Consider the following 144,179-nt stretch of genomic DNA (forward strand, 5'->3'; position numbering starts at 1 on the left):
TGTAAGAGGGAAGTGGTTGGGACGGAGGAGATGATCCATTAGTCATGAAGAGAACAGTCTTTTCGGAATGCTTAAAGGGAGGGTAGAAGATGTGTCTTGTGGTAGAATCTCATTGGAGCTGCTGAACTTGCAAAGTATGATCCATTTAACACAGAGGCTGGTGGGATGGAAAGTGAGGAGCAGGGGAAATTTTTATACTTGCTCTGTTGGAGAGGGGGTGAGAGCAGAAATGCTGCAAATAGATAATATTTAATCAAAAGCTATGTTAATTACAGAATCATAGAATCATACAATACATCTTTCAGCTGACCAAGTGCCGACCAGCATGCTTCCCTTTGTACGAATCCTACATTACTTCGAGTTTTATTCTCTCTCCATTCTCATTAACTCCTCTCAGATTCTACACACAAGAAAATATTTGTAGTGGCCAATTAACCTACCAACCTGAAAATCTTTGGGATATGGGAGGAAACCATGCACCCAGAGGAAACCCACCGAGTCACACAGAGAACATGCAAACACCACACAAACAGCAATTGTGGTCAGATTTGAACCCAGGTCACTGGAGCTGTGAGGCAGCAGCTCTACTGTCTGAGCCATGGTACGGCCCTGTGGTCGAATGGAAATCACCGTCAGGAAGAACAGGAACAATGAAGAAACTGCCGAGGCATCTGTGTGGAAAGCCTTGAGGTCAGAGCAGATCTGATGAAGATGGAGGGAGTGGGAGAATGGAATGGCACCCTTGCAGGAGACAGGGTGGGAGAAGGTATAGTTCGGATTGCTAAGGCAGTTTGTTAGCTTGTAATGCTTGTTTGTCACTAGCCTATCCTCAGTGCAAGAGATGCAGAAAGGGAAGTGTAGAATTGGTAATTGGTAGTTGTTTATTATTGTTGCATGTAGCGAGATACAGTGAGAGTTTTGTTTGTGTTCCATTCAGTCAGATCATTTCAGACAAGTACATCAAGGTAGTACAAAAGGAAAAAACAATAACAGACTGCAGAATATATTGTTACAGTTACAGAGAAAGTGCAGTGTAGGTAGTCAAATAAACTGAAAGGGCCATGACACTGTAGATTGAGAGATCAGAATCAGAGATGGACCATATGAAAGGGAGAGCTGGATGGAAATTGGCAACAATAGTAATGAAGTTCCTGAGTCCCATACAAGTACAGGAAGCAAAACCTCAACAGATTTCAATGCATCAGAAAAAATGTTGCAGGAGGGAACCCAAATAGGACAGAAACAAAGGGTGTTCCACGTGGGAGTTCCCACAGCTACTCTGGATCTGGAGAAAGTGAGTGGAGTTGCAGAAGTTGTTCAAATGTGAGAACAACCTCACATGTAAGGGAATGAGATAGTCCCCAGACGGTGATGGAGTACAACTTGGCCTTGGTGATTGACATTGAATGTAGGGGAAGGCCCATTGCCTGCCTCTTTTTGTAATGCAAATGTTACTTGCCATTTATCAGCAGCGCATGCCTGAATGTTGCCAAGGTCTTACTGCATGCAAGCATGGATTACTTTATTTTCTGAGAAGTTACAATTGGAATTTAAAATTGTGCAATCATCAGCAAACATCTCCACTTCTGGAAGGAATGTGTTAGATGAAGTAACCAAAACATTGCCTTCCTCAGTGTTATACACTGTTACTTTTGTGAGTTTTATTTATTAACACAAGAAGAAACCTTGATAGTAGGATTTTACTCTTACACAAGTACTTAAAAAGGACATTCAATGACTCTGAACATCTGCAGGTCCTAGACAATACAGGAAGACATTTTGATGACCTGTATGTAAAATGCAGCACACTGTATATTTATATCCTATCCCTGTGAACTCCCAAGCACATTATCTGATTATATGTCTTAAAAAGATGGTTGTAATGAATATACAACACCAGCTCTTTGTGTTTTTCAGGTAACTTGACTATAACAAATGGCAATAACTGATAACACTGAAGTTATAATTTTATTACCCCTCCTGGTAGATTCTTTAGGCTAACATAACGCACAAAGTACTTGAGTAACTCACATGCAACCTTGTGTGGGCATTAACAGAGTCATGAACCAACCTGGAGAAAACCTCAGAAGGGTTCAAAGACCAACTTTCTTGTAGTTAAGAAACAATATTAGAAAGAGCCAAGTTAGACACAGCAATTGTCCTACTTTTAGTTCATAGTAATTTAGAACAGAGAACCCTAGCTTTCAAACCAAATTCTCATAATGAAATCTGCTTACCTTTCTCTTAACAAAGTTATGCTGGGATAGATATGACAATAAGATTCACCTCAGTACCACTAGACCGAAATATAGCAAAAGCTTTACTGAAAGGCAGTTCACACCTTCTTTGCCAAGGCCTCAAGCTCTGGAGTTTCTTTCCCAGACCTCTCCACATGTCCACCCCTCTCTCTACCTTCAAGGCACTGTTTAAGGCTTTTTTTAAATCAAGATTACGTGGCTCAAATTTAATTTATTTAAAAATAATCCTATGAAATACCTTGGGATATTTTTGCTGTATAAAAGATAAAAAGAAAATAGAAGTTATTCTTCTTGCTGCTCCAAAATCAACTGTCTGTAACGTGGAAGGATTCTTCCACTATTGACAGACCTTATATTAAGTAGAATGATGAAGGAGTTATATGCGAAACATTCACAAAAGGGCAAAATTACCAAATGGAGCTGCTTAACATCTGACTGAAATAAATCATTCAATTTGCTGCTTGGTAGAGAGCCAACCCATTTGAACAGGCATATCCTGGTCCTATCCCAGGAGTACATTAAGTCAGCACATCTCATCAAGCATATTATTGTGGTAGAAAGAAAAATATCATCCAGATTCCTGCTTCTGATCAGGATTCATTAACCCTTGGCCAGTGAGCCTCACTTTAGTTGGAAGGAAATAATTGGAGAAGATTCTTAGGAACAGGATTTACCTGCATTCAGAAATTTCAGATTATTTATATTTATCATAAACTTTTAGGGAAAGTCAGCATGGGTTTATGCAGAGGAGGGAAGTCCTGTCTCATAAATTTGATTGAGTTTTTTGAGCAAGTGATGAAGATGATTGATGAGGTTAAGGCAGTGGATGCTGTCAACATGGACTTTCCTAAAACATTTGACAAGATCCCCCTTGGTAGGTTGTTGCAGCTTAAGTCACATGGAATCCACAGTGAGTTGGTAATTTGGATACAAAATTAGCTTAGTCATAGAAGAAAGAGGGTAGTGGTGGAGGGGTATTTCTCTGACTGGAGATCTGTGACCAGTGGCGTTCTGCAAGGATCAGTGCTGGGAACTGTTGTTTTTGATATATATAGCTGGATGAAAATGTAGGTGTTTGCTGATAAATTTGCAGACGACATGAAAATTGGTGGAGCTGTGGAGAGCAAGGAAGGTTGTCAAAGGATACAGCAGGATGTAGATCAGTTGAAATTCAGGCAGAGAAATGGCAATGGCAGATGGAGTTTAATATGGACAAGTGTTGCACTTTGGGAGGTCAAATGCAAGAGGAAAATATACTGTAAATGTCAGGACACTAAGGAGCACTAATATACAGATGTATATCCATAGCACCCTGAAAGTGGCAGTAGAAGTAGAAAATGTAGTAAAGGAGGCACACGGCACGCTTGCCTTCAACGGTTGGATATTTGAGTATAAAATACAGAGTATAAAAGTCCAAAAATCATGTTGCAGCTGTATAGAACTGGTTAGGCCGCATTTGGAATATTGGGTGCAATTCTGGTCATCACACCAAAGGATGTGGAGGCTTTGGAGAGGGTGAAAAAGAGGTTTAACAGGACGTTGCCTGAATTGGAGTGCATTTGCTATAAACTTGAATTGTTTTCTCTGGTGTGTCAGAGGCTGAGGGGCAACCTGATAGAAGTATATAAAATTATGAAAGATATTCAGTTATGAGATACATATATATTATGTAGGGTAGATAGATGGTCTTTTTCTTTAGATGGAATATGGTTAAGGTGGGAGGGGGAAAGTTTAAAGGAGATGTGCAAGGCAAGTTTTTTTTTATTCACAGAGAGTAGCAGGTCCCTGGAATGCACTGCTGGGGGAGGTGCAAGGAGCAGATTCAATAGCAAAGTTCAGGGGGTATTTAGACAAGACACAGGAACAGGCAGAGAATAGAGGGAATATGAACTGTGTGTAGGCAGATGAGATAAATTTAGATTGGCATCATGGTCAGCGCAGACGTGGTGGGTTGAAGGGCCTGTTCCTGTATTTTACCCTTCTAAGTTCCTTGTTGCAAACAAGATGGAAGTTTAATGTCACTCTCCCAAATAACTCAAAACTTGCCAACAAAATCTGGAGATTATATAAAAAACATGTATTTGTAAATTACTTAATATGGAATCAAAGCACAATTCCCTCAGTGGTGCACTGAATGCAACTGAGTCGGAGACCAGGCAATTTCCAGCTTATGTACAATTGTGATAAATATTTGTGATAGTAGTACACCAGATGCACAGAGAGAAATATTACCCAAAAAAACATGAGATGCTTTCCTTTATCAGGCAAGGCACAGAATGCAAGAGCAACTAAGTTATTTGAAATTGTATACAGCATTTGGTTGGAACATAGCTCAAGTTAGCATAGTGGTTAGCGTAACACTATTACAGCGCCAGCGACCCAGGTTCAATTCTGGCCGCTGTCTGTAAGGAGTTTGTATGTTCTCCCCATGTCTGCGTGGATTTCCTCCGGGTGCTCCAGTTTCCTCCCAAATTCCAAAGACATACAGGTTAGGAAGTTGTGGGCATGCTAAGTTGGTGCCGGAAGCGTGGTAACACTTGCGGGCTGCCCCCAGAACACTCTACGCAAAAGATGCATTTCACTGTGCGTTTCGATGTACGTGTGACTAATAAAGATATCTTATCTTACTATGTTTAGATTCGGTCATCATATTACAGGAAAGTTGTGCTTCTACTCGAGAGGAGATTCAAAAGAACATTGCCATATTTGGAAGATTTAGTTATCAGGATTGGATAGATTGGGGTCATCTTCTTTGGAACAGAGGAGGCTGAGAATTAATTAAGATACATAAATTTATGAAAGGCTGAGCTAGAATAAAGAGAAAGGATCTTTGCCCCCTCTTGGTAGAGAGATCAAAAACAAGAGGACATAGATTTAAACTAGCTGGTAGAAAAATGTGATTTAAAAAAAAACAGATAGGTGACAGAGGACTGAAACTTGGTGCTTGAAAGTGTTGGAAAGATAGAAACTTTAAAAAGTACCTGGGATTCTGTGATCTGCAAGGCTTTGGACCAACTGCTGGCAAGTTGCATTGGACTGAGTAACACTTTTTCAGGCAGCACAGGTACTGTGGGCTGAATGACCTTCTCTGTGTTGTAAATTTTCTTTGACTCCAGTTGCATTCCTTATTATCATTGCAGAACCTCTGCTGAAGTGCAGTGCAATCACGTTATAACACGGTGGCAAATTAAAGGCCAGCTGATGCTCACAAGCAAGCCTCATTGTGGCAGTGCAACAAAATGTGGCAATTGTATGACCAGATCCTGTTAAGAGTAAAATGGATGAGATAGAGCTGAGAGTAAATTATACCATTATCAGAGTATGAAGCAAAAACTGCATATCCGTGTTTGTTATATTGATTGAATCTGATACTTAAAGCCACTCGATGCAAAAAAAATGGGAGAGATAATGGAGATTTGGTCAATTGCATAATTATTGGCCAATACCCAGGTGAAGAATTTTAGCCACAGCAAATCCTTGACTTCTAAGGACAGGCACTTCCTGCCAGGATCATCCCATCACTGAATCCTTATAATCCTTTCACATCTTGAATCAATGCTTAGTAAACTTCTCATTTACCACCACACAGTACAATCATGCAACTCATCACTGAATTATTCTGCCAAAACAATGTCCCCACATTTTTCAGATAGTACATTCATAGCAACCAAACTTATTTTTCTTTGCTCCATTTGATTGGGGGAGAGGGGGGATAATCACTTGTTTTTGAAAGGGCCCTTTCAAAAACAAATAATGTTCTATACATATATTCAGAATGGAAGAAAGGAAAAAATGTTCAGTCACCATCAGGTACTATGGAACATATCACTCAACTGATCAAACCAAAGTGGTAACACTGCACAAGCACAAATTTACTTTAAATGGTGATGTAAAGTGGCTTATAGCACACTGACTTTTTCTTTAAGAACAAATCCAATTTTTCCCTTTTCCAGGTTTGATAGTCAAATATGAACTAAGTTCACATCATCAATTGTGAAGTTGGAACACACAGAATTGTCCAGTGTTGAGCCTCTTACTTCAGGATATTTTGGGGGGGGGGGGGGGGGGGGGGGGTGTTGGTGGGAGGGAACATCTGGAATGTCCTCTCAAACTGCAGCTAAAGCAATGCAATCATAAGTTATCAAGCAGGGATTCCTGGACTTTAGGATTCTCCAGAAGATCTAAGGCCCCTCTCCTTCTGAGAGCAGGTTTTGACTCTTTCTGTATTCATTCATTTAATCACATTATGTCTTTTGCCAAATTTAATGAAACTCATTTTCATAGAGGAATTTTTTGTTTGGAAGGGAATAGGGATTTCCACAGGCCATTGGGTAAAAATTGAATGTGCTTATAAGCTGGAGACAAAAATGAAAAAAAGATCCAAACAGGAAGAAATGTGTGTCGTGAGAAATTCCACTTTTTACCACCACAATGAATGGAATGATGTATCAATTACCTTAAATCATTTGTCATTACAATTACATTATCATAAATGTGTGTGCACGTGCGGGATAATTACTCACCACTTTCATATAATATCAAAACAATACCTGACACTACATGGTAAAAGATCTGAGCAGTAAAACTCCACACCCAAAATTCAACATTTACATATTTATTTTAATGTATGCAGATGATTCCATTTCAATCCTTTCATTTTTAGCCTGAAATTCCATGAACATTTAGAGTCCACTAACAGGTTTGTTCTGACACTTTAATTCAACTGGCAATATAAACAATGACATAGCATGCAACATATCTCGGTTGTTGTTTAGTTTTCAACACATACAATATGGAAAATGTGGCAAGAACAAAAAAATGACATAGCTTTAAGTGCAATTCTATAGAAGGATTTCTGTATTAATAGCTTGAAATTCATAAATATCAAATACAGGTTTATACAGTCAAAATTGTCAATAGACTGCAACACAAAGAGAAAATAAAAGAGTAGTCCCATGAATTATCCAGCTGCAAAAGACAATATCAAATAATGTTAAAGTCATTATTGTTGTTCAATCTTTCCTAAAGCTATGCTACAATTTTTATTTGTATTTTTGAATCAAATATATCCTTTCTAAATCTGGCAGAGGATAAATCCAAAATCACATCACGGTCAGAACATCAATGCATCCTAAAATGCAGTCAATAAGCCTGAATCAATTGAGGGCACCTTTTGGTCTATCAGCATTTAGTTCAAGTGCTACTGAATTTTCAGTAACAAGTAGAGAAAGCCAAGAAAAATTGACTGGTGTAGATATCAAAAAGTGGTAACGTCGTAGCAATGCCGCATAACTTGATGGAAACAGTTTGATTTCTGCAGCATGTATTATGTAATGAAAACTTCTTAATTATTAAATTTGCAGTTGACAAGTGTGCTTCCCACAGATGTGTACATCTTGTTCATGTAAGAGAGTCCAACTGTGCTTGAATAGTTTCCAACTATAGAAGATTAAAAAAAAATGTATTTTAGATAACTCTTATGCATTGACCATTATGTCAGCTAACATTTGAATGCAATAAATGTGGAGCAGTGCAAAGGATTGTTTTTGAGTTCAATTTGTTCAAGGTCACCTTTGTATGGATTTATAATGTTGCTTCAAATTCTATCACCTTAGCCATTTTACAGGCGATACAAAACACAGGTCCAAACAGATGCAATGCCTTGGAACTTGCAGAGAGAAATGATAGCAAGTATATCAGTGCTCACTTTTATAATGGAGAAAACCTGACAGCAATTTCTGGAGTATGTTAGTTAAACACACAGAAATCTAAGTTTCTATCAGTCATTCCTTGTTTATCTAATGCTTTTGCAACCTTCCCCATTGTAATCTGCAGTGTAACTGAGTCTTTAAATAACAGCAGAACCACCTGACCCACACCCCCCAAAAAAGGTCGACTGTCAGTACCTCAGATAAATCTTTCAGAATATCCCACTGTAAAGTGATAAGCTCTTAAAAAATTAATTGCTTTATATGAGTAATGTAAAAATCAAACTATCATATGAACATTCCAACCATTATTTTGTTATCTACAAGATGTTTAAAATGTTAATTAGAAACTCTCTTATTTTTAAAACAAAACTTCCTCTTTGGTTGACTGTGTTTGCCTGCACAGAGATGACTACATCATTGTTACTGGATGCATAGATCCCCAAGGACTGATGCCCAACAGCAAATGTCATCAGGAGAGACGAGACTCGCGCAACAGAAACATTGTAAGGTCAACAGCAAACAGTCATTTCACCCAAACAACAAAATGTGATTAGTTGCTCAGATCTTCCACTGACAGGTTCATTCAACTTTCTGCCACATTCAAGTCCTGGGGCCCAGACACTTGCATTTTTCATGGAATCCATGGGGCAGTAGAGACATCCGCAGATTTTCCAACTCTCGTTAGATCTGACACAATGATATTCACAATCATTCAATTTCAGCAACAGCTTTGACAGCTGGTGTGACATGGCTGTGGGGAAAGGGGGCCTTAACAACAGTCAAAGCCATTCTAGGAACACAACTGACCACTCCTTCGAGGAGAGCCTGTGCTGCTCCACATTTGGCTAGACCACACTAGGGCTGCCAACTCTGAATTCCGAAAGTAAAGGACAGATTGTGGACAGTGTTTGTAGGCAGGGATTGCTGTGGGTGGATCACAACCAGCCACAGGCTCAAAGAACTAAACTACCTCTTTTAACTGCAAACAATGTATGAAATGATACTGAGTAAATGAAAAACAAGGCAAATACAAAACAGCATCTATTAGCTAACCATTGCTGAAATCTTATACCAAGGAGTGCAGTACTTTCAAAAATAGTAATTACCTCAAGGTAAACTCTGAAGGGCAACATTCTATGCATTCAGAACAAATATAAAGGTGAGTTGTTCACACCTTCCTCTCAAAGAGGAAGTATTTCGCAAAGTCAGGAAGCCAGACATATTAATCTCTCGTGTACACATAAATATGTCGGTCTTTAATTAGAATAAAATGTGGGGGGAAGCCTGAGGCAGGTTACAGTCCATTTTTATCTGTACCAGCACGTTTGAAGAACTCTTTCAAATTGCAGTTATTGCCAGAGGGAAACTTGCGCTCAGCAGAGCTGCTTTCCAGGATTCTAGTGACCAATCTATGCCACCCATACAATGCCCCAGATCTAAAGCTGTAAGTGTACCTGGATCAGACATGACCAAAGACTGGACAAGGCCCAGACCGCAGCTCAGCTTCAGGCGGACATCCAAGGACACAGGCAGACTGTGAAGGGAGTCAAGTTCTATGTAAAGAGTTGTAGCTCTCCTGAAGTCTCCCAGCCTTACATCCCTCCCCCCGTACAGCTTCTACTGAACTTGCTGGAAAAATGATGTATGAATATCATTAGCCAACTCACTGTACAACTACACAATCTCCATTGAAATTAATGGACTCAAAGGTTCTGCACCAGATTTAACCTCACAGGATCCATGAATAGATTCCCCAGCAGAGCACTAGGATTCAGCTGGTGGAATCGAACACCAGGGTTTGGGTCAAGGCTTGCATGTGTTTACAGAAGCAAATGCCAGCAGTTTGTTCAGGAACTGACCGAGTCTACCAGTAACAGTCAACTCATTGTATGTCAACATGGTGTACTATCCACAAGCCTTGGTACATAGTTACCAAGAACACTGCCCTCAATTCAAAATGATACTTGGACTTTTATCACCAATTCAGCCAAAGTCAATGGGGTCCATAAACAGTGATCTAGATTTACAGATCAGCTGCAAGCTAGCTGCAAGTCTGTAACTGGATCCTTGACTTTCTAACATACAGACCGCAATCAGTGAGGATAGGCAGCAATACCTCCGGCATGATTATTCTCAACACTGGTACCCCACAAGGCTGCATCCTCAGCCCTCTACTCTACTCCCTATACACTCATGACTGTGTGGCCAGATTCTGCTCTAACTCCATCTACAAGTTTGCAGATGATACCACCGTTGTAGGCTGTATCTCAAACAGCGATGAGTCAGAGTACAGGAAGGAGATAGAGAGCTTAGTGGAATGGTATCATGACAACAACCTTGCCCTCAATGTCAACAAAAGAGCTGGTCATTGACTTCAGGAAAGGGGGTGGTGTACATGCACCTGTCTACATCAATGGTGCTGAGGTCGAGAGCTTCAAGTTCCTGGGAGTGAACATCACCAACAGCCTGTCCTGGTCAAATCACGTAGATGCCACAGCCAGGAAAGCTCACCAGCACCTCTACTTCCTCAGGAGGCTAAAGAAATTTGGTTTGTCCTCTTTGACTCTCACCAACTTTTACCAATGCACCATAGAAAGCATCCTATCTGGATGTATCACGGCTTGGTACGGCAACTGCTCTGCCCAGGACCACAAGAAGCTGCAGAGAGCTGTGGACACAGCCCAGCGCATCACGGACACCAGCCTCCCCTCCTTGGACTCTGTCTTTACCTCTCGTTGTCTTGGTGTAGCAGCCAGCATAATCAAAGACCCCACCCACCCAGGAGATTCTCTCTTCTCTCCTCTTCCATCAGGTAGAAGATACAGGAGCCTGAGGGCATGTACCACCAGACTTAAGGACAGCTTCTACCCCACTGTGATAAGACTATTGAACAGTTCCCTTATACAATGAGATGGACTATGACCTCACGATCTACCTTGTTGTGACCTTGCACCTTATTGCACTGCACTTTCTCTGTAGCTGTGACACTTTACTCTGTACTGTTATTGTTTTTACCTGTACTACTTCAATGCACTCTGTACTAACTCAATATAACTGCACTGTGTAATGAATTGATCTGTACGATCAGTTTGTAAGACAAGCTTTTCACTGTACCTTGGTGCAGTGACAATAATAAACCAATAAACCAACAGCTGAGCAGTCAGTGAGCCAGAGAGACTTTCGAAGGCAAGTAAACTTTTGAATAATCAATTAAGCTGAAAAAAAGTTTCATAGTAAATGGTAAGTGTGGATGCTTGCTACAAAGTCAACACTAGTAAGTGGGCTGTCAATTGAAATTTGCCATAAAATAAAAATTTTTTAAAAATCGCTCACCTTATTGTAAAAATCTAGAAGTTCTCTATGGTTAAACTCCACAAAAATGTTTTCTGTATTCTGTATAACAAAAACAAAAGGATTTTTTTTTCATTTGTGAACAGAATGGATTTTATTGGCCACAAAAATGTAACTCAGTTTATTACACACATGATAAAAGTATTCAATTTAAGTGCACATGAAAAACCAATGGAATGGAAGACAAAAATATTTTGAGCAGGAAAATAAAATTAAATTGATTAAATATTTGGCATTTTCCCACATCACTCAATTGCAGAAAAGTCAATTATTTTTTCCAGACATCTTTAAACTATGCAGTGATTAAAACAGTTGTAATGAATCCCAGTTGCCAGTCTAATCCTCAGAAATGATCAAACTTGGAAAATACCCACTAGATCAACTAATGGAACATCGAACATTGTGAAAATCTGTTTTATTAGAAAACTAAGTCAGTTAAAACTGATCTTCCTTCTAAAAATAACAAATGTAGTAATGTGTGCAATTTTCCAGTTCTCAATTACGTAATAGTTTCTATTAGTGATGAAACAGACAGATGAAAACAAGCAGAGTATTTGAGAACAGGGCCTTCGTTGGCACAAACGGCTGTTTCAGCTGCACCTTTAATGCAAATAAAAAAAGCTACAAAAATATTCCTATTCACCCAAAGAGTGATACTGGGCCATCTTTTTGTATAGAAGATGGAAAATAAATGTCATAAATCCAAGTAATGGCCCATCAGTCTGCACAGCTTTAAAAGACATTTCAGCTTTCTCCATCATTCAGCTCAGTGAACCCACCCTCCAGGCAATTTTGCATGCGTTTTGATTTGAAGTTTTGCAAAACAGCAGTAAGAACATTTATTAGGAATATTTTACAACTATAATTGGAGTCAATTAGGTAACATTTTCCTTAATTGCACAATGATTTAACAGCAAACGGTTGACACTTTTACAGACACGCATACCAACCATTTAATCTCCTCTAATGACTTTGCCATCTGCATAGTCTCAAAACTTTGTCTCATTCCTATAGTTTCTTTTTGCCAGAAGAAACTTTTTTTTTCATGTGTAGGTATGTTAAGTCCTTCCTCTATCTCTTACTATATTTAAGATATCTCCAGCTTTTAACAATAACTGAACAAAACAAGTCCCTCAATTCCACATCTTCTAGGCTAATGGCAATCCAATTTCGCATTATTTCCTCCAATTAGCTGAAAAGAAATTCCTAACTTGATGTAGTCTGTTATTTCGTTCATAGAAAGCAAGCACAATGGCTGAATATTCCTAGCTAACATTGATCATCATCATTGTTTTATTTAAGGAAAGAGAATTATTTCACAGGGCATGGATGGGAAGACATTACTGCAAGAGAGGTAGGCCCAAAACTTCAAATATAATCAGATCAGCTTTCAGATGAAATCTGTTCAACCAATAAAAAAAAATCATATAAACAAACGGATCAAGAAAGAAGATTACTTACTTAATTCTTGGTGTTAAACCTGGGTTTTATTGTAAGGCGAAGAGTAAGAAATCACCACAGCAGTGTAATCCCATAGTCGCTTATGAGGGAAATTCAGCTTTTCACTAATATATATAGCACCATTGTGAATAAGTAACAATCACTATGGAAATGTGTTCTTATTAAGCTGTTCTGCAGCAAAAGTCAGCATGTGACCATCTCATTCTATTCACTGAATTATAAAGCCAAAAACACATTGAAAATGATTTTGAATCCAAAGACTACTAGGTATCAACATGACAGTCAAGGATGTTTTTTTTGTTCAATTCCACCCATTCTAACACATTTCTAATTTTGATCATTCAAACATTAGTTCATCAAAAGGTGTGATGCAGTTCAATAATCCTGAAGTTTTCATCTTGTTCAAGTTCCTCATCTTTGTTTTAGTGTGAAAGAATGCTGTAGTTGTCATGACATGCCAACATGGAACACTACCAGAAGCTGAAACAGTCCCAACTGAACAGACAAGAAAGATGGCCCTGACATGTGGAAAGAGTAGTTATGGAGGCCCATAATTTAAGGAGGTGTACACAACATTATATCAATTACACTGATGAATAGGAACCCAAAAGTCTGAACTATATAATCAAAAAGCTGGCGGCACAAAAAAAATGTTAGGAGATCCAGAAAAAAAATCATTTCAACAGATTTATTTTCCCAAAAGTTATCCCAACAGAAAATTGTTTACATTCAATAGTACCCTCCACCCATAAAAGCCATTTATATGTATGCTTTGCGCTCTGGATGCATTTCAGAGACTATCCTGTCCCTCCCACTACTCCCATAGACACATTCTCTTGGTGTAGTAGAAACATCAACAACTCACTGACTGCTGCTATGAACATCTATTTAGTGTGCCACACTCATCTCTCAAGGCCTCACCAAGAGATATTCCCTTTGTTCTACCCATCTGCCATGCCCCCACCTACCGCCTTCCCTGCATCTATCTCGTTTTCTCTCTTCTGACGAAGGGCCCCAGACCTGAAACGTTAACTTTGTTTCTCTTTCCATAGGTGCTGCCTGACCTGCAGTGTTTTCAGCATTTTCTGTTTTTAAACGCGTGTAAACTTTGCCATTTTCTCGCACCTCTTCATACTCTAGTACTGCCCCAATCCAGAAGAATAGCCCAAAAGAAAGTATTTTTCCAAAAATGTGTTAATTCCATTAGAAATACTACCATCCCCAATTACTATCTTGCTCATTAAAGCTCCAAGCAATTCATATACTATATTTAAACAATAATTATGAAAATTGTTTTAATAGTAAAGACAAATACCAATGTCAAATATTTTTCAGTTCCAGGAAGTACTAATTATTATTTTGCTCTTCTGATGGGGTCAATCACAAAATGATTCAGTTTGTGCAAGTCTGGCCACAGCGACAGAGATCATTGAAAATGATGGCAAGCTGTTACCTAAACCTTCTTCTCACTTCCAATTAATCTATCTTGAATAAAAAACATTATTTGGCCAGTTCTCTCACCATAATCTATCTCTTGTGCCTTTCTCCTTGCAAATATTCAAGAAGTGACAGTCGCAGTCACCAGCTCAGATTCTACAATTCTGTGGACAGCAGAGGCTTCTTTTGAAGTCAGATATGTGCATGGCCAGTCAACGGGCACAAATGGCTGGCAGCAAGGGCATGGGGAAAGGGTAGTTCTGTGCCAAAGGTCTCAGATAAAGTCTACAGGTCAAGTCTGATATGCTTGAACAGAGATGCTTGCAGTAACATCAGGCCTGACTGAAAGCCTTCATGTTACAAAGAGCATTGGCAGTCCAGCTACAAATCTGCATTTGGAAACGTGGAACCCACTTTCAGCATAGTGATGATTGTTATACATCAACTTGTACAGATTTAACCATGATGCAACATATGAAAACATCTTGCTTTCCACTGCAGCACAGCTATCAGCTAGAAGGAAAAGGGTTGCAATTGACACTGGAGGAAAAGTGTGTAGGAGGAGAAATGCAAGCAAAGGCATGCAGGAGATAGGAGCAAAGAGAGTATTTGATGATTGCATTGACTTGAGGTATAAAATTGCTTGTTGATTTGGCTGACTTGTACTCAAGCTGACATTGTGTTTATAGCAACAGGGGAAGCTAACATGGAAGCTGTTATGCTATTCCTTTTTATTCATACAGTTGTTAGCAGTTCAGCATGTAATGATCATCAGTAATCGACCCACTGCAGTTCCAGTTAGAAGGAACTTCCACAGTGCTGTTAGCTGGGCACTTCCAGAATTGTGACCCAGCGACCACAAAGGAACAGCAATATATTCCCAACTCTATATGGCATATGATTTTAAGACCACACTGTAGGTAGCAGAGTCACCAACAATCGTAGCCCTTGTCCTTTTAGCTGATAGAGGTTGCAGCTTCTCCAGGTGCTGCTGAGGAAGTCTTAGCAAGTTAGTGCAATGCAGTCTCAAATTAATTATTGTGGAATTGTTGAGGCCAATTTAGGTGATTTATGTTGGCTGCAAAAAAAAATGCTTAAACTAACAAATGCTGCTCAACCATTTTTCCCCTAAAGATTATCTATCAGAGTAATTATACAAATTAATGGTACAGGAAATTGTTACTAAGAGCATTGTGTCAACGCTGACTGAGAAATCTAATTTAGATTAATCCCACTTCCCACATCTCTATTCACAGCCTTGTAGATTATGGCCCCGCATGGGCTCCTCATAATTTTTAGGTGACTATATAAACAGAATGTAAAGACTACTGATACCAAGTAGTCATTCTTGGTAATACGAAGCCTACAAACTAAATTTTTCACAGCTGCAAAGATTTTAGATTTGTTTAGTCTACTTCAAGACATTGAGTCTTCAAAGTACCAGAGACAAAACAGCAATTAATCTAATGTTAAGCCACAGTCATTTTTAAAAATACTCCGCAATTTTAGAGGGGAGATATAAAGTTGATCCATGTTACAGAATACTGCATTATTGTAGTATAAAACAGTACTAATTTAGATTGGATTTCTTGTGTCATGGTCCAACAGTAATAGGTTACAAGCTTTAAATTCAACATGGTAAAATAAAGAAAAAGAGTAAAAGGTAGGAATGTCCACAATCGGGAAGTGGTGTACATTGGAGAACCTAAGAATAAAACAATAACTTTAAAAAGATTATTGTATGGCAATTTAAATAAAATTAATAATTTAATGGTGCTCAAAATCTGTCATAACTTAATGCAGGCATCCCACTTGAACTTCCTGCTCACCTGTCACCGCCATAGTTAGCCTGTCACTTCTAAATCAACTAAATTCATAAACAAATGTCATTTGCAAATGAAGAATCAGGTCCATTTGCAAACAGGTCCCTAAATTAGAATTTAAATAAGCTTGATTAGGTGAATTATTTGGATAAAAGCACAAGATCGTGTTACATTTGCGTCTGGCATCACAACACAAATTTGGGTAGAACATTCATGTGTCAGTGTCCGACATTTATCCTTGGACAAGGGAGATGATTAGAATAGGTCAAAAACTCCCAAATTATGAAGCACATTTCCAAGTCATCTCTGGGTAGAATGCAGGAATAATTTTATAGTGGTGCATTTCATTTTATTTTGGTGTAACTGTAGGGGTACTTAACAGAAAGCTGCCATCCAACCTGGGTACCAGTTCCTGGTGCTGGCAGATTGCTAGGCTCAGGCCTGGAGCCAGGCCAGAAGCCAAGCACTGGACCCCAGAAAGTCTATGTGCATTAGCTGGATATAGGGAGCTGTGCAATGGGCTGAGGGCGGCTTGGCTAGTGTCCTCTGTTCTCTCAATTGCTCGTAGTCTCCAAGCTGAAGGGTGGGTGTTTACTAAGCGATGTGAGAGCCCATCCCTGTTGCAGTCACACAACAGACCCTCTCCCACCTCCATCTCTACAGAGTGCAGTTTGCTTGCTGTCCATACCCATGGGATGCTATGTTCAGATCTGCTGGGCCATACAGTCATGGAACAATACAGCACAGACACAGACCCTTTGACCCAACAGGCCCATGCCAACCATGGTGCTCATACAGCTAGTCCAATTTCCTGCATTTGGCCCATATCTCTAAGCCCCGCCCTCCATGTACCTATCCAAGTGCTTCTTAAATGATACTATTGCATCTGCCTCAACCACTTCCTCTGGCAGCTCATTCCATACACTCACCCCTCTCTGAGTGAAAAAGTTGCCCCTCAAGTCCAAGTCCCTTTTAAATCTTTCACCTTTCACCCCTCACCCTAAATCTATGCCCCCTAGTTTTGGACAATGCCCTGACTGATGAAGGCAAGTGTGCTAAATGTCTTTTTCACCATCCTGTCCACCTGTGATGCTGCTTTCAATAAACAATGTACTTGTACTCCTAGGTCCCTCTGTTCCATTACACTCCCTCATGCCCTACCATTCATAGTACAAGTGCTATGCTGGTTTGACTTTCCAAAATGCATCACCTCACACTTATCAAAATTGAAATCCATTTGTCACTCCTCGGCCCACTTTCCTAACTGATCAAGATCCCCCTGTAATCCACGATAACCTTCTTCACTATCAACAACACCTCCTAATTTCATGTCATCTGCAAACTTACTGATCAAGCCTTGTGAATTCCCACCCAAATCGTTGATACAAATAATGAATAACAAGGGTCCTAACACCAACCCCTGCGGCACACCACTAGTCACCGGCCTCCATTCTGAGAAACAACCTTCAACCACCACCCTCTGCTTTCTACCTCCAAGCCAATTTTGAATCCACCCAACTAGCTCTCCCTGGATTCCATGGGACCCAACCTTCCAGTCCAGCCTATCATGCGAGTACCTTGTCGAAGGCCTTGCTAAAGTTCAAATAGACAACATCCACTGCCCAACTCTCATCTACCTTTTTGGTTACTTTTTCAAAAAACTCTAAAAGGTTCATCAAGCATGACTTTCCACACACAAAGCCATGCTGAATCCTAATTAGACTCTGTCCATCCAAATGCTGGTAGTTCCTGTCCTTCAAAATTCCCTCCAGTAACTTCCCCACTACTGACACCAGGCTGACTGGTCTGGAGTCCCTGGCCTGTCCTTGCTACCCTTCTTAAACAAAACATTAGCCATCTTCCAGTCTTCGGGAACTCCACCAGTGGCTAACAATGAAGCAAATATCTCCGCAACTGCTTCTCTAGCCTCCCAAAGTCAGAGGATGCACTCGGTCAGGCCCTGGGGATTTATCCACCTTAATGCGCTGTAAATGTGCTGTATGGGTCCTTTGTTCAAAACTGAAGCAATCTAGGCCGAGCTGCCTTCACATCTGTGCTAGTTAATCCTCACCAAGTTATGGTGGTACGCAATCTGCTGGTGAATCTGAAAGCAGATAAGCAATGTCTGGATAGGGTGTACTGGGATGCCATTTTAAGGAATCAATGTTTGCTGATATTTACACTTTAATCATTCCAACAGAAGTGGCTATGCTTTCAGATGGCTTGGCTCAAAGCCCTGAATCCGTCCCAATTCCTCTACATTTCCACTTTCCTCACCTTAAAACTTACCTGCTCTAATTTTTACCTTATGTGACATGGTGTCAAATTTTGTTCAAAAATTGTTCCTGTGAAAAGCCTTGGGAGGTTTTATTTAGTCAGAGGAGCTCTATCAATTTAAACTGTTGTTACTGTTGTTTCTAAAGACACTTGAGCCAGGCAATGGAGGCTGATGCACTGTTAAACCATTCTCCAATGCTATAGTCAGGAAAGAAGCTGAATAAATAAGGAAAGCAAATGATGAGGAAGAAATATAACAATATTTTGAATTATGCAGAGCATAAGTTGATACTTGCAGACACCATCTTCTTGATCACGATTTTTATTTCCAAAATCAATACTTTTTAATGGAATGGGAACTGTAGGAAAAAGTGCAAGGAACAGCTCTGGCAACAAAAGAACAAATCTAAATTACAGTGGAGGCAGATGCAGTGAAGGGTTAATTATAAAAGCAACAATTATACTCAATTAAAATAAATGAAAAAAGATGAAACAGCCCATAAAAAAAAATATGGTTACAGTTAATCCACACCAAAGGGAGTTGTGCTCTTGCAAACTGGTTTTGTGGGCTGGTCCCACGAATAATCCTCCAGCTTTGTTCATGCCAAAGGACCCTGAAATAGAGCAGTGTGTGGTCCACATAATCACTAGTTTGATGCCATGGAGATTGCATTGCAGGTTTTAATGTCATTTTTATATAATTAAATGCGAGATAGATTGTCAGCATATCTATCCAGCATCAGTAACAATATTACTTGTTCAAACATGACCATTTTACTCAAAAAGGAACTTGCACACATTTTTGGATTTTATTCATTGGTACACAGTTTGAAATCAGAAAAAGTAAATCAAGGATCCTCAGATCCCAAATGGTTTAATACCAAAATATTCCTGTGTGCTTCTCTCTACGATTGCAAAAATTAAATATAGGCTTAATGTATCATGAGCATGACAATTATGGAGTCTATCTGCAAAAAAAAATTCATATCTTGGTAATATTTCACTCATTTTATCAATAAAGGAATAACAGCTTCTGGAGTCAATCATTCACAGACATTTGCCTCTACTGAGGGACTGATGCAAACCAGCTTAGGGAGGAAAATATTCTCCCCTTGCAGAGCAAATTTTAAGCAGACATTTCCTTTATACACAGGAATTCCTTTGATTTATGAGGGCTAACAACCCATCCCATTACTGCTCTCAGAAGGGGAACTTTGGGAATGATGGTTACCTACATCTAAAATCCTAAATAGCCTGGGTCATATTTACTGTAATCTTTTTCCATTACAGAAACCAGAACATTGCCTTTTACTTTCCTTTCCACCACCCCAATTTTCAAACTCTCAAGTGAAAATCAAGGGACAACCTGATTCCTACAATAAACAAAGGGTATTAGCGAAAAAGAACAACATGCAGATGATGCAAAACTGAAATAAAAACAGAATTAGAGTTGTAATGGAAGATCATTAACCTGAAATATTTACTGTTACCAGCTTGATGTTGCATGATCTACTGAGAATTTTCTAATTTTATACAAGGGATATTATTTGGCCAACATGTAATGCAACATTGAAGATTACAGAATGGTAACTTAGCTAAAACTGCTAATTATCCAGTGAACATTCATTCTAGGAATCATTTTCATATATATTCAACTTTAAATGGCTAAAAACTGAAATACTAGGAAAATACTCACTATGATAATTTTATCTACAAGAGATAGCAGGGAAATCCAAAAATACTTTACCAAAATCAGTGGGAGGAATTTTACCACGTCCATTACAGTAATAACAGAGTACTGAAGGCAGATGGCAGGCAGGGAAACAGGAGGATGGAGAATGAGGAGGGGTGGAAGGGGGAAGGAAAGAGGAGGGAAAGTGAGGGAGAGGATTGAAAACCTTGAACGTATGGGAAGAGAGCAATTGATAAGATAAACACAAGGACCTTTTCAAATCACAAATACCCATTTTACAGGTGAATTTGCAATAAACAAACCACTCTGACAATAATAAATATTTGCAAGAGTTTTAGCTTAACACAAATGAGTATAATGGAAACATTTTCCACTCCAGTAGATCAGTGCTCGATACACAAGAAGAATTCATCAAGTATAAAGCAAGTCTGAACATTTCTGAAAAGAACCTTTTCACTTTTTATCAAACTTATATCCATCTCATAAGGACTCAAAGCAAGTCTGTGCTGTAGTCTGCCTCATGATCCATCAAGTTTAACAACTAAAACGGGGGGAATAAAAAAAAACACGCTATTTGATTTAGGAGAAAGGAAAAATGTGATGCCCTCAAGGCTGTAGATTATAAAATGATTGGGGAACAATTGAAATTTCAACGTAGCTGAGGCCAATAAAGTCATTTATATAAAGTGCTAAAGCTGTAATTTTAACAGCTGAAAAGCTCTTTACCATCTCACTGCCTACTGGTACTCAACATCATTACAATATGCTAGTAACAATACTTCTGTTGTTATCATACTGGGTACACCTAGGCTAATTCCAAAGCCTGAGGCTGCTGGCAATATTTTAAACCATTAAATGAGAAGATTTGATTTAACTTAATCGCACACTCAAGTTTACATAATCATTGCTGATAACTGCAAAAAACATCTGTTCTCTTGAAAATCAAGATTCTAATATACTTAATGCACATAATCAACATAATTTACTGCACACAGAAAGTAGTTAAGAAAAATAGCAATTTATTCATAAGAATATTTTGGTCTAAAAATTAATCTGCTCAGAAATCAGAGAGCTATAAAAGTAATACATTAACACTTTTGTTTTAAAGTCACACAAAGATTACAATCTTAAATTAGGACCCTCTTCCAACAGGGCTTGTGTGATTTCACGTTCCCCCCAAAAAAAAACATGACCAGAGGACCAGAGAGAAAACTAGGAGGGAAAATCAATGCCATATATGTTATGCACTGATATAACACAGCAAACAGCTTGGCTGCCCATTTGCAGCCACATAGCTCCTGCTCAATCCTGGCACACCATTTGTATAAGTGTTCGTGTGATTCAAATGGCTGAGATAAAACCAAGAAAGATAAGGAACATGCTTCTAAATTCACAAATTTGGCCCAGGAAATTTTAGTGAATGAGATCCACAACACAAAAGAGGTCTTCTGTGACAGGATGGTGCAGGAATCCATTGGGGGTTACAACAAAACACCACAAGAAAGAGATGGCCCAGGACATAGCTTCAAGGAGTAAAACCCCAAGGAATGTGGAGAGGTGCAGGAAGGAATACCATGACCTCAAAAGATATCAGAAGATGAGACCCCAACATTCTTGTTACTACTGACATATTCAGCAGCCTTTAGCTCCAACACTGACCATTCAGCCAGTACTTCCCCCTCCCCCACAATCACAACCCAACAATGACAGCCCTCTGTCATCCACAGTCACATGCAAACTGATCCAGCAAGGCAATCACGGGAAGTCCACCTCACTAATTGGCCCCTTTCTTTTTACAGAAAGAGTGTGAATTTTTCATTTTTTTGCTGATAATAACCAAACAAAAAACAGGCTAAAGAACTACCTATAAAGCTGGAATTTTGTTTCTTTTCTTTAAATTGCTGTTGAAATATGGACTTTGTGCAGGCTACAAACCAATTGCATTTGGTTGAAAATGGAAAATTCAATGTTCATACCATTGGGTTGTAGGCAACCCAAGTGGAATACAAGGTGTTGTTTTTGTAGTCTTCATTTGGCCTACAGCTACAACTCCTCTCTCACCACCATCCAGACTTTAAACAGGCTGTCCAGGCAAGGCAGAGATTCACGTGCACCTCCTCCAACCTCATTTTGATGTGGCCTCCATTGAATCGGCAAGATCAAGTGTAGATTAAGCAGCCATTTTGCAGAGCACCAGTGCTCTGTCTGTAATAGCCATCTTAAGCTTCCAGATGCATGTCATTACTTCCCATTCCCACACCAACCTGTCTGGCTTTGGCCTTCTCCACCACCATGGTGAGGACAAACACCATCCCTTTGCCTCCACAAATGCCAATTGGCCCTCTCGGCTCCTCCAGTAGTTTGTTTTTTGCTAATTGAGAACACAGCAAATGAGCTCCAAGTCCCTACTCCTAGGTCAGCAGGGCAAGCAAGGAATCTACCAGGTATACATTTACTTCATAATTATTGCACACTTTTCAACCCGTTTCGAAATGGCTCATTTCAGTCGCTTTTCCACAAAGGCCCCATGCATGCATTGCGGTTATGCTATTGTTTTTGTCTCTATCAATACACAGTCACAATGGGAGATCCCAGAAACTCTTAGATCAAGATGAACAGGAAGACAGGGAGCAGGGAAAGGGGTTAGAAAATCAGGAGCCTGTGGTCAACATGGAGTCAGAAGAATACCCTGCATCGTTATACAAAGCCTCGCCAAACATCAGCTCAGATAAACCTACTGTGAGGGCACAATTCACAAAGGGGAAACACGTTGAAGGGGAGGCAGGAGATCCACTATTCTAGCTTGCCATAAAGTGAGTCTACGTAGCAATACTGACCAGATGAATCAGATGAGGCTCAAAGGAAATGCATTCCAGACAAGGTTACTGAGGATGCATTGCACAATGGTTGACAGATTGCCTGGCCTGTCAGTACAAATACACAAGATGACAAGTAGCATGGAGGAATCCATTGCTAACATCTCACAGGACATCACAGAGCAAGGAGAGCATCAATTCTACAACTTTAATCATATATTGCTGAAACTAAAAGGTGTCACATTGTCAAATTCTCTCTTTTGTAGCACAGAATGTTTCAACATCTTTACCTGCAGCAAATAGTGGTAGGACAGATTTGCAAGCACTCCTTCAACCCACTGAAGTTATTAATAAGTCAAGCTGGAGAGGGTGGAGAATGCAAATTCAAGAGCTTTAGGTCCAGGAAAAGAAACAAAAACAACGCAACTTAGGTGTGCAAGAGAAGCACAGGATTACTAACATCAATTATCTGTTTAGCACAGTGAGATGGTGACTTACTTCACCTTGGCTTCAAGTATTTTGCTGAAAACAACTGATATTCTACCTATTTCATAAAAAATACCCTTATATCTGTCAAAGTAATCAGGACTATCCAAATGAAAAAAACATTTCCCGATCTCAAATGTTTAATTAATAACACAACATGCAGTATTTTCTTCATGAATTCTATTTTGGGTGCTAGTTCTCTCTAATGAAATACTTAACACGTCTCACAGCACAAGTTTTGCTATTTGATAAAGAAAACTATTTGCATATCTTGTAAACAGGTGGGAGTACTTCATTAAACGCAAAATAATTTAAATTCATACATTGTGCACCAGTGAATCTTATTATCCAGTGTCTACATTTATTCAGATTCTGTCAAGGAAACAAATTTTCAGGGAAGTATACAAAGAAGCAGCAATTATCATTGCTTCAAAGGTATACAATCCATATATTTTAAAAGTGATTCAAATATCTGAAGAATCTGTGCAATTCCAGCAATTTGTGTACTCCACCCCTGCCCCCATGATAAAGACCCTTTTCTCAATGATAAAAAGCATAGGCAATTTTCTTGCAAGTTTGAACAATACACCTTCAGCCATACATCAGATGTATGCTGCAAGGTGCAAAAACTGAATAAGTAAAATATTAATTAAAATATTTCATCAACCATGAATTCACCTAGACTTTAGTGCAGCCCACTTCACACTGAGCTCAATGGTTTAAAACATTTCTCTTACTACAAACAGTGGAAGTCAGAATTTAGAGATATAATTGGACATAGAGGATGGTATAAGCACTACCTACTAAAATGCAGGAGCAGACACTTTATTGTAACATGCCCACACTTTAACATTACCCTAAATGGTATTGAATATCCCACAAAAATGTTAACAGTAGCCCAGGGACAGTGGGGTTGGGGAATAAATTGTTTCCCCTACCACATGTCTAGAGAGGAAATAAAACCACGTCTCAGTCAAAGACTATAGTGATTATGTCAGAATATGCTACTGTATCTGAAACTAGAACATTACTTCAAGTTCTAAAGAAAGAAAGAAAAAAAGATAATAGAAGGATCAATTGTGGGAAAGTTACTTGAATATGGCCTCAAAGACAAAACAGATGAACACTTTGGTTGGTAAGTGTGAATGGTAGGTCATGTCTATATAATCAAAGTTTTTGAGAACATAATGAGAATGGTGGACAGGGAAGTATCTACCATGGTGTTTACACAGACTTCCAGAAGGGAATTTGATAAGGTTCTGTACAAGAGATTATTGGAAAAGAGTACAATTGTGACAACTGTATGGCAATTTGTTTGGAGGTTGAAGAAATAAAGTCACTGACTGAATGGATTTGACAAATGGGTCTGTAGATTTTCACCAAATAAATAAATGCTGCAATGAAGAAGTGGACGAAGAGAAAGATTGATTCCAATCAACCACGATGCAATAAGTGACCTCCTGTGCAGCAAGACACTACAATTCTACAGCTTTGATTGAGACATTGAGTTACCCATCCAACTTTACAGATGACACTAAGTTAGAGGTACAGTAAAGAAAGAAGGGCACAGCTTCTTAATGTTTAAGAGTGGCCCAGCTATGGCAAATAGTGAGATCAATAGTTAATAGTGAAAAAAAAATGAAGCATTTTCTTCTTGGCAACAGATTAAGAAATGTGCCAGGTCAAAAGTATTTAGATACCCACATACACAAAATTATCAAAACTAGTGCGCTACGATAAAATTTAAAAATGGATTGTTGCCATTTATCTCAAAGATGGAATTCTAAAGTGAGAAAATCTCAATTGTATAAAACCTTAATGAGATCCCACTTGGAGTACTGTGTTTGATACTGAATAGCACATGTCAAGAAAAATACATGGACAAGAGAAATTCATCAAAATTTTATCATGGCTTGCAGAGTTAAAGTAAAAAGACAGGTGGTATTTGAGTGTGGAATTAATTGAAATATGCAACACGATAAAACATTTTTCAAAGATTAGTTTAAAAAAAAGCCAAATTAACTAATCCCTTCTGCCTCCACATCTGCATATCTGCTTCCACCACCGCCCCTGGCAGTGCATTCCAGGCACCTATTACTGTGTAAAAAAAAGTTGCCTCACACATCTCCTTTAAACTTTGCGCCTCTCACCTTAAAACTATGCCTTCTAGTATTTGACATTTCTACCTTGGGAAAAAGATTCTGACCGTCTACCCTATCTATGCCTTTCATAATCTCTCAGCCTCTGGTGCTCCATAGAAAACAATCCAAGTTTGCCCAACCACTTGTGCACCAGTGAGAAGCAAGGACAGGAAGCAGTTTTTCCACACTAAAGGCAGTAAAAGTGTGAAAGTCACTTGCCCAAAATCCCTTAGATACGAGGTTAAAAATGGAAAAAAAAATACTGGGATAAGAAGATTAAGGGATAAAGAAGAATGGCAGGTAAAGGGAACTGAGGTACTGATCAGTCATGATCTGACAGCATAGATCTATGGGCTTGAAGGTTGAATGGACCACTGGTGTTAATCTGATCTTTATTCCATATCCAACCTGAAAAGCTTGATGTAACAGTGGACTCAAACCACACCAAACATTCAACACCTCAGCACCTTCTAATGAGTACAAAGAAAAAAAATGTGACAGCAGGACTGATTAGTTTATGACTTCTGAGGTCAAGAGCAGATATAATATAGTGCCATGAGGAGCGGTTATAGTGCCAGCCACAGAGCAAGATGTCACATTGCAGAATGGAATAGTTGCACTTTATACCACTGGCAAGTGACAGATCCTTCTTCATCAACAGTGCCTTAAATGTAGCCCAAGCGTCACATGGGACCCCCAGTCTGACAATCTGAACAATAAAGCAACAGAATCACAGTTTCACTCACATGTCTGCTCCTTACTGGTTTGATAGTTCTTTACAATTTTGTGGGCCTGGAGCTTAAAAAGGACCAACATGTTGATTCCACCCTGGTAGGTCAATTCCAAGTCAAAATATTTTGCACACAGATTGCTCTTCATTCTTTCCAGTCACCTGTTCACTAATCTCACTCTTACCCAAAGCCTGTCCTCTGATAAGCCCTGTCCTTACATTTACGAATTGATCAAAACTGTCAAAGTCATTGAATATTTGTCAACATCTCTGACATTCACAATCTTTTAGCTTACAGTCGCCTACAAACTTTTTCAAAAAAGAGATTTTGAAAATTTCATTAAGTTATTGTTCAAGAACAGAGGCTATATTTGAAGCATATGTTAACCGTAAATAACAAGTATACACAAGGCACTCCCAGCAAAAGTGATTAATGTTATGTTTATCTCCCATGTTTTAGTGGTCAGTTCAGAGAAGAGGCAATGGTTACAGAAACTTCTAAATCTTTAAGACATTAATTTATATTAGGACACTAAAAAGACAAAATTATTGCACAGGTTTAAATGAATAACAATTAAATTAAACCAAACATTCACTGACATTGATTTTCTTCTTCGCAAGCTCACTTCTACATTCCAATGAATGGGTTCAATGTTCCAAAGCCAGCTCTAACCTGGCACAGCTACAGTGGATAGATTTCCCAAAGCAATACTTGGGAAGCCTGTGGAGGCTCGTGCTCTACTATTAAGAAAATCTCTTGCAATTTATGTGGAAAATTCTGGCCACATCATTCTTCTGAAACCATTAATCTACATTGCATAAAAATTAGCAAGCCAGCCACTGTATATGCCAACAAATGCATATCTGCATGGGTTCTGCTGTTAATCAACAATAGATATTTGCACGTTTTTTTGGTCCCTGTTGTCAGGTTAATCCAAAAATCTGATTGTTCATGTTTTCTGTTGACAAAGGAATTGTCATTTAGAGTGTGAACAATTGTTGCCAATTATTGTCTGTTCCTAATTGCCCTTCTTAAAATTGTGAAGTCCATCCAGTTTTAATCCAGCAACAACAAAAAAAAGAGATACATTTCCAAGTCAGGGCATTGTGCAACTTGTAGGAGAATTTGTAGATTGTGACAAACCTTGTCCTTCACAGGAATAGAGATTGTGCTTTTGGGAGCTGCTGCCAAAATAGCCTTGGTATTTAGTAGCTACTAAAAAGTGTAAATTTGCCAGTGATAGAGTCGACGTTTAGTGTTCTGGAGGTTGCCAATTAAGTTGATGTTTTGTCCTAGATGATGTCAGACTTCTTAAACGATCTTGGAGTTGCATTCATCCAGGCAAGTGAATAGTATTCCATCACACTTTTAACTTTTACTTTGTTTTTGGTGGAAAAGTTTGGAGGGGGCTGGGGGTGGTGGTGGAGGGCAACTAGTGAGGAATTTGCCATGGGAAAACAAACGCCTGACCTATAGCTGAACCATACTACTTATGTGGCTGGTTAATAGCGACTCAAAGGATGTTGATAGTGGGTGGATTTGGTGGTGATAATGCTGCTGAAAAGCAAGGATTGATGGTTAGGCTTGTTGGAGATGGTCATTCTGCTTTTTCTTAGCCAGTCTCCCAGGATCAAGAATGATTTGCTTCTGTTCCGATTTCGTGGGTTCTGATGTGGCAGATTGTAGGGCACAGGTAGGGCAGGTAGTGGCTGACAGAGCACATGGGTGAGTCATTTGTTAGGTAGTGTGCTCTTTCCACCTTCTGTGGAACTTTCTCTCAAATGCTCCTTCTCCACTTTGAGCAATCATGGGCCAGAGTTTTCTAGACCTCAGTGGTGATATTGTCAGGAGGATGGGCCTTACACTCAGCATTCTGCATGGTAGTGATTATTTGGCACTTAACTGGCACCAAAGTCACCAGCCATGAGCTGCCTTAAAATCCAAGGAGTTACATATACAAATGAGCATTGTGCAATCTTCTGCAAACATCCCCATTTCTAACTTTATCAAGGGAAGATCATTGATACTGACTGCAGCTGGAATAGTGCCAAGAAACTCCTGCAGAGATGTTCTAGGGTGAAATGAATCAATGTCCAAAAACCACAATCATCCTCCATTGTGCTATGTGTGTCTTCAGTGAATGTACAGATTTCCCCTCAATTCTCATTGACCAGTCTTACCAATAACTTAGTTGGTAATATATTTGCCTCCAAATTAGAAAATTGCTGGCTCAAATTACTCTCTAGAGACCCGAGCACAGAAATCTAGGTAATCATTCCATACATTACTGCATTGTCAGAAATGCCATCTTTAGGATGAGACATTAACCTGAGACTGTCTACTCTTACAGGTCACAAAAGGTCACATGCTGCTATTTTGAAAAGCCAAGGGAGTTATCTCCATTGTCCTTGCTGACATGCATCCCTCAATTAACATCACTAGAATAGATTATCCTGTCATTATTGCATTGCCGTTTATGAGAGCTTGCTTACTACTGTTACCTGCAGTGCAACAGTGACTACAATTCAAAATGCAATACCCTAAAGCCATAAAAGGTGCAATACAAGGGGCTTGCCTGCAGATCAGTACGTTCGAAACACATAGGATAGATAAGGTTACAGGGCAGGATGGCAGTTTCTCTAGCACTGCAAGGTGAGAGTCTCTAATATTAGGTGTGTCCCTGACATTCATATTCCCTTGGATCAAAACAAGCCTTGCATCATTGTGTGCAACCTACAAAAAGAAAAATATACCTATACTAGCCTGTATCTATGAAATTCTGTTGTTTCTTCTGTATTATATTCCAGAATAAACTCTGTACCAAACAAGAGCAAAACAGAAAGATAAACAAATGAGCTATAAAAATAACTATACAACTACAGCTGCAGGATGTGAAGATACACTACCCTTCAACTCTCTTCCCCATAAATTTGCAGATGGAAACAGCTGGTGACAACCTCACGCCTTTTTCAAGACACTGAAATTGGGAATTTAAATACAAATTTACACCTGCTTCCTTGTAACTCTACTCAGAACACAATAGAATGTGATAAACATTTCCTTTCAAAGGTTCTGTATCTACAAGGCATATTGGTATGAACATTCGTTTCTAACACTTCCCAGAAAACACTGGCAACAGTAGGTGTACAAGGATCCCAATTTTATACTGAACACAATGCACTAATAAAAAATAATTTTCTGAAAATATGTAATTATCTTATATTTTTGAGGAATTCAGGATAAATCTACACAAGTCAAAACTTTCGACGTACTGAATCACAACTTGAAACTTTAGATGATATAAGATATATGGCATTACTGTTAATAAATTTGCTAAGTAGGTGTTGATACATGATCTGCCTTCCAAATGAGAAGACTCCAGAGAGATTACTGGAGTTAGCAAATCCCCCGTTACACTGACAAAGAATGGCATGTGCTGTAGATTTGCCTAACAATTGAGATTCAGATTGGTTGTAAGTATGAACGGTGCTTGGAGCAACCGTGGCACCATAATTAGAGATCTCCTGTCAGAAGATCTTCTACCAATTAAGACAAATGGTTGTAAGTATGAACGGTGCTTGGAGCAACCGTGGCACCATAATTAGAGATCTCCTGTCAGAAGATCTTCTACCAATTAAGACAATATGCTGTGGATTTAAAATAATATAGATTACTTAGGAATTATAGTGTACCACATCACTGGGATCTCATTGAAGGACTACAAGGATAGAAATGAATTGCAACAAACCTCAAACAGCCAACAAAGACATTTGAAATAATTGCACATAGTTGCCATAATATTTAATTTCTTAATTTTTTTTTAAAGAGATTAGGCAAATTGGCACAATCAAAAAAGTGATAGCAGAATAGCTTTGCTCAACTCTTGAATAGCATGAATAATATCTTTCAACTGAAGCATACTGGCCTTCCTCTGGTCATCACAGTAAGAATGAGCTTTAGGCTTTGTTGAGTTGGTTAATCATCCAGATATAATATCCATTTTTCAGCATGCAGACTTAATTTTGTTCAATCACAAAGAAGCTGCTTCTTTTAATATCTATCCCATCCTCAGTTGGAATTTTGAACCATTTCGCAGTTGGTGAACTGCAAGTCAAGCAGGGATGTACTATGTTACTAGTCCTACATCCCAAAATCATTTTCAAAATCTGAATCCTGATCAAGGGTGAGAGAGTCTCAACTACATTTGTAAAGCTTGTTTTGACTTCTCACGCAAGGAGTGTTCCACATTGGTAAACCAATGATAGCCCAGGTTCTGAATAAAGGAGCAATGCTCTGTCCTTATTGTCTACTTTTCTTATTTCTATGTCACTCTTCAAGTTACTTGATCATTTAAAATTTTATGCATTTCTTTCCAATGTTAGTTCTGTTGCTTAATTCAAATAATCAGGCAATACAAATCTTTAAATTCATTCAGTTATCATATATTATTAGTAGACTGCAGCTTTTCCACATAGGTTAATCAAATACTTTTCCAGGTGGACAAAAATGAGTAGAAAGATTTAAATGAAAATTTTGCACATGGATATCAAAAATTGGAATGAATATCATTGCTATATATCAAAATTTTCAAAGGCCTGGTAGATATATTGTTCATACAAAGCGTTATCTTTCACTTGAAGAGGTACTATTGTTCAACCATCACCAAGATTGGGAAACAACCAAAATTAAAAATAATTCAAAATACACAAGTTAAAAAGCACCATTTTTCAATTATAATTCTCACCAATGTTTCAGACTAGTTTTTAGTCTGAATATACATTTCAAACCACACTTTCCTTGTCACCAACTATGGGCCATTCAACGATGTCCAATTTGAGAAGACCAAGAAGTGAATTCAATAAATCTTAATAGTTGCATTTTTGTGATTTTTAAATACATAGTTCAGATTTTTAAAAAAATTGCATGGTAAAACATGCTCTTTGGCAAAAGTAGCAGACAGTAGCTTGAAGCGTGTATGTGTGGAAATAGGCTAATTAATAATTAAACAAAGAAACAATTCACTTTGGCCAAAGAATTATTTCCCATATTTAAAGATCTGATTCTTACAGAGTGTAGAACTAGGAAGTTAATTCATTGTTTAAATAATTAAGAGATGGAATACAAACCACAAACTGAGAAAACTGAAACATCTGTGAAGATTTGCTGAACAAGTATACAATACTTCCCACACACATCTAAAATGAGATTGGTCAATAATTGTTTGCAGAGCAGATTTTGCTACACTACTTTCACAATACTTGTGCAAATAGGAAGACCTATCTCTCCAGTTATAAATTGTTGGCATTTGTACTTTGACCTGTTAGTTCTACTCAATTTACATTTTTCCCCCAGATAAGAAGTAGCACGAATGTAATAAGTCTCATTATTGCCTGGACACCACAGTTAGCCCTTCTGGTATGCAGCCTTTACTAATCCACGCTGAAGTACAAGATCAACTTTACAGTATTACTGTGGGAACAGAAGTCCAACAACACAAACATTTCACAAAATAGATTCTTTAACTTTGAACACAAAGCAGCCAGGAATTCACTATTTTCTAAGCGTCATCAATAGGCCAAAGGCTGAGAGATAAATACTGAACAAGTTCTTTGTGTACTCATATTTGACTTCCGTGTATGCCAAATTCCATGACTTAATTCAACATAAAAAATTATAAACACAGCAAAATAATTCTGTAATGAAATGAGTATTCTGGCATTGGCTGCCTTAAAAGCTTTACCCCCAGTGTGTGGTTTAAAAAGAGTAATACAATAATAAAAAAAAATCACCAGACACATAACATGCCACAGGTGTTAATTTCTCTTTTGGAGCCACCACAAGAGTACTGAAACTAGACAGAGAAAATGACAAAGCTTCATCTATCATCACTCTCCAATATCCCTCACTAAAAACTACATACAAAAGAGGTGCCAGAGCATATTTCAATACCTTGTCTTGACTATGAAGATAGCTGTCCGGATTGGATGCCTTTTAATTTACATAAGCTATAATTTTTCAAAAAAAAATTTCTGTAAATTTCATAGAATTATTGTTCTATTAATTAGGTTATAGTTGCAGCATGCTTTAATGGTAAAATAGTGGACACATCCAAGGCATTTCCAGCAAAAGTGGTTAATGGTCAGCTTGGAATAGGGGGCAATGGTTACAGAAATTGATGCAGAAATTAATCTATGGACTGTGAATGACTTCAGGTCAGCTGGGGCCATGAGAATATCCCCTAGGGGTTGCAATTAGCAGAGCCAAATGATATTGGGATTGTTTCTTCAAAGTTCACTTCATTCCCATAGAAACAGAGGATGGAAAAACAGTCTCCAGTGCAGCATTTAGTTTCTTGATGCTTGTAGTTGCTACCATCCCCACTCTCAAGCCATAGGAATCAACGGGAATCAAACATGATCCTGTTATGTATTATCTAGTCCAATCAGTATTAAACTAAAGCTAAGAAGAAAGAATGACATAAAATGTTACTACCATTTCAAAGAAAACACTTTGTGTATGGATTCTTTAGAGAAGTGTAGAATTAGAAGGAATCTTTCACAACTGACAGCTGCCTTACAGCTTCAGGGACCTGGGTTTGATCCTGACCTGTGCTGTCTGTGTGGAGTTTGCACATTCTCCCTATGACCATGTGGATCTTCTCTGGGTGCTCCAGTTTCCTTCCACATTCCCCCAATGATGTGCTGATTATGTTAATCCTTTGATAGGTGGCTGTTGGAAGAATTGAAGGTGGGGGGAGAAGGGTTAATGGGCATGTGTGAGAGAATAAATGATGGAAAAACATGGGGGGGGGGGGGGTGGGGGGAACAGAACGGGAGTGCTTTGAGAGCCTACATAAATCCAATAGGCTGAATGTCCTCCTTCTACGCTGCAAGGAAATATGAAAATGACCCAATTTAGGCTTTCAAGATTGCCAAGGCATTGATATATGAAGACAGATCGTTTAAGATGATGGAATTACATAGATCTAGTGCCCACTAAATTCAAGTGGGAAAGCAGAAAGAGGTGTTTTTCTTTCTGAGAGGATGATCAGCCTTTGGAATGGCATTCCAGATCTGGTCAGGGAGGGCAAGCATTGTGCATTTCTTTAAAATATTAGAGACAGGTTTATAGAATTATGAGGCAAAAGGAAGGTAAAACTGTTGGTAATAACAAATAAACTCAGTATCAAGGTATACCTTTTTCTTTCAAAGTGTTTAGACAGGACTCTTTGAAAGAGTTTTCATGAATTGCTTTTGTGTATCCTGTATAAACTAAAATCAAGGATTTGTTTCCTAAGAGAGGATGACAAGGATAATAGGAGATGAGGGGTAAAGAGACAAGGAAGAGCAAGACCGGGAGTACGAGTGGGAATGAAAGGAAAGGATAGTATGGTGACAGGCTTGCCTCATTCTGAACAGATAGGATTCAAGCTGTTTACCCTATAATTCTTTTTTCATGTTCTCTAGAAATAGTGGATGCTATTGAACATACTTATGCTTCAAAAGAGTAACAAAGAAAACACAAGAGTTGCCAGTGGAATGCAGCAAGCTAAATGGGGAGGGGGGGGGGGGGCGCGGGTGGGAAGGAAATCCTGATTTTCCTTTCCCAAGTTATGCCAGTTTACCAAAGCAAGAAATTGAAATTTCTTCCTCTGTGTAACCAATATTTGTAGCAGTTAATTACATTTAAGGGGAATAACACTCGGAAAAGTAACCTCTCTTTTACAACATTTAAAAACTATAATTCCAACTACTCTTTCCTATTAGGAGAGAATTTTAAATATTGAGTTGGAGGGCAACTGCTTGAGATCACTAATGTCAAGTTCCTTGGGTAGACGAGCATCATGGAAGGGCAGGATTATTTCAGGAGTTTCAACTGCGAAGTAGAGTTGGCAGAGAGGTTAATTCCACCAATCCAATCTCTCCATCTATATAAATAAATGTTTTGGGGATTTTACCACTTTCTCATTGGCAAGTAGTCTTTTATGCCTAATATTCAGTTTCTGCTCCATTACTAATACTACAGCTCAGTGGGAACAATCCAACAGACTAAATAACAAATCACAAATACTGAGCAACCCCGTTCTATCAAGAATTACAGCAGACTGGCTTTAAAACATTATTAATCTACATCAATTGTTAGAAAGCCAGACTTTTTTTCTCGAGTAACGTAAGCCTGTCCTGCTGGAAGACTGTAATTAGAGAGCTGGAGAACAGAGCTCAGTATAATTCCAAGTCTCAACCAGGAAACAGCCACATATAGAGAAATTGAAAAGGGATGAGTTGGGATCACAGATTCATGTTCTTTGTTAGCTATTGTTTACAAAATCCTCTGCAGGCAATGACAAAGATAAATGCATGAATGAATTTAAGGAAATCTGAACCACGTATGATTTAATTTCTCATAGTATGAAAAATTCACATCACACTTCCTAAAGCCAGTTCCAAAATTAACATACAAATATAAAACTTGCACACATTTTTTTCCAAAGATTAGCTAGTAACAGAATAGTAGTAAAATAAATGCACAGTCAATGTTTGGATAGGTAATTACAGGCAAAGAGAACTTATGTTTATATATCCTGCTTATCACAGCCTATAACTGGTTGCTCTTGTAACACCAGTTAAGCTCTATTTCAAACATATACCCTCTAAAGCATTGAACCCAAATCAAGTCGCCTTATGCTATGACAGTATGATCTGTAACAAGTAAATCACTTCACCTTCTTCATTGAAAATGGCTTTCAGAAAAACTACGTCTAGATGTGTTTCACAATCTAACAGCCATCTAAGACGTGGTCTCGCATCTCGACGTCTGACAAAAATATTAAGCGCACGATCACACTGTGTCACCCACTTGGTTGAATTACTGCCAAAGAGCTAGATCATACTGTGAACCCATCCCACTGCCCATGGTCCTGCCTGCCCAGACTGACCTGAACCAGATGCAGAGCATCAAACTTCCTAGGTCTCTGCATCTGGGAATCAGGCAGCAAGGACTCAGCAATGACCCTCAAGCAGCCTTATTCTGAGACCCAGCCCCCAGAACACCCTGACAGCATCCGAGAGAAGGTAAAACAGGGGGCTGTTTAGTCTTCCATTAAAAACTGAGTTGCTTTTCACTATTTTTGTTGACGTTTTTAAATATCACTGAAATAGAGGCATTTAAAAGTGATGAAAGTTGACGTCAATTTTTAAAATGTAAAAACAAATTAAGAATAATTCATTAAAAGGCATATTAAGACAATGAGGATTCTCAGCTTGCTCCAAGCTGAGAATCCTCATTGAAGTGAATAGGACTTCTGATCCTATACATAATTCTGGGGAGTCCCTCCAAGACTTGCATGGCACTGGACTTCACATCGAGTCCAATGGTAGAGCAGCAGATTCAATAACATCTGTAACTCAGCAAGCCCCAGACGCATTGTGGCTCCATGCTGTGCCAGAGATTACTTGCATTGGAATGGTTACGCATGAATGGTTCCCTTCAGAACTACTTGCCCCCAGTCAGCATGATTTAGCCCAATGGTTCACAGAACAGCACCAGCTCTTGAAGACACCAAATCAACAACATTCCTAGCATTACTCTTCTTCAAAAACCATACAAACCATCATCTCAACTGCTTCCACACTGAACAGGAATAATGCCTTTCAAATCTAAAAATATAGTTTACAAAAGGAAAAGATGAGCAGCATTCTTAAATTTGATTTGGATTTCCATGTTAATTTCGCCATGTCATTAACCTAAATACCCAGATGTTAAATGATTTATTTAAGTGTTAATGGTGAAATCTCAAATGTACTAATTCATGCAATTAAAGTAATTAAGTGCACCTAATGGTGACGTCAGGGATGAAATTTCATCATAGCCACTTCATCCACTACCACCTCCAGCAGTGGAAACAAATCAGCAGAAAATCTAATTTTATGACTGATGTGTAGTAACAAGAATCATTTACCAATTTGAATAAAGTAGCTAGATATGTAGACTTCATTAAATTAAACTAAATATGTAATTCAAAATCAACATACTTTAACTGGGGGGAGAAAAAGAGTTCCTGTGAAGGTACTACACTTTTAAAACATAACAATAATGAATAACTTCTAATTGCAGTGGAGGTCACAATGAGCCGTGCCACATCTGTATCATAATTCAACTGATGCCAAAAGGTCTTCATTAGTATATCCTTTCAAATAACAATATAACTGGAAATAACTGGGACTGAGATTCTAGGTTCTAGATGAGAAAGAAATAATGTATTGTAATTCAGGTCCCCAAACCTATAGAACTCCCTACAAATTCCAATATAGGCAAACAGAATATTCTACAGATTAAGAAATAAAGAAAACATTTCTACAAAAGCTCTTAAGCATTTGGTACAATTTGGAACATCCTGATGTCATGAAACATCCAATATAAATGCAAGTCCATCTTTTTTCATCATTAGCTGGGTGAGTGAATTCAATCAAACTGCTAAACTGCAGACTCTAAGCCAATATACAAAAAAAGTCAGGAGAGGAGTTTAATGGAATGCAGAGTGCACCAAACTGGTTAAATCAAGGGACTGCATTATTTGAACTGAATACAGCTGTAAATTAGGATGATCTTGTACCAGGATCTGATTAAACTGAATTTTCTGCAATGAGGCGGTGATGACGAATAAACATGCTTGGGTGTAATCCGATTACAATTTTGAGAAACTGTTTAGTTATTAAACACTTGCGTCATGATAAGATTACACAAAGCCATTCAGAGGGCAGAATGTGCTAATGTTTCTGATTCTTCCAGAGATTATACTTGTGTTATTTCCAGTTGCTCACACATTCTATCAACCGTTAATAGTAACCTAATTTTTTTCTTTTGTTACTCCTCTGGCTGGGAGTGGGTGAACAATAAAAAAATGCAAAGACTCTTGTTCACATCATCAAAACCTTACAATTCTTCTGCATTTGTCACATTTGGAAAGGATAATGCTTTCCCCACCAAGTGCTGGTTTAACCCAATTCTAAATTACAGGTTAAAGTTTTTGCATAAAGTAGATGGGCCACTGTGATATTTCCAGTAATCCATATGGATCCACATGGTAGAATGCTAAAAAGTTTGGAGAATTTAAAATGTGTACCACTTTACTGTTGCTGATTTTCTGATGAGTGAACCTGTGCTAGCATTTCAGGCAGACCCACAAGCAGTCACAAACCAATGCATTTTACTATGGGCTCAGGGTAATTACACTACTAGGACGAAGGCATGGCATCATATACTTTTGATGTCAGCAAAAATGAGAAAAGCTCACAAATATTGATGTAAAAACGTTTTGTACTGGTTCAGGAATTTAGGATTTGAAAAAATAATCAAGGTGCATGTAAAAGATCCAATGCACAAATGAAGAGGAGCTTGGAAATTCAGGGAAGTGCTGAAAAATATATATCCTTAAACCAACATCATTAAACAGATTATTTACTGATTTATCCCACTGTGGAACCTTCTATGCTAATACCAGCAACCACATTTCACCCACTCCCCCCCCCTCCCTAAAACCTGATCAGGGAAATTGGTAGGGAATATAGTCTTGGAAATTGGGAGTTGGCATAGATATATTTGTACCAAATGCTTTGAGATATCCTGAAAGGTGCATATAAACACATTAAAAAAAAGTCACAATAATTGAGAGTAATTTAAACACTCTAACACAATGAAAACAGTGGACAGGCATGATACCATGCACTCGTAGCGACTGTTATCTAATACTTAAAGAAAATGAAATATGAAAGAAAAAGGTTTCTGTTAAAATTTTAAAATATTGAATAGGTTGCAATACTGCATTTTAACATGCATGGGGAATCTCAAAACTCATAAAATCCACTTTATAATTGTCAACCTTGCAGTACCCATTGCACTAAAGTTTAGATTTCCAATAAACAATTCCATTTATTAATAACCTAACTACATTTAATTTTCCTAGTCAGGGTTTAAGGTGAGATCGGTTAAAATATGGTTAAAAACTTGCAGGCTCCAGTCACAAAGTGACACTGGGGCATGTATAATTTTCTGTTAAAAGTAAGCAAGCAATGCTCAAGTGATTGAGCATTTAGTGAGTTTCCACACTAATTTATTTCTGACAGATCCACTTTAACTTGGGTCCTCCATTAAAAATTCACGTCTGTTACAGATACTTGCGAGTTCCATGGTGTCACTCACTCTAAACATCTTAATTTTATGAGAGCTTACTGTTTTATATACGTGCACAGCAGCACAACTCAGATATAAAAAGACACCCTCTTGTGATCTGCATTGCATATCTATGGCCATTAGATGTTTCTTTAATTTCTTTCAAAACAGAAAACAAAACACCAGGTGAAATGAGGTGCAAATCAATACATTGTTTTATTTCACAGAGTACGGGAAAATACAGCATAGCTGCTTTGTTCCAATTCACTTAATTCAATTTGCATAATTTATCATAGAGGAATGCAGCAAAATAAACATAGCCACTTTGGTTTAAATAAGATAGTTTCAACATTTCTAACCATCAAAGTTCAAGCCTCAGATAGTAAAAAAGTGTAGATTCCCATCAACTCCAATACTCAACTGATGAAAAACAACTTTCCTCCTCATTAAGGTGAACCACTTTCCCCTTCTCTATTTTTCCCTCCTCTATTTTTCCCTCCTCTGTTCAAAAGTCTATTTATGTGTGTATGCATTACAGACATCAAGTGAGAGAACTGGTTTGGACTGCGAGGTTCATATAAAGACTGGGCATTATATCACAATAATAGACACACCAACATATTCGAGCATGAGTCTTACCTTGAGTTTAGCAAAGAAATTGGTGGAGGGGGAGGAAAAAAAAGGGGAAAGAGATGAGGGATCATCTTTTGTAAGTTACTCATAGCATTTTTTTTTTGCAAGTGTGCTGGCGTATTTGAATAATATCTGACATCTGTAAAAGCAATACAGAGATGTATGATCCCATCTATTGGTTTACATTTAAATATTACTGTAGACTTTGAGAGTTTTAAAATATCGCTAAATATCCTTCAGATCTTCAAAGTTACTTACTGATTCGGTAATTATTAACAGTAAACCTCAACAGGGGTCAAAAGACAGATCCCATTTTAGTTCTTCTATATCTCCAGGGCACATAAAATGTGACCTAAGCTGAATTCAAAGCACATGAAAAAAAAGTCTGAACTTCAGCTGCACAATTGTCTAATTACTTAGCTTTGTGGGAAATCATGGCATCAGGCTCCATTTCTTTTTGAACAAAGCCTTTGAACAGATTTGAGGGAAAAATAATTGTAGTTGAGCTTGTTCATTTATACATAAAAATGAAAAGCAAAGTAGTAACTAATCATTCTGTCAATAATATACATGTATAAAACTTATAATAGCATAGCAACACACAAGAGAATGGTTTGTTACTTATTTTTGATCACCACACACTTCAGGGCTACTTTAATAAAACTATTATTCCTGCAATGCAATAGGCCAGGGTACAAGGAACCTTATGTAACATTAAGATCTTTTGCTTTCTTTTCTTAAGCACCAATATGCATATTGCTTATATACAGTTAATTTGTGTTTGAATAAAATATGATTATGCAACAGGAAACTCAATTTAACAAACCCCAATAATAAGCTCAGAAAAAATGCTCAGGTGATTATTGACATTAACATTTTCAACGTGATAGCTTCTGTCAATATCACCTATTTGAATTTAATGTCCAGTAATGCACTAGAATATCTTTTTTTTGGAAAAAGGGAAATTGATATAATGTGTCATATTCAGTATCAACACAAAAACACACCATTTGTATGAAAAAAAATCAAAACACAGCTGTCAAATTACAGAAACTATTAGCTAGAAAAATTAATCCTGCATCATGGCTCATTGTAGCTTTACAGCTTAATTTCAGTGGAAGAGTGAAATACACTTCGAACAAAAGACGCAATATTTTTTCAGTTACAACTGTCATCAAGTATTTAAAATGGCAAGAGAAACAGCTGAGATTCTAAAAAAAAAGAAAATACTTTTCAAGAGCTTTTCTTTATACAGAAGGCATTTTCAATCAGTAAACTTATCAAGGCAGTCAAAGCAAAATCCAGTCAAAATTCTATCAACAACTTTGTTTAAAATATTACATAACTAAAGAATTGGTCACAAAACAGGAAATGACTGTTATTAATTTTTTGACAGCTAATTTAACTGTAGGCTTAGTAAAAAGCTAATTAAGAGAACACTGTATTCAAGGTCAAATGCTGCAACAAGATACTACAGGGAACTATCGACAAAAAATACAGAAAGTAGATTTTAATTCAGTTTTTGCAATTAGTGCAAACACCAACTCCTGCAACAGATAAAGACTGGGTCAGACTGGGCTTGACCCTGCACGTGTTCACATCTTTCTCTTCTGGGATCCCCATTGCTACATGAATATTTTCTTGTACAGCCACGCTATTTACAATCACTACCACTGCCATCTGATGGATCCCACTGCCATGACCCAGTACCATGCTTGTGCTGTCAGAAGACCTTTATCCACTGTTGTTACATGTCCCCAATGAAGTATATTTAAATAACGAAAATTTAAAAACTTGTACTTCATGTAAATCAATTATATTAATAATAGAGTAAAGGGAGAAAACCAAATGCTTTGGCCCACCCCCCCCCCAAATGAAGAGTGTCAGCCTCACCAGATACATCTGTACTGGCTGACTTAACGCCCAGAAGGGAGAAACAAAGTGTCCAAGCAGAAATCACAGCTCAACTCAAGTGCCAAGTCTGGCAGTGGTCCGGAGGTCAGATTCTGTACTTCTGGGTGCTGTAATGCAGACACAGATGTCTGGTATGTATATGCAATGCTTTTAGCCAGTAGTCAGTGCACTTTGTCCCAATATTTATCAATCCCTTTTGCAATTCTTAGCAGCTCAATTAATTGCTTATGTAATCCTGCAATCATTTACATCACAGTTTATTTGTGACGGTCACCAGTAATAAGGGTTATTAACAAAATTCAGTTTTGGCAACATGAGGTTTAAGTCTGTGCTTAAACCTGGAAAACTGAAATAGAAAAAGCAGATACCCAAATGTGATTGACTTGTTGATGAATTATAAGTTTTAGTCCATGAATAGCATAATAAACATTAACATAGATGAGGATCGCAGATATATTAACATGCAAAACACTACAATTGGGATGACAATATCTCAGGAGCTGTTTTTCCAATTAGTGATATTAAGTTGCAAAACCACAGACATCTAACATTATGACCATTTTCAATGGAACGTAGTGGTGAAAAGGCAAGGGACATGCTGAATGAATTACTGGGCTGAATCTTCCAAGGAGACACAAGAGCCACAGCACAGCGCATTACGGACATCAGCTTCCCCTCCTTGGACTCTGTCTTTACCTCTCGCTGTCTTAGTGAAGCAGCCAGCATAATCAAAGACCCCACCCACCCGGGGACATTCTCTCTTCTCTCCTCTTCCATCGGGTAGAAGATACAGGAGCCTGAAGGCACGTACCACCAGACTTAAGGACAGCTTCTACCCCACTGTGATAAGACTATTGAACAGTTCCCTTGTACAATGACATGGACTATGACCTCATGATCTACCTTGTTGTGACCTTGCACCATATTGCACTGCACTTTCTCTGTAGCTGTGACACTTTACTGTTATTGTTTTTACCTGTACTACATCAATGCCCTCTGTACTGACTCAATGTAACTGCACTGTGTAATGAATTGACCTGTACGATAGGTTTGTAAGACAAGCTTTTCATTGTACCTCAGTACAAGTGACGATAATAAACCAATGCCAATGAGGCTGCAGATGCTGGAATCTGGAGCAACAACCTGCTGGAGGAACTCAGCGGATTGAGCAGCATCTGTGAGAAGTCCAGATGCAGGCTTTCAACCCAAAACGTCGACAATTCATTTCCTCCCACAAATGCTGTTCAACCCGCTGAGTTCCTCCAGCAGATTGGATGTTCCAAGCCCTGCTAGATGCTGACACTAATAGGCTTCAATTTTGGCAAGGTTGGCAAACCAATTTAAGCACTGCTCAAGTTCATTTGCCCATCTTCACATTTCATCAGTCCAGCAGGAACATTGTTGCGAAACGTGAGGTTTCCACAGAGATCAGCAACCAAATGGATACTTCTGTTCCTTGCATTAACAAAGGACGTTGCTTCAAGCACTACAGACTTGGGTCAGTGCATCTGGTCTACAGAAATGGCAGGCAGTGTATCTGTACCAATAGCATTAGTTCTCAGACAGGTAACTCTCTAAACTATTTGGAAGCAGCAGCATCCAGAATGCCCATGGCAGTAGTCTGCAGTGAGATCTGGTTCCAGCAGTGAGTGTTCTTGGAGTTGTTATGATCAGCTAACAGTGGAGTATGGAAAGACAGCCCAATGGGACACAGAGTTCATCGCCAGATTCTCTGACAAAAGCCCCCAATGGAGAGGTTCAGAATCTTACACCCAACTCCAGCCCTCCCAATGACAAGACCCTTCATGTTAAACATGCTACTCCCCTTGCTACCACAATCTCAAGCTCCACACCACCTAAATTATCCTGAACCCCAGCCACATAATCTTCACCTAACTCCCCCATCTTCTGCTCACTCTTCTACTCTGTACCCCAAAAGCATCCTTAATTTCTCTCCCCACAGGCTTCCCAAACCCAATCCACCACATAAACCTCCCAAATGTCACTACTCCAGCTTCACTCACCCTCCCCACTATTCACCGTTCCCATCGCCTGCTTCACCCCCTCCCAGAGGCATGTTTATAGAAATAGCATTCTCAGAAGGTCATGCAACCAGTCATCAAATAATCCAGGTTAGCATTTCCAGTTGCAGGAGCAGGACTTGTTCCTAATATGCACTGACTCCACAGATAACAATCCAGTCTTTGACTGCATTTAAGACATGGGCAATGTTCAAGCTTGGGTTGAAGAATTTGCTTCTTCTCCAATTTGACTTGTAGTGGGCCAGAGATACCCAAGAGACTGTAGGAATGTTGTATTTTTACAGAATAAGCCAGATTTTGCTGCAGGACACAACAGCAGTGACCCAGGCCCAAGCACTTGTAATCATTTTCCTTCCATTACAAGTTCAGAAGTATGGATGTTCATGATGACTGTACAACATTCAATTCCATTCACCACTCCTTAGCAATAAAACAGTTCATGCCTGCATGCAGCAAGGCCCAGCCCCAGGCAATGTTCAGCCATGGGCAGAGTGACAGGAAACATTCACACCATAAAAGTGATGGACAACGGCCATTTCCAACAACATCCAACCACCTAACCTTGAAAAACCAATGGCATCACTGTCACTGAGTCTCCCGCCATCAACATCCTTGGGGTGGTGGGGGAGCACCTTTGACTGGAAACTCAACTGAAGTACTGTGGCTACAAGAGCTGGTTCTCCTACAGCAAAAGACTTGTTTCCAGTTTCCAGATATCCTATACTCTTTCCAATATTGACAATCCACAAGTCAAGAGTTTAACAGAATAATCTCCACTTGCCTGGTTGGGCGTAGTTCTAACAACATTCAAGAAGCTCAATACCATACTGGAGGAAAAAAAGTCTGCTTATTACTTTCGATCCCTCTACCACCATGGGAGCTGTAGTCTCTCCCACAGATGGGGCAGGAGGTGCTTGACTGGGCAGGAAGGTGGGTAGTTTGCGAAATGGTACATTCCTTCCCAACCTTAGGCAATGCTTCCAAGTGCATAGACTTGAGTTCCTCAATACTATCCTGAACGCTTCTTCTCCAATTTGACTGGTCGTGGGCCAGAGACACCCAGGAGCCTGTGGGGATGTTACATTTTTACAACAAAGTAAATTTAAAGCAGAACACTGGAAGAACTCAGTAGGTCAAGCAGGATCTGTGGGGGCAAAAGGTGCAGGTTGGTGTTTCAGGTCGAGACCCTGCATTATGAAATTTAAAGGCAGTACTTACCTTGCTTCTGTGGTTGAAGCCTCCACAATATATGCAGTAGAAATTTGCACAAGTGAACATTATATGCCATCTAGTGGCACCAAGTGTGTTCAGCAGCCTTCATGCAAAAGTGCTGGCAACAATTCTGGTTTCAATTCAAAGCCTTCAATTTCAATCTGAAAATGGGTCTCTAAGACCTGATGTTGGAGCAACCTTCATTCTAATATATAAAAATCACAGATGCTAGAAGGTATTGTAGTGGTGAAACTTATTACCTCATTTTGGACAAGAACAAATCAACATTTGATTACATTTTGAAAAAGAGAAATCAATGCAGAACTGTGTATTTACAGGCAAAATATAAGCAGTCAACTGCAACTACAAAGTCACTTTGCAAACAAATAAATTGAACACGGAAATAAAAATACTGAAAAAGAGATCTGTAATGAGTATTTTGGTATGGTGAACCAATAAACATTATTTTGTCAGCTGACAATACGAAGGACTTGCCTCCATCAGCTAAAAAGAAATATTTGTTAACACATCAAAGCTCCAAGAATCTGAAACCCAGGAGCAGATGTTTTATTTCTTATTGGTATGGTTCCACATAATCTGATACATGCATTGCCAAAATAAAAATACAGAAATTAATTGTGTAAAAAAAAGCCAATGAAAACAGAATGACAGCTTAACTGGGAGAAGAATACTCCCTACTGCAAAATGACTGAAGTAAAAGTCATTAAAAGATTTTTACAAGAAATTAAATGTAACAGAAGTAAACAAAAGATGTGCTGTAACCAGAGATCGCACTGGTAGTTAACAGAAGAATGTGTTTACACAAGGAAAGGAACTGAAAACATAAAACAGGCTTATCAAAGATGTGGGAACAGCTGGTCAAAGAAACTAAACACCAAAACCAATTGGACGTTACAGTAGAAAGAGTGGAATGGACACTTCAAACAAAATATGAAAGCCAGTTTATAGATTAAAATTATGGGCCTCAATTTGAATCAACTGCTCCCTCCAGAAGGCTGCCATAAAATGATACAGCTAAGAATTATACAGAACAACTGCTTAAAAGTGATACTGTGTAGAGGGAAATCAACAAATAAAGATTTTCATATCAATGTTACATCCTAAAATGCAGGATGTCTATAGACAGGCATTTTGTGAAAATCTTGGTTGCTGAATTCAATGCAGACGACCTTGTATTAACGTGGTCCTTGAAATTTCATTCATTTTCATGTAGTAAGAATGGATAACGGCACAATTTAAATCTACAGCAGCTGACTAAACTGCCTAGATAATCTGGTGGTGAAGGCATTTAAATATTTCCTACTTCAGAATTAATTTGGAGCTGAGGGCGAGTAAAACCTAGTCACATAAACAGATAAACCCTTGTGAGAGTCCACATTGGAGTAAGCCATTTTTATTACCTCATTTGCCCTTATTTTTCCTACCCGTGCTTATATATAGTTTCCCTGAACACGTTAATTGTTACTTTTGCTTTACTAATCAACCTCAGTTTTAGTAGCTTCCCATCGAACTCCAGCACAATAAAATATTGCAGATAGTTGAATCTGATTAATGTATGGATTCTGCCAAGTGATCGACAGTGATGTCCAGGGACTTGTGTTTTGCACTTTGCTGCTGAATTCCCTTGCATGCTCCCAGAAGGTATGCTTTACTGCCAAGGCCAAGAAAGTAGCTTTGCCAGATTATTTCTAGAATCAATGCATCTGTGGTCGTCTCTCTCAATTAGGTCCAATTCATGTCTGTGCAATCTTGTTTCTCATGAAAGTACAGCATTTAATGAATTACTAATACAATACCCATAGCATCTCCGATATACAAAAGAATCTTAGGCTGGAATCCAGTCCTTGAATAAGAATGAAATTCTGGAATATGGGTCAAGGACTATGCAAAGAACTATTAAAAGTTGTTGCTGAACACGTCTTTGATGTGATCTTGGCTGACTAAACAAAAAGATCTTTTCAACACACCTCAAATTTCGCCTTGGGAGCCTCCAACCTGATGGCCTCAACATCGATTTCTCTAACTTCCAGTAACCCCACCCCTTCTTTATCCCCCCCCTCCACTCCTTTGTCTTCCCTTATTCCTGTGCCTCCCTTCCTCACCTTGAATGACCTGCCCATCTCCTCTCCTCCTCCATCCTTTATTCCATAATCCACCGCCCTCTCCTATCAGATTCCTTCTTCAGCCCTTTGCCTCTTCTACCTATCACCTCTCAGCTTCTTACATCTTTCCCCCCTCCCACACCCACCTACCTTCCCCCTCTCACCTGGACTCACCTATCACCTGGACTCACCTATCCCCTGCCTGCGTGTGCTCCTCCCCCCTCCCCCCCCCCCCCCACCTTCTTACTCTGGCTTCTGCCCTCTTTCTTTCCAGTCCTGATGAAAGGTCTTGGCAGGAAAAAAAAATCGACTTTCTTTCCCTCCATGGATGCTACCTGACCTACTGAGTTCCTCCAGCACTTTTTGTGTATTGCTCCAGATTCCAGCATCTGCAGAATTTCTTGCATCTCAATGTTGATTTCATGAATGTTTTCTGAAAAGACTGTATTTAGCCCTATGTCTAATCTCGAAAAATATCTTTCTCATAAAAGGCAGTTACAGTAATTGCTGAGTGAAGCTCTTAGGGAGTAATTCTGGATGCGGTATGTCTAGCTATGAACTTTCGGATATGTACCACTCCTTCCAGTTGCAACATGTCATTCATATTGGAGGTCTGTGAACAGTGGTGTTTGGCAGGGATTAATGCTGGACCTCTCATTTGTATTATTCATAAATGATTTGGACAAAAATACAGGTGGGCTGATTAGTAAGTTTGCAGACAACACAAAAATTGGCAGAGTTGTGGATAGTGAGGAAGGTTGTCACAACTCTGCCAATAAGAATGACATCCATATATCAATGGTTTCCTAACCTTCTCTTGCCCATGGTTTCCATCATGTCCTGCTATGTGCAGGACCATGGCTCTCATCAATCCTGCCAGGTTCTTGGCAGTTCTGTTCATGGTTTTGTATTTTCACTACACTATTGGGTAAGAGACTCCATGATTTTTCAAGCAGCAATAAAGGAAAAGTGATACATTTCCAAATAAGTATATTTATACACCTGCCACTCGTCCTTCCAGATGATATACCTGCAATCATGTTTAAGATAGCGGAAGGTGTGAATTCTTAAGCAAGTGAATAGATACCAATTAAGCAGGCTGTTGGGTTCTGAACGCCACTGAACTTCAGATTTTCCTGGAGCTACTCTCATTCAGGCCATCATACTCCTATTTTGTGCCTTGCTGGTGGTATAATACTTAATCCTGCTGGTTTTATGCAGTATGTTCTTTCTCCCCAGTACTGTGTCTAAAGGAAGGGTTTGCCCATTTTCTTGAACCTCTCCTCCTGGCCAGGACTATGGACCAACTCCATTAATGCAGTTGACCCAACCCACAATGAAAGATTGAAATCAAAAAGCAAGGGGCATTTATAGATAACATGCAGACCTACAAGGTGTAGGCTTTAACGACATATGCAATGAACAAATAAAGAGATCTGGGGCATTAACAAGAAAATGTCTCCTGAAATTATTCGAAGCATCTGTGCAAGGATTCCTGAGGCAGGTAACAACTCTCCAGATCCAGAGAGTGTTTTGCTTTGGACATCTCTACAAACTTTATGGATGCCTCATTCTGAATTGTCTCTCACCTTTCTAGAAAAAACACTTCCTGAACAGGCTGACATCCAGCTAGGCAAGTCATGTCCATTTTTGAGATAAGCTTTGAGACCCTAATCAACCTAATAGTTTGTCACACTATCAATAATTGCAATGACCAAGTAATACAACCCTCTCCCGAATCCTCACACTGAGAAGAGATCCAGAAGCATACAAATTCAAAATGAGGGTGGGCGAGGGGTAGAACATACATGCACCCATGAAGAGAATTTTACACTCACCTTTTGTCACTGTACTGCTGACTACACTTTGGTATGGGAATATTTTGCCCATGCAAAAAAAAACAAATCAACCCAGTAGAGAATCATCACTGGCAGTCTTAAACCAATGGACATCAACATCCTGCATACCCAACTATAACATTGTAATAGCACCACTAGACAGTCAGAGAGCTGTGGCCAGCCAAGGAGAAATGAGACAACTCTAACAATACAGGTAGCCTATACTACCACCATGACACATAGGGGGACACGCAGCCAGTGCAACTTGACGGACCTTGACAGTGGGGTCCATGGTGGGCATTAAGGGCAATTGAGCAAACTCCTGTGAGAGCAGTGGAGAAAAATCGGTCACTTGGAAGGTGCTAAGCTGCCTCCATACCCAAATCAACCTATCAAATACCGACAAAGTGAAATGGGATACAAAAAACAGAAAATGCTGGAAAACCTCAGGAAGTCAGGCAGAGGATTTATGGAGGGAGAAATGGTCATTTGTTTGAGTCTGCAACCCTTTATCAGAACTGAGAAATGGGATGTTACTACAACAATAAGAACCGTGGTGGCAGCAAGGAGCAGTGAGCAAAAACTTTGTTCTGCCACTGCTTGAGGTTGGCTCAGGATCTTGCTGAGGCCCAACACAAGCTGTGCATTGACAATAGAAGATCTATAACTCTGGCAGATGGATAAGACAAGATGATTTAAAGCAACGTTCACTGGCTAAATTTCCCTCTGTGGAAGATGACACTTTGGTTTCACAATCCCTAACAAAAGTTAAGGAGCTGCATTAAGAGGATATATTAATTAAAACAAGTCTCCAATCAAAGAATAGAGATGATCACAGACAAAAATTGGATTCTGAGATATAGTGACAGAGTTGGTGTGCAAGATGCCATTTCCTGCAGCTGGAGAGTGCAGAGATAGGGACATATTCTCCAGATAATGGGTTACCATTTAAAAACATGGGTGTGTAGCGGTTGCTACCGCGGAATAAAACAAGACTCTACTCGGAGGATTGCCAAACAGAACTGGTTTATTTTCCCGCCTTGCGCGGGCCCTTTAAGGGAGAATGTTCCCGCCCAAAACAACCGGCAATGACGTAAGTCCTACGTCATCAGGACTTTCCCGCGCGCGGGTTCTCCCCGTCGCTCGGAAAGACGAGGCCCGCCGCCATCTTGGGCCTCGTCGCTCTGACGCCGCGCAACCCGACTGCCGAGCCGGTTCGCCCAACTAGGCGGTGAGTCGCCACAGGTGAGCAGAAATTCCTTTGCTCAGATGGTTATATTTCTTTGGAACTCCACACTGGGGGTTACGTATAAACAGAGTGCATTTAAGCCTGAGATTGATAGATTTTGGGAAACTATTGTAATCAAGGAAAATGGAGAATAGGTGAAGCGAAAAGGTGGAGGATCAGCCATTTATTGATTGGCAGAGCAGGCTTGTAGGGCCTACTTAGGCTTCCAATTCTTGAGTATATCTTTAGGTATTTGGCTTAACCAGCCCCGAGGTTGTTTCAATATTCCTTTTGAAACTTCTGCTGAGATCTCTAGATGTGGAAAAAAATCAAATGATAATATTTGTAGAGAAGAGTTGATCTATGGCTGAAATTGAGCTTCAGTGCAAGCACTCTCACCAGAAAGGAAATTTCATCCCTGAAACACGTGAAAGAGCCCCAAGTTGGGTATTTTCAGTCGCTGTGCAACATCACCGAGTTACCAGATAACTCCCACATTACCTTTTATTGGGAAACATGGTCATTCAGCATGTTTGCATTTTATAATCTTGAAAAACAATTTTTTTCTTGGGCACCAAGCATTTATTGGCAATTATGCACAAGAATCTCAAATGGATTCCTGTATTTTTCCGAATATTTAACGTTTTTGACAAATGGCAGTGGAGAGGCATTAGCTCATTGATCCACAGATAGATCAGCGTCAAGGAGTATACACTGCAAGATCATGATCTGCTTGGCACACTAAGCAAATCTGGAGAAGAATATATATCCATCAGGCAAGACGACATCGATCATGTGTTAAGATATCCCAGGATAAACTAGTCACAGATCTATGAAGCAAGAATTACAAGTCTGAAAAAACTGAGTATTTTTGTTGACAGGTTTGAAAACCAATATTACTGATGACTCACATTTAGTCAATGGGATATTTGATCCTGTTAAAAACCTATTCCATTCACTAGATGTGTAATATACCCCAACTCATTCACACATTTCCCTGCAGATCAAACATCAGAGATTAAAATAACTGCGACAACAGCTCAAATGTTGCTGTTGAGCACTTTGCCAAAAACAGAAGTGGTGCATGACAGGTGGCGCAATATGGCAAAAGTGACACATAATATGCATTAGAATCAAATTCTAATTCTGATCAATTGATAAACTGCAGAAATATGCAAGCTAAGAAATGCTTATATGCACAAATATTCTCTCTTGGGATCTCAAAACAATCTTTTACAAATGAGTTGCTTGCATTCTGCGGTACTCAAGCTGCATTAGAGTCATGGTGGCAAATAGCACGGGAAAAGGCCCTTCAGCCCATCGAGTTGGTGTTGACCATCAACCACACATTTACACTAATCCTACATGAATTCCATTTTTAAAAAATTTTTTAATCTTCTTTGGAAGTTCCTCAGTATCAAAGACGACTTGCTTCCACTCTGGTTGTGTGGGTCTGGGGACGACTGATGAAGCAAATGCAGACTCTTCCAGAGAAGGCAAGTGGTGTCTAATGCGACAGGTGGATCGGTAGTTTGCAAGGTGGTGCACCACAATTTAACGGAGGGTGTCTGCATGCTCCTAATGCATGGACTCAAGGTTCTCTGTGCTGTCTCTAATGCTCCTTCTCCACTATAAGCAATCATGGACCAAAGATTCCCAACAGTCAGTGCAGATGTTGCATTTTCGAAGGGGCAATTAGCACATCTTTGAACCTTTTCCCATCAGCCTGGTAATCTCTTATGTGATAGAGCTCAGTAAGCAGTGTGTGCTTTCAGAGTCTAATGTTGGGAACGTGAATGTAATTCAGGCCTCACTGCTGAGGATGTTGGCCTGGGAGAGAACATTGATATTGGTGGTTTACCTTCGAGTGAATTTGGAAGACTTTGCAGAGACTGGTAACTTTCCAGTCCCTTGAGGTGGCTGGCTTTAGGGTAATCCAAGTCAAATGCATGTTGAAGGGCAGGCATATATGCTGCCCAGTATATCTTGAGTTTTGTGCCAGGACAGAGGGCTTGACCTTCAAACACCCTATTTCTCAAACCATTAAAGACTGTACTGGCACGTTGAAGGTGATGGTGAATTTCATCATTTGCTGTGAGATGACTCCTGAGATATGGGAAAAGATCCATGCTTTCCAGAGTATTGCTATGAACACGTATTGCCAGAGGGTAGTGCTGTGCAGCTGAGGAAGGTCTGTAAGGGACCTCAGTCTTGCAGGAGTTAAATGCAAGGCCCAAACTCTCATAGGCTTCAGTGAATGAGCTGACAATGGTTTGGAGCTCAGTCTCCAAGTGTGCATAAACACAAGCATGATCTGCAAAGTGTAGCTTAACTAGTGAAGACAGGTTCTGGAACAGTCACTGTAAGCAGAACAGTTTTCCAATAATTCAAAAGATGAGCTCCACAACCCATAGGAAGTTGGAGACAGAAGAAACTGCAGTTTCTGTAATCTGGAGCAAAAAATATATCGCTGGAGGAACTCAGTCAGTCAGGCAACATCTGTGGAGACAGAGGGATGCAGGGTCTCGATCCAAAACATCAACCATCCCTCTGAAAGAGATTTAAAATGAGAGATTGGGGCACTGACAAAGTCTAGTTTCACACCAATCTTCATTAAGATTGGTTATGTTGTAGGGTCATTGCTTAGGATCACGGCTCGCCAGCCATATTGCAATGAGCATAAAGCAAACACGTTCCAATGAAGCCCGCTGAGCTTTGCCACCTAATGCCAAAAGCATCAAAAGGAACCTCTTTTGAAGCATAGTGCGCCAGTAATACCCCAGCCAAGTATCTTTATGCAAACTAATAATATACAACACCTGGAGTGTAAAATTAAGCTTTATGTATTTCTAATGCCACCTGCTGTAAACTAAAGGTAAATCAAGAAGAATATTAGCTCAGTGTGTATTACAAATGCTTAATGGATTTGCAAAAAAGTTCACCAAAGCAGTTCATTAATATAGACTGCTTGTATGAAGTTAACCCAGTTTATAATGTAGCACAGATTCCAAAGATGTGTTTCTGGTCAAATATCCAGCGAGAGTAGGAAGCACTGCTGTGTTTAGTTTTGGGTAATGAAGTGAAGCAAATGGAGCATTTTTAGTGGCAGGAAAACATTTGGAAACAGTGGTCACAATTTATTAACAGTAATGGAAAAGGACATGGAAAAACTTAATATGGAATTATTCAACTAGAGAAGCAATAAATGGAATCAAAGATTCGTAATGTGATCAAAGGGAAGACTTCAAAAGAGAGTTGATAGGGTATGTACCAGACACATTCCCACAGGAGAACAGCCAAAATGGGTAACTAGAGATATGTACTGGATTCTTTGGTAGCATTAACCACAAAATTACCTACTTTTGCTGAGATCATTCTGTGAAACCAACAGCACTTTTGCAGGCTGCACTGTTTGGATCCTTCCCTAATGGAATCAAGGAAAATTACTTGCACAAAGTAGTTCCACTATAAAATATTCTGAAACTCACATCCTGAGTCAGATGATGTCTAAGTGAATTTTAGTGCTGTAATAAGCTATAATTACTGCTTAGAAAAGGGTATGGCCCTAAAACCTAATTTTGTGTTTTGTAATTTCCTTATGAATATTTCAAAATTCAAGGGGTTTTAAAATTAAAGTCTAAGTTTATTTATGATAATTACATTCTACTTTAAGCTTCCAATCTTTACTCAGCACTGTAACGTGCTCAGCAGGTCATTGCAGGAGTAAATAAGGAGAGGACCTTGAAAGAAATAAGAGAAGTCAAGAAAATAGGGTTCTGATCAAAATAATTCCCTTTCTTATTCATTCCCTTTTTTTGGTAATAACTCATGTTGCCCAGAATCCCAAAGTCTTCCCCCTGCATTTGACTAGTTGGAGCATCTATGAAGCCAAGCCCATGCTCTAATTGTGAGCTGTTGCATTTTGGGAAGTCAAACCAGGGAAGGTCTTTTACAGTGAATGCAGGACCCTGGGGAGTGTTGTAGAACAGAGGGACCTTGGAGTACAAGTACATAGTTCCCTGAAAGTGTTGTCACAGGTAGACAGGGTAGTGATGGTGTTTGGTGTGCTGGCCTTCATCAGTTAGGGCATTGAATACAGGAGTTGAGACGTTATGTTGCAGCTGGTCGCACCTGAAGTACCATGTAGAGTTTTGGTTACGCTGTTATTGGAAAGACGTCATTAACTTGGAAAGAGTGCAACGAAGATTTACAAGAGTGTTGCTTGAACTTGATGGCCTGAGTTATAGGGAGAGGTTGGGCAAGCTAGGACTTTATTCCTTGGAGCATAGGACACTGAGGGGTGAGCTTATTGAGGTATATAAAATGAAGAGCAAATAGTTAAAGTGAATGTACATAGTCTTATTCCCAGGGAAAGGGAATCATAAACTAGAGGGCATAGGTTTAAAGGTGACAGGGGAAAGATTTAAAAGGGATCAGAGGAACAACTTCTTCATGCAGAGGATGATGCATATGTGGAATATTTCAGATCAGATATCTTTATTAGTCACATGTACATTGAAACACACAGTGAAATGCATCTTTTGCGTAGAGTGTTCTGGGGGGCAGCCCGCAAGTGTTGCCACGCTTCCGGTGCCAACATAGCATGCCCACAACTTCTTAACCCATACGTCTTTGGAATGTGGGAGGAAACCGGAGCACCCGGAGGAAACCCACGCAGACACGAGAAGAACGTACAAACTCCTTACAGACAGTGGCCGGAATTGAACCTGGGTCGCTGGCACTGTAAAGCATTACGATAACCGCTACACTACCGTGCAGGAACCTACCTCTATCTTTGCTAACAGTTGGGCAAAAGATAAATGATATAGTTGCATACAGGCACTGCACCTTGGTAAACTGTTAGGAACTTGATAACTTAAAATGAAGTCTCAGGAGAAAGACAGCCCTCCTATTCACAAAAGATAATGAGAGTAACCAGCTGTTTATCAAAGTATTATCATCACAAATATCTGGCAATTAAAAGATGCCCAGGTAAATACCCCTACAAGAAATATATGGGCACAGAAAGGTAATCAATGAAAAATACAAACACAATGAAGACAAATAGCCAAAATGATAACACAAATATGCTTCAAAAATCAAAGGACGATTAAAGATATTGAAATCATTAGATTTAAAGTTTCCTCTTTGTCGAAATGTTTAATCATAATAACCTTTGCAATAGATCTAGGTAGAATAATCAACAACAATTAAGACAGAAAGCAAGGTCCAAAGTGGGTAGGAGCTTAATCCTTCTGTCTCACACGGAATGCCAATGGACCACAACTAAGATCCATCTACCCAATGTTTCACAGGTATAGTGTTGTGGAACAATCATTGACTTTTGCATGAACAGATAAAACTATAAGATATTTGATCAAATCATTGAGATCAATGAGATCTCTAAATAAAATCTTACAACTTTCTGAATGAAAAGTACTCAATTTATAGAAGGGTATGTGCTTAGCAGGAATAAGTATTACATTTCCATAATTTAGAAACACAAAAATCATTTTAAAAATCTTTTCCTTGTATTCCACAGTTTGGCTTATTGAATGGCCTATGAAGTTGTGTAGAATGTAGAAATGTTAATTGGACAGGCCTCCATGTTTGTTCATACTCAGGTGATACAGACATGATCTTTCTCCATGTATGCTCAGGATACTGGACTGCTGCCTGATAGGTCCAGGAGTATCCCATCTTTGCTGATCTATTCAAACCTCCATGCAAATTTATAGGATATATAGTTAAGGGAGGTGGAGGAGCATTTACAGGACTGCTTTGAATCGGTGGACTGGACCATATTCAAGGGATTCGTCTTCGGATCCGAATGAATACGCCACAGCCGTCACCGACTTCATCAAGATCTGCGTGGATGAGTGTGTGCCATCGAGAACATACCGAGTTTTCCCAAACCAGAAGCCCTGGATGAACCAAGAGATTCGCAGCCTGCTGAGGGCTAGATCTGTGGCATTCAAAACCAGCAATCCAGAACCCTACAAGAAGTCCAGGTACAACCCACGGAAGGCCATCGCGAGAGCAAAAAGGCAATTCCATGCGAAGTTAGAGACCCAATCGAATGCACAAAGGCTGTGGCAGGGTTTGCACGCCATTACTTCCTATAAGGCGAAACCCAACAGCATAAATGGCAGTGATGCTTCATTCCCTGATGAACTCAATGCCTTCTATGCATGCTTTGAAGAGGAGAATAACACTACACCTGTTCAAATCCCCACAGCATCTGGCAACCCTGCGATCTCTGTCTCGGAAGGAGACATCAGAACATCCTTCAAGAGGGTGAACCCTCACAAAGCGTCAAGCCCCGACAGTATACCTGGCAGGGTACTGAAAATCTGTGCCAACCAACAAGGACATATTCAACCTGTCACTGCTGCAGTCGGAGGTTCCCACCTGCTTCAAAAGGGCGTCAATCATACTGGTGCCCAAGAAGAACCAAGGTGAGCTGCCTCAATGACTATCGCCTGGTAGTACACACATCTACTGTGATAAAGTGCTTTGAGAGGTTGGTCATGGCTAGAATTAATTCCTGCCTGATTAATTCAAGCCTGGACCCACTGCAATTTGCCTACCACAACAGGTCTACAGTGGACGCAATCTCACTGGCTCTCCACTCGGCTTTGGAGCACCTAGACAACAGCAAAACATACATCAGGCTGCTGTTTATCAATTACAGCTCGACGTTCAACACCATCATCCCCTCAGTATTAATCAACAAGCTTCAAAACCTGGGCCTCTGTACCTCCCTCTGCAACTAGATCCGCGACTTCCTTATCAGGAGACCACAGTCAGTGTCCTCCTCCTCGCTGACTATCAACACAGGCGCATCTCAAGGATGTGTGCTTAGTCCACCGCTCTACTCTCTCTACACTCATGACTGTGTACCTAAGCACAGCTCAAACGTCATCTATAAATTTGCTGATGACACCACTGTTGTTGGCAGAATCTTAGATGGTGATGAGTAAGCGTACAGGAGCAAGATAGATCGGCTGGTTCAGTGGTGTCACAACAACAATCTCGCACTCAATGTCAGCAAAACCAAGGAACTGATTGTGGACATCAGGAAGGGGAAGTAGGGAGAACACACACACCAGTCCTCATTGAGGGGTCAGCGGTGGAAAGGGCGAGTAGCTTCAAGTTCCTGGGCATCAACATCTCAGAGGATCCATCTTGGTCCCAACACACTGATGCAATCATGAAGAAGGCACACCAGCAGCTCTACTTCATTAGGAGTTTGAGGCGATTTGGCATGTCCCAAAGATTCTTGCAAATTTCTACAGATGTATGGTGGAGAGCATTCTGACTGGGTGCATCATGACCTGGTATTGAGACTCCAATGTGCAGGATCAAAAGAGGCTACAGAGGGTTGTAGACTCAGCCAGCTCCACCACAGGCACAACCCTCCCCACCATCGAAGACATCTTCAAGAGGCAGTGCCTCAAGAAGGTGGTATCCATCATTAAGGACCTAACCACCCAAGACATGCCCTCTTCACATTACTACCATCAGGGAGGACGTAAAGGAGACTGAAGCCCTACATTCAGTGCTTCAGGAACAGCTTCTTCCCCTCCACCATCAGATTCTGAATGGTCCATGAACCACTACCTCGCTATTTCTCTTTTGCACTTTTTGTAATTTTTGTAATTTTGTAATTTTCTCTTTGTAATTTTTAGTCTTTATTTCTTGCACTGTACTGCTGCCACAAAGCAACAAATTTCACAACACATGTCAGGGATAATAAATCTGATTCTGATCGTCTGCAAGATTGATTTTTATTGGTAGCACAGAGAGTTGCCATCTATATGTCAGTAAGTAGCATTCCGGGAGGCTTGAGTAACCTGTAGAAAAGTGTTGTGCTCCTCGGAGACACCATTATTTCCATCCTCTTCCTGTCACATGTGAAGAAGCAGTGTCATCGTTAGCATGTGCGCTCAACTTTCACTGTTGCAATGTTTGTGGGGTGTTAAGTAGATGACCACCATGCCGAACACCCTGGCTTGTGTTTTGTTAAAAGCTGCATTTAAAGACCAGTTATGGCACCTTAAACTTATTTTTCATCATTTTTTTTGACTTGTTTTTTTTAATAAACTTGCTGTGCAGATGGCTTTGGTTGTAGTACTCATGCATCCCATAGGTCACAGCCCTCACTAATGTATCCTTTGAAAGTATTCTGACTGGTTGCATCATGGTCTGGTACAGCAATTCGAATGCACAGGAACCCAAGAAGCTGCAGAGAGTAGTGGACACTGCCCAATACATCTCAAGCACATCTCTCTGACCATTGGTAGTAGCTACAGGAGGCACTGCCTCAAGAAGGCAATATTCATCATCAAAGATCCCCACCATCCGGGCCATGCCATCTTCTCGCAGCTCCCATTGGGCAAGAGATACAGAAGCCTGAAGTCTCACACTCCAGGTTCAAGGACAGCTACTTCCCTTCAACCATTTGGTTCTTGAACCAACTGGCAAAAAACCCTAATCACCTCAATTTACCTACACAATGACCACTTTGAACACTCTGCACTAAAATGGACTTTTTTTGTTCTAATTGTGTTCTTTCCTGTAAACATTGTGTATAATTTATGTTTATGTTTTTCTTGTGAACGCTGCTTATTACCTTACTATGCTACCACTGAAATTATGGCTTTAGTTTTAGATAGGTCTCACAACTTCTCAGGTCCTATTCAATGCTGCTGGGATCTCATTATGATTTTACTGACAATTTAGAACACTGGATTTACCTGTGCCCCCAGAGATGAATTTTCTTTATAAAAGGCCAGCAATTATTGTTCATCCCTAGATCCCATGTTAAATTTGCAATTGCTGTTGGACTCACTCTTGATGAATAATTAACAAAGTTGCCAAAGGCGGAAAGGTCACATTGAGTTTCCAATCCTACTATTACTATAGCACCCATCAGGTAGTAAATATCCCAAAAGTACTTTGCGAATGTTACTAAACTAAATATGGAACTGACCATAGGGGGAGGGGGAGGAATAATTTAATCAGAGAGGTTGGTTTAAAGAATTCCCAAATGTTGGAATAAGAAGAAGAGAGGGAATGAGGTTTGGCAAGGAGAGTGCAGTGCATAGGGCTATGGCAGCAATTAAACTTAGGGAAACAAAAGGACATTAATAGGAAGAGTAAAGGCACCTCAAGGACATTGGTCTGAAAGATGAAGTTTGTTAAAGACAAGAACATGGAAGATCCTAAAATAAAGACCAAGCAAAACTTAATGAGTCATGATCTCTTCCACACTACATTCTGAAGTTACAGACATATCTGACAAAAGGGCTAGGAAATTTTCAGGGGATTTGAGGAAGAATACTTTCACCCAGAGGATGGTTAAAATCTGAAATGCACTGCTTAAGGGGATGGTGGAGACAGGCACAATCATTTTTTGAAGTGCCATGGAAGGCCAAAGGTTGAGTCATCGCTGTCGTGGCTATCCCTCGAGGTCGAGGATGATGGCCTTCGTTCCGTTGATCTATTTATGGGCTCTCAAGTGGCTTACGAGTCCAATCTTGGCTCTGAAAGTTCTTCCGCATTCAGGACAGGTAACTCCAGATGGCAGATCGGGCTTTGGTTGTTGCTGCCTCTCTTCCCATTTTCTTCTCTTTTCTTCTAATTCTGCACATCTGTTGGCTTCGAAAGTTGCTGTTCCTTCTCGGATGATGGTTTGCCAGAGTTTCCTGTCCTTGGCATTGGTTTCACAATTGTTGATGTCGATGTTACATTTTTTTCATGTTGGCTTTTAAGACGTCTTTGAATCTCTTCTGTTGTCTGCCTCTTTTACGTTTGCCAACTTTAAGCTGGGAGTAGAAGATTTGTTTCAGCAGACGTTCATCTTTCATCCGAACAACATGACCGCTCCATCTTAGTTGGTTCTTGATAATGTAAGCTTCAATACTTGTAGTTTTTGCTTCATTTAGCACACTGACGTTGGTTCTTCTACGTTCCCAGCTGGGTTAGGGTTAGGGGAAATGAGATCAGTATAGGGGTATTTGATGGACAGTGTGGGCCAAAGGGCCTGTTTCCATGCTGTCAGACTCTATGATTTGCATTCTAATGTTCTACTAAAAGTATTGTCTACTGCTTTACACACCAAAAATGTTACTCTTTCCAGAAATTCATCAATTATTCCAGTGTACAATTTCAGACATCAGTCACAATTAAATAACCTGACAACAGCTGTTGCCTAAGCACATTGAAATAAAAGACCTCCTTCAGTAAGATATGGAAAAGTAGGCAATGTCACAGAAATTTAATTGAACAAATATTCTGCCAAGTCAAGCACAAGGGAAAGGAATAAAGGCACACACAAGAGAATATCCTCCCTGGCTTATATCAATTAAGCTCACAATAATTTAAATCTGAATGCATAATAAATTGTTGCAGCTGCTGAACAAGAAGTATGTCAAATTGTGGTACATGGCAGCTTTTCCCTTTATAATCTTTTGTTTTTATTTACCTCAGAGTCTTCACTGTTTATTCCAAGTTCAAGAATAGCATGAGGGGACTTCATTTTGGCTTGCGTTGACTGCCCCATTTCAAGGTTAAGACACCATCCAATTTTTTCAAGCTGCAAACAAGAATAAATTTAAAAAAGTAATGTAAAACAGATGTGACATATCTGAATGCATTATCACTATTTTCATTTCTGTATCCACCTCCTCCAAGATTAACCCAATTTCCTTGCGTCCATAATTTAAACTTACCACTTTTAACATTGCGGGAAATATACTAGCTATGTATGTAAATTTACTTTGAATAGTGGTTTGTTGCATCTAAATATTTGAGGCGATCAACAAGGTAAAGTTAGCCATGTTCTAACAAACACAACGAGTAAAATTGTTCAATTTAAGTTTATGGAAAAGAACAGTTGGGTGTGGTGTAGGACACACTCTCAATTTGTTCTCAATCATTGATGCCAAAGATGAATTCCTAATAAAATTTCCTATACTTGTATGCAGAAAAAGGTCCAGCATTAAAAATGACACACAATAATCATTTGGACTCACATGGATCTCTGTTCCAATAGACTAATTTAAACCTGTAACTTACACGTTTTAATGTCTGATGGCTTGAGACAACCAATGCTGAAATTGTAATTACAGAAAATAAATCAAATACATTTCAAAGCAAAGTACCATTGATACTGGAAATGTGAAATAAAAGTGGATAATGCTGAAAACATTCAGCATCTAGTGCCACATCCCTTTAATTCCTAGCTTTTCATACTTGGATTTCAATGCATTAAGAGAATACCCTTTTTCTTGTAGATAGAAAACTAGTTAAAGCAAAGGACTAAAAACATTTTTACAAATCAAGTCTGCTCCTGTTTTAGTATACCTTAAGGGAGAAGGGGAAGAGTATTCTCACCTGTAAGTCTGGACGTCATGATTTGACCCTCATTCTAGACATTACTCACACACTCCAACAAAACACAGATTGCTACTGCTTTCTTTCTCATGAGATGTTAAAAGGGGTCACATCTTTGTTTTTTAATGTCTCATATGGACACATGGGACCGTGTGAAAAACAGAAAGCAATTCTCCATGGGTCATGGTCTATTCGTTCTTAACACCTCTAACAAGTACAATTAAATTGATCACTCATTTCTTTATAAAATGTGGCACCCACTTCAGTTGTGATAAAACTGCAGCAAATAAACTTCAAGGTAATTGGCTGTGTGTTGAAGTGTTTTAGGATATTTTTGTAGCATATAATGATGTTTTATTTGAAGGAGAAGTCCTCATCTCTCTCAATTTTCACCATGTAGGCTTATTATTACCTTTCTTGGAGCAAATGTGTTTTGCCTCAATTTTTCAATGAAATCTTGGCCCATATTTGTCCAGGCCTGGGCAAAAGCCTCTGTCTTCTCCTGATTCAGGTGGATATTTTCCAATTGTTGCTGAAGAGCAGCAGGCTTCACGTTATAATAGGCTGCCTGGTGAGAAATTACACCAGCAAAGTGAAACAAACAAACATTTGAGAATCTTTCAAACAAATTAGATAAATACACATTTGCATGATTTGCAACTTTTCATTGTCACAAATTACCCTTTATTTGATCCCAACACAATGATTAGCTCTACATCTAGTATTTAGATATCGTAGCAAATGCACGTACAATAAACAAAAATCTCCACATAACTCATTATGTTTTGAAACGACCACCAGCATGGACTGTCACATTTTATCTGAAACTTCTGGAACACTAAACAAAAGCTACAGTAAACACATCATTTATATTTTCCTGTATAGGCACTCAGCATAAATCAAGTCTGAATGAAACTGTTGAAATCTCTCCTTTTGTTTCCATTAGCATTATAAATAAGCTAGTACTTAGAAATAACTTGAAATTGAAGAAATACAATGATCAATACACTGACAATGTTTCTTTGAACATTAGGTAATTTTACTTAGATCAATGTTAATTCTAATTCCAATTTGCACAAAGTGCCAATAGGTACCATCATGTTCCCTACATCAGAGTGACTAGAACTTCAGAAATCCTTCATTGGATATAAAGTGCTTTGGCACAACACAGGTTACGATCAAGGCCTGTAAATACAAGTCTCTCTTTTTCTTCCTTATTTTGTTTGACTATAGCTTCATTGCCCAGGTACCATACTAGTTCATTTTAGTGGCCCCCAGAATCAAAAACAATAGATCAGCTAGGTTCCAACTAGACATCTACAACAGCTTAGTAGAGTTTCATGTTAGAAGTTTTTTTCATGCATATACCATACCATTTATAATCAAAGATTCTATACTTATTTTATTAGCTCTATCAATTTTGCTTTCAAAATCTTGTAAACCCATATGTTCCTGTTTCCGCTTCAAAATTGTCACATTTAGTTTACATTGCTTCTCCTCATTCTTCCTACCAAAATTCATCATTTCAGATACTTCTGACAATTTACCAATTGCCCATCTGCCGTCTGTTATCATCCTGCTCACTGTTTACTGCACACCTTTGTTTCAGTCTGGAGATGACAAAATACAATGTTCTGTACACCCAGGTTATTAAGAGCAATAGTCCTGACTAAGAGTCCATGCAAACTTTGAAAAACTATGTATGGCTTGATGGACCAATTGACCAATGTAAGTTGCCCCTAACATTTAAGTGGATGGTAGAAGCTGGAGGGGAGTTGAGAGGAACGTGGGGAAAATAAAAATGGGATTTGCACAAGTGGATGTTTGATGATCAGCACAGACTCAGTGGGTTGAAGAGTCGGTTTCTGTGCTGCATGACTCTATGCCTCTTCCTGGCTGCCAATCCTGTTTTACACCATACTGTTTTTCCTGCTGATAGAAGGATCCATGTCTTTCATGAATATACTTTAGTAGCAGGTAACATTCAATTTAAAAGCCATCTGGGTCAGCTCCTCTCTCAGTTCATTCAATTCATTTTAATATATTCATATTGTGAACTTAATAATACAATCATTAGTGTCTAAATGTTCCACAGAAACATGGTCCAGTTTTACTATTTAATTCCCTAGAACCAGATCCAGCATAGCTTCCCTACTTTAGTCACTTTCCCCAATCTACATGGAGGATAATGTGATACGATCATACCAAGACAACATGACATTGGATTGTCTGTCCACAGAACCCTAAAGTTAGCAGGACAGGTTAATAAGGTATTTGAAAAGGCCATGGAATGCTTTCCTTTATTAACTGGGGTAAAGATATAAGAGCAAGGTTCTGTCAGAGCAGTACACAATAAGTTAGATCGCAGCTCAAGTACTGCATGTGGTTCTGGTCATCATAGCACAGGAAAGACATGATTGCACTGGAAAGGGTGCAGAGATTAACCAGGATGTCGTCAGGACTTGAACATTTTTGTCACTAGATAAAATTGGATAGACTATTGTTTTCTTTGGATTAGAGAAGGCTAAGGAGAGACTTAATTGTGGGATGGCTAGTAAATGAGAAAGACCTATCTCCCTTAGCAGAAACCAGGAGGAATAGACTTAACTAATTAGTAGGATTAGAGGGAAGACAGAAAAAATATTTTCACTCAAAAGATGTGGGAAGGGGGTAAGAAAAGTCCCTAACTCACTGCATGAAATAGCAGAGCAGAGATAAAACCATATTGCATTAAAAAAGTACTAGGATATGTGGTTGAAGAATGGTTACCTCCAAGTGCTGGAAGGCAGGATTCAACCAGGCAGCTCTTTTTCCCAGTTGGCACAGACACGATGGGTCAAATGGCCTTGTTCTGTGTCACAAATTTTCTACGATTCTAACTGAAACTCCTATTATGACTGAAGTTATAGGTTCTTTCAGAACTGCTTACAAATTTGCTTCTCTTTATCCTTCCCACAATTTACTTGTCTTTAATGCAGAGCAATTGTTCCTCTATTTTTCCTCATTTCTGAGCAGATTCTGTGCTGAATCATCATGTGCATCATTCCATTATCCCATTCCATAATTTATGCCCACAGTTCACCAATTACATTTATCACATTCACTAATATTTACACATTCCGTGCTTTTGTATGCGTGTACTTCAAACACATTCTAGTCAGTTTCCCACACTTCCAGGTATGACCCTTGATTTTGAATGACCCTATTCCATGACTCTTTGCCTCCGAATCTTACGTGCACCTTGTTTCTCCTCTACAGTGTTTCACCTTTGTACCTCTTCTTCCGTCCAATTAACTTAAACTCTCCACACCATTGTTAACCTCACCACAAAGATACTGGGCTCAGCCCTGCTGAAGTAGAACCCATCCACTGACCTTAAACTGTAGGAATCTAAATCTCTTCCTCCTGCAACATTTCACCTGCCACATACTAATTTGCCTTAACTTCATGCCTCTATGCTCACTAACACAAACCACTGGAAGAAATTTGCTGGCTCTTGACAATTAGACTTTAACCTTGCAAAGAAATCATTAATTACAAGGTGCCGAGCAACCTTCTAATTTCCTTGTAGATGATTGTCTGGAACAGTATTGTCTTTTGTCACAAAATAAAAGACATTCTAAATTTTGGTTTATCTGAACTAATTTACACACCAACTATTTGCTGGCAATTTACCAGAGAATCTCAAATGAGAGGACATAGTTACAATAAAGGGACTGGTCACTTAAAACCAAGGTGTATAGTATTTTTACTATAGGTTCACGACTTTTATAAAGGGAATATTGTTTAATGGTACAGCTTTATTTAGTCATTCAAAAAGTACTAATCAATGAAAATAACATGATTGGGTTCAGCTATTATGCAAAGTAATTTCCCTTTATTTCACCTGTTCCAAGATAAAAGATACAGTTTCCAACACCAGCGAAGTTCATGTTTTTCCAGAGAGAGTGCTGCTTGAAGTTTTTCTTTTTCTTCTTCATTAAATGAATGTTCATCCTAAAACAGTATTGGATAGTACTGTAGCAGTGATGATTTAATGAACAATGTTAAGATAATTTAAAGTTTTAACACAGCAATAAATTATAGAAATTAACTTTCTCTGAGTGACAGCTCATAACATTCCAAAACTGCCCTTACAGTTAATTTTTTCCTATCCAAACAAAATGAGACTTTAAGGTCAATTTGAACCCAAAAATAGATGGAAGGGCTTGTTGTGATGAGGATATTACAACACTGCAATGGATATAGATAGAGTGATTGGGTGAAAACCCAGCAAGTGGATTTTAATTTGGGAAAGTGTGAGGTCATACTCAATAATATGAGGAATCAAAAGGCAGATTATTTTCTAAATGGATAGAGATTCCAAATGAGTGAAGTGCAGAGGTATCTATATGTTTTTGTGCATGAATCACAAAAAAATTAGCAGGCAGGTGCAACAAATGTTGAGAAAGCAAACAGCACATCGACCATCATTGCAAAGGAGTTGAAGTTTAGAAAAAGGGAAGTTTTGTTACAATTGTACAGGATATTGGTGAGGCCACACCTGGAATACCATACATAGCTTTGTTCCCAGTAGCATGGAGTAGCATTGGACGCAGACTAGAGAGATTCACCTGGCCTATTCCTGGGATATGAGGGTTATCCTGTTAAGAGACTAAACAGGTTTGAGTCAGTATTCTTTGGAGTTTAGCAGAATGAGTGGTGCTTTTATTGAAACATAAAATACTAAGGAGACAGAACAGGATAGATGTTGAGATGTTTTAACTCATGGGAGCATCTCAAATGGGGGGGCATAGTTATAAGATATGGGACTTGTCATTTAAAACCAACATGCCATAGAAATTTCCTCCTGCTGAGAGTAGTGAATCTCTGAAATTTGTTAACCCAGAGGATTGTGAAGGCTAGGTTATTAGAAGTATTTAAAGTGGAGGCAGATACATTTTGAAAGATCAGGGAATTAAGGGCACTGGGAAATTGACACAGAAGGTGAGATGATACATGGGGTAGATGGCCATGATTATATTGAATGAAAGGGGCCAGATAGTCTATTCCTGCTCCTATTTTCTTACATGTTCTTGTTCCAATGAAAGGTCATTGGCCTGAAATATTAAAAATGGTTTCTTTCCAGCATATTCCATTTATATTCATTATTTACAGATAAATACAGAAAAACGCAAGCTCGCTTTTCTTTTTAAACAGATATGTACAAATTTGTTTTGACTAGTTTTTAAATTCATTATCAATGGGAGAAGACCATTACTTTAGTTTTTCTTTTAAGCCATGATCCCACACTAGCAATGAAGACAAAGGATCAATCTGTTCCATATTCATAAAGTCACAGTCATAGAGTGGGACAGCGCAGAAATAGGCCCTTCGGCCCAATGAATCCATGCTAACCATCAACCACCCATTTACATTAATTCTATATTAATCACTTTTCTTTATTCTCTCCACATTCTCGTTAACTCTTCCCAAATTCCACCACTCACCTACAGAATAGGGACAATGTATTGCGGCCAATTAACCTAAGAACCTGTACGTCTTTGAGACATGGGAGAAAATCCACATGGTCAGAGGGAGAATGTGCAACCTACACGCAGACAGAACTAGAAGCCAGGATTGAACTCAGGTCTCTGGCACTGAGAGGCCATGGCTCTACTAGCTGTCTCTCTAATAAATCAGGATTTATTAAAAATATCCATTGTTCCAAGATCAACATAAAATGTTCATATTTAACTGGGCAGCACCGAAAAGTAAGTTGTAAAGAGATTCAGTAATTCTCAAGACATCACACTCTATATGTGACTGCAATACAACTTAGTGTCTCGTGTAAATAACCTGTTGTCATATGGAAGATAAACATGACTCCTATGGTTTCCATCACGTACCTTCAAGTGAAGCTTCTGAAGAATGCGAGACAGTAGTCGTGGAAATTTACCAGTATCCAGCCCATTTATCAACACTACTGCTTGCTTTATACTGTTAAAAGAGAAAATGAGTTAGGTGAGTAATTTATTTTAATTTTTTTTAATTTTGGTACAACAGATTTGAGTATAAAATCCAGGTCCAAATTTTAGTTCCATCTTAAAAGAATAATTATCATAGGTACATTTCTAAACATTCCATCTTTTGTCAAACCACTGAAATTAAGTCCCAACGGTCTGCTTGGATTGGTGCAAAAGAATCTTTAGGAATGGCAAGGTGCAAGGAATGAGAAGGAATTCTCCCTGGTTTCCTTTAACCAACACCAGTGTTTGGTATTCATTTACTGCAACTAGACCATCCTATGTTCAATTTCAACCATGGAATCATCACATTTGTAACTAAAATTCAAAATGTAAAATTCAAACTAAAATTAACTGTGAAGCACCTGGTATATCCTGTGGGATATTGGGGAGGGGTGGGGAGTTGGTCATAAAAATGTTAGTTATTTTCTTTAGATATCAACAGTAATGGACATAATTCCTCTTAAAACTGGAAGCTTCAAGAAAATTCAGTCCAACTTGAGATCCATTAATTAAAAATGTCTTAGTTTTCTGATCTTTATGTAAAAAATGAATTCTTAAAAAGTCCTCGTGTTCAACTCTTGCAAGAAATTTGATATAATTTATTATTAAATATGTTTGCAAACTATGACATTCCACTTCAGACTCAAGAGACAAAGTTTAGATTTTCTTGTTAAATATGTGCAAGATCAGAGATTCAAATTGGATAGCATACAAAATGTTCCCATATTAGAAAGTAACTATCATGGTCTCTTTCTAACACACAATAAATGATATCTTTGTATCCTATTAAATTTAATGTGGTGAATTATCATCAATTCCATTATGATACAAATATACTGATTTACATTTAATATAACATTGGTGGCCAACATTTTTACAAATTCTTAATCTTTTGTCTATTGCTTGACAATTATTAGTTTGCATACAGCACCAACTCAATCTCAATAATCATGATACATAAATTCAACATTATTCTCAGTAGCCTTACAGACAGTCATAAAGAACATGAGAAATTGAAGTAGCAGGCCAGTCAATCCCTCGTGTCGACTCTGCCATTCAATAAGATCACAACTTATCTTTTATCTCAGCATCACTTCTATGCACCAACTCCACATCCCTCCATTCCCTTCACATCCAAAAATTAAATATCAGTCACACCATCTTCCTACATCATTTGCCTTTCGCTGCCAAGGTCAATGCAATAACCCTTGCTTGGCACTACCATCAGCAGTTCGAATCTAGTCAGAGTATTTCCAGCAACATCTTCCCTTTCAGCACCTACACCTTTATATTTGGACTCCTTCCAGACCATCTTCAGCTCCCTTCTTCTCCCCAGTAAGTTGGCTCAGACCTGGTTATTGGTTGGTTTGGTTTATTATTATTTTCACTGTATCTTGTTACACGTGACAAGTTTTTGTTTTGCATGCCAACCAAACAGATCATGCTGGACACAACTACTTTGCAGTAGTAAAAAGAAAACAGAATGCAGAATATAGCATTGCAGTTAGAGACAGTGCAGTGCAGGTCGACAAATAAAGTGCAAGGGCTATGACAAGGTAGATTGGGAGATCAAGAGTTCATCTTTTAGCATATGAGAGGTCCGTTCAAAAGTCTGATAACAGTGGGATAAAAGTTGTCCTCGAGCCTGGTGGTACGTGCTCTCAAGCTTTTATATCTTCTGCCTGACAGGAGAGGGGAGAGGAGAGAATGTCCAGGTGGGATGGGTCCTTGATTATGTTAGCTGATTTCCTAAGGCAGCTGGAAGTGTAGATGGAGTCGAAGAAGGGGAGATTGGTTTGCATGGTATATTGGGCTCCATTCACAAGTCCCTGCAATTTCTTGCAGTCTTGGGCAGAGCAGTTGCCATACCAACTGTAATGCATTCTGATAGGATGCTTTCTACAGGGCATCTATAGAAATCAGTAAAAATCATTACAGACATGCCAAATTTCTTTAGCCTTCAGAGAAGGTAGAGACATTGGTGTGCCTTTTGGCCATAATGTGCACATGGCTGGACCAGGACAAATTGTTGGTAATAATTACACCTAGGAATTTGAAGCTCTCAACCATCTCCACCTCAGCACCATTTATACAGACAGGGGTATATGCTCCATCCCGCTTCCTGAAGTCAACTACCAGCTCCTTCGTTTTGCTGACATTGAGGGAAACATTGTTCTCTTGGCACCCTGCCAGTAGATGCTATCTCCCTTCCTGCACTACATCCTGTCCTGTGAGATCCAGCCCCACTATGGTGCTGTCACCTGCAAACTTATAATTGAGTTAGAGTGGATTTTGGCCACACAGTCGTGAGTGTATAGGGAGTAAAATAAGGGATTGAGGACACAGCCTTGCGAGGCACCACTGTTGAAGGTAATCACAGAGGAGATGTTGTCACCCATCTTTACTGACTGCAGTCTGTTGGTCAGGAAGTCAAGGATCCAGTTGCAAAGAGGCAATGGAGAGCCCTAGGTCTAGGACTAATCTTTCATACGTACATCAACACTACTTAACCACTTCTCCACCACTTATTCTGACCCTTCCACCCATCTCCCCCTCTTTTAGTCTCATGGCCATAGTCATTCCCTCTATTCCCTCTAACAAAATATAGAAGAAAAACATCCATTTCAGGCCCTGCCACTACTCCACATCTCAGTTCAACTCTTCCAACCTGCCGCAAGCAAAACAAAATGAGTGCAACCTTATCATGCAAGCAGACCTTTCAATTCCATACACCTTCCAGCAGAACCCGCTAGCTCCCACCGACACGCCTCCATCACTGCCTCTGTCCCTGCCCACCCGCCTGAGGAACGACGACGTCAAGGCAAACCGCGGCTACCGAATAACGAGGCGAGGAAGAGTCGCTGGACGTGCAAAGAGCAGGGCGCAATGGTGCCGAAACCACCCCACCTCTGGGTCTCTTTGACAATCGCTGCCATCCCGCGGCCCGGTGGCGGCCGACGCTCCGGGCCCGCACCTCGTCACCAGCGGCCCACTCCTTCCCCGCCGCCGCGCCGGCGATCAGCTGATCACTTATCCGACGGCGGCCGACGAGGCTCAGCTCCGCACGGAGAGCGAAGCTGGGCGGAGCCGTTGCTGAGGTGAAGGCCGCTCGACCTCGCACGCCGGCTGTTGCAGTCGCGGAAGATCACGGCTGATCTGATTGGGGAGTAAACCCTGTGCGCCGCGATAACCTTGGCTTAACGGAATCTTTCCGTCTCTGCTTTAAAATATTCAAAGATGGGCGTGTATGTCCTCTGTGGGAAACATAGGAGCACAATCTAACGACATGGATCAGGTCAGGATGTCCCCTCTCGGTACCGTCTGTGCTGTTGGATCACAAGACCCAAGAGGAAGAGGCGTTGGCCGGTCAGCCCTGGATCCTCCTCGGCCGGTCGGCAAGGTCGTAGTTGACCCAACTTTCCTTTGGGGATGTGGGAGGAAACCGGGACCCCCTGGGGAAACCCACGAAGTCACAGAGGGAGAGAATGCAAACGCCACACAGCAGAGGTCAGGGATTAATCGGGATGTCTGACACTGTGAGGCAGCTGTACGGATGTGCTGCATTCTCCCAGCATTTATCCAGCCCCTAGAACCATTTATGCTTCAATAAAAGTGCCTCTCATTCTTCTAAGCTCCAGTGACTATAGACCCAGCCCATTCATTATACAATCCCTCCTTCCTAGTACACCTTCTGTAAACTGTCTCCAATAATAATATCTTTTTTTTTCCTTAACTAAGGGGACCAAAGCTGTTCACAGTACTCTATATGTGACAGATTTAGTTTTGAGAGTAGTTTTCCCAACTTTTATGTAACTACTTTTAAATAAAGGCCAGGATTCTGTTAGCCTTCCCAATTACCCTGCTGCAGCTGTGAGCCAACTTCCTGCATTTCATGTATGAGAATCATTTGTGTATAAGAGTCCCTTTGTGTTAAAGGTTTCTTCAATCTTTCTCCATTCAAATAATAATCTTATCGTTCTTCCAAAGTGAACAATTTCAGATTTTCCCACATTATACTCTGCCAAGGTTTTGCCCACTCACCTATCAATATCTCTCTGTAAATTGTTGGTATCATCCTCATAGTTTTCCTATCCACTTACTTTTGCATCATTTGCAAACTTGGCTACAGTACATTTTCTTCCTTCCTGTAAATCATTAATATAGTAAATGATTATGTTCCTTGTACTGATTCTTTGGTTACAGATTGCCAATGTGAAAATGACCCCCTTATTCCTATGAGCAAGCCAATCCTCCCTATCCACATCATGGGCTGTTATCTTGCAAAGTAACTTTTTGTGTAGCATGTTGTTGAACACCTTATGAAAATCCAAATGCTGTACTCTGCAATACTGTACTCAATGCACTCTGGCTGACAATTCCTAAAGGGACTCTAATAAATTTGTCGGGCATGATTCACCCTTCATGAAGCTATGCTATCTCTGTTTGATCAGCTTACGACTTTCCAAATGTTCTGCTGTTACCTTGCTAATAACTGATTCCAACATTTTTCCAATAGTAGACATGTAGCTAACCAGACTATAGTTACCATCTTTTAGCCTCTCAACATTTTCAATACAATGGCATTTTTTCAATCCTCTAGTAATCAGAATCAAGTTTATTATCACTGACTTATATGATGTGAATATTGTTGTTTGTGGCAGCAGTACAGCGCAAAGACATAAGATTACTATAAATTACAAAATAAATAAACTGCATAAAATAGGAACAATGCAGTAATGTTCATGGGTTCATGGAACATTAAGAAATCTGATGGCGGGGGAGAAAAGGCTGTTCCTGTATCACTGAGTGTGGATCTTCAGGCTCCTGTGCCTCCTCCTTGATGGTAGTAATGAGAAGGGGGCATGTCCTGGATGGTGAGGGTCCTTAATGGTGGATGCTGCCTTCTTGAAGGACCGCCACTTGAAGGTGTCCTCGATGATGGGAAGGGTTGTGTGCATGATGGAGCTGGCTGAGTCTACAATCCTCTGCAGCCTCTTGCGTTCCTGTGCGTTGGAACCTCCTTACCAGGCTGTGGTGCAGCCAGTCAGAATGCTCTCCACCTTGCAAATAGAAACTTGCAAGAGTCTTTGGTGACACACCAAATCTCCTCAAACTCCTAACGAAGTAGAGCTGCTGGCGTGCCTTCTTCGTATACTTATCCAGAATCTAAGGGTTTTAGGAAGATTATAAGCAATGCATCCATTATGTCTGTAGTCACTTCTTTTAGGATTCCAGGGTGCAAACCATCAAATCCTGGGGACTTATTAGCCTTTCATCCTATTAATTTGCCTAATACTTATTCTCTTCTGATGGTGACAAACTTAATTCCTCTCCCATTTGTTTTTACATTAATGCGATGTTTTTTGTATCCTCTTCTGTAAAGACTGATGCAGGGCACACTTTTAATTCCTCCATCAGCTCCTTATTTCCTATAACCATTTCCCCAGCCCCATTCTCCAAGGAGCTAATGTTCATTTTGACTCTCTCTCTTTACTTATGTATTTAAAGAAGCTCATATTGTCAGTTTTTATATATTTTGCTAATTTGGCCTCAGTTTATTTTCTCTTTCTTGATTTTAGTCTTCCTTTGTTGGATTCTGAATTTATCCCAATATTCAGATCTACCACTAACTTTTGTCATCTTATGTTTTCTCCTTCAACTTAATACCCTCTTGACTTCCTCTGAAAGTCATGGTTGGTTCTTCGCGCCCCCCCCCCCCCCCCACCCTTCGAATCTTTCTTCCTCATTTTTGCTAGGAGTAAATGAAGTATCTCCTGAAATCTCTGCCACTGCTTGTCTATTGACTTACCTGCTAATCTATTTACCCAATCTACTTTAGCCAACTCTATCCACATTCTTTTGCAATTCCCCTTATTTAAGTTTAACTCAGTTGTTTCAGACCTAGGTTTTACATTCTCAACTTGAATACTAAATTCCATCATGCTGTGATTGTTGTGATCAGTATTCCTTTGGGGTTCCTTTACACTGAGATCCTTTGCTAAATCTGACTCGTTGCACATTACCTGCTCCAAAATAGTCTGTTCCTTGTCTGGCTCCATAATGTATTGCTTAGAGAAACTATCCCAAATACATTCTATGAATTCATTCTCAAGGCAACCATTTCCAATTTGATTAATGCTTTCTGGAATTCATAAATCAAGAGCTGAATAAAAGAGGTGAATATGAACATGCCAGATGCCCAATAAACCAGCTCTGAAAAGAATATTTATAGTTTGCAGTCTTTGCCTTCAGCTTGTCCATTTGGGCTGGGCTTAATTTGGTTTCCAACTCTCACTTTTAGGCCAATTAAACAGAAAATGAAGGAAATACACAGCAGCCAAGGCAGCTATGAAGAGAGAAACAGAGAATGTTTTAGGTGGATAATCTCTCAACATATCTGGCAAATATGACAAAGATTTATTTTTCTAGCAGAGAGAAGAGATGAAAAGGACAAAAAAGTGTGGTGGTGAGTTGAAAGGGAGGAGTGATTAACAAAAGGGATGACAGTGCATGGCAAAAGTGGGTGAAAAATGGCAAATGTTGGGTCTTGGGAAGTTATAGCGACAACAGAAGCATCAGTGGTACCTGTTATCTGAAATAACAGGAATTGTCATTATGATTTGAAATCATTGAGCTCTGTTGAGATCTGGAATGGTCAACAGTTTCAGACCATTACCACCACTTGCACCTTTTTTTCCAGACAGCAGGTGCTGCTGTCACCATTTACAGCTCCCTCTTTACCCATTGCAAGTCTCTTCCTTTATCACTATTTTGCCTTGCATCATTAGCCTTTTTTCTTCATTTAATCCCCTCTGCCTTGCATCCTATCGTAGACCTTGATTTCCCCGCCTTCCCCTTCTCTGTGCCATCAAGTCAAGTCCTTAACAAAGCCAGAGGTCTCAGGAGCATAAAAAGGTAAGGCATGGCAGTTTATATGAAATTTCTTGTATTTCATATTTTCTTGGTTGCATCTGGCCCATCCAGTCTAGGTTGGCTCTTACAGCAATAGTATCAGTCCCATTCCCCTACTTATTTCCCCCACAACCTTTCACACACACCTATCAACTCTCTCCTACTCCCCCCCCCCCCCCCCCCCCCCCCCAACCCCTGATCCCTGATTCGTGTACCACTCACCTACATTAGAGGCAAGTTACGGAATCTACCAGCATGTCTGAGATGTCGCAGGAAATTGGAGCACCCAGGGGAACTTGCATAGTGACATGTAGGCTCCACGCAGTCAGCACTGAAGGTCAGGTTCAATCCCTGGTTGCTGGAACTGTGCAGCAGCAGCACCATCGTTGCAACTGGTAGCAGCATTACTTATATCCATAAATGACATCATTTATATTTATACATTTTAAAAACTATGTAATCTAACCTGTACAACTGGCAAAAATTAAGAGTTCACAGTTTTTGGACACTTATTAGTTTGTCAGTTGTTATGAATTGCAGCTGGATAGCAAGTTCAGAGAATCCACCAAAGAAACCATGATCAAACGGATATGAATTGACCCTAGCTTTAAGAAGCAATGACTCACTATTGAAGTTATACAAGATACTAAGATGTAGGGCAAAATTGAGAAATGGGGCTTGCATTCAGTTACGCTACTCTTCAAACAATTGAACTGTTTAAATATCAAATGATTTGTTGAGATAAATAGAGAATGAAAACCCTTTAGGAATTTAAAATAAAGGGACAAAAATGGTGGCATTACCACTGCCATATAGCTCCAGTGATCCAGGTTTGATTGTGACCTCTTGGCATTGTGTGGAATTTACATGTTCTCCCTGTGACCAGGGGGATTTCCAGAGTACCCAGGTTTCCTTCCACATCACAAAGACGTGCAGGTCGGTAGGTTAATAGACTGTGAATTGACCTTAATGCGTAGGTAAGTGATAGAATCTGGGTAGGGTGGTGGAGTTGATGGAAATGTGGGAAGAATAAAAATGGGATAGGGTAGGATTAGTATAATAATAAATGACACAGACTGAATGTGCCAAGGGCCTGTTTCTGTCCTGTATCTCCAGGGCTCTATTCAGGGATAAATTCAGGAAGCATTTTTCACCAAAAGGCTATGGCTGCTGGGTCAATTTAAAATTAATCCATACTGAATGGTGTCAATAGTTATAGATCAAATATGGATATATGGTGTTGAGACACGGAACTACCACACTCAAACTGAATGATGAACATTTCAGAGCCAAGATGGTGTAATTTTATCCTTGTGTTTGAAGATAATGTTATAATTTTTTTTGAAAGAACTATTCCCAGGATCTTAGAACATAACCCTTCATGAATTATAATCAACTTCCTCATCAAATATGGTTAAGGAATAGTTAAATTATTAATTTCCACTATTTACTTAATCTGCATGAAAATTGAAAGTAACCATTTTATTTGGTGTCACTTTTCTCTGCTTTTGGAAGCACTGCATACATTCTCTGTGTAAGAAACAGGAAGGTTACTTGTTCCGTAACAACGCAATCAACTGTTTATTGCAACATCTCAGAGTTCGAATAGATTTGAAAATGTTCCAATTCCTTTTTCCTCACCACCCAAACCCCCCTCAATCCCTCTGTACAATAAAAGTGAAAATCAAAAAACAAAAACATGTTAAAGCTTCATTGCATTACACAATGTGCTAGGTTATTATTTTAGGTCACCTTTATGCTTAATTAAAATGATACAAGTAACAGTTGTTTGCAAATCATTCTTTATTTATTAGACTTCTCAGTAAAATTAAATAGTCACTATATACACCAATCCATAATTCTAAGAAAAGCAGAAATAACCATGTCAATAATATTTATCAGGATGCAAAAGGTAAATAACATTCATATTCTTACTTGTGTGAGATAAATATAACAGTAAATCCTATGCACATCACCAAAAAAAACAAATGCTTCACCTAGTAGAAAAAAAATTGTACATTCACACCAGTACAAATTCAATTAGAGTCCAAATTAGGGAACTTTTGCACCACGTCAGTTCCTTCAGTTTCAATTCCATCATAGATCCATTTCCGGTTGCAACGACATGTAGAACCACATTTCCAAGAGCTGCATTTGGAGCAAGGATAGAAACAGCCCGGGCAGCTTTCATCCAGGCAGTCACATAAGTCTATGCCATTAAGCAGCAGTCTGCCATTGCCGTCATATTTTCTCTGCCCAACAGCACTATTTCAGAGAAAAATATTTAAGAATGTATTTTAAAATTAGTCCAAATAGTAGTCTAAAAGCAAACATAATCTGTCCCAAGCAAATGTTATAATCATTCATTTTGTCCCAAAGATTGCTGCAGTGAGTAATTCTAAGGAAGCTCAAAATTAGATAGTCTCCTTCACCCTATACTATTTTTGTGCCATAGAGTGCTGGATATGCAAATTGATAAATGTCAACAGGAGATCTGGCATTCTAATATGCCATCTCCTTGACCCTACTTAAGGGTGACTTTTAAAGATAAATAGAGCGAGGCAAAGTTAGAATGAAAAATAAAAGAGGAAAGAATAATTAGCCAAAATGATGAAAAAGAAAAAAAAATCAAATAAAAATGTTTTCATGACAAACTTATTTGTTGTGACAAGTGGGTCTCCACTTACAAAGCCCTTTCTAAGTCTCCAAAGTTGAGTAACAAGTCAGGACTATAGAATGAATGAAATAACAGACTGGAGGAAGGAGAACAGTGGCATTTCGCAGGGAATGGCATTAGGGACAAAATATTTTTTAAAACATAAATTCTATATTAATTACCTAAACTTGGGAGTGCAAGCCACAATTTCTAAATTTGTGAATGATACAAAAGTTGGTAGAAGTGTGAACTGGAAAAAAAAGGAAAAGTTGAATTGCAACTGGTAGAAAAGGGAGACATATGACAGATGCAGTTTAATGCAGAGAAAGGCAAGGTGATGCATTTTGGTAGGAAGAATGCTGGAGAAGCAATATAGAATAAAAGTTGCTGTTCTAAAAGGGGTGCAGAAACAGAGGAAAATGGTGCTATGGGTGCTCAGATCAGTGAAAGCTGCAGGACAAGTTCATAAAGCAGTCATTATGGCATACAAAATTCTGGGCTTTATCAATTGATGCCTAGAGTATAAAAGCAGGAAAGTCCCAATTTTCAACATATGCACTAAGTGGTTGGATTTTGGGAATGCACTTCTTGCAGATTTGGTGGAGACAGGTTCCACTGTGGTCCTTAAGAGGGAAATGGATAAATATGGTGAGGAAAAATTTGCAGGGCTACAAAAAAAAACCGGGGGGGGGGGGGGGGGGGGGGGGGGAGGTCAGGGGCAAGGATGTAGAACTCATACGTTGCTCTGGTACAGAATTGGTATGCACAATGGGCTGAATGGCCACCTGATCAAAAATGGTTACAGCACAAATTATCAGTGCTGAGTAGCAACAATGCTATTTATTCAAAATAAATACTGCACCTCCATGGACACAACTGGAGAGGTTCATGGCTTATTGCCAGTTTTCTTGATTTTGGCAAGCTTAATGGCCGAAGGGTGAAAATAGTTTAATTTGTCATAAGTCAGAATTCACTGCACATATTTATTAAGCAGATTGCTGTTTTTTTTTTAAAAAATGGGTCCATGAATATATCCTTACTTTTCCAGTAATTTCAGGTCTATTATTTTTTTGTTGTTTTCTACCAGCCACAAGAGGTAAAATGCAATTTGTTTCCAGACTTGCAAAAAAAATGTTGCTCTCAATTTGCTATGATATGTTCCCTATGTGAAATGATGTTTCTCAAGTTATGAAACAATATTACTGCAAGACGATTAACTGGGTTTGATCTGGTCTCTGACAATTAGAAATAATGAATGTCAACCTGACAAGTTTCAAAACATAATAAAGACTGGGAAGAGAGATAGATGCTAGATGAAAACTGAAGGCTAAAAAGTTTATGAAGGTCACATTACAAGTTACTTTACTTGTTTTCAAAGACAAGCTGCCTTAGCTTCATCCTGTGAATCTCCTTTGTCTGTAATCTAGTCTCAGGGTTGAACTCAGCCAGCAAAGGACCAGGGTTCTGAAACGCTAAACATCTCAGTTGCCGTTCTGTTTTCTTCTGTAACAGTTTAAAAGAAGTGGTGAAACACCCAAAGTCAAAAAGATATTCAACAATACATCTACAATAAAAGATAATTCACAGTTCAAATGTTAACGTTCACACCTCTATGTGCATGAACTATGTGTGGTTCCATTCTCCCATAAAATGGTAAAGCAACCCCAAAACAAAACTGCAATCTTAACTAAGAAAACATATTCAGAAATACAAGTTAGGAATTAGTAGGTTCCTCACATACATTTATATTTGGAGAATTAGGGGGTGCATTTATGATAACTAAGCAAACAACTTGCATACAGAACACTAGACTATTTAGCTATGCAATTTAATTTTAGCACTGGTGGTATAGTGGTGAGCATAGCTGCTTCCCAGGCAGTTGACCCGGGTTTGTCTCCCAGCCATCACAGGTTCTGGAATTTTAATTTCCTGACATCAGGACTGCCACCAATAAACCTCTTACAGAACAACGATCTGTACAGAACTCGAGGTCTCGAGTGGGCTACTCATGCTAATCCGCAGGTAACTTGCTTGGAGGGCTATGTGGAGGGAAGTGTTAGGTAGATCTTAGAGCAGGATAAAATGTTGGCACAACATTGTGGGCCAAAGGACCTGTAATGTACTGTGCTGTAATGTTCTATGATCACTTCATTCTGTTTGGATGCTAAACATGTAGGTCTACTTACTTGAGAGATGTAGCTTAGGATTCAAGAATATTTTGTACATGTGTATACAAATCATGGATGGCCAGAAGTATCAAACTGTTGACAAACAATTTTTCATGGTCAACACAACAGAATTTCAGAGTTCAAAGTGAAGCATATTAAGGGAGAGGAGTGTATGATACCATGTGGTACGACCAGAAATTGTGATTTATGTGAAATTTAAAATGAAATGGGCTGAGGAGCCAAAGTTCTTCATATCACTTGTAAAGACATTTCATCTATTTAAGAAAGGACATTAATATTAGGCAATCTTTATAAAGGGCTGTTTAAATTTAATTTTCTATATTAGGTAGTCACCTTTGTAAAGGTGAAGGAGCCAAATATTCATGTGATGAGAAAAACTGGCACAGCTTCCTATGCAGAATTAAAACATCTGCACATCATAAACCTCTAAAAATAATATGCATACACCTGTGTACAGCTGCTGATGGAAGGGACAGAACATCTATAATGCAGTGTTTTCACCCAACATTTCTATTCATTTCTCAAAAAGCTCACTTCCATAAAGATGCAGAAAGGTTTAGGGAGTGAGAGTGGGGCAGGGGATTGGTGGAAATAATTCACAAGGACACCAAAATAATGTGAATGGTGAAGGTAATGCAACCCTAGCATTCAAAGGGGAGCTGGAGATGTATTTGGAAAGCTGCAGAAGAGCAGTTATCTTAGTTTTTGCATTCTCCCTGTGACTGCCTGGGTTCCTATCCTTCCCAACCTCCCCCCCCCCCCCCCCCCCATCTTGCAATGAAATATGATAGGAAGTATATGTAAAGAATTATCACCCTTCCTCCAACCCAATCACTGTTCCCCTCCATATGAGATTATACACACGCACACACACACACATATTAACTGCACTCCTTTTGGGTCATTTCTCCCAAATCCATTAATGAAGGTGCTTCATGGTTTCCATCATAGACTTATCAATGTTTCCATCAAAATCCTAATAATCACTCAAATGGCAGAATAATGCACACAAACGTTGGAAAGACAACCTTGTAAAGGCTAGAGAGAAAAAGAAACAAAAAAAAAGATGGGTAATCAACCCATATTCTTTGTTCTCCACCTTTTGTTACACAGTAATGTAGTTCAAACTGTGTGCAAACCTGAAACCAATACATTAAGGATTCTTGACAAACTTTTCCTCTCATACCATTTTCTTCTGAGTTTGTCTATCAAGTACGTTTTCCTCTTGCAAAGATTTTCTTTGGGTAGTCAGAGAAATACTGCGAGCATTTAATATTGTCCTTCCTTGGTTACAAGTGGTCACTTCAAGCATCTGTGCCCCATACATTATTACAGATCTAGTGAAAAATATTTACAAAAAGGAAGCACAAAGAGCATTAAAATCTCTCCAGGGGAAAAATTATGCTGATCAGCTAATTAGTACTTCAGGAAAAAGAAGTATCAATTTTAATATTCTATTCACGCAATACTTCACAAATATTGAACCGAAAGCACTTAAATGACAGGATGCATTTGGAAAGTTGGTTAGAATAAGCAGATAGGTGTTACAGATTGTAAACTGTTAAGGAACTCACTACTTGGAAATTAAAGCACGACTTCCTCTTAAACTCGTCTTTTTGTTCCAAAAAATGCAAGGACAAAAAAAAAGGAATAGAGGGAAACAAGGCCAATACGTACACATTGAAATATCAGGAAGGTGAAGGTTCTTTTGGTACATACCGTTGATATTCGGTGTGAATGAATTAGTCTTTACTATATAGAATACATTTCCAAGCAAAATAATTACAGCATTTTAAAACGTAATGATTACATCTTACGTCATTTTCAAATATATACGTTTTATAATTGTAACCAGACTGCTGTTTCACTTTTCCTTTCCAAATTTACCTTGTCAAACCACCAAAAAGCCACACTGCCTCTGTTACAAAATCTGTACTTTATACTTAAGCATTACTGTAGGAAAAATAATCGTCAGCATGGGTTCACATTGGAATTGATTAACAGGCAACACACTAAAACATATTTAGTGAATACGAAAATAGTAATCAACTGGTGAGTGAGATCAGTGACCAGTATATCTTGTATTGAAGATCTATATTTACAACGCACAGCTGGAGTACATGGATTTTAGCTCATAATACGTCATAAGGTTTCAAATAAAATCGATTTGTTGAACTTCATTGTTAATAGACTGGCCTGTTAACTCCACAACCCTTAGACGCCAGCTATTCTAAGTGACCTGTGGCTAACATAATTTTTGAAAAAGAAAATTTAATTTTCACTCCTTGTTTTAGAGCAGGTGGCTATATAATTTAACGATAACATTATGATTCTATCAGAACTATTTGAAGACACAACTTGAGACTTCGAAAAAGCTACATTCTAAAATACTGCAATTGTAAACAATAATCCTTAAATAAAAACCTTGTTCAGTAGCTACCATCGGTTCATACAAGTAATCGTTGTAACACAATGTGAAATTCTTCTCCAATTTAAGAAACATTCAGGTGTCCGAGGCACTATTTAAAGGAAATTGAATAAACCTGCGCGCACACGCTTCCTGACAAACTAATCCAGACGCGCCGTGATTGCAATATTGATTAGTATCGAAAACTACCGCTAATTTAACTTTACGGTTTGCTTTCTGTGGATGAATTATGTCAAAATAATGAAACTTCACGATTTCTTCTCGCACAAGGTGTATCTTGCTTATGTCCATTCACCAGTCGTCGCTTGAGTCCTCCTGTCAATCACATGCAAATAGCCAATGCCAACCGGAGCCACTGGCGCCTGTAGCCAAACCTACTCAGAACCTCCCAGCTGTGAGATGTTGGTAACTATCAGGGACAAGGTAAAACAAACTATAAAGGTTCTCAGGAGCAAGCATAATAGGAATTAGCCTCGCAATTAGAAAGGAACCCGTAAGTGTGAAAAAAACAGCTATCATTAAGCCACAAGTAGTTACCAGAATGGGGAAGAAACAAATTTGTTTCCACTTGACAATTTAAAAGTAGACCTGTCGCTGTGTATGTTCATTTACGCTACTTCCGTAAAGCTGTTGTATTAATGAATCACTTTTCTCTTCAAAATGCCATGAGCGAATTTTTTTCCACTCTAGGTCCCGCTATCATAATCTTAGTCGCTCTGCGGCGCAGAGCGGTTTGTTGTGAGTGTACAGATCTGTGGCCATTCACTCACTGTGTGCTCGTTCACTAGCTCAAGGACAGATCTAACACCACTAGGTGGCAACGCGACACAAGCCAAGTGAAATTTCCAAAGAGCAAACGTGAAATAACAAAGCAATCGGCGGCAGCAACTGAAATAAATTACACAGGAACAACGTGGGCGTGGTTGCTTAAATGCTGGTTCTTTTTTTTAGCAATGCCTTTTACATCCAAATACGTAGCTAAATGAATGCTTATTAAACTCGTATCCGTCCACCAATGCCCTTTCAGTAGTAGGCTCAAGGACATTAACTGTGATAGTGGAGTAGTCAAATCAGCAGTGGTTTGGTGCATGAGCTTGCAAGCTTGCGCTTATCGTCAGCAATGAAGCAAGAATGGAATGGAATAGACAAGGTGGAAGATAGATCATGAACAGGCTTCTCTTTGTGAGTGAAAATTTAATGGAAGCCTTAAAATGTCACATGCGGCGGGCCGCACACGCGGGACTCGAACCGCGGCCAGACAGGCGCTAGCGCGTTTTGAACTACCCGCTCGGGACGGACCCTCCGGGGACAGTCGGACGTCTGGTCCGCCCGGCGGGTCACAGGGGCCCATGGGGCGTCGGGAGATTTCTTTGCCCGCTTTGTAGAATCAGTAAAGGATGTTGAGTTCAGCACTGTTTGCCTCCGTGTGTTCCTTGAGTAGCGCCTTGTGTGTGGCTACATTGGTGACCCCGACCTTCCGGACAGCATCTGGAGCTGGCGACTCAGCGACCAGCCATGAGTTCGAGTGACTGGCACAGCACGCTCGACCAGGACACGGCAGGCGGGATCATGGACTTCCTACACCAGCCACCAACAGAGGACAGGTACACTAAGCTTAAGGCGCTCCTGACCCATACCTTCGGACTCTCCCGCCGCGAATGAGCCGCGTGGATCCTACACATGGACGGTCTGGGCAACCGCACGCCATCCGAGTTCATGAATGATATGCTGGCGCTCATGGACGGCCATGAGCCGTGCCTTTTATTTGAGCAGTTGTTTCTACTCCTCGTGAGTGAGGATTTCAGCGACCTACGCAGGGTCGCGGCTAAAACAGATGTCCTTTGGCAGAGTAAGCAACGTGGAGCAGCCTCCATCGGCCTAGCCACAAGCACGCGCCCCAAAGCCCAGGCCCCGCGACCAAAGCCGTCGAAACCCACGGGGGAAAAGGACAAAAAGTTCAGAACAATGGTGTTTCTATCACCAAAGATGGGGTTCAGACGCGCGCCGCTGCCGTCCACCATGTGCTTTTCCGGGAAATGCCAGGGCCAGCTGTCGCTAATGGCTACGATGGCTGGCCACCGAGACAGCCTCCTGTACCTCTGGGACCGACACTCCGGGCAGTGCTTCCTGGTAGACACCAGAGCCGAAGTCAGCGTACTTCACCCACCCCCCCCCCCTAACATGGACACTCATAACACGGTCCCAGGGCCCGAACTCACCGCTGCAAATGGCACCAGTATTCGGACGTACGGCTCGCGAACTATCCCACTGCGTTTCGAGTCCAGCCATTTCACTTGACTTTCACGTCGGCAGTGGTGTCATAGCCACTACTAGGGGCAGATTTCCTACAAGCCAACTGCCTCCTGGTCGACCTAAAAGGCTGGAGTTTGGTCCACGCCAAGACGTCCTAGACTTTCCAGCTAGGAGAAGCCAAGCTACTGGCCCTCCACCTGGATTCCGTGACCCACTCGGGTAACAAATTCACGAGGGTATTGGCGGAATTCCCCTCCATAGTCACCCTGCAGTTCTCCACGGCCGACCCCAAGCACGGCATGCAGCACCACATCCCCACGCAAGGACCGCCCCTGCATGCTCAAGCTCCACCTCGCCAAGGAGGAGTTCCGTAAGATGGAAGAGATGGGAATCGTACACCGCTCAGACAGCCCGTGGGCATCCCCGCTGCACATGGTGCCCAAGTCCGCAGGAGGATGGAGGCCCTGCGGAGACTACAGAAGGCTCAATGATGCCACAACTGCCAACAGATACCCTGTACCCCACATCCAGGATTTCACAGCGAACCTGCACGGAAGGACCATCTTCTCGAAAATCAACCTGGTCAGAGGATACCATCAGATCCCAGTGCACCCCTACGATGTGCCCAAGACAGCCCTCATCACCCCGTTCGGCTTGGTGGAATTCCTGAGGATGCCTTTTGGTCTCAAGCATGCAGCCCAAACTTTCCAAAGGCTCATGGACTCAGTGGGACACAACCTGGATTTCGTTTTCATTTACTTGGATGATATCCTGGTGGCCAGCAGTTCGCACCAAGAGCACGTGGCACACTTGCGCCAGCTCTGCCAATGCCTGAGCAACCACGGACTGGCAATCAATCCAGCAAAGTGCCAGTTCGGGCTGACGGAGATCGACCTTGGGCCACAGAGTCAACCGACATGGCGCAGTTCCCCTACCGGACAAGGTCCAGGCCATCCGCCAGTTTCCCAGGCCCAGCATGGTCAAGGGCCTGCAGGAGTTCATAGAGATGGTCAATTTTTATCATCGGTTCGTGCCGGTGGCAGCACACATCATGAGACCCTTGTTCAGCCTGATGGCCGGCAAGGCCAAGGAGGTGGCATGGGACGCGGAGTCCACAGAGGCGCTTGAGCAGGCCAAGGAGGCGCTGGCAAAGGCGGCCCTCCTAGAGCACCCGAGAGTCGATGTACCCACGGCACTCACAGTCGACGCTTCCGACTCGGCAGTCGGCGGAGTCCTGGATCAGCTCGTCGAGGGACAGTGGCAACCACTCGCTTTCTTCAGCCGGCACCTACGGCCACCAGAGATGACGTACAGTGCTTTCGACAGAGAGTTGCTAGCGGTCTCCCTGGATGTCCGGCATTTCTAGTACTTCCTCAAGGGAAGGGAGTTCTCAGTGTATACGGACCATAAGCCCCTCACCTTCGCACTGACCAAGGTATCGGACCCATGGTCGGCTCAGCAGCAGAGGCACCTGTCCTTTATTTCAGAATTCACCATGGACGTCCACCACATTGCAGGGAAGAACAACGTCATTGCCGACACACTGTCTCGCCCCTGCCGCCACTCAGCGGGCATATTGTCCTCGGGAATAGACTACGCAGCACTGGCGGAAGTACAACGGTCGGACACCGAGATCCCGGCTTACCGCACCGCCGTTTCGGGGGTCCAGTCCCCATCGGCCCGGCAGCGGATCGACTCCTGTGCGACGTGTCTACTGGCAAACCCCCGACCGGTGGTACCAGCAGCCTGGAGGCACCGGGTGTTCGACACGCTGCATGACCTGGCCCACCCGTCCATTCGGGCGTCCATCAAGCTGGTGGCGGACAAATTTGTCTGGCACGGTTTGCGCAAACAGGTCGGATACTGGGCCAGGACCTGCGTACACTGCCAGACCGCCAAAGTCCAGCGGCATGTGAAGGCTCCCCTCCAGCAGTTCCAGCCGATGTACAGGAGGTTCCAACACATCCACGTGGACATCATTGGCCCCCTGCCAGTCTCCCGGGCGCTAGGTATGTCTTTACCATGGTAGACAGGTTCACCAGATGGCTGGAAGCCGTACCGCTCGCAGACACATCCACTGAGTCCTGTGCCAGGGCGCTCATTGCAAACTGGATCGCCAGGTTCAGCCTCCCAACGGACATCACCTCAGACAGGGGCGCAGTTCACGTCTGGTTTGTGGACAGCACTGGCACAGCTCCTGGGCACCCAGCTGCATCACACCACAGCGTACCATCCCCAGTCCAACGGTTTGGTAGAGCGATTCCACAGGCATCTCAAGTCGGCCTTGATGGCGCGCCTCAGGGGCCCCAGCTGGACAGATGAGCTTCCCTGGGTCCTACTGGGCATCCGCACAGCCCCCAAGGAGGACCTGGGCACCTTCTCGGCGGAATTGGTCTACGGCGCCCTCCTGACAGTCCCCGGGTGAGTTCGTACCGGAGGCCCGAGGTTCGGAAGATACTCCAGCAGCGGTACTAACGAGGCTGCGGGACAAGCTAGGGACCCTGGCACCGGTCCCGATCTCCAGGTATGGTCCCACGCCATCCTTCACCCCTAAAGACCTCCGAGACTGTGAGTATGTTTGTATTCACGGGGCATGCACAGGTCACCTCTACAGCGGCCGTATGAAGGACCCTTCAAGGTGATCCAGCACAACAGATCCACGTGTGTCGTGGAGGTGAGTGGCCGGGAAGAGACTCTTACAGTGGACCGCCTCAAACCGGCGCACTTGGACATTGAGCAACCAGTGAGTGTACGCGCACCACGCTGGCGTGGCCGGCCACCCAGGCAAGCCACACGGACTGGGGGCTCCACTCCCCCGATGGACGTTTCTGGGGGGGATGGTGCGGTGGCCTGCACACGCAGGACTTGAACCGCCATCAGGAGCCGCAGGCAGACACGCGGTAGCACGTTTTGAACTACCCACTCAGGGTGGACCCTCCGGGGACAGTCGGATGTCACTTCCGCCCCGCGGGTCACGGGGGCTCATGGGTAGGGAGATTTTTCGCGAGCTTTGTAGAATCAGTAAAGGATTTTGAGTTCAGTACTCTCTGCCTCCATGTGTTCCTTGAGTAGCGCGTTGCGTTCGGCTACAACAACATAATTAAATCGAAACAAACAAGTGAGGAGGATAATTGGTAAGAAGAAATGTACTTTAAAAAGTAAAGTTTTAATGTTGTTGTGTTATTAAAGAGCTAAATAACAACTAACAATTATTTGGACCAGTGTTTTGGAATATATTTCAATTGATATTGACATAAATTATATAAGAATATTACATCAATTCTACTTACTACAACTCCCCTTCAATTTAAAAGCACCAATCATACATTGGAAATGTGAACTGAACAAAAGACAACCAGGTAATGAAGACCATAATAAATATGAATCAGCAACTTTAATATATACATATTATAATAGTTGTTTCATATTTGCATGGCTTCATTTTTAGTAACTTAACTAGTTCTGGAAGAATTGCTTAGGAGTTGATTATTACAGTTTTGATGTGCCCAAAGTGGCACACTTCTGTTTGTACTTTCCCTGTTTTGTGAAAGTAGACTTGATTCAAGGAAGCCTGCTGAATTATAGTTTAACTGATCTTTTATCCAAAATAAAAAAAAGTACTACTACTGACTCAACATAGTTGTTGGTAAATAATCTTTATTATTAAGACAAATTATCCTAGTCTAATCAATAGTGTGTAATTAACAGTGTTACAGACTCAGTGAAAGTCCCTTTAAGATAGAGAGTGTGTGTGTTTGTGTGTGTGGGGCGTGCTTACGTCAATAGAAGATAAAGGACGTAATGACGTTGTTGAAGAAGTTAGAAGAAGGAGAGAGAGAGAAGGGAGAGAGACACCAGCCTGCTAGTTTTCTCTATCGATGGATGAGAAACAATAACTGTGTCTGCCACTGAAATCCATGTATGGAAGTTGGAAGTAATCCAGTGGAGTTCACTTTGTTGCTGACCTGTAGAAGGAAACAGGTATTTGTGTGTGGACGACCACGATTCAGATGCTTTTCGGGGTGAGGAAGTCACTACCGAGTAAACACTGAAGTGTCGTTTGGGTTCCATCATGGAACATTTGGATTTCGTATTTACTCTCTCTATGTTTCTCTACGTCTTATCTTCAGACAACGGTGGTTGTTGAAGAAGCCCTAGCTCATGTTTCACCTTATGGCTTGCGGAACTGAACTTTAAGAACCATTCCGGAACTGGGAGTTTTGGACTTTGCCACACACACACACAAAGAGTTTAGTTTTGGGGTTAACGTTCAAGGTTTAACATTCTTGAATTCTAACATACTAACATTTTTACTTTTATTTTACGTATTATCATAAGTAGTAATTAATAAAATAGTTTTTAACACTGAATCATGCTCAGTGTGGTTCTTTTGTTGCTGGTTCGTGACAACAGTCTAATCAATAATTAACAGTGTACCTTTTAGGTTATTGGTTATAGTAGTTATCCTGCTGCCTTTGTTAGGCATCTTTCAATTTTCTAACAAGTTGCCATTATGTGGTCCCCATGAAAGCTTTTATGTCTATTTAGTTTATTCTCAAATAGCTTAATGGCACTATAATTGAATTCTCTGGCTCATTTTCTGTTACTGACGTTTTCCCAGGATCTTAACTGTCCCCTGCTCTTTTCCTTCAATTCAATGATCTTCCACACTCACCACAAAGTAGTATCCATTCTTTTGTTGATAATTGCATTCTAAATGCATCACTTTCCTTTAAATCGTGCAGGTTTAATCCAGGTACAATCCAATCCCCTCACAATGTTTCTTCCTTTTTTCTCATGTTTTTTTGCACATTTCTTGTTGGTGTACTTTAAATTCTTAGATTGCAATCAATGTGCAATAGTCAGCTTCTCAGAAAATTGGTGGTATTCATCTCCAGATTGTTGGTGAATAGCCCAGAACAAGTGACTGTTTATTGTTTGGAACCACAGCTGATCCTGTGGCTTGGATGTAACTGAATTTCTCAAAGGGGATGATTTCCCTCTGGGTTAGAGCACCAAGCTTTCCCCTGGGACCTGAATTTGCATTCAGCTCAGACAAATGAAATGAAAGTCTCCCTTGTCATTCTTTATGGTTCCACTTTGAATGAACATAAGTGGTTTTATCTCTGTTTTTGTGAGAATGGGACACCAACCCAGATTATCAAACTTAACCAGTTAACAATGTGAATCTTACTCAGAAATGGGTTTATGTTTCTCACAATATAGATCATTAATGATGAGAGAGAAGTGGAATCCATTTTATTTTTTGAATAACTTAACAGTATGTTTATGTAATGTGTCCACATGACAATTTATTGTTATACAAATCACTGAAAGGTAACATGCAGGTGGGGCAGGCACTTAGAAATTCAAATTATATGTTGGTCTTGATTGCAAGAAGATTTAAGAACAAGAGTAAAGATGTCTCACTGCAATCACGTAGTACCTTAGTGACAAAACACCTAGAAAATTGTATACCTGGTCTAAAGAGAGTGCAGCAAAGATCCTGCAGACCAGTTCTTGGAGTGTGTCAGCTATGCCTCTGCTCTTTGGAGTTTAGAAGAAGGAAGGCGATGTCATTGAAGAGGACTTAACAGGGTACCTGCGTGGAGGGTGTTTCCCTGACCAAGGAGTCGAGAAATTGGGTCAAAATAAAAGGTAGGTAATTTAGCACTGAGATGAGGAGAACCCTTTTCAGTCAAAGGGCAGTGAATCTTTGGAATTCTGTATCCCAGTGGGCTGTGGAAGCTCAATTAGTGATCTCAGTTTTAAATGTAATCACATAGTACCTTACTGGATATTGGAACAATTGAGGAATATGGTAATGATGTTAAGGTTGAAGATCAGCTATGACCTTTTTGAATGCAGAGCAACATCAAGGATCTGAACAGACTGCACTGCTCCTATATCTTACAGTTCTGTATCTCGTTCCAGTATGCATGGCTCAAAGAAAGAATTGCTGCAGATGCTGGAAATCTAACATAAAACAAAGTGTTGGAAACACGCAGCAGGTCAGGCAAAATCCTGAGGAAGGAGAAATGGTTGATATTTTAAATAGATGACTTTTCATTAGAACTGAGAAAAGCTAGGAATAAAATGTGTTTTAATTTGGAAATCTTAGGCTAGGATTCAGATGAGGACAAGAAGAGAACATTTACACAGATATGGGGATGCATGCTACATTGTTTGGCCTACACAATCACAAATGACCATGTAGGAGTCTTGCTCCAACCATTTGCAAAGCTTTGTGCAAAGTCGGAGACTTCACTTGCTGGTCAGGAAGTTGCAGATACAGGTCATCCCCCAGGTAACGAACAGGTTCAGTTTTTACAGACGTCTTTAAATTGATTTTGTCCTTGTGTTGGAAAATACACAAAAATAGTATTGTAACAAATTGCATCAAAAGCCTATAGGACTGAACAGGAAGAACAATTACAAAAAGTGGAGAGAGAGGGGAAACTAGTTCTGGTGTTCATAGAAGTGAATGTATGTACAAATGTCGGACTTTTGAATTTAATATTATGGGAGCTTGCTCATATGTAGGAGTGCCAATAAGTCAGGTGTTGGTACCCCAGGGACAACCTGTAGTTCAATGCCTGTGTTAATATAGATGACAAGGTAGCAATAGGAAATTACAATCTCCAGATCGGGATACTACTGGACCTGAAGTCCATTTTGCACATGGTTAAAATTCCAACAGCTGCACTGCTTTCAGGTCTGGGAGAGGTCAAGATTTTCCTTTGCTGGGAAGATATATTCCACAAAATCCTTGTGTTTAATTATATAGTTACGTAGTGCAGCCATCAAGTCAATGATGATCTGTAATGACCGTGCTGATATCTCCCAAGGGGATAAAGGGGAGGCTGCAGTCATCTTCATAAAGGAGGTTGAACATAATGCAGTGAGGTGCTAGTAGCACTTGCAGAAGCAGGTATAACCCAGGAGTCCATCTGAAGTACGTTTTGGAGGTATATACAATTGGTCATGGTCAAGTGTACAAGTATTTATTGGACTTTGTCAAGACTTCTCAAGCATACTAGATCTTAGTATGCATGTTGGGGAGAGAAACTGGTGAGCTTAGAAGGTGATGCCATTATTTCATTGTTCATGCTGCTGCAGAGCCAGTGATTCAGTGCCTGTTATTCCCTGATTGTAATTGATCTAAATTTCATGGTGAAACAGCATTGGTCATCCTTTTGGACTATTAACTAAGAAATGATGTGACACCCACTCAAGTAGATGGTCAGTGCCTGACACTGGTGTGTTGTGCTAAATTGTCCCTTGATTTTTGATAACAAGTTCTTGTACTGCAGAGTGCATGAATGCAGAGCTCTCAAAAGAATCTGAAGGCTATGACTTGCACCTCCAGAAAGAGCCTCTCTTTGTTAGCTTCTGAAGTTGTGCTGCCCTTTGTATTTGTTCATTGGATGTGGACATTTGCTGGTAATGTCAGCTCTTATTATCCATTTCTAATTACCCCTGAACTGAGTGAAAGGTTAACAGTCACTTACATGGGTGTGTCTGGAGGAAGATATAGACCAGAGGAGGCAGGTTTCCTTCTCTGAAGGACATGAATCAGATAGACTTTTTAATCACAATCCAGTTGTTGCTTAATCAATTTTACTGAGACAGGCTATTTTTTTTTAAAAAGGAAAAGATTCTGATTTATTAAGTTACTTTTTAAATTTCCAGCTTGCATGGTGGAGTTTGAACTTGTGTCTCCGGATCAGTGGTTCAAAACTCTGGCTGCTAATTCACTAAGTTAAAAATTATGCTTTTGTACTCCAACTGTACTGACCCACTGCTCTTGCATTATGATATTAATGTGCACCCCATCTTCTCCTTTCCCCACCACCCCCAAACAATAGGGGAGCAAGCATAAAATGCTGCACATGAAATGCAATACACCCTGTACACTCATGACTCTATACACCCTGTACACTCATGACTGCATGGCCAGATTCTGCTCTTAACTCCATCAACAAGTTTGCAGATGATACCACTGCAGTCGGCCTTATCTCAAATAATGATGAGTCAGAGTAAAGGAAAGAGAGAGAGAGTTTAGTACAATGGTGTCACGATAGCAACCTTTCCCTCAATGTCAGCAAAACAAAAAAGCTGGTCATTGAGTTCAGGAAGGGCGGCGGTACACATGCTTCTGTCTAAGTCAACGGTGCTGAGGTCGAGAGGGTTGAGAGCTTCAAGTTCCTAGGAGTGAACATCACCAATAGCCTGTCCTAGTCCAACCACGTAGATGCCACTGCCAAGAAAGCTCACCAGCACCTCTAGTTCCTCAGGACGCTAAAGAAATTTGGCATGTCCCCATTGACCTTTACCAATTTTTAATCAATGCACCACAGAAAGCATCCTGTCTGGGTGCATCACAGCTTGGTATGGCAACTGCTCTGCCTGTGACTTAAGAAACTGCAGAGAGTTGTGGGCACAGCTCAGCATATCGTGGAAACCAGACTCCCCTCCATGAACTCTGTCCATACTTCTCGCTGCCTTGGTAAGGCAACCAGCATAATCAAAGACCCCACCCACCTCTGACATTCTCTCTTCTCCCCTCTCCCATTGAGCAGAAATGCGAAAGCCTGAAAGCACTACTAGCAGGCTCAAGGACAGCTTCTATCCCACTGTTACAGGACTATTGAATGGCTCCTTTGTGTGATAAGATGGACTCTTGACCTCCCAACCTATCTCATTTGACCTTGCACCTTATTGTCTACCCGCTCTGCACTTTCTCTGTAGCTGTTACACCTTTTTTCTGCATTCTGTTATTGTTCTACCTTGTACTACCTCAATGCACTGTGTAATGAATTGATCTGTATGAATGGTATGCAAGACAAGTTTTTCATTTTACCTCAGTACGTGTGACAATAATAAACCAATACCAATTCTAATATACTGTAGCTTCCTGAGAGTCAGAAGCCAGTTCAGCAGCAGGGCCATTGGCACCTAAAAACAAAAGCTGGATTGTAGATTGTCAGACTTTTGTGAGACTTTGCATCCAGAAGTATAATTGAAAACAGAATGAAGATGACACATTGGCAAAACCAGTAGAGCCGCTGCCTTACAGTGCCAGAGACCTGGGTTCAATCCTGACCGGGTGCTATTTGTGTGAAGTTTTCACATCCCCTTGTGACCATGTGGGCTTGCTCCAGTTGCCCTACATCCCAAAGACTTGCTGGTTGATAGGTTAATTGACCACTGTAAATTGTCCTTCATATGCAGGTGGATGGTAGAATCTGTGAGGAGTTGATGAAAGTGTGGAGAGAATTCAAAGCGATTGATATAAATAGTAGATTGTCAGCATGAACTTCACGGGCTGAAGGACCAGTTTCCGTGCTGTATCATCCTATGACTCTATAAGTTGTCCTTGCTCTTACAACGTGGTTTAGTTATACAATGAATTAAATAGGATCCTTGAATTGCATAAACATCTTCTCAAAGTTGGCTTAAGAATAGTGAGAATTTTTTTATGTTGAAGTATATAAAACAATGACCAATTTTTGGTGATATACAAGTGTAATCTGAAACACTTCCTATCCAGACAGCCTGGTGTGTGTTAATTAGCCAAATGGGCAAACTGAGAAGAAACATTTTTTTCATTCTAGTTGAGGGATCTTGGGGCCCAATTCCATAGCTCCCTGAAACTGGTCGCACAAGTCAATTGGGTGGTAAAGAAGGCATATGGCATGCTTGTCTTTATTAGTTGAGGCATTGAGTTCAAGAGTCAGGAAGTTATGTTGCAGCTTTAAAACTCTGGCTAGGCTGCATCTGGAGTATTGCATTCAATTTTGATTGCCCTATTATAGGAAGGATGTGGAGGCTCTGGAAAAGGTTTACCAGGATGCTGCTTGGAGTAGAGGACATATGCTTACCAGGAGACGGTTGTTTTCACTGGAGTAGCAGAGGCTGAGGGGAGACTTGACAGAAGTTCATAAAAAATTATGAAAGGCATAGATAGACAGCCAGCCAGTATCTCCCCCCGCCCTTGCCCCCGGGTTGAAATGTCTGATACAAGGGGGCATATACTTAAAGTGAGAGGGGGAAAGTTCAAAGGAGAGGTGCCTTTGATGTGCTGTGTTCTTTAACACAAAAAGTGGTGGGTGCCTGGAATGTGCTGTCAGGGTTGGTGGTGAAGGCAGACAAGATAGAGGTGTTTAAGAGGCTCTTAGGTAGGCACATGAATATGGACCATGTGCAGGTAAAAGGAATTAGGTGTCATTAGTTGAGTTCGGCACAACATCGTGGGCTGAAGGACCTGTTCATGTGCTGTACTGTTCTATGTTCTATGAGATGGCCTCACTTGTGTTAAATTGCCATCCTTGTGACTGTCCATCCATCCATGTAATTTCCCTGTCTGGAGGATGGTGATTTTCATAGCTTTTGAGTTTGGAGATATGACTGCCTGTCCCACAATGTCATCATTAATTTTTAGCTTTTAGCAAATGACATCTATCTGTTCATATATTGATTATAAACTCGAGTTCTTTACATTTTAAATGGATTGAATAATATTAGAAATGTACACGGCAGCATCTATCCATGTTAATCCTAAGGCTAAGCTGATGGAAATTCTTCAACCTCAAACATTAACTCTTTAATCATAGGGATATGAATTGTACAAAGTGAGGGAAATATAGTTTAGTGAAGCAGTTGTACAACAAATCCACCACTGCGATAATGGATTATCCACATGCGTGCCTGCCGAGTTGTACATCATATTCCTGCTGTTTTATCCCATTAATGATGATGATGAGTTTTCTCCTGGAATATAATTGTGCAGTTTTTTGATGCAGGAATCACACAGACTATTGCCCAGAATACTTGCTATCTCTCCTCGCTTTTGTGCACACGTCAAATCCAGCTTCTCTTGGTTTGAGGAATGCAAAACAGCATCTCAGTAATTTTCTAACATCTGAAACAATTCCATAAAGGAATCCTGCCCTAGAGAAGAGACACTGTCTCTTTAGGAATCTGCATTAATGATATCCCAACAGTACCTTAATCAGGATTTAGAACAAAGCCCCTTGTATACATTGGGAAGTTTGGTCACGTCCCTCTCCCCTATTCCCAGTTCAATCATGTGATTTTTTTTTCTTTTCCCCCATTTTAATTAAGTTCAAGTTTGTGAGTTCCAGTGGCTTGGTGGCACCTCGCAAGGGAGGAGCCTCAGTTGCCTTGTGATATAGATTGAAGATTGTGGTGGGCTGCTGGTCCCTTTGCAAATGTCACCTGAAAACCGGTCACACCCCTAGAAACATATCATTAGTGAAGCTGCATATCTATTTGGCATGCCTTAGTGCGAGGAGTATGTGAGAAAGGTGGCGAGAGGTCAGATCATCACAACATCAATGGAAATGCAGCAGATTAACTAGGTTCACAGTGAACATCTGGTGGGACTAAGGTCTCTCGTGGAGAAGGGGGAATAAACAAGGAGCTTCAACAATAATTAGCAAGTTTAGGAATTTGGCCAATGTGAGAGCCTCCTTGCCGACTGGGAGCTTTTCAGCTTGGAATCAGGCTCAGACTTTGTGGAATGTTAACTGTATATAAAGATATCTCTTGCTTTATGTGGAGCAGTCAATGCTTGCATGTACAGGGATTCTGCTGTATGAACAGGTACACTTCAGTAGCTGGTATCAGAGAAGATGAATGGAGTATTTTACTTGTACTTTGTGGACCAAGCTTGGTGAACCATTATAGAAAGAGTTTAACTGCATTTAACTTGTGCTGTCCTGGTGCTATCTGTAAGGGCCTTGTAAAGGGAACTTTAAGCTATAACCAACCCATGCTGTGTTTACCCTAGGGGTGTTTAATTTAACTGTCTAGACTCTTTAGTATTGTTGCTCTCTAAGGCATATGATAGAGGTAGACCCATCAACAGAACATCCTTTATTGTAAGCAGTAAACTCATAACTAATCGGAGGATCTGGTACAACAATGTGTCAAGGTCTTATACCATGATACACCCAGTTCTTAAAGGTACACACATTTGTATACTCCACATTGCTTTCCTGTATTTAAAAAAAAAAGAGCCCATACAGTGTATTACCAACTTGTATACATAATTTTACATAACTAGTTACTATTTCAATATATGAAATTGTAAAAATAATCTAATTGTTTACAAAGATTATAATTATAAATTTGACCTTGGCATGAGGAGCACCTGAGAAAGGTGGAGAGAGGTCAGATCATCACAACATCAACTGGAACTACAGCAGATTAACTAGGTTCACAGTGGGACCAAGGTCTCTCGTGGAGAAGGCTGGATAAACAAGGAGCTTCAACAATGATTCGAAAGCTTAGGAAATCAACCAGAAATTCCATCGGTCTAGAATTTGGCCAATTCTAAATTCACTTAATACTTCACCCTTCTCATCCACAAAACTTTTCACTAAAGGTTGTACTAATTCTCTAAAGTATCCATTCCAGGCACAGCAAATACAAAAACATTATTTCCTCAGAGGTTTCATGCACATCTGATGTCTCATCTTATTATGCAATTGTTACTTCAAAATTAAGAGTGACATGAAGAAAACAATTTTTAAGCCATGTGTGGTTGCAATTTGGAATGTAGTGAAGGCAGGTTCCATTGTGACCTTCAAAAGGGAAATATGTTGGAGAAAAGTTTGCAAAGCTGTAGAGAAAAGGCCAGTAGGTGGGCTAGTGTTTTGCTCAGTTGGGGGTTGATAGGGACACGATGGGCTGAATGGCCTCCTGTGCTTTAACTGTTCTAAGGTTGTCTACACGTGTATCAACTGTACTGGACTTGATTGATATTACCTTGCTACAGCATCATGCTGAGCTTTTTGCTTTTCACCTTGTTTGTGGATTACATAAAAAGGGAAGAACATAAGAAATAGGAGCATAAGATATCTTTATCCAATAAGGGAAGTCACATCAGGTAAGGATTACCAACGTTAGCCTGATATCGCCTTGCCTGAAGGATTTCCAACACATGGCCTGGTCATGCTGCAGTATCAAGATGCACACATAGTTGCTTTCTCAATCAAGATTGTGACCTTGAACATCCTGTCATCACACTCACCAGATGTGCAACGGACATCAGTCAACCTTCCCATTTCCACCCGCCATTATCCACTTCTAGCACATGAACAATCCCAAACACAACTGTTCCATAAACTTTGAATTTGTGCGTCTGAGACCAATGAGAACTACTGCCTTTGCTGGCAGTGACTTTCTTCAGGGCTGCCTTGATTAGGCATTCTGAGTGGGGGATCCCAGAACATCCTTCATGTCGTCTCCCCACTCTGTACTCACATGACTGCAGCCTTTCTGCTTTCAACGCGTGTGACCTACTCTTCTTGCCAAACCCACTTGCAGTGTCCACATGCCATGAAGACCATGCTGCCATTACAATTTCTGTGGGCTTGTCACCTGCTTGCACCTTGGAATTATGTTCACTCGAATGTTGTCCAGGGTATCAAACCAGAATCATCCATTTGCCAGTCTGTACACTATGTTATGTCTGCTGTAGAAAGATATTGAAATTGTACTACTTTGGTGTTGTCTGCAGCCTTGCCAACTATCTCCTTGGCCCACGGTTGTATGGGCCAAACTTGTAGCTTTTGTAAATCTCTGATGCTAAATTAAAATGTCTTGAAAGATTTTCACTGCAAAGCTGTGATCCCTGCCTGGAGCCTCAATGCATTGGAGCAAGTCAGCAGAAATGAAATAATTAGCAAGAAGTCCCAACCTACCTTTGCTGTTCCCCATTTGGAGAAATTTGATTTTGTTTTCTGTCCATGATCCACCTCCCATTTTCCATTTATTTCTCAATTGAATGGAACTTGCTTTTTTTAAAAATATATAATTGTGACTGCTAACTTTGCTATAACCCATCATGGACTCCCCATAAGTTTTTTAGCATTGAGATCATAGAATTTGTTCATAATCAGTGAAGTTGAGTATCAGAAGCAGAGCTTGGTCATGTAACTCTGACATTTCCAGAGGGAGGGGCCCATCAGGTTTGTGATATTGTTCATCCCCCCCCCCCCCCATTAGAACTAGCTATGTACTCCTTTATGACGTCAGTGAGTAATATTTGAGAAAATTAGAGAGAGATGGAATCATCACTACACCATTTGGGACTGGAGAAGGGTTGCTGGGTACACAGTGCAAACCTGATGGACCAAGATCTCCAGTAGGGAAGACTGAACAAAATGGGAAACTTCAACAAAAGGGGAAGAAGTCTACTGGAAATCCCATCAGTCAAGGATCTGGCCAAGGTAAGATTCTAACTAGCAACTAGAAGCTCTTGGATATCCACTATCGGGCATAGATTTTGTGGCAAATTGACAGGAGTAAAAACTTAATTTTTTTTCAATATTTGGTTGAATGCATTTACCTATGTTTGTGTGATGCTTTGAGTAATGAGGGTAGGAGCTGGACCATAAGCCTGCTGTATCTGGGAGGAAGGACTTTTCAGAATCTAACCTATTGCTGTCTTTGCCTTGGAGAACATTTGAGGAGGTGGGGGGAATGCAGAGGAATCATTAATCTGTAGTGTACCCACCTTGGGTTGTGGTTCATCAGAACACTGCAGAGGGAGCTTTACTCTGTATCTAATGTGGAGTCTCCTGTGATGAATGAAATGAGCCTATTAGCCTACTGTATTCTATTGTTGAATATCAAATTGAGTGTCTTCAGATTAAGTTTTGCCTCTCATGTATTTTACTTTTCTACCCACAGGTATCTGGTGATGTGCAAAACCCTGGTATTGCAGATATTATTCTATTTGAGGTACAAACACTTTTTGTTTCTGATATTCTTTTCTATCCCCAGGGAGGAACTCTTTTATTTCAGCTTATTGATTTATACTTAGACTTGGATTTAATAGTTTTTGGGGTTTGACCCAGTAAATTATGGGGCTTTGTGTCATGTTCCCTCAAAGTCGGGGTAACACTGGACTTCTCTTTGGCCATAATATTCTACTGGAATTGACCATGATACATGGGGACAAATTACATGCAATGAATTCCCTGAATAGGTTTTGAACATCTTCTCAGTTCTCCCTGTAATGGCAATTGCTCTTTTTAAATTCCCTGATGATACTGCCTGACACCCTCAATGACCATTTTATTGTCATAGTGAGAACACTCATGCACACCCATAGATAGGCACCATGAGAGCATAAGACATCTATATCACAGGAGCAAACGTTCAGATGATGCAGGACTGGCTCATCAAGACATCAGTCTTTGGGATTGTGCTGCACTGACAACTTGGAGATCAGACAATGGAATGGTGCAACATTGGACAGGAGAAATATTCGCAACCATTGGATGTCAGACCTGGGATGGTGTAATACTAACAATGGAACATTAATAAGCTCGAGAGATCAGACTGAACAATTTCATCCCACTCTGTAACAGAATCAGAATCACAGTTATTATCACTGACATATGATGTGAAATTTGTTGCTTTTCAGTTGCAGTACTGTGCAAAGACATAAAAATCTATAAATTACTAAAATAAATAGTGCAATAAAAAAGGAATAATGAGGTAGTGTCCATGGGTCTTTCAGAAATCTGATGGCGGAGGAGAAGAAACTGTTCCTGAATCGTTGAATTTGGATCTTCAGGCTCCTGTACATCTTCCCTGATGGTAGTAATGAGAAGAGGGCATGTCCTGGATGGCGAGGGTCCTTAATGATAGATGCTGCCTTCTTGAGGCACCATCTCTTGAAGATACCCTCCACTTGTAATTGCAATTGGAATATTGAGTGCTGTCTCAAATCTAAGGAACCACCCACCCCTTTCTATTGCACTTCCTCTATTTCAGCTCAACCTTCTAGATGAGGACTGTCATTATAAAATGTGGGATATTTCTCTATAGTATATTGACGGGAGAGGGATTGAAGAGCTTGGATACGTGCAGCCACATGACACAGTCCAGCTTGCTCACAGCTGGGGCAGATTAAAGAATGCTGGAAATTCCCTGTGGAAGGAGTAACAGATGTGAAAGAGAGGATCAGAAAAACATAAAGCTTTAAGGGACTAATTTTGAACAAAGTGTTTGGAAAATCATGGCTGATTCACACTAGGGACATGTTGGAAATATTTGTTTGCCAGGCAATGGGAGGAATAGTTAATCCTGACTGAAAATTATCAGGCCTGTTACAAGGGGATTGGCGATGAAACAGCACTTGGGTATTGATCAATGGGAGGGTGCAAATTGTAGATATGAGATGCAGTGTGATCTATAAGAAGGAAGCTGTTATTCTGTAATAACAAGGACATGGATGCTTTCATACTGGTCATGGACTGAAGGGAACAATCTGCTTTTCCACACTTTAACCCACTGCTGCTTATGAATTGTGGGTTTACTGTGAAATTCACTTTTTTTTTCCAGAACCAATTTATCTGTATTCAAGTTTGCTATTATTACCTGTCTCAAGACATGGATGGTAAAGAGGTGTCAGTGTACGGGTACTGGCTAATAATGAGCTACAGGGCACATTCATAAAATAATTTCCTCCTTTTATGCCTTGGAGTCATTCCTGTTAGTGTTAGACCTGACTGGAGACTTAGTGTCCATCTGGATATACTTTGTCATTTCCAGGGCAGTAGAGGGAGGATGATATCACAGTTGAGAGATACTATAAATGGAAATAAGGAGTGTCAATGCTTCAGATGTAGAGAGATCCTGGTGGTAAAGGTCAAGGCCTAGTGGTGGGATGGCAATTGAAGGGGTTGTACTGTTAAAGTAGGGGGAATTACAGACAAATGGGCTGCTGGGAGGTGGGGTATGCAAGCTTGTTTGGACCAGAGTTCAATGATGGGAGGCTTGAAGGAGAGTCTTGACCTGATTGGTCTTGCTATTGGGTTTTTGTTAATTTCTTTCATATAGAGGACAAAAACTTGCTATGTGAGAGAATTTTTAGGCCTTTGGGACCAATTTCCAGTGTAGTTCATCAGTGGTATAGTGTCCCCTTATACCAGCGTATCAGTGTATGAATTTTCTCTACCACACCTTTAGAGACATTCTCAACTTCACACACTGCTTAAGAACCATTGTGTTTCCGGCTATTCATTGTTACCCAAGGGAGTTGGTCTGGGGTCCAGGAGAAGGGCTGGTGGAGATGTAAGTGCAAAGGGAAAAGACTGGACTGGAGATAGGTGTGGCTAGGAGGAGACTGCTGATGGGGCGGAGATAAGGAAGCTTTTGGAGAGGATTATTAAGGATAGAATTTATTTGCATTCGGAAAAACACGGGCTTATTAGGGATGGTCAGCATGACTTTGTGCAGGTCATGTGTTATGAATTTCATTTGAGTTTTTTGAGGAGATGATGATTTTTGAGGGTAGGGCAATGGATTTCTCTACAAGCCCCAGGTTGCTGCCTGACCAACCGATTTAGTTCCAGCATTTTCTCTTTTTCATCAGTTAAATTCTTAGAGTCAGTGCCCCCTTAATTGGAATGCAAATGAAGTGTTCTTTGTGAAGGTATTAATCATAGATGGTGAACAGTCTCTTGATGTACAGGGTGTCCAAGGGGAAAAACAGATTACAATTGATTTGTTACATTGCTGGTCTTCAGGTTATTGAATTTCCTCTGGCGTAGGTCTTTACTCTTTGAAATGATTTGGGAGCAGGGAGATGGAAACTCAGTGCCATTTTCACTTCATTCACTAGACATGTAAGTAGCGCTTTTCAACAGCTCTTCATGACAAACCTGCCATTCCCTCAATCTGATGGACAATTGGCATCTACGCCCACCCCATATGTGCTGTCATTCTTCATATGTGGCAAAACAATTCCATATTTTCACTAAAGGATTTTCACTAATAAACTGCCAAACAACATGTGGGGTAGAGAAACTAATAGAATTCTATTTTTTTGTTTGTATGTTGCTTGATTTAATGCCAAAATTGATTCCTGGTAATTGTCAAAAAATTAGTCTTGAACGCATGCAAGCTAGTGAAATCTTTCCACTTTGTAAACTGAATAGTCAACTATTAAGATTTTATTTCATTGAGTACCTGAATTATAATAGCCAAAGCAATATGGCTGATTTTAATATTGGTCCCCAAGATTGGCAATGTTAAGAAGCTTCCCATTTATAGGTCTATACTATGGGTACATGATAAGTAAGCTTGTTAAACCATGTACTGAATTCCATAAAGTGTATATGCCAATAAACTGGATTGGAGAACATCCTTTTACATTTTTGTTAGCATTAGTGATATTGAGCGTGCAATTTTTGGTATGTTTTGGAGTGTTCATTTCTTCTTGCTCAATGTCACAGCTGCACTATCAGGTGTGATGAACTGAAAAAATATCTTAAGATACCAATCAGATGTCCACAGGGTATATTTGCAGATTGAACAGCAAGTGCTATTCCTTCACCATTGGCTACAATTTGTTCAATCTGACAAACATTTTACAGAAATAAAGAAATAAGATATCAAAATAGGCCCATTACTTCAAAGGAGATCAAGACATACTTTATAATTTAGTACCAACATTTTCTGCAAGCTGAAATACCATTGGGATTCACACATACCAGGTGGCTTATCAAATTTTGTCAGCAGTACACCTGTGCTTTTCCGATAAGCTGGCTGTCGTGTCTGGAGCTGTGCTGTTGGTATGGAGTCTTAGAAAACCTTGGCGTGAGGATTGCAGGAACTCTGAGACTTTTTTTTAAATAGGGTTTTTATTATAAGGGTTAGATTTTATAAGGTTCTTTTTTAAGTTGTTTTATAAGTTGTTAATCGGGAATAGTGGGGGCTGGACTGCACAGGCACACGACGTCGACAGGTAAGGCACGGGCAGTTTAAAGCAAACTGTCATATCCAGCAGGCAGCGTCGGAGCGGGCAGCGGAGTGAGGGAGCAGAGTGGTCGGGCTTTGGCTTAAGAGGCTTAGGCGTAAAGGGGCAAGGCAGGTGAGTAGCTGGTAGGTAGGTAAAGGTAAGGTTTGCCTGTTAACTGTTATATTTTTAAGTAGAAAAACTAGGGGGAAAAATAATTAGTTCAGATGGAGGAAATGGTGGTGTGCTGCAGCTGCTTGATGTGGGAACTAGTGGACCTTGCTGAGGACCACGATGGCCACATCTGTAGTAAGTTCTTGAGGCTGGAGGAACTTTGGCTCACAATCGATGAGCTGGGGTTGCAGCAGACTGTCACCACTTCCCCCCCCCCCCCCCCCCACCCCTTAGACCAGGTACTACTGGAGTCCAGGAAGTAGATAGAAGGGTGACTGTCAGGGGAGGGAAAAGGAGAAAGAAAACGAACAGGCAGACGGAGCAGAGGACCCCGGAGGCTGTTCCCCTCAGTAACACGTTTTCCACTTTGGAGGCTGTTGAGGTAGATGACCTGCCGGGGCCTAGCAGCAGTAGCCAGGTCTATGGCACTGGGATCAGTCCTGCTACTCAGAAGGGAAGGGAGAAGAGGAAGGCAGTAGTGATAAGGAACTCGATAGTCAGGGAAACAGGAGGTTCTGTGGCAGTGAGCATGAATTCTGGATGGTATGTTGCCTCCCAGGTGCCAGGGTCTGGGAGGTCACTGAGTCCACAGGATTCTAGAGCGGGAGGGAGAACAGCCAGAAGTCATGGTTCATGTTGGTACCAACGACATAGGTGGGAAGAGGGATGAGGTCCTGAAAAGTGAGTTTAGCGAGCTAGGCAGAAGGCTAAAGAACAGGACCTCGAGGGTAGCGATCTCGGGATTGCTGCCAGTGCCACGCGATAGTGAAGGTAGGAATAGGAGGAGATGGCAAATAAATGCGTGGCTGAGAAGTTGGTGCAGGAGGGAGGGTTTTAGATTTTTGGATCATTGGGATCTCTTCTAGGGAAGGTGGGACCTGTACAGAGAGGACGGGTTACACCTGAACCCGGGGGGGGGGGGGCAATATCCTTGCAGCCAGGTTTGCTAGGGTGGTTCAGGAGGGTGGGGGAAGGGAACTAGAGGAGTAGGTCAGAGGAAGAAAGGGATGGGGAAAAGTCAGATCTGACAGGTAGAGAGGCTTTGAGGAAGGAGAAGCAGAGTACAGGCTATAAAAGTAGTAAGGTGGGTGGGCTAAAGTGCATTTACTTAAATGTGAGAAGCATCAGGAATAAGGGAGATGAACTGAGAGCTTGGAAAGTACATGGGACTATGATATTGTGGCTATTACAGACACATGGCTGACATCAGGGTAGGAATAGATATTGAATATTCCTGGTTTTCAGTGTTTTAAAAGGGATAGGGAGGGGGGGAGAAGAGGAGGAGGGGTGGTGGTACTGGCCAGGGACACTGTTACAGCTGCAGAAAGGGTAGATAATGTAGAAGGATCCTCTCTAGAATTAGGAACAAGAAAGGAGCAGTTACTCTCCTGGGAGTATTCTATATGCCCCCTGGTAGCAGTAGGGATACTGAGGAGCAGATTGGGAGGCAGTTTTCGGAAAGATGAGAAAATAACAGGGTTATTATAGTGGGATACTTCAACTTTCCAAATATTGATTAGCACTTACTTAGTGCCAAGGGTTTAGACAGGGCACAGTTTGTTAAGTGTGTCCAGGACGGATTCCTGACACAGTATGTTGGCAGGCCGACTAGAGGGAATGCCATATTAGATCCAGTTTTAGGTAATGAACCGGGACAGGTGACAGATCTATCAGTGGGTGAGCATTTGGGGGACAGTGACCATTGCTCCATAACCTTTAGAATTGTCATGGACAGGGATAGGAGCAAAGAGGATGGGAAAATATTTAATTGGGGAAAGGCAAATTATGAGGCTATAAGGTGAGAACTTGGGAGTGTAAATTGGGATAACATTCTTGAAGGGAAATGTACTATGGAGATGTGGTCGATGTTCAGGGATCTTTTGCAGGATGTTAGGGATAAATTTGTCCCGGTGAGGCAGAGAAGGAATAGTAGGGTGAAAGAACCGTGGGTGACGAGAGAGGTGGAACAACTAGTTAGGAAGAAGGCAGCAGCATACATAAGGTGTAAGCAGCAAGGAGATGTCAGAGGGAGGTTTTTCACCCAGAGAGTGGTTGATACATGGAATGTACTGCCTGGGGTGGTGGTGGAGGCTGATACATTGGACAAGAGATAGAGGGATACGTGGGAGGAAGGGGTTAGATAGTCTTAGGTGTGGTTTGAAGGGTGGCACAACATGGTGGGCCGAAGGGCCTGTATTGTGCTGTATTGTTCTATGGTTCAAATGTGAGGGAAAAAAACCTAGAACTTACAATGCACTAGTAAATCTAATTTATTAGTCTTAAAAAAAAGTTCATGGGAACAAAGAACTGATAAGCTGTGTCAATATTTTAAACAGTTGTACACAAATATCTTCCTTGGTAAATTCTAGACCTTGGATATCCTCCAATAAACATGTTGATTAGTAAAAGGAATCTTGGGATTATAGTGGATAAACCTAAAAATCATTAAGTACAAATCAAGAAGCCAGCTGAGATATAAGATTGCATCTGCAAACAATAGCATACAATTAAGAGGTTTTTTTGTTATTTAAGGCAGTAGTTAAACCCCATCTGAAGTATGTGCAGTTAATTTTTCCCCCCACAGTCATACAAAGGGTAATAATCTTTTACAGAGTTAACAGGTGAGTAACAAAGGAAAATCAATGTAGTATTCAAAAAGTTGAGGGATTTGGGCTGATTTTCTTTGATTAGAACTTGGTTATTTAAGAAAAATTTTCTACAATATGAAAAGAAATAATTAACATTAAAGTCTTGTTTACTGTTCTTTAGGATGAATGATTACATGCCAAGGAATATACTAAAATTAAAAGAAAATTTTATGAGGGGGTGAGGGAGTCAACTGGTGAAGTTGACAGAAGCCAATGTACAGAAGTAGGGAGGTAAGAATGATTTTTGGGCACTTATTTAAACAAAAATGTACTTTAACCTGCATCTGTATTTTTACTCAACCAGTTGTGAATTTTAGAATAAATTTTCTTCTTCCATTTAAACTTCTCTTTTGATTCTCTCCTGATTTGTTCAAGTACTGGTGACCATCCTTCATCAATAGCAGTACTGCCCAGAAATAGTTCAAACTGTAAAATAAAAAGGTAGGGATAAGCTGAGTCATGGACTTGTGCATACTGAGTTTCATAGTACATTAGCGATTGCTGCTATGTGTAAGAATGCTTTATAAATGTCAAAGGTGCAAAGCATGCCAACTGATAACACTGCTCTGCTCCCAATGCTTTCATGTACACAAGTGCTTGGTATTGTTTCCTGTTGCGCATTTGGCATTCTACAGAAGTTCCTATCACATTCATTCTTCCTGTCTGTCTCTGTGTTTAATAAATGCACTCCATGATAGAATATCTACTCTAATAAATCTTTCCCAGACAGAGAGCCACTATTCCGACTGAGCCCATCCATTACTGAGATCTCATCCAGGCCTTTGTCCCTTGCAAATGTGCTCATTCTGATCTTTGCCTACGCAGCTATCATCCACCACCTTCTATATATAGATTGTCAAAACCTGCATTGCCTCCATCAAATCGTTCAACACCTGCTAAAGTGCATTACTAAATACTCAAAGACCCTTCTTTCTATACATCTACACCCCAAATCTTTTTTCCTTACTCCAGCCCCTTGCATTTTAATCTTCCCTTCATCCCAGATGACTGTGGCCTGATTTACCTATGAAATTTTAAATTTCCTCCATCTCACTGATCGTGCTTTGGTTGCAATTCCCAATCTGCTACTTCAGTTTTGAGATCATTTGGTTTGCTGAAACTATTGAGAAATGCCACAACCCTAATACAGTGGCTCAGGATTTTGTCAGTTCCTTCCTTCTGTAGTTGTGCGCTTAAGTTTAGATTTTACATTGAAATTTTAGCTATGATATTTTAAGTATTGGAATAATAATTGTACAACATCTGTATATCAAACTCTCATACCTCGTTGAATTCAAAATCATATGAAAATCCATCCACCAGTGTCCAGAATAAAGATGCCCATTCAGAGTATGTATAGCTAATAGAAAGACAAAAGTAACTTTAAACAAGTTTACAATATTAAATGAAAATTATTTAGTAATAACTTTTTCCCAGTTAGTTCCATTTTTTTTAAACCAGAATCACAAGACTGCTCGAGCCCCATCCAAGCATTTTTGTACATTCAGAATCATGCTCCAGGATCAGACTGAGAGGTTGTTGTATTTCTGGGAGTATTGCCTTTCGGAAGAGGCATTGAATTGAAGACCAATCTGCTGTTTAGGTGGGCATGCAAGTTCCCATACTTGAAGGACAGCATGGAGTCCCACTGCTGTTCTGACCAACATTTCTCCCTTAACCAATTGCACTAAATGTGATCAGATTTCCACAAGTACATATGTGAGTTGTGAACTGCCTTAAGACAGAGGTTATGAAAGGAAAAGTATAATTTTTCAGACAGCATATAGGGAATAATGACCTAGTTTGTATCTCTGGATTATTATCATACATTTTTCTAATTTGCTATAAAACACACATCTGGGTCACTGGGTCTAGCTTACATGCAACTCCAGGCCCACAGCAATGTGATCAGCTCTTAATTGCTTCCCCAAATGATCTAAAAGCCACCATTGTCTCAAGTCACTGCAGTAAGGGGCAGTAAAAGTAAAACTGTTTAGACCATCAGCCATTAAGCTAGGCAGTGCACCTGGCAAAGGTTCACCCAGACCAGTCAACCCTGCAAACTCCTTCCTATGCACATCTTTGTCATGCCAAAGTCTGGAGAGTTGTCCTATGGTTTTTATGTCAAGCAGTAGCCTGACATAAAAACAGAAAAGGCTGGAAATACCCAGCAGGTCGGGCATCATCTGTGAAGAGAGAAAGAGTTGATGTTTTGAGACAATCAAACGTTTTAAATTGCAGAGAAGAGAGAAGGTTGAAGAGAATAAAGGGGATGTTTGTGATCAAGTGGATACTGTCTTTTTAGGCAGTCCCTTGGGATTAAGGATAACTTACTTACACTCTGGTATTTTGGGTGACAAAGCTAATGTGGGAACCACACACTCTTCTGCAAATGGAGCAGATAGTGCCCAGCAGGATGGGCAGGTGGATAGTTTGAGGTGGTCCACTCTTTTCCTTGCACCTAGCCATAGAATTGTTCCCTATTTCACTTTTTAAAAAGTCTGGCTCCATTTTTATTGTAGACTAAGTCCTCTGGTCCTAAACTTCCCAACCAACAGAAATAGTTTTTCAATTGCCAGCCAATTTAGCCCAGGGATACTGAACCAGATGCTAGACTGCGCAGTTGCATTAGGACGGCGCAGCAGTTGACATTGCTGCTGCACTGCTCTAGAGACCAGGATTAAATCCTAACCTTGGGTGCTGTCTGTGTGGAATTTACACATTATCCCTGTGACTACATGTGTGTCCCCTGACTGCACTAGTTTCCTTACACATCCCAAAAACAGGTTAATAGGTTAATTTGTGAAATGTAAAATTACCCCTACATTACCCCTCTACATTGAGGTAATGTAGAATTACCTCAATTCTGGTGAGCGAATTGAGGGGGAGGTGGTTCATGGCATATCAGAATATGTTACAGAGGAAATAAGTAGGAGAATGAGACATAGGTTGCTCTGACAGCAAGCAGAGATTCAAGGGGCTGATTGCCTCCTCTTGTGATGTCAGGATATATGAGATATTAGAAACTTAGAGCATGCAGCAGCTACACAAAATCTAGGGAGCCATCCATGTCAAAGTGGTACTGGTAGTGTAGCAGTTAGCGTGATGCTATTACAGTGCCAGTGACCAGTATTCAATTCTGCCGCTGTCTGTAAGGAGTTTGTACCTTCTCCCCGTGACTGCGTGGGTTTCCTCCGGGTGCTCCGGTTTCCTCCCACATTCCAAAGACGTACTGGTTAGGAGCTGTGGGCATGCTATGTTGGCACCGGAAGTGTGGCAACACTTGCGGGCTGCCCCCAGCGCACAGTCAGTAACGCAAAAAGACATTTCACTGTGTGTTTTGATATACGTGTGTCAAATAAATATCTGACTGGGCATGAGTATTACTCCCCAAAATTAGCACATGTTGCACCCATTTTCTAACTGTATAGAAGCTTTATTGTGGTCACAGAGTGGTTTAGTTCTCCTTGAAGCATATCTGATTTTTTTAAAAGTTTTATTTAATGTAGTCTTATCCAAGCAAAGGGTGAATGCTCTGTAACTTACAGACCCTGTGCTGTGTCTAGTGCGAGGCCTTTACCTGAACACTGAACCTATTTGCAGACTCTTGCAACAAAAAGGTTCTCCAGAAGAGTGAAGGACTTTGTAAGGTTGATCATTATAGAGTATGATAATAATTCTTTGTTTATAATCCCACCCTGATGTCCAACAAAGGAAAAGATCTGAGAACTTAGAGTATTTGACAATCTAGAAAAGTCATCAATAAATGCTTCAAAAACTTGTTTTCTATTGCAAGAATGTTAAACTACATGCTATGGCATAGATTGGGACAAGGCCAATTGGTACAGCAGCAAGAAATATTGTGCTGACTTACAACTTGCACACCTGGAGACCAATTTAAAACACTGGCTGAAGATAATGTAGTAATAATCAGAGGGTTCTATAATGGACAACAACTCACTTGCCAGATCACACCTGAGTTGTGGGGGGGAAAAAATTTCCATCCACAATATCTAACACTATCCCATTAGTGAAAACTTTACAAGCTGTCCAAGTGACATTGGAAATAATGTGGGTATTGCCCCTTGCAAACATTTTGTTTAATCTGTTTTGTAAGTTATGCATTATAGACAGCTTCATATGACAGATGTTTGCTGTGATAGATGCACATTGCTTAAAAGCTTCCCTTCTTTGGGAAATGATACCAGTCTGGTGGTAATTCTGCACCAGATTGTTATAATTGTGGCAGGTATTCCTGTACAGCAGAGACAACAAAACATGCACAGAGGCACTGCAAACTAATTATACAAATCCCAGGATATAGACACATGCAGACAAAAAGCCACAGGTGAAATTATATTTGCAATCCAATATTGGCCTCTTGCAAATTTGTCTTCTTAAGATTTGTTGTGCAGTGCTACTGGAAAGCACAAAGGAATTCCTCTCACCTTCCCTTCAACATAACTTTGTTGCCACTTTTTCAATAAGGGCAAAGAGGTTGAGGGGATCTAAGGATCTGGAACACACCACCCAAATGGGTGGTGAAGGTAGAGGTGTTCCTTTAAAGTAGCGTTTTGAGGAGCACTTAAATCACCAAGGCATGCAAGGCCAAGGACCAAGTGATGGTAAAAGGAATTATTATAGATGGGCACTTGGTTGACATGGACATGGTGGGCTGAGGGTTTTGAAAACCATTTTTATGCACTTACTCACCGATTACTGGCATGTTAGAGAGTGCCACAAACTGGGGATGGTGCACAAATCTGATATCGAAGGTTGCCTTCATAGCAGGTTTGTCAAAGCAGGGGAAAACTGATCGAGCATGTATCGATTCCATTTGTGACCCAATGACAGGTCTGATTGAAGAATAAGTAGTAACTTAAATTTGGTCTTTTCCTTTAAGGTACAAATGTATACAAGTAGAGAATCATTCATATTCTAGAACATGTTGTTTCCAAAAGACCATTTACAGATAGCAGTCTTGGAGATTATCCACCAGTGGTTAGAACCCACCAGTACCCTAGCATTGATTCTGTCGGTTCCATGGAAGAGTTCTCCAGTTTTCTGGGGCTTGCTGATGTTCCTATCACTATAGCTTATAGTCTGGATAGCTTGGAGTTTGCTGCTACTGGTGCCATCTGGTGGAGAACACCCAGACCTTTGTGCATTCCTGGCCCCAATGAAAAATAACACAGCAAAAGTAGCCAATCATGGAAACCCATCTATTTTCTTCATTTACATCCTTACAGCAACTACCAAGCAAGGACATCTAACTATAGTGCAGGAGGGGCTGCATCCATTTGCAGTATAGCAGATATTCTGGGAATTTCCCAGATCCAGGCCACAGGGACAAGTTTCCAGGGGAGGGGAAATAATGGAATTTTCCCCTGCCTCAAACAAGGCATTTTATGTGGGTGGAATTCCAGGGCAGAAATGTTCTCAATCTCAGGCTAGGTTTTACCATGTAGTCGATACTCTGGGATGAACTGAACAAACTAGCCTGCTCGCTGTCACCAGAACTGAGCAATATGGTGCACACCTCTGTGACATATCCCTCTCCAGGAAATGAGACTTTTTGGCAGGATTTCTGTTTGCCCTCACACCTTTTCCGGTTGCATTCTTTAAAGCTCCAATAGGTAATTCTTTTTTTAAAAAAAGCGGAGCTCTGAAAACAATGGTTTGTGTTTCTGGTATCTGGATGAGGCCGGGCCACGTTCTTCTGGAAAGTAAATGAACAAATTATATTAGCCAGAGTAGAGAGGGGAAAGGGAGACTGTGCTGTCAGTGCCTTCAGATGGATAAGCCAGTCAAGTCAATTAAGAGTGGTCAGAGTGGACCTATCTGAAATACTTGTCTAAGCAGGACATAGCAGAACCACTTGTCTAAAGCCAGAGGTATAAGGGACATGGTTATGTTACCTACATCAGGAGGAGGGAGTTACATTACCTGCTTTTCTGTGATTAGTTCATTAACAGACTGAAGTCATTAGGATAATTTTGGACAGGGAGCATTTGCCAGCTTATTGAAATAGAATGATTAGGTTTGTGCATGAAGGTTAAAAACAAAAATCAAGCTGTTAATTGAGAGCCCTTTGAGGTGGATCCTTCCAGCTAGTCTTGGTTTGCCTTAGTCGAACTCCACGATTAGGAAGAAATGGCCTTACACGTTGGTTCTATTGTAATTGCTTAAACCACGAGGCCCACAATAATATTCTTTAGTCACCAGGGTTTGAAATGGTCCAAGGCAGCCAGACACAGAACCCAGGCAACAGAGCCCAGAGAAGATAGCAGCAGCTACAGGGGCCCTGTGAGCTGGAAGGGGCAGTAGATTGGCACTGGGGCAGTACATAATCCAACAAACCATCAGCCGCTGTCCCAGTGACACCCCCTGGCCTCCTGGTTTTCCCTCTGTCATGATGGATGCTAATGGCCATCTGCATTATTGACACTGGAGACTGTCATCAATTAACATTGGTGAACTCTGATTCAATCAATCCTAACCCTCCTCTGCCCCATGATCTGAGGAAGAATGTTGATCAGGATTTAATAATCTAATCAGCAGACCAAGCAGTTGCATATAGAGGGAGTTCAGGTTACAGTGTTCTCCAGCTAACATAGCCACACACACCAAGGTTGGGTTGGTCTCCAGTAACATGGTCAGAGGTTACTGGGCAGTGATTGATCATGCCAGTAACTATCTGGTAGAACCTTAAAAGTCAATCTCCCTTCCAATGTCAGACATACATTCATTACTTGTGATTAAAAAGTTACCTGAACTAATCACATCTGAGGCAGGTACAATAGTATCATTTAAGCACTTGGATAGGTACACACAGGGGTGGGGCTTGGAGGGATATGGACAGGAAATTTGGTAGAGTAAAGTATCTTTATTAGTCACATGTACATCGAAACACACTGAAATGCATCTTTTGCACAGAGTGTTCTGGGGGCAGCCCACAAGTGTCGCCATGCTTCTGGCGTCAACAGAGCACGCCCACAAATTTGCATGGACTCATTGGGCCGAAGGGCCTGTATCTGTGCTGTGTTGCTCTATGACAACTCAAAAGGTACAGATGATCATAGATAAGGTTCTAAAAGCTGTAAACATGATGGCAGCAGCATTGACCAGAAAAAGGGAAATTAAAGGGCCAGTCCATGCTTACATGAAGTAGTATTTGAAGCTGGGCAAAAACACACCTAGGGTCTAGAACACTATTGCATGACTCTTAGTGTAAAGTGTTTATTAAGGCCCATTTACCAGTAATTCCCCAAAATGGGCAGTTAAAAAGCCAGATGTCAGCTGTTGATTGACTAGTAGTTAATGCAAGATTTATTTAGCAACTCTGGCATACACAAGGACTCTCACTTTCTAAATTCACCAATGGTGATATCATCTTCTCCATCCTGGATATTTCCAATAAATTCTGGAATATCCCTTTGAAAGGTTACTATTGTAAATCTTCAATTACTTTGAGAGTTAAAGCTGTACCAGAACATGTTTACCACAGAGATTTCTTAATGCCCCTTTACAAGTATTTGCTGAACTTTGGAGAGCTTTTCATAACCTTCCTGTTTACTTCAATGTGTTTTGTGTGAACTGTAACTGTTATTTCAGAAAGACGGATTGAAAGTTGACCCATGGAACACTCAACTCATGAAAGAATATATTAGTGTGTTGGATCGCCAGGCCTTGGTCCAGGCCAGAACAAGGTTGAAACCACCCAAGCCTTTATCCTTGCCCACTCACAATCATTTCTTAAGCTAACAGGCTTATCACAGCGCCCTTCTACAAACAGCTTAAAATGGTACAGCCTAGATGGACTGTTAAACAATCAAAGGCCATTATCATTCAAAGCATTTGGCCTACTTCACTCAACCCAGATACATCCTTCCATCTGGAGGCAGAAGGTAAGAAGAAAGGCCAAGCTGCTATATTGTGCCAAGAACATCAGGGGCAGGCTGCAGCCTACTGTGAATGCCGCCAGGATTTGGAAAGGGATGGAGCTGATGTGTTTTCCCTGTGAGAGACATCTGTTAGCCATATTTTGGGCTGTCAAAAATGAGACTTAGTAAAGTTATTTTGCACAGTTTGCAGTCCCTTGAATTTGGTCTTGCAGCCCAGGAAGACACTGGTATCTTCCATGTGGAGGAGTTACTGAACATTACAACATACTCAATGCAATCAGGAAGTCGGCTCTCAGTGAACTACTTTGTTGTCACAGCATCTCTTACACGATGGTCCTCTCCACTGAATGCCTGCTTTCCCCCATTAGACTTCTGTTTGACCCAGTGGAGCAGTGGAGCACTGGGTATTTTTATTCTGCGGGGGCTGCCACAGCCTTTGCAGTTATACTGAACAAGATTAGTCAATATCAACTTATGCCCACTCTGCACAGTATGCAGAGGTGAACCCAGCCTGTCACTCCTCCATCCAAAGTGTTAACGTTTGCTCTGACAGTACCAACACTTTACCAGTATACATGCAGAATAATGTAGCAAGCCTTTACTTCACACTAATACATTTCAGATTTTAGATGCAGTGTTGGACATATGATCAATGCCTGGCTAAAAGGCAAGGTCAAATGCAACCCATTTCTCAGAACCATTTGCAAGGGTTAACTCTGTAGTGGACAAGGCTACAGGATAGGCTGCCCCAAGCCACCCCCAAGCCCAGGAGCCCAACCTACTGCCAGCACGTGTGAAACACCCAGAGGCCAATCTGGATTTCCTTGGAGCAGTGTATGAACATCAGTTGTGACTGGCCTCAGCAAGCTCATCTAATCCAGCAGACAAGAGTCCCTACACCCTTCCTCATGCACAATACCACCCCGATGGCCATTATTCAGTACAGCATACCCCAAAAAAAAAATCTTCTATAACCTGGTGTCCAGATTGAGAGAAGGAAGAGGAAACATTCACAGTTGTCTTGTATGCCTGCAGTACAATTCAGGCAATCATTTGAACCGGACACTGTTGTGCAGTCCTCTCCACCAATAAACCTTGGACCCATAACCAAACAGATTTCATATGCACCCTTCCTATAAAACCCATGAGTACTGCCAGGTTTTGAGAGATAAATTCAAAAATGGATTGAGACTTCCCTTGTAAAATGATGATTGCACTCTCTTTTATTATTGCTACTGAATATTTTGCACACAATCTCCTATCCTCCCATTATAGCTTTGCGGCAAGTGATGACTCTGAGTAATATTAAAACATTCTAAATGTTTCAGTTATATCTAAATCAAGGCTTAGTTATTAAAAGTAGTTAGACTTTATAGCAGCAGGCACACAAACATTCATTGTGTCACCATACAGATTATTTATTGAAGCATTGCAGACACCAACCATTTTCTAGCTCATATATCTATCATTTCCAATCACACTTGCTAAATTCCTAATGTTGTGCTCATGTTCCTGCTAATGAGGCAGTTATAAGCAAAAAAAATATTTTCTATGTTATCCATGCCTTCCATAAATAAAGATGGTTATGTCAGTGGATAAGTAATCCAGAGCCCCAGATTAATGATCAGATGACACTCACCAAGTGACCAGTAGGATTGATGAGGGCAGGATGGTAGATGATGTCTTTGGCAATGCCACACGGTAGGTTGGTCTAGAAAGTTAGAATAAGTGGGATCCAGGTTAAACTGGCCAATTGAATACAAAATTAGCTTGGTGGTAGGAGGCAGAGGGTGGTAGTGGAGGGTTGTTTTTCCAGATTGGAGGCCTGTGACTAGTGGTGTGCCACAGGGATCAGTGCTGGGTCCCCTGTTGTTTGTTCTGTAGGTTAATGATTTGGATGAAAACATAGGTAGCATGATTAGTAAGTTTGCGTATAATACTAACATTGAGGGTGAAGAAGGCTGTGGAAGGTTACAACAGGAGCTAGATCAGCTGGGGAAGTGGGCAAGGGAATGGCAGGTGGAAATTTAACTCAGACCCGTGTAAAGTGATGCATCTTGGAGAAGTTAAACCAGAGCAAGACTGCCAGAGTGAATGGCAGGGCTCTGGAGAGTGTTGGAGAACAGAGACCAAGGGGTACAAGTAGATGATCCTCAATGTGGCAACACAGGTAGACAAGGTGGTGAAGAAAGGCATACGGTATGCTTGCCTACAAAAGCTGTAACGTCATGTAACAGTTGTATAAAACGTTGGTTAGGCTGCACTCGGAGTATTGTGAGCAATTCTGTTCACCATAATACAAGAAAGTTGTGGTTAAGCTAGAAAAGATTCACAAGGATGTTGCCTAGATTGGAGAAAGAGAGAGTTACAAGAAGAAATTGGATAGGTTGGGTCTGTTTTCCCTGAAGTGAAGGAGGCTGAGAGATGACATTAAGAGGTCTATAAACTTATAATAGGCATAGATAGGGGAGGTAGCCAAAGTCTGCTTACCAATGTTGGGGTGTCTAGAGGGCATATGTTTGAAGTGAGAGGTGGGTGATTTAAAGGGCATCTGAGGGGCAAGCTTTCATACAAAGAGTAGTTGGTATCTGGAATGAGCTGCAGAGGAGGTGGTGGAGGCAGGAACAGTAACCACATTTAAGAGGCATCTGGACAGGTACTTAAATGAGCAGGGCATAGAGGGATAGGCAATTAATGCAGACAAGTGGGGTTAGTGCAGACCGTCACAATGGTTGTCATAGACCCGGTGGGCCAAAGGACTTGTTTCTACGCTATACAATTCCATGACTCTACAGCCAAATAAGTGTAGTTATACAACACTTCATTGCCACAACTATATTGACTGACACTGACTTTTCCCTACATTGAGGTTACATTTGTGGTTACAAAGAGTGGGAGCTTTCAAATGAAAGTTTCCTCCCTGAAATATTGCTCTCACGTACCGTTGTGCTCCTACTCCTCCATTCCCCAGGCACCTGCCACATCACTCCATGAAGACTTATGCAACTTCAAACAACCAATTGAAGAATCATAGCAAAAGCCCACAGAAGGCTGCCAGCTGACTAACATCGTGATGAATATGCCCTGCATAATTCAAACAGACTTTTAATAGGGGTGTGCCAAGACTTCAGCAAGAATGTACATTTGTTGCAGAGTAAATATCTGAAGGCCTAAGTGGACTCATAAAATCCATATGGTGGAGAATCAGTCTGAATTTCTTACTGGGTATTATTTTATCACATCCACTCAATAATGGCATAGTGATGAACAATCCCAATCTTCTGCATGCTCTTACATCATGATAAATGGCAAGGTATCTGGAGCCCAGTGGAGAATGACGTCGGGGTCCTCAAGATGGGATTGTGATGCCTGCACCACTGAAGGGACTTCCTGCTGGACTCTCCAAAGAGGGCAAGGTACCTAGTTGTCATCTGCTTAGCCATTCATCCATGCTAAGCTGCTACAGGATTCCTCCAGATCACTGTGTGGGATACTCAGAGTAATGCAGCACCAAAATTGACCCTTCTTCACCACCTTTTCTCTCTGCGTCACCACTTTCAGAAAACTGCGTACCTGCACTCCTAGGTCTCTCTGTTCTACAACACTCTCCAGGACCCTGCCATTTACTGTGCAAGTCCTGCCTTGGTTTAACTGACCAAAATGCAACACCTTGCACTTGTCTGAGTTTAATTCCATTTCGAGCATAAGCCATTCTAAATCACCACTGCTATTATTTTAAACCAAAGAAATCTACCCTGTTAATATTTCTAAGAAGAATGCAGCCAGACAAGGAACAAAACTAACCACCTGGCAGGTGTTCCAGAAGACCAGGAGACAGCCAAGTTCCACATATCAACTCCAGGATCTACATGATTAAAACAATACTATTCTGAAAATGTTCAAATGGCCACTGAACACAGAATTTTGATCTTGTATATCATCATCCAGCAGCATCAGGTCTCTACAGGATTTGAAAGTCCCAAGAGAATGAAAATGTCACTATGAATGCAAAAGCTCCCTGCACCTTTCACAGACATGTAACAGGATTAATTTAAAAGGTTGAATACACCTGTTTTAGTTCACTTCCTAATGCCGTTACACCCAGATGTGAATAACTTTGGTGACCACATTCACCCACTCTGTAACCATTTCCAATACAATTTAAATTTCAATGAACAGTGGAAAAATATTGCTGCAGCTCCTGCAGGGTTTACATGTTGGAAAAGGCAAGCTCTTAGTCCACTGTTGCCTATACAAATGTTGAAACATTACATTAAATGGTAAAAAAAAAAGCTCAAAAAAAAACAAAACTTCCCTTGGTTTAAATGTTTCAAATAATTCCTAAAAGAAAAGAATTTTGATAAATTCCTCTTGCAAGCCTGGCTTGTGGCAAGGGTTGCCAAGGTGGTTGAGCTATATGCAGAACAGTCTTGTTGATAGATTAATGAGAGGACACACAGTGAGAGAAAATAAACAAAGGAGCTATGAAATGCAGGTTGGAGTTGTTGCGGAATGCAAAACCAAAAGGAGAAGACTAGAAAAACCAACAGATCCGACAGTGTCTAAGAAGAAACTTGAGATAATATTACAGGAGGATAAACTTCACGTCAGCTCTGACCCACATTTCACAGCTTTATATGTCCCTTTGCTTTCTGTCTATTTAACTGCTCTCTTTAATCTATTAACCAGACAGCTCCATAAACTTTGGAATCACCATGGTAACCCTGTCCTCACCCTATCAGGGATATTCTTTTTGTCCTATCCATCCCTTACCCACCTTGACTGCAACTTAAAACTAACTCACTTTCTTAGTTCTGATAAAGGCTCATTGCCCAAAACATTGACCCTGTTTCTCTTTCCACAAATGCTGCCCAAACTGCAGTGTGTCTACAGATTTCTCTGTTTTTATTTCAGATTTCCAATATCTGCAGATTTTTTCCCATTTTCATTTCCCCTTTCAAAGCTGTTTTGAAAGGACATTTCCTGTGAGGAATATGGAAATGCTGAATTTTCCCACATGAAGGCAATTTAATATTCTTAGATTTCATAATACTTTCTAGCATGCAACATTTCTTTTTGTTTTGTCGTTCTCCCATCTTTCAGATTGGTAGAAAACTTCATAAGACACAAACCAATAGCAAAATGTGTTTTCTCTTTCCCTACTATATCACCATTTCTGTCCTGTCTAGATACCTGTTCCTGAAACCTACGTAGTAATGGCTTTATTCATTAATTAAGACATTTTAGAGACAACATTCATAAAGAATTTTTAAAATAATTACTCCTGCTGAATTTTTAGGATCAATGTTAACATGCATGTCTCAATTTTTCAATCAGAGGCAAATTCATTCTTGTAGAATAATCTGGGGAAGCTCTAGCTGAAAAATATCTCAAATTCAAGAGTTTGTACATTGTGCAAAACTGTGGGTCGCAGCAGGATTTTAAAGGTCTACAATGCTTAAGGGTAGAGAGAAATTGACTAGAAATTAGATCCATTTCTTTGCACAAAATGTGCATAACTTCCCTTTAGCAGATGTCTTAACATGTTTGTACCAATTTTGTGTGGACGTCCTGACTATTGCAAAATTGGCTCCGGCAGTTCCAGGGCAAAGCAAATTCACACAGCTGTCAATTTTCTGATATCATTCACATGTGATGTATTATCAATGTACACTGCTCTTATTATGCCATTTGAACATAAATTGAATCAAAAGAAAATCTCTGCCTAAACCTTTGCTTTTAACTCCTGGGCATCAACATCTCAGAGGATCTATCCTGGGCCCAACACATTGATGCAATCATGAAGAAGGCACACCAGTGGCTCTACTTCATTAGGAGCTTGAGGAGATTTGGTATGTCACCAAAGACTCTTGTAAATTCCTACAGATGTACGGTGGAGAGCATTCTGACAGGTTGCATCACCACCTGGTATGAAGGCTCCAATGCGCAGGATCAAAAGAGGATGCAGAGGGTTGTAGACTCAGCCTGCTCCATCATGGGCACAACCCTCCCCACCATCGAGGATATCTTCAAGAGGCGGTGCCTCAAGGCAGCGGATTAAGGACCATCCGGGACATGCCCTCTTCACGTTACTACCATCAGGGAGGAGGTACAGGAGAATGCAACATTTTAGAAACAGCTTCTTCCCCTCTGCCATCAGATTTCTGAACAGTCCATGAACACTACTTCATTATTCCTCTTTTACATTATTTACTTATTTTTGTAACTTATAGTAAATTTTATGTCTTGCACTGTATTGCTACTGCAAAACAACAAATTTCATGACATATGTCAGTGATAATAAACCTGATTCTGATCTCCTGGATTTAACTACATTCTGTTTTCCTGTGTGAATTTATGTAATTACTGTCTAAGGGATGCTTGCTTCCACCACATTGTAGGGAGTTCAGAAGAATGAAAGCTGAGCTCTTTAAAGTAAATAAGATCCTGAGAGGGTGGATGCCAAGAAACTGATTCTTTTGGTGGTGGAGCATAGGAGGGTGCGGCAGGATAGGGACTGACCACCCAGATGAGGAGAAACATCATCACTCAGAGTGTTGTAACTTTTCAAACACTGTGTTCCAGAGGACTGCGATTGCTGAGTTAGGGATTGAAACATGTTGACATTAACCAGCAGTTCTGTAGACATCATGCTGGCCAGCTGTAATGTATGACAGCATGCACAATGCAACCGAAATGTTGGACCCTGCTAGAGGGCAGATGTGCACCTGTCAGACCTCTTGCACTGCTCCTGGACTTCCCAAGCCTTGATGCATTCTGTATTTTGCTGAGCTCAGAAGTGGATGGGTTTCATATCTGGCCCCTCAACTCTATGCCGGTACTACTGAACATAGCCATTGTCACCTTTGGATCACCAACCTTCATTTAAACAGAAAATTTAAGCAAGCTTTCGGTTCAGTTTTCTTTATTTCACTGTACATTAGGGTCTTCAGTTAGAAATAGATTGTGTTTTTAAATAATTTTTTAAAAATAATTTTCCCTTTACCTCCTCATCAATCACTGTCAACTATGCCTGGTGTTACGTACCAGCAACAAAAGAAACACACCAAATCATATACAAGTGTTAGAAACTATTTTATTAATAACTAAGAAAAGTTAATAACTAAGAAAAGTTAAAATGTTAGATATTAAACATTAACCCCAAAAACTAAACTCGAAGTGTGTGTGTGTGTGTGGCAAATTCCCATACTCCAAGTCCAGGAATAGTTCTAAGTTCAGCAAGTCATAAGGAGAAAGGTGAGCAAAGGCTTTTGTAAAACCACAGTTGACTGAAATGAAAATGTAGAGAGAGAATAGAGAGAAATTACAACATCCAAATGTTCCACGATGGAACCCATACGACACCTCAGTCACTGATGATCTCCACTGTTTTGTTCCAAAGTAATTGCCACCCCGAAAGGCGTTCAGGACATGGCCGTCCACAGAAATACCTGTTTCCTTTTACAGGTTAGTGACAAAGTAGACTCCACTGGATTATTCTAAAAATCCATACGTGGATTGTAGTGACAGACACAGTTATTGCTTTTCATCAATTGATACAGAGACCAGCAGTATCCACCTCCCTCTTCTCTGACAGAACCAAAACGTCAGCACGTTGCTATCTTCTGCTGTTGTCATAATGACGCCACACACACACACACACACACTCCTGTACTGTGTCTTAAAGGGACACTCACCAAATAGCAACCTAATCCATAACACTGGTGAAACAGCTGTGGTAGTGATACCAGCTTTGTATTCAGGTCCAATGAGTGTATGCAAGGTTGAAAACAGTCATTATCCTGCTGCACCATTTAATTATCAAATGGGCTGAAAAAGGACACTCCTTTTCCTATGTTTTGTTCTCATCCTCTTACGTGCTTAGAGTTTCTTCACATCTTCAAATTGCAACAATTAAAGTGAGGAGTTAATTTAATATTTCAGCTATTTTCTGTTTCCTGTGATATTTGAAACTAATTTATCCTGAAGGAATTGGTTTAACCATAATACCATCTGGCCTTTATAACTAAAATGAATGATGAATCCCTTTTGCTATCATGTGCTTACAATTTGACTTTCTATTGTACTCGCTAACATTTATAGTCTGCCCTGAAGCCTATTTTGTTTCACTCTCAAACTTCACTACTCATTCACTCTTTGTATTTCCTAGTTGGTCTTTTGACAATTCCTTTATGAAGGATTTATAAACAACTTGGCAGGAAATCCTGAGGTCTATATCTCACAAGCCCAGTTTTTGGAAGGGCTATCAGTTTGGGAAACTGGATATCAGGAGCAGACAGTCATGACAGTTTCCATGCATATAGTTAAAATTATGGACAAACAGCACTTCCTTGTCTCAACACATTCCAAGAAACTTGCCCTAATCCCATAACATCAACAAGAAGATACCAAAAAGTCAGGTTCTTTTCCAAAGTATCAGGTTCCCAGGAACACCTTCCGAACACCTTTGGTGGATTTCACATCAGATGCCAATGATGTTGACAATAAGTGCATTGAGCATTGCATTTTCTTAAAAGCTTTGAAGACCGCACTGGGACTATTTCTCTGGTCACAGGTTCTGCTCTCTTTCCAAATATTTCCTGAAAACCTTTCCAATACTAATATGACGAGGTTTCAGGACACACATTTGCTTTTTATGAGAAAAAGTGCTGAAATTACAAAGCCAAAAATCCCTATGTTCATGTTTTTCCTCATCTTGTTAAGTAATCTTAGTTCTATGGAGCTGATTCTTTTTCATATTGTTTTGATTTTCTTTCCTTCAATTGACCAACCAATCTATTCTCAGCATGGTATCCTCTGCTTCAACCCCCTCAAATCTGTGAAAAGTCTTCTCCTCCTCTGGTACCCACCTGAAGTGAGCATGGGCTTCATTTCAATATTGACATGAGGATCCCCTATTCATTTCAGGCCTGGATAACTAAGTTTGTTTGCCAATGTCAGAGCTTTCAGTGTGCAAATTCCATTTGACATTTCTGGTCTTAAATGGCCTAAGCAGAAATACTTAACGCCACCCTTCAAAAACACTTTTATATTTTGTGGTGATGGAAGAAGCCTATGTATTGCTTCAAGCTCTTCAAAATGACTTCAGGTCACTGGTACCAAACCCTCATATTCTTCTCAAACACCTCCCTGCCACTGGACTGATTTCCATGTCCTAGGAATAGATCAAAATTTGTGAACCTGAATCAAAGGAATGCTGTATCAGAGGGCCTCCTTGACATTCACAGTCTGCCAGATTTATTTTGAGGAAGGCAACTTTACTTTGATCTGGGTATTAGTGAGTAGGTATTGATGAGTAGGTGCCATGTGATAGATAGCATGTTGATGACATCTTCAATGCTGATGATTGAGAGTAAGTCGATTGGGTACTACTTAGCAGATTATATTTATCCTGTTTTTTGTGGAGAAGATGTACATGGGCAATTTTCCACAAGGGTAGGTAGATGCCAACATTATAAATGTTGCACATTGGAGGTTGTCCACTGTGTGAAGACAGGACTTTTCTCCCCCACAAGAACAGTGCAATGGTCATTTCTACTAAAGTGGACAGCTACATCTGTCAGAGGTAGATTGATGACAACAAAGTCAAACAGGTTTCTCTCTCACTTGTGTTCACTCATTACCTACCTCAGACCCAGTCTGGGGAATATGTCCTTCAGGGCTCTGCCGGCTTAATCAGTGGTGATACTAAGTCACTCTAAGTCACTCTAAGTGATGGACGTTGAAGTCCCCGCCCAGAGTACATTCTGTGCATTTGCTACTTTGTCTTTCTTCCAAGTGTAGCTCTACATAGAAATGCACTGATTCATCAGTTGAGGGAGTACAGTTGGTGGTAATCAGGAGGTGTAAACTTATCAAAGAGTTACATAAGTTTTACAAGATAAAGAAAGGCAAGAGTTGTCATCTTTCTCAGATATAGTCACTGTCCACAAGGTAACTTCCACAGGAACAAAAAGGATATGTATGGAATGGATAGCCAAATACTAAATGGGAGAAGGGGAAAAAGGAAATCAACTAAACCACACAATTCATAACCATTAGATCATATAAACCCAGAGCACTGTAAACCATCCATCCAAGTGACCATTCAGTCTGTTCCTCTGTTCCAATAGAAAGCCAGAGTAGTCTGTTTAACTCCCTGAGCAATTCCACCATTCAATTAGATTACATCAGATCTGTGATCCATGATCCAACTCAATATACCAGCCTTTCCTCCACATTGCTTAATAATGACAATTGACTTAGCGTCGATTGCTGTTTACAAAATGTTCTAAATTTCCATTCTCTCTGTTTCCCAACTACATTCCTGGGGGAAAAAACTAGTTCTTGTTTTACCCAAAGCCCCAAATCCTGGATTTTCTGAGCAGCAGAATTAAACAATTTCTACCCAGCTCTGCAGATTTTCTCTGTAGTAGTTAATGTTGTTAACTTATTGGCAAATACAGTAAATTGCTAAGGAGTGAAACTAATGTAACATCTCTGGGGCAAATCCCTTTCGCTCCACTCCTAGACTCATCTTTTGGTTTGTTTACTTATCCCATTGTCACCTAGTTTTTACTTACATCTAATTTCCCTTTTCTCATAGAATCACCCCGCCTTCCACACTTAGGCAGAAATGTTCTTTCTCCACCCAAAAGTAATTACATTCAACCATAATTTTCAGGCAGTGATGACTTTGTGGGTTTTGGTGCTGGATTTATTGTCTGGCCAGCCACGGGAGAAGCAATGAGAATGCAGTTGACAATGATTGCTTCCCCAAAATGCAGCGATCAATGCTCAGTATTCCTTTAAGATGGTACTGAAGTAAATCAGGCACAGGGAACCAATTCCTTTGAATTGACCCCAATTAAACGATAGTTAGACTATAATTATTGGATATTATTGTCAAATAATGCCTCTAATCTGGATTTCCCTTCGTTCAGAAAGTGGTAGCTCCGTGGTAACTTTGTACGGATTGCCATCACCCAGGTATGGCTTTACATTACGATTACGCAAAGCATCATAAAATGCAGTATGCCTACACGGGCACTAAAGCATGTTTTAAAGCCCATCCATATGGTCAAAATTTCAACAAAATAAACTTGATATTCTGATTTAAACGGAATTCTTGGGCATACAAATAATAAATTGGCAGCAAAGTGATAGGTTTCTTGGAGGTTAATGTTGATAAATGTATCACTAACATCACACAGGTAGCGATTAAAAACAGGTACACTGAGGAAATTTATCCAACTCTTAGTCAAAAGCAAAATACTAGCGTGAAAAAAAAGTTCTACGCTCAGGCAGGGAACCGTTTTGAATGCAGTGTCACAGCTCCTCCCTAGATATTCTTCACCAAACACAGCTTCCACGAATGAGTTTCATTCAGGAATATGCTCAAACTTATGACTTCGCTTTGCTGCCCGTGTGGTTACGTTGTTTAGGTTCGGATCAGCCAGAGGTCGAAACATAAGCAGCGCGAATATGAACGCCAGAGAGGAAGCTATGGAGGCAAATATTGTAGTGTTTAGTTAAAATAAATTCCTCTACAAGGGCTCTCACGTGTTTAGTTAGAACTTTTCCTCCACAAAAGCTCCCTTGTTCGAAAGGTATTTTATGTTTAAATATATCCTCTAAAACTGTCCCAATCTGTACAGTTAAAACTTCAAGCTAAAAATTCAAGATAACAGAAAATGTTCTGAGTTGCCTCAGCAGCCAGACTTTTTACTTTTTTTTCTCTCAAGCAACCGTATGGATTGTTGCTAGCGGGTGTTTTCGGAAAACCCGCAATCATTTATAAGATTGGCAATTAAAAACGAACGGCGCAAGGCAGGCAATTGCACCAAATTACCATTAACTCGCAACAGCAAAATGTTAATTGGGAGCAATTGCATCGCAACTTTATTGAAAATGGACCAAAAGTAGTTAGGAATGCGATGCGAGCTTGCGCTGTTAAGTGCACGTACGGGGACCGTAGGGGAGGAGGAATTTTTATCGCTGTGAACGTTTGCCGAATGCAATAAACTTCACGGAGAAGACCTTTCTCGCCGCGCGTTCAGGAATTCGATTGCACACTATCCAACCCGCCGCTGCAGTAAAGGCTGGGGAAACACACACTCAGGGGAGGGAAAGAAAGACACGTTGGACCAGAAAAGTCCAAACATCGAGTGTGCGCTTTAAACAGAGGATGGTTGCGCTGGGCAGGAGGCGCCCCGACACCCTCCAAGTTCCTACTTTACAGACTTACTTGTTGACCCCCCATTCCTAGTAGTGAGCGACGAAAAGCCCCTCGAGTTTCTCCTCCGTCTGCCCCCTGTAGTTGGCCTGAATGATGTAGTCCTGCCTGGGTACCAGCGTGTCGTTCAGTTCAATCACCAAGTACTCGTTTTCAACTTCAAGCCAAGTGTGGTGGATGGCGAGAGGGCGGCGCAGTTCGGGGTGGCCATAAGCTTATTAAGCACATGTCATTTGAGATGTTGGAGGAGACCAAGAAACAAAAGTCCCTCGCCGTGTTTTGAATTGATGACAAAACTGTGTAAAGGTTAAACCAAGGCTTTGTAAAAATGAAATGCTTCAATTCTGCACAGGCTGCTAATTAAAACCTGTAATAAACACAGGCTGAGTGGTAAGAGTGAAGCATGTGTTCAAGAGAGGATTTAGGAGTGAGTTAGATAACCCTAGGCTGTTACAATTGATTTGAATTTCCCTTGCAAGATTCCACATGAAAATATCAAAAAATTTTGTAAAGCCAATTGGTTTCCTTGGTGATAATTGGTTACTTACAGATATATGCAATCATTTGCCATGCTGATTAACTGCACTGGATATATTTAATCATTTTCCTGCAGTAATCTATTCTCCAAAGTGAATCTATATCATTGGAGATTAATTTGTCTGCTGTTGGCACATGTAAATCTAATACTTAAAAGGCAATGAATGTCTTACTGCATAGATCACATCCTATAGTGTCTTCCTTTTAGTATGAATTAAAGAAATTGTCCCTTCTTAGCCTAAAGCTATCAATAAGACATAATACAAAATTGGGCTCTGTGATGTCTGTTCTGTAGCCACAGAAAATTGGAACATGTAGCTTCCATTTTTATAAATGCACAAGTCGCACCTCAAAAACTGTTTTGCCCATGATTTAATGCAATAGTAACCACTCGAGTTAAAATTTACAGAATTGCAAAATTGGAGTAGGCACTATTCAGCCAAGCTCACTTTTCTGGCATTATATATGCATGTAGCAACACTAATGTGCACAAAGATAATTTCTGCTATTACCAGTGTAAACTTATTCCAAGAGGGTGCAAACTTTGTTGAGTATTCACTTGTCAATTTGAAGGACATTACCGGAAGTGTGGCGACACTTGCGGGCTGCCCCCAGAACACTCTATGAAAAGATGCATTTCACTGTGTTTTGATGTACATGTGACTAATAAAGAAATCTTATCTTATCTTATTACTTTGTTGCTCTGTTCATGACTTAAGAGATGTTCCTTTGGCAATGGGAATCTGACTGGGCAGCTTCAGAACATACTGCAGTTTGCTCAAATACCTTCCAAAGTCTTCTGGGTGTGTTTATATTGGCTGCAAGTGTTTCTCCTCCTCAGGTTTGGATGTTAGTTGAATGATGAAGGAGAAGTAAGTGATATGTTTGGGCATTAGTTTGCAGATTGCTGTAGTGCAACTTCATCTGTTCCTGATTATGCTGTTTGATTACTATGCCTCATTCTCTTCCAGAGAAATCAACTTTAAAGACTCCAGCTAACAACGTTTTTAAAAAATCCTGGTTAATAAGTATCCCAGAAGAGATATTGTCTTTTTAATTCATATAACATTCTGCTAAACTGAAAAAATAGTTTCCAATTTCATACGTTTTTCTCTTGCTAATTTGTTATTTGCAGTTTTGACCATTTGTGACTGTTACGGACTCAGTGAAAGTCCCTTTAAGATAGAGAGTGTGTGTGTATGTGTGTGTGGGGCGTGCTTACGTCAATAGAAGATAAAGGACGTAATGACGTGGTTGAAGAAGTAAGAAGAAGAAGGAGAGAGAGAGAAGGGAGAGAGACACCAGCCTGCTTGTTTTCTCTATCGATGGATGAGAAACAATAACTGTGTTTACCACTGAAATCCATGTATGGAAGTTGGAAGTAATCCGGTGGAGTTCACTTTGTTGCTGACCTGTAGAAGGAAACAGGTATTTGTGTGTGGACGACCACGGTTCGGATGCTTTTCGGGGTGAGGAAGTCACTACCGAGTAAACACTGAAGTGTCGTTTGGGTTCCATCGTGGAACATTTGGATTTCGTATGTACTCTCTCTATGTTTTTCTACATCTACATCTTATCTTCAGACAATGGTGGTTGTTGAAGAAGCCCTTGCTCATGTTTCACCTTATGGCTTGCGGAACTGAACTTTAAGAACCATTCAGGAACTGGGAGTTTTGGACTTTGTCACACACACACACGAAGAGTTTAGTTTTGGGGTTAACGTTCGAGGTTTAACATTCTTGAATTCTAACATACTAACATTTTTTTTTTACTTTTATTTTACGTATTATCATAAGTAGTGATTAATAAAATAGTTTTAACACTGAATCATGCTCAGTGTGTTTCTTTTGTTGCTGGTTCGTGACATGACCAATATCTAAGGAACACTCGGAAAAATAAGTATGATTCCTAGAGCTTCAGAAAGGATTGGACTTCTGCATATCACAAAGTTCAGAGACCAGATAGCAATGGCTTATCCACCCAAGTTCCTCAAAGTCACAGAACTATAGTGTGGTTTAGGATAGAAACAATCTCTTTGGCCCATCGAGGACCTATCACCCTATGGAATACCCTTGAACATCCTCGAATACCCTTACGCATTTACAAATGGACAATATATCATGCAGGCACACGTGCACACAAACATTGCATGACCATCAAGAACCCATTTATACTAATCCTACACTAACCCCATTTTATTTTCGCCACACTTCCGTCAATTCCCTACAGAGTCTACCACCCTACCAACTGCACATCTTTGGGATGTGGGAAGAAACTAGAACACCCGAGGGAAACCCATGCAGCCACAAGGAGAACGTACAAACTCTACACAGACAGCAGCGGAGGTCAGGATCCAACTCTGGGTCTCTGGAACTGAGAAGTGGCAGCTCTTCAAGCTGTGCCACCCACTGTGCCGCCCAAAGTCATTGTCATTGAGAAGAAGGGCTATAAGCCGGGGCACCGGAGCACCCTTTGGCTTTATATACTGAATGCCCTAAGTGGTGTTGCTTCTCTCCAAAACCACTTCTGTGATGCAGCCTCTGGACCCAGGTGTAACGGCAATGTTTACATGGTATTACACCTGTCGCACTTTCCCCAGGATTTGCTGAAAGTTGGACATGCTGAGAAAGGCTGATATTCAGCAGCGTTGGAAGGAGCAAAAGCCAAGGGGGTGCTTGGCGAACTGAAACCAGAAACGGTGAGGGCGTGTTCGAGGAGTCAGTGGAAGGAAGTTGTGAACAAATTCACCAAGTTTCCTTCTCTGAGTGGTGAGGCGAAGGAGATTGTGGGACCGGCGCATGAAGCAGGAGGGGAAAGGTTTGCTGATGGAATGGAAGGAGTAAAGAACGGCTGGAGATGAAGGGAGAGAAACTCTCCCTGAGGCAGATTCAGTAGACCTGGTGAGTGGTGAGTGTGAGGAAAGTTGAAGGCGACAGTGAGAAAAGCAATGCGGTCTTTGGTTTTTAACACAGCAAAGACACTAACTGATCTGCTCCTTGAGAACGGCCCATCCATGGAGCGCAGCAAGGCGAGAAACCGCGCTCACAGATTTATAACGAACTCAAAGGGAAAGCAAATCCATAACCCACAACTATGTTCTTTACCAAGACATTCTCATACGTCTACTCTTCCACTAACGACAATCTCCCCGCTTCCTTCCGATTGGAATGATTTACCATTTCTCCCATTATCATGGATGTCAGGAGTGGCGGAAAATGACTTTGTTCAGGTATCACTGACAGGCAGATAATCGATGCGCCCCAACACGGCGCCTTCTCTTTCCCCAGTGAGGGGCGAGCGGAGAGAGAGCGGTAGCGGCTGTGTGCGAGAAAATAACACAAAAGATGCCACAAGTGCCTGAAAACTGTTCCTGTTTTCCCGGAGGGGGGGGGGTGTCTTTCTTCGATATTTTGCCTTTTTCTATGTTAGTTGTTGGTTTGATCCCTGGGAGCTTGTGAGGGGAGCAGACGAAGTATTTGCCTAATTCGGATAAGTAGCGTGCGCTCCACCTACTGTCCACAGATCGGGTTAAGCAAACACCAGCTGTCCTTACCTATGAGCTTTCCTTACAACACTCACAGTATACAAAACATTTCGATGTATGCAGAGGCATGTTTTTAGAAATGTTAAATCCTTACAGAATAACCGCCTTTTTATGGAGATTGTCTATTCTTTGGCAACTGTAGTCAGGACCTCTAAAATCTTCTGGTAATTCGTCCAGTTGTGGTACATCAAACACTGGCTTGACTAGTCCTCTCCTGTCAAACTCTCCTCTCCGTGCAACCCTGTTGCTGCACGCGAAGTATTCCCCCTCTGACAGTTGACTGTGGAACTCCCTTCCACCCTGGTTCCCTGCCGCTGATCCATCCCTCTTATCCAAAGGCAGCGGAAGAAGTGTGAATGTAGGAAGTCCAAACCATGTCCTGTCCAGAAAGTGTGAACAGGCAAATCGCAGCCGACGCCAAGAACGTTCAAAGGGACAAATCAGTAACGAGAAACACATGCTACGGGAACGTTGCTGGAACTACATAAACATTTTCTAATGCAAATTCCACAAATGTTGCTGCGCCAATAATTAGTTTGACCGTGTGATAAATGTGAGGACCCAAGGGATTAGCTATGTCAGCACAATATTGTGGGCCGAAGGGCCTGTTCTGTGCTGTATTGTTCTATATTCTGTTCTATGTGTACAAATACAGAGGAATTGCACAATACTCAGTATTTTCTGTTTTTGCAGATGCTTTTAATTTGTTCTGTTGGACAGAAGATAATATGGAATGCGTGCTCTTTTGCCCATTTGACAGTAAAAACCAAAGTAAACCGCCAAACAAAACACAAGTAGCATATTGCAGTTTCCTTTTGTTAGGCCTGTAAAACAACATTTGGTATTGGTGTTGGTTTATTATTGTCCCTTGTACCGAGGTACAGTGAAAAGTTTGTCTTACAAACGGATGGGACAGGTCAATTCATTACACAGTGCAGTTACATTGAGTGGCCTCCGAGTCGTTTATAATCCAGATATGGGGTACCCAAAACTTGCACACAGTAACTCCACAAAAGATGCACCTCCCCCTCCCCACCTCGCAAAAAGTCTACATGTTCTTTCACAGAGACACAAGAGACTGCAGATGCTGGAATCTGGGGCAAAAATAAACTGCCGGAGGAATTCAGCGGGTCAAGGCAGCATCAGTAGAAGGAAGTGGACGGTCAATGTTTTGGCTCACGGTCGACTGTACCTTTCCCTCTACAGACGCTGCCTGACCCGCTGAGTCCTTCCAGCGGTTTGTTTTTTCTGTTCTTCCATCAGCCTCAATATTTCAGTGGATTCACAGCAGATGAGGATAGCGAATCTTCTCAAGGATGTCTTGTCTTCATACCCATTTTGATACTCACCCTAATTCCTGTTCCCGGGCCTGCTAGTGGACTTCCCCAGCATCTGTTTTCCAGAATGATGAATGCCAAGGAAATCTTCAGTATCCCAATGAAGATGGAGGACATACCACGCACAAAAACAATTGCAGTTTTGGCCCTTAAAGTGATTGATTGCATGGGCTCAATGTTAAAAAAAAGATTACTTGTACCACTGGCAAGGTGTAAACTTGGGATTGCCGTATCCATATTGGTGAGGTTCAGTAGTGGAAGCTGACTTCAATCTACAGTAAACTTTCATTTATCTGGCATTTATGCATCTGGAATTCGCATGCAACCCCGCAAAAGCTGGAGAATATTAGGCAATTTCATATTTTTTAAATGTGAATTTGAATTGGTGTGAAAATGGGTATGAAAAGACCATTTTAGTTTGTTAACGTTTATACACAAGAGCAGTGCAGTTGTTGGCTGATTAGCAGCAACATTCTCTTTGAAGATTTGGCACTTCACGTGATGGTGAAAACAGTCATTCATTTGATTTATTTTTTTACTGTATTTTACATTAATACTGTTTAGCCTTAACAGTTAGAATTGCAATACAAAACTTTGATGTTTAATAGGGTAAGGAGATGACATATAGTTTAGCAATTTATTTAGATGCTTATGCATTGAATATTAGTGTATGATGTTCAGTAACACACACAAAATGCTGGAGGAGGTCAGCAGGTCAGGCAGCATCTATGGAGGGGAAAAAAACAGTCGACGTTTCGGGTCCCTCTATAGATGTTGCCTGACCTGCTGAGTTCCTCCAGCATTTTGTGTGTGTTGCTCCAGGTTCCAGCATCTGCAGAATCTCTTGTGTCTGAGCGATGCTCAGTGATAGTTTTTGAGCAATTCTCATGGAACCGGCAACGCCCATTCCCCATGGATGCACTGAGAATACACTGTACAAATGGCATAAAGGCTGGAAGATCATTTAGGATCAAGGGTGATAATGAGCCTGTACTATTTAAAGTTGGAAATGTTGACCCAGAGTGGCATTTCTCTGGTTAATTAGGTTTGTTTTATATGTATTTATACTTTCAGATTTTTGCCCGTTACATTGCGAGAAATGCATGTTGATTATGGTGCAATAAGGCATCTGGACATCTTGGACAACGGTAAACAATGTTAGTAAAATAGAACTGGGAGGTGGTTTAACAGGAGAGCGAAGACTTGAGTTCAGGTTCCATTATACACTCTGATAATTTGGCATAGTCAGGATTTTGGTGGCCCTGTACTGGCAGATTTTCCAGATTATTGGACGTTATTCCTATGAATACCACAACACACTTTTAATTCAATTTTGCTTTCAGTGTTACACCGTAATATAATACATTTTCCAGCAAAGCCGGTAAGTCTAAAGGGAGCACTGGAAACGGGGCCCTGGTACGTTTCAAAGAGGTGCAGTAACTAGGGCTCAGAGAGTTGAAAGGAAGCGGTAAAAATCAGCTGGTGAGTCAGATGGCGAACCATTGGGGTTTCTGAATAGTCGGAAATGGGATTATTAAAGTTTTGCTGTGTGGAATGTCAGCAATTTAAGCAAACTATTAAAGTTATATTTTTAATTTAGTAAAAGAACCCTTATCATAAGCTACATATTTATATCTATAATTCCAAAACCCTCCCTGAAATTGTTAAATATGCAGAAATATTTGCTGCTGTAATAGCATTGTCTATATGATTGGATTGTCAGAACTCCTTATGGCATTCCAGGTGAGAGCTGATTAACCTCTTTTGTTCTGCCCTCTGCCAATTAGCTCAATAAACTACTGCCTTATATGATATTATGTGACTTCAGGTTAGAAAGCAAAGCTTCAGCATTCTACTGTTTTTTTTTCCAAAATACTCGTAACAGAAGATGAAAGGTGTAACGGAGCTAAGTAATAAATCCAATTTAAGTTTGCAGCTCAAATGTTTTCAAATGTTACTTTCTGGCCTTCAATGTAATCCAAGTTTCTCTGACTGGATCTCTCTCCCCTGTATAGATTCTTCCCAGGGAATTATTCAGTTATTTATATTACCGATAATTTCTGGTGCAACTAGTAATATTTTGTGATGGATGATTAATAAGGCAAAAATGTCCAAAGTATATTTATGATTGAGTTAAAATTATATCATGAGCATACACAGGCGCAGTAGTGTAGCAGTTAGCGTAACACTTTACAGCGCCAGCGACCCGGTTTCAAATCCAGCCACCGTCTGTAAGAAGTTTGTACGTTCTCCCCATGCCTGCGTGGGTTTCCTCCGGTTTCCTCCCACATTCCAAAGACGTACAATTTAGGAAGTTGTGGGCATGCTATGTTGGCGCTGGAAGCGTGGTGACACTTGTGGGCTGCCCCCAGAACACTCTACGCAAAAGGTGTATTTCACTGTGTGTTTCCATGTACATGTGACTAATAAAGATATCTTATAAATATTATGAATTAGGAATGAAAAATACAATGTGGTCAGTGATAACTCCAATAAAGAATTCAGGAGCATTTCAGCAGGAGGCTAGAATATGGAATTTGTACCATTGGTCTAAGTGGCACAGTCTGCAAAATCTACGTGTTACCAGCAAGCACAGGTAACCTTCCTAACATGGTGAACATGTGAGTTGCACTACAAAATGAATGCAAATAAAATAGTCAGCCTGTTGGAACATTTTAATACCTGTAGGTCTAGCATTACACGAACTGCTATGTTCTGAAAGGCAGCTATTTAGCATTGTACTGGAAAAAGGCTTGTGCTGGATTTGAGCCCCATTTTCCCTGAACATTTAAGCAAAGTGGGTTTGGAGGAGGCATAGCAGGGAGATTGTGGCTAGCATTACACGAACTGCTATGTTCTGAAAGGCAGCTATTTAGCATTGTACTGGAAAAAGGCTTGTGCTGGATTTGAGCCCCATTTTCCCTGAACATTTAAGCAAAGTGGGTTTGGAGGAGGCATAGCGGGGAGATTGTGGCAGTAAGGAGATGAAGATGTGAGGATAAATACCAATACATAAGTTATAGCAAGCGACAGGGACAAAAATAACTTTAGTAAAGAGCACAGCTGATCTGGGTTACAAGAAAACAATGTCCATGAGTCTAGCAGAGTGACAATTATGAACTAGGCCAGGCAGTATTTAAATAAGTATCACAGTATAAATGAGAACCACAGGAAGGTTACATTACTGAATGGAACACACTAGAAAACACCAGAATGAGAAAGAAGGATAACCAAAGATATTGATGAATGGGATAGATGGAGAAAGAGAATAATAGTGACAATGACTACCAAAATAAATAAAGAAATATACTAGAATAGCAGATGGGAAAGAAGATGGGGAAAAGGGCTCCATGATTAATTTTAATTTTTTCTATTGGTTAATTTTCCAGAAAATCTGAGTTCATCAAAGTGAAGCTAATGTTGGGGAATGGGCATATTCCATTCCATTGTATGGTGCAACCTTATCAGGCAGGCTTTCAGAGCTCCAGCGTGTTCAGGCTCTGCACAGCAGGATAACTAAATTGACATTTTTATTTTTGATTTCTCTTATTTCCTTGCCAATCTTCTCCTAAAAACAACGTTGATAGACAGTTCCACAAACCACTCAATTACAGAGTGCACAGAATAAACCTTGAAGTGTGTTGGAAGGCTCAGATCTCGGAGGATCCTGATCCTGTTGTCTCCAAAAGCACTCAACAGATTGCACACACAGAGAGAATCCAATCAAATTGTTACTATCCCTAAGTCAGAATGACAATGCTTTTTTTTAATCAGTTAGTTTAGCACAGTTGATTATGAACAATGACAATGGTTCATATTTGGATTTTTCAGAGCAGTGCTGTTCAATTATGCTCGTATTAATTTATCACATCAACTTTTAAAACATCATGTAGTGTCTATGTGTATTTCCCTTTTAAGAACTCTATGTGTAATCGTGAGTATGTGCCAAAAACTGCGGGGCAATAAAAAAGTACACTGTTGAGTTCTATTTTGTGCACGTTTTTATTCACTAATGAAAAGGATAAATTGTGAGAATTTATAATAAGTTGTCTGCATGAAACTTGAATTTATTTCAACTTCACAAAACGTGTCCAATTACTGCTCTCAGTGCACATTCAAATTCAGCATATGCCAACCGTCTCTAAAACATACTTTGCATAGCTAATTAGGTTCATTTCAATTCTCCACTCCTGTACTTCACTCACAAGTGAAGCCAAAGCCTCATATTCCACTTCATCTGGAGTTTGAAAGTCTCCACAGAGATGCAATGTACAAACCTCCAGAGAAAGGAAAGACAATATATACTCAGTGTAGACCCTGCCGAGACTGTCGTCTTTGTCTGTGACTGGATCCCTCTGTGCATCGACCCTGGGTACACAAACACCACATGTCACTAGGTGCTGAGGCTCCATATGTCCCTGGTGTAGCGACTGATGGCCCTGGCCATGTTGCTGCTGAATTGCATGTCTGGTGGCAGGAAAGCCCTTCACCATTGAATCCACGCACAGCAGGAATCTGTATACTGCCCAGGAGACTTTTTTTTGTTGGGAGCAGAGAGTTATGCATCTCCTCCTGGAATGTCTATTTACCAAGAAAATTTGGAAAGGGATGCAATGCTCTTTATCAAGGTTACTCCCATACAAATGTGTAATGCATCACTTTGAATTTTATGGACTGTTCCCAAAGATACACACTGAGACAAACATCACATGCAGATTGTCAGCTCCATGAAAGATTCCCTCCACTCTGTCCAAAACTTGTTAGTCTTTCAGTACAAGGAGTTTTTTAGAAATGAATGTTGCAGATTGGCACATTCCAATATGCGGGACTACATGTCGGGGACACAATTGTTCAGTGCAGCCACTACAAAGGCTCTATGGGGAACTGTACCAGCTTAAGGCCCTCCTGCCATTGCACTGTTGCAGAGACTGGAACCTGTCTAATGTTGCTCATGGAATGTGTGTGAAAGAAAAATCCATGCTCTGCTAATACAATGTAAGCCTTGTAAGTAAATGGAATTTATTGCCTTGTACTGTGAGTGAAGACACATGGATGAACTGTTTTGTATGCTTGAAAATATTATAAACAAAATATATTTTTGGAAGAGATTGATTTCAATTAATTAAATGAGGTAAAAGTATTATCAATTGGATTCTGTTTTATTCTCATAATCAACAAATGTATAAATTCTGATGAAAATGTGATCCAAATAGTATAATAATGTCTTGGAAGAAAATGTGTGGATTTCGGATCTGTTTCTTCTCCACCAGTGACTTTGCAAGTGAAAGCTTTGAGAAAGAGACTTTGGTCAGAAATCATGGTTGGTCGTGGAAACAGGGTTTCACTTTGCTTCCTGTGAAGTTACGGTGGAAGAATGGGTCTGGTTCTGAGAAATCTCCCAGGATTGGCAAGATGTCTGTGATGATGAAGTATAAAATCAGAACATTTTGAATACAGCAGGTCAGTCAGCTTGAAATGTGTAGAGTTTACATTGGTATTGGTATTGGTTTATTATTGTCACTTGTACCGAGGTACAGTGAAAAACTTGTCTTACAAACCGATCGTACAGGTCAATTCATTACACAGTGCAGTTACATTGAATTAGTGCAGAGTGCATTGATGTAGTACAGGTAAACAATAACAGTACAGAGTAAAGTGTCACAGCTGCAGAGAAAGTGCAGTGCAATAAGGTGCAAGATCACAACAAGGTAGATCGTGAGGTCATAGTCCATCTCATTGTATAAGGGAACTGTTCAATAGTCTTATCACAGTGGGGTAGAAGCTGTCCTTAAGTCTGGTGGTATGTGCCCTCAGGCTCCTGTATCTTCTGCCTGATGGAAGAGGAGAGAAGAGAGAATGTCCCGGTTGGGTGGGGTCTTTGATTATGCTGAAACAAGCATTTGGTCCCCATCATCACCATTTACTCTTCAAATGGTTGTAATAATTTTAACCTTACTAAGTCAATCTCTATTCCTTCATTCACCTATCCAATCTAATTCTGAGAGTTTACCAAATTTCTGCTTCATTTACTAGCCCTGAGGTGAATTCCACAGCTTCGCAGCTCTTCACACGAAGAAGTTTCTCCTTTTTATATCCATGGACCCAGCCACTCTTCCTCCACAGCTACTGGAGATTGGCACATTATACCTATTGTTTCCTTGTCCATTCTTCCATAATTTTAAACACTTTAAAAATATTGTCCCATAATTATCTATTGCTTTGATGTATTGACCAGTTTTTCATGTTTTTCTTCATAAGCACAAAACACAGTCACCTAGAAATTCATCCGTACATTGCTAAATGTGCTAATAGTAGCTGTTGTGTGTTGTCCTTAGCTTCTAATATTCAATGGCACTGCAACTGGGGAGCAGGGTCCTATGTGGATCCATTACTATACTGTGCATTTAGCATCACCAACCAAGGACAAACTTCTATGGAAAGTTTAGTTTTCTACAAAAGTTAACTGATCTGCTAAACATTTGAAGGTACTTTACATCTTGTTTCTTTTTTTTAACCTTTGCAGTTTTCCTGTTTTATTTTTTACTTTAGCACATAACCCTGTGCTTGTTACAGCTGAAAGCAAATAACCACAGAGGGTGCTTAAAGGGACAACTCCAGTCCCATGTAGCAGCTAAATCTTGTTAGTGTTCTGAATTATAACGTCTGCCACATTGTGCACTCCCTCAACCCTCGCAGCAAGTCTTATGGATAGAAGAGAAAACAGGCCACTCTGACGGCTAGCCAGCAGTTCAGTGAAGATATGCCAGCTACCTGCATTGTGCATATCAGTGCATTCTAGACATTCCCACCTGCTCCTGCACCACAATGGTTCAGGACATGCTGGAGGTCAGATTACAGTTGATGCCTGCGTTACTGCCAATCGGCCGATGGAGATTCACCCTTAAGGAATCCACAGATCACTACCCAAAAACACAAACAGAAGGCTGGAGGAATTCAGCTGAGTTCCTCCAGCATCTTGTGTGGGTTGCTCCAGATTCCAGCGTCTACAGAACCTGTGTCTCACCACCCAAAGATTTGAGATACGGAATAAAATTCACTCTCATGGAATTTATGTGAAAAAAAAGTAAATAACTAATAACAAATTTTTTTTTGAACTCACATTTCTTGATGCTTGTGCAGATGATGCAGCTTTGCATTATGGATAATCGTGATGCACCCATTTTCTAAGGAATGCAACCCCTTTGTAACTCAGGGGTCACCTGTATTTGGTTAATGTTAATGTTTTCAATTATTTTACATAAGATGAAAATATTTTAAATAAATGTATTATTTTTCAATGATTTTTATTTAACTTTGAAATATACTCACACTGTTTCCCATAGAGAGAGTTGAAATGGCCTTCTGGTGGTATGCTGCCAGACAGCCATCAGGCTGGTATATAAGCAGAATCTCAGTTTGCATTGCTTAGAACTCATCTTTGTTCAAGTCTACACAATCTATTGGAATGTTTGTGCTGGTGAGACCCTGAGATCATTGGCAGCTGTATAGTTGCAAAGGGTAAGTGCGACCATGGGGATACCATGAAAGATGAAGGTAAGGCACAGGCCTGGATCAAGGATGATCTCGTTCAATAATAATGGCTATATTTTCTTCAAGAGCAGGGCAGAAGCTGGGTATTCTGCCCTTAAAGAACTTCCACCTTCCACAAGGGTCAAGTCAGGTGTGCAGTAGAAAAACCACCATTCACCTGGAGGGGCACAGCCGCAACGATCAACAATATCCAGAAAGGAACTTGCAGGTAATGGAAATCCGAAACAAAAAATGCTACAAGCACTCAGCAGATCAAACAGTGACTGTGGGGGAAGAAAACTGCCTGTTGCATTAGCAAGCACTAACGATAAGTACAATATTGACTGTGCCCTCATTCCAAAAATACTATAGCTATAAATTTCCAAGTTTATTTTGGTGACATCTTCCAGTCCCAAGAAGGAAAGCAATAAAGATCTTGACATCAAGCTAATGGCATTCTGTGGTGAATGAGAAAGCCTTGACTCAGGTTGAGTGGTTGTGAGCAGGGTTCTCCGACTTATAAGTGGTAATGCCAATTTCCTGCAAACCTTCTTAAATTTATTGCTGTATCAAAGCTATGCATTTCCATACATTATGAACTGTTCTTGAACCAACCATAGAGCACAGCAATCACCGGCAATCTAGAGCCATGTACCCCATGATTCCTGGCCAGTAAAGCCTGCAGATGTCTGTTGTGTGGAGACTCAAGAGGCTGTCGATGCTGCAATCTGGAGCAAAGATCAAACTGCTGGATGAGCTCAGCGGGTCAAGCTGCATCTGTGGGGGTTTTGGGTCGAGACTTTGCATCTGGGCAATTTTTGCTGTTGTATGGAGTGCTGACTGGCTTTCTCAATATTCTAATTGCTGGACTTCCATTAGTCCCTCATGTTCAAGTATTTTGTTTTCCAGAAAGAAAACAAGAACAATTCAATTTGGAAGCATGCGAAGCAGCTGTCAGCCTCTCCCACTCCTATGAGGAACACTGAGAAAGGCAAGAACAACAGGTCATGAGCCTCCAGCACTATCAATCTCCCACCAAATCTTTTACAATCCTGGCTTGGAAATACCTTAACATTGAGTGCAGTTGCAATAAAACAAAGTCAGAAATTCTTTTCCTAACATCTCTGTGGAAGCACTATGATCCCAAAGTCGGCAGTGCTTGAAGGAGGTGGCATGGCTACATCAGGTTAAATAATTAAAGATGGGCAACAACACTTCTACAGTCAGCATCAACACAATTATGACAGCAAGTTTAAATGAAGGGTCTCCACCTGAAATGTCGACTATCCATTTCCCTCCATAGATGCTGCCTGACCAGCTGAGTTCCTCCAGTTCCTTTGTGTGTTGCAACAGAGTTAAAGTCTCAAGTTAAAAACAGATTCTGATGAAGGGTCTTTTATCCATAGGTGCTGCTTGACCTGCTAAGTATTTCTAGCATTTTTATTTCAGATTTCCACTTCCTGCAGTCTTTTTGAGTTTTTCAAAGATAGTTCCATCATAGTTCACACTTGCAGAACCTGCAATTCAATGTAACAGTTGGATTGCACTGTGCAAAGTTCTTGTTTTTCTGTTGAATGTTACTCATTGCTTTAATAACATTGTACAAGATACAATGTGTGGTGGCCTGACAGCAATATAACAAAGACAGCATTAATTTAGCAGCTTTGCTCATTCCATTGATTTTTGACATACCAAGGAAAACAAGTACTTATTTAATCTGCTGTAACTTTTCCTGTTCTCACTCACTTCCCTGAGTGCACATGATTAGGTCACACTTTCCTACTGTTTACAGTCATTCAAACAGCAGAACCTTTTCCAAAAATGTCTTTCATTTGCTGTTCTCTTTTGTGAAAAGTGGAACAGAGGTTGTTGGTGTCGAGTTTGTTTCTCTGCTAATGTTTTAGAAGATTTTACTCTATAGGAGAGGCATGGTACACATGTTGCAGCATTTTATAATTGCAGCCTATTGTTTATAATGAACTCAGTGTAGCATTGAACACAACAACAAATTCTATTTATAAAGCACCTGTAACATTAAACCAAGGCACTTCAGATGACAAGTGTTTGGAAAGCAGATGGTAACCTAGGATATAAGTGTTTAATCTGACTCATCTTTCAAACAACCTTATTTTTATTTTGAATCATTATCACTGCTGTAAAGTTGGAAGAATAATGACATAAAATTATAACTTTTAAAATATAATAAATGTTTAAAGTGGAATGCAGAGTATGCATAAAGCAGGAAGATTTAAAGCATGTTCATGCAACATAAACTTGTTTACAAATGTGTTCAGTGCCATTAATAGTAAAGGAACAATAAATCTGAAAATCTATTGCTTTGTCCATTATTGTTCTTAGAAATGCATGCACAGATTACTTCTACTGCAGCCTCTTCACCATTAAGCTGATTAAGAATTTCTATTATATTCTTTGTTTACTTTGTCACATTTCTCCCAAACACCTTACAATGATTTGAGCTCAAATACTTCGTAATGTCAAAAGACAGCAAACATAAGATGAAAAAAGCAATACCTAATAGTTAATGTAATTCAATTATAGCTATGCTCTTGCTTTCCTAAAATAAAATGAAAATTTTAATTGTGTTAAAAGGAGATGCAGAAGTTTTTGAAGTATTGGAAACGATTTAAACACAAAATCACCATTTCAAAATTCCTCAGGATGTGGTCCTGCAAATTATATCACTCACTAGTGCCCTACATTACTTACACAGCCAAACTTTGCAGGGTTATCAAAGAGGTCACTTAATACATATGGAGCCAACAAGCACCGTCATCACTATAGATGCATTTTAGCTGCCCTACTGTAGCTTGTGGCCCAAAAACCTGTGTTGCCACTTGGGGAATATTAGCTGTGTTGGTTTATTCCTGGGATGCCAGGTTTGTCATATGGGAAGAGATTAAATAGACTGTGCCTGTACTCTTTTGAGTTCATAAAAATGGCATATGATGTCATTGAAACATACAAATTTCTAGTGGGGCTTGATAGGATAGATGAAGCAATGGTGTTTTCCCCGGCTGGGGTGTCTAGAACAAGGGGTCACGGTCTCAAAATAAGGGACTGGCCATTCAAGAAGAAATTTCTTCACCCAGAGTGTAGTGGATCTTTGGAATTCTTTCCCTATGAGATCCATGGATGCTCAGTTCATGAATATATTCAAAACATAGATCAATAGACTTTCTGATATTAATGAAATCAAGGGATATGCAGTAAATGCAGGTGCTGAGATATTGGATCAGTTATGATCTTATGAATGGCGGAGCAGGATCAATGTTCTGAAGAACCTGTATCTGCTTCTAATTCTTATTCCAGTGATTGAATTAGGATTGTACTGAAAAATCTGCAGCATAATCACACACACACAGAGCAAAGAAGCTCATCAAACATGGATGAATACTTTGAAAGAAATAGATTAAAAGACAGACGTCATGTTTCTAATGGGAACTAATGAAGAAGAAATAAGTACTTTGAGGTCAGAGATTCAGGAGCTGATGGCATTCGGGAAAGGAAGGTAATCTCTGGATCACTCCTTATGTCAAGTCCTTGTGAAAATAGGGATAAAGCAGGTTAATATGAGGCTGGAGAAATAGTACAATAGTCTGTACAAAAGGATAATGGAACTTTAGGATCAGTTTCATGCAGATGAGTTTATGCAATTATATAAAGCTTGAGTAACACATTTTTAAAAGTCAATTTAGCTTTTATTTGATAAAACAGAAATTACAGCTCTTACTGCATTCAATTCACAAAGTTGCTTAATTCAAATCAGAAAGTTTATGATGGTTAGCTTCATGGAGAATAGGGATAAAAAGAAATGAAATTCAGCTTACACAACACTGCAGGAAAGTTCTTACATCCATAAAAAACATGAACACTGATTGTATGAATCAGTCCAGGGCTATTTTTGATTAACAAATGACCTTTAAGAAATGGAAGAAGGCAGCAGTTCCCAAATACCAGGATAAAAAGCTGATTTTAACTTGTGAAATTTGATCTCTAAAAAAAAAACAAATTATCAGTTTTCAACTTCTGAATATTAGGCACTTAAAAACAAAAAAAAGTGGTATATATCTTACTGCCAGTTCTTACTGCTTCTTTTCCAGTCAATGAGGTTAAAGTTGTTCTTTCCAATCACTATTTCTTTTATATATCACAAGGATGAACTCCTCACATTGTAATGCTTAGGCACCAAAGTAGCAGCATATCATACTAACTATATGACCATTTTTATCATTTGAGAGAATCGAATCTTAAACTGTAGTATTCTGGTTCTACAAAGGTCTTTTTCCCATGATAGTCTTTTTCTGTTTTTAATACAGTATACTGATGTTTCCGATGTCCTTCTTCAACATTCTGGTACGATGGTGATGCACTGGTTAAATTATTAAATTAATAACCCAGAGGCCTGGACTGATAATCCATTGTGAAGAGATCAAATCTTTCCAATGGCATCTATGGAATTTAAGTCGTCAATAATATGGAATTTAAAAAAAAATACTAGTTTTAGTGATGATGACCACAAAATTGCTTGATTGGCCATGTTCTCTCCTAATTCCCTGCCCCTGTCTGCCTTTCTATCAAAATGGCAATTGGCACACACCACTTGGTGCTTTGAGTCATATGGCATGAGGCAGTGAGATGCATTTCTGCCTTTATATGGGGATCTCAAACTAAAAGTGTCCTCACTGTACAAGCATGAATGGTCAGTGTGTACCCCACAATACCAAAATTTTACCTCAATTCATAAGCAAACGAACTTCTAGACAATAAAGTCCAGTCTGGGAATTAAAAGTAATTTTCAAAACTAGCATCAGGGCTTCAAAGAAGGATGATTTTTGCACCTCACAAAGGGTCATTTTTAATTTATACATTGCATTCTACAAGGGACTTGTTTTTGTAAGCTGTTAATCAAGTAAACATTTTTAAGTCAGTCATCTGGGATTATCTTTAGACCATTTGCATGGTTTCTTGTCTAACTGTTGTTTGCACCTTTCCTAAACTAATATTGTCTCTGGAGAGAAACTGATGTAATTTCAGCTGTCATGGACATTGTATCCATCCATCTATCACTTCACAGTTTACTCCAATCATAACTTTAATTTCTAGATCTGTAAGATTTCTGCTCAGCATGTCTGATATCTACTGTGGTCTGAAGCATCCCAAATCAACTATTCACATTATTGATTTCTTAAGCACAACTTTATCAAAAGAAACTGCAAAAAGCTGCTCTGGCTCTCCAATGCCTTGCAAAATTTCTTCCTCATCATCCTGAATTAATTTGCACCTTCTCCAATCCCGTTAGCTGATTTGCAGTACCTAATATAGAGGTAAGTTTTTTCTTCCAATCCTGACCTTGGCATTAAAATCCTTTTTCCAATTTGTTCCACCATCGGGCTGATACCAAGTTTTGATTCCAACAAGTCTGTAGAGTTCTTTATGCTTCTGGAATCTAATAAGACCTCTGATCCAAATAAAAATAAAGCAAAAATGTAAAGTGCTGGAAATACTCAGGTTAGTCAGCAACTGTGAAAAGAGGAAGGGTTAATGTTTCAGGACAAAGATCCTTTGTAAGAACTGGGAAAAAGAGAAAATAAATTGCAGGGAGGGTGGGGAGGGATGGATAAGAGTATCACAGACAGGTGAGGGCAAGGTTTTCCCAGCCATAAGCTGTAAACAAGATCACCTGGTCAATGGATTAACTGGGGGTAGAGAGGAAGAGAAAACTATGAAACTATGAAATGAGGCAGTGAGGGAGTGATAACACAAAGGGATGTAAAAATTGTGAAATCCTGGAGAGCAGATGCGCTCATCAGGTCAGACTGTGCTAATGGTGGAAGAAAAACAGCCAATGTCATAGATTGTTGACCTGGCCCATTGAAAGAAAAACAGAGCCAATGTCACAGATGGTTGACCTGGCTCATTGAAAGAAAAACAGAACCAATGTCACAGATGGTTGGCCTGGCCCATTCTGCTATAGACAGAGAAAGTGAGTTAATGAAGTTGTAGAATATCATATTGAATCTAGAAAGCTACGGCATGTTCAGCCAGAAGACAAGTTGCTGTTCCTCAAGCTTATCTGAGATGTTGTTATCATGGCGAAGAAGGCTACAGGCAGATAGGTTAGAGTGGGAGTGGGATGGAAGAATTGAAGTGGCAGGCAACAGAAAGCTCAGGATCGCCCTGCAGACTGAATGCAGGTGCACTGATAAAGGGTTCACCAAAACTGCGCTTAGTTTCTCCCAAGGAGAGGAACCATATTGTGAACGTGAATGTAGTAGA

At 40.4% G+C, this 144,179-nt stretch overlaps 2 protein-coding genes across 5 annotated transcripts; both read right to left on the reverse strand.

Annotated features, from left to right (window-relative positions):
• Positions 1-6,857: 6,857 nt before the first annotated feature.
• On the reverse strand, positions 6,858-71,164 carry commd10 (COMM domain containing 10). Its single transcript, XM_052020465.1, is given in 8 exon segments — positions 6,858-7,697; positions 11,303-11,362; positions 59,833-59,943; positions 61,156-61,311; positions 64,630-64,667; positions 64,670-64,739; positions 66,632-66,722; positions 69,659-71,164. Coding segments are annotated over 8 exon segments (594 nt in total). The 5' UTR covers positions 69,688-71,164; the 3' UTR covers positions 6,858-7,658.
• A 4,307-nt stretch (positions 71,165-75,471) lies between these two features.
• On the reverse strand, positions 75,472-81,589 carry LOC127572818 (ARL14 effector protein-like). 4 transcript variants are annotated; one of them, XM_052020467.1, is made up of 4 exons: positions 81,474-81,589; positions 79,695-79,845; positions 77,686-77,822; positions 75,472-75,928 (listed from the first exon to the last, which is right to left on the reverse strand). In XM_052020467.1, exons 2-4 carry the CDS (start codon positions 79,833-79,835, stop codon positions 75,700-75,702), a joined length of 507 nt encoding a protein of 168 aa, XP_051876427.1. In that variant the 5' UTR covers positions 79,836-79,845; positions 81,474-81,589; the 3' UTR covers positions 75,472-75,699. The 4 variants fall into 4 exon arrangements, with proteins under 4 accessions (XP_051876427.1, XP_051876429.1, XP_051876426.1 ...); XM_052020469.1 differs by lacking the exon at positions 81,474-81,589 and adding an exon at positions 80,933-81,211 and having other exon boundaries at positions 77,686-77,819; XM_052020466.1 differs by lacking the exon at positions 81,474-81,589 and adding an exon at positions 80,933-81,211.
• Positions 81,590-144,179: the final 62,590 nt, after the last annotated feature.

The sequence above is a fragment of the Pristis pectinata genome, chromosome 7, assembly GCF_009764475.1.
Source record: "Pristis pectinata isolate sPriPec2 chromosome 7, sPriPec2.1.pri, whole genome shotgun sequence".
Classification (NCBI taxonomy): Eukaryota; Metazoa; Chordata; class Chondrichthyes; order Rhinopristiformes; family Pristidae; genus Pristis; species Pristis pectinata.

Excerpts from the sequence above, each read along its gene's own strand:
- LOC127572818 (XM_052020467.1), bottom strand. The coding sequence starts at position 79,835 with ATGTATGGGGCACAGATGCTTGAAGTGACCACTTGTAACCAAGGAAGG. Across the intron at positions 77,823-79,694 it reads GACAAACTCAGAAGAAAATG|AAGAAAACAGAACGGCAACT; the intron begins GTATGAGAGGAA and ends AAACTGTTACAG. Across the intron at positions 75,929-77,685 it reads CAGCTTGTCTTTGAAAACAA|TGCTGTTGGGCAGAGAAAAT; the intron begins GTAAAGTAACTT and ends TCTCTGAAATAG.